The following is a 115,387-nucleotide window of genomic DNA, read 5'->3' as shown; positions in this document are numbered from 1 at the left end:
TTCTGTCAGTGGACATTTAGGTTGCTTCCATGTCTTGGCCATTGTAAATAGTGCTACAGTGAGCATAGGGGTGCATGTCTCTTTTCGAATTATGGTCTTCTCTGGATATATGCCCAGGAGTGGGATTGCTGGATCATATGGTAGTTCTATTTTCACTTTTTTAAGGAACCTCCATACTGTTCTCCATAGTGGCTGTACCAGTTTACATTCCCACCAACAGTGTAGAAGGGTTCCCTTTTCTCCACACACTCTCCAGCGTTTATTGTTTATAGACATTTTTTTCCCCCTTTTTTTTTGCGGTACACGGGTCTCTCACCGCTGCGGCCTCTCCTGTCGCAGAGCACAGGCTCCGGACGTGCAGGCTCAGTGGCCATGGCTCACGGGCCCAGCCGCTCCGCGGCATGTGGGATCCTCCTGGACCAGGGCACAAACCCACGTCCCCTTCATCGGCATCTCAACCACTGTGCCACCAGGGAAGCCCTGTTTATAGACTTTTTGTTGATGGCCATTCTGACCAGTGTGAGGTGATAACTCATTGTAGTTTTTTTTTTTAATAAATATATTTATTTATTTTTGGCTGTGTTGGGTCTTCATTGCTGTGCACAGGCTTTCTCTAGTTGCGGCGAGTGAAGGCTACTCTTCGTTGCAGTGCGAGGGTTTCTCATTGCAGTGGCTTCTCTTGTTGCGGAACACGGGTTCTAGGCATGCGGGCTTCAGTAGTTGTGGCACTTGGGCTCAGTAGTTGTGGCTTGTGGGCTCTAGAGCACAGGCTCAGTAGTTGTGGCACACGGGCTTAGTTGCTCCGCGGCATGTGGGATCTTCTTGGATCAGGGCTCGAACCCGTGTCCCCTGCATTGGCAGGCGGATTCTTAACCACTGCGCCACCAAGGAAGTCCCTCATTGTAGTTTTGATTTGCATTTCTCTAATAATTAGCGATGTTGAGCATCTTTTCATGTGAATATATATTTTTTCAATTTATTTATTTTTGGCTGCATTGGGTCTTCATTGCTGCATGCGGGCTTTCTCTAATTGCGGTGAGCAGGGGCTACTCTTCGTTTTTGTGCGCAGGCTTCTCATTGAGGTGGCTTCTCTTGTTGCAGAGCACGGGCTCTAGGCACGCGGGCTTCAGTAGTTGTGGCTCGCGGGGTCTAGAGCGCAGGCTCAGTAGTTGTGGTGCACAGGTTTAGTTGCTCCGCGGCATGTGGGATCTTCCCGGACCAGGGCTCGAACCCATGTCCCCTGCGTTGGCAGGCAGGTTCTTAACTACTGTGCCACCAGGGAAGCCCTAATGTGAATATTTTTATAAATGAATGCTTCAAGGGTGTTATGGTCTTGGTGGCATGATAAACTAAATAGATAAAAACAAATGGTGCTATAGGAATATATTCATTCAACAAATAATGACTGAGCACCTGCTACATGTAAGGTATTGTGCTGAGTGCTGTGGAAGATCCTAAAGTAAGTGAGCAACAGATACCCTCCCCGAGTACCAAATGTAAAGTACTTTATAAAACAACCCTTGTCTTTATCTCCACTTTCAAGGCACACAGAATGAAGTAGAGACCTGCATCGACCAGCTGGACGAGGCATATAGAAACTGAAGCTCAATACAATTCTAGGTTGTTATTCAGGTAGAAATGCACAGCAGCATGCAAAATGGAGAGTGTTCTGAAACCATGGAGACATTGGGGTGCTTCCTTCTGTCCTATGGAAGAAAGTGGGGAGCTGTGAGAATCAGAGTGGTAGGCTTTGAGGAGAAGCTGGACACATGTTTTTAGGAAAATGACCCAAAAAGGAGCCCCCAAGATTATCCACGTGAGGTTGATGAATGCCTCCACCCCAGGGACACTCACCTTTCCAATCCCTAGTCTCGTCAGGGTGCTCTTACCTGCAGTAGGTAAGAGCAAAGGCAATCAGCGGAGGCTCCATCAGCCCACGATGAAGAGGACCCCCAAAGAAAAATGTTTAGAAAACCATATGGGCCCCCTCTATGTGAACAGTCTGTCAGAAATGTCTGCCTCCTTACAAAGAAACAGACTAGTCCCAACGTATCTTAATAGCTTCATGAGCTTCTGCGCAGTCAGGAAATTGATTTTCTGTTCTCTCCTGACTCCTTCTGGACAGTGGAACTCAGTTATCAAGCTTTACTTCCTGGTCTCCCAGTAACCCTATTTGGTGAAATTAGAGTTAGGAGTTTAATTCAATGTAGTATAAAGCCCATGAGATTGGCTTTATGGTTTCAAGACCTCTGCTAAGAAACAGAATCCTGCGATCTCTATTCCTCTTCCAAAAATTGACGGAAAGGTGGGGCAGGGCGGTGGAGTGGGCTGGGAGTCGGCACAGCTCTCCTGAGTTCTGTGCCCCCTGCACCCTGAACTGCTATGCTTTGAGCCCTTTCAGGGCTAGATTTCTATCAGCCTATTCTGTGAAGCTTGACTGGCACCTATCTTCAAAAAAAAAAAAAGAGGGACTATTAGATTTCTTTTCCACGCTGTATAAAAATAAAGTGACGAACTGAGCCAAAACACAAATAGCTGACATTCTTCAGGCACCTCCCAAGTGGGATGCAGTTTACATGCGGCATTTAATATAATCCTACCCTCGGCCAGCTGCATGGGTACATGACCCATGTAGTTCACAGGGGCCCACTCTTAGGAGGGCCCCTGCACTTGGCTTACTGCTCTGCTGTTGTTGTCATCTTGAGATTGTTAATGTCTTCTGAGCAAGGAATTTTCGTTTTGCACTGTACCCTGCAAATTATATAACCAGTTCTATCCTCACCATAACTCTGTTGTTTGGTAGGTATTGTTGATCCTAGGGAAACCAATGTTGAGAGTGGGTTCAGAACCTCACCCAAGTTCATACAGATGGAAAATGGCAGAGCTGGGATTTGAAGCCAGGTCCCTGCTGCCAACCCCAAATCCATGCTCTGTTGATTCAGTGGTGCTGCCCTCCTGACTTGGTTGTCTAATTCAAGTCAGCCCTTCTCTCTGAATTAGGATATTAATTCTGGACACTACAGGTTAAAGTGCATTAGCAGGTGGGTTTTTCCCCTTAATCATCAAGATAATTACTTTAGAACTCTAAATAGTTCTGAATGTGTAGTATTTATTTTCCGACAAAATGTTTTCCAGCTAAATCTGCCAGATTTTGTTTTTGAAACCTAGGCAATCTTTTTATCCTCATACACTTTGTTGTTTTGTTTTGTTTTGTTTTGTTTTTGTTTTTGCGGTACATGGGCCTCTCACTGTTGTGGCCTCTCCCATTGCGGAGCACAGGCTCCGGACGCGCAGGCTCAGCGGCCATGGCTCACGGGCCCAGCCGCTCCACGGCATGTGGGATCTTCCCAGACCGGGGCACGAACCCATGTCCCCTGCATCGGCAGGCGGACTCTCAACCACTGCGCCACCAGGGAAGCCCTACCCTCATACACTTTTAAAATGGCATTACAGATGTCAACATGAAGAACACTTGCTCTATAACAAAATTACATTTCTTTCCAAGATGTAGTGATTTAATAATTAAAACAATATCCATGAAATATAAATACAAGGTATTCATAAATAAATTAAATTGGATTGTGGTTTCTAAGAGCCAATTATCATGTAAAATATCTCTGTTGGTTGAAATAATATGAGAGCAGAATATCAATTCTGACATTCTCTATAGGCCATTGTTATAAATTGCTAGAATGGTCTAATAGGTTATGGAGTTTTATTGAGGTTTGAGATGGTCCTTAAAATATTCATTATGTGTTAGAAATTAGTTGTCTTGATTGATTTTAGTTATAATTCAATTATATGTTTACAGCATGGGAGAAGGAGGGGTGCTGTAGAACTGAGAAGAAAAGTCTGTTCTACTTATGAAATAATAGGAACTAAGACAGTGGCACCATGATTAAGAAGTTCAGACAAACGTAGATTTGAATCCCAGTTTCACCACTTTCTAACTGTGTGACCTTGAACAATTTACATAAGTTCTCAAATGTCTTCATCTATAGAAAAGGGTTGTAATGAGGAATAAATTAGATAATGCATAAAGCACAGAGCACAAAGCACTCAGCAAGCCCTAAAATAAATGCTAGTTCTTATGATTTCTGCTGCCACAAAGGGGGGATTGAAGGGTTTGGGAATACAGCCCTTTCCTACCTCAGTTATTTTGCATCAACTGAAATCTTAAGGGCCATAACAATTTCTACAGCAATAACTTGAAACATTAGTGGGATAACTCAGTGGTGTGTTGGTAGGTGGCAGGGAGAGTCAGGGAGCCCAGATTTCTAGTGCTTCCTGTTTCCATGGTGTAAATACTCCATCAAGCTACCAAAGCGTTGCTGCTGAACGTGGAGTTGGGAAGGGATGCATGCACTCACTTCTCAAGAACTGCTGTGACCTGGTTCCACGCCCACTGGGAAACCATGGGTTCCAGTTCTGGCTCTGCAGCAATCAAATTGCATGACCCTGGGCAATTCCCACCATCCCTGGGCCTCATCTTCTTCATCTGTAGTAGTACCTATCTGGCATGCCTCATAGGGTGGATGTGACAATGAAATAAATAAAGGACATGAGAAACTATTGAACCTGTGAAACAGTGGAGAGTAAATTGGCAGTAGTGTTGATGCACAGACTCCTGTAATTACAGAGGGAGCTTTGTCTGATTTTAAAGTCCCAAGACCGGCAATTCCTTTGTCTTTTGATCTGCTGCTCAGCTGGGCACTGGAGCTCCTGGTTTATTTACCTTAATCTTTCTTTTTTTCCTTCTTATAATGGTTATCTGCACAATTAACATAATAAAGCAAGTTAGATAGGCTCTTTCAAGCCCTAGGGAACAAAGACTGGCTCCAGTTTCTTGAGGCCTAATGTGATCTGAGAAGGAGATTGAGAAACGGCAAAGCGTGCCCCACCCACCCTTGGAGCTCAGGAACAAGGGTTCCTTGTCCTTCAAGACCAATGGCTGTCCTGGTGACCTGATCACCTTGTTTTCCCCTTAGTTCCCGACTCTAGTCCCCGACAGTCAAGAAACTCTCTCGGACTTTCCTGGTGGTGCAGTGGTTAAGAATCCGCCTGCCAATGCGGGGGACACGGGTTCGAGCCCTGGTCTGCGAAGATCCCACATGACACAGAGCAGCTAAGCCAGTGCACCACAGCTACTGAGCCTGCGCTCTAGAGCCCATGGGCCACAACTACTGAAGCCTGCACGCCTAGAGCCCGTGCTCCACAACAAGAGAAGCCACCACAATGAGAATCCTGTGCACTGCAACGAAGAGTAGCCCCCGCTTGCCCCAAGTAGAGAAAGCCCGTGGGCAGCAACGAAGACCCAATGCAGCCAAAAATAAATAAATAAATTTATAAAATAATATTTTTTTAAAAACCTCTCTCTCTGTTCTATCTACTCTTTATGGCCCCTCACTGTGGCCGCTTCTACTTCAACTACAATGAAAAACAGTGAGTGTCATGGTAGGAGCATGAGTCAGGCTGCGGGGCCCAGATCTCAGTGTCACTGGGGGCTTCCGTTTAGCTGGTTGTGTAACATTTCTGAGCTTCATTCTCTTTGAAACAGGAGGGAAGGGGGCAGGGCACAACCTTTAAAAGAATGACATAGCCTGAGGACATGACATAAGCTGATTAGGCCCAAGATGGCAGACGGTTGACTTCTACTAGACCTTGAGCCTGAGTATACACTCACTGTAACACATCAGCAAGCTAAATGACACACCCACAGGTGCCATGACAGTTCCAAGGCTGACCATAAAGGTCAAAAATTAGGCAATTCCTGGAAGTCCCGTCCCTTCGCAAAATAGCTAGAATACTCCTCCCACTCATTAGCCTATGAAATTACCCACCCCTATAAAAACTGACAACCCCATACCCTGGTGCCGCTCTCACCTTCTGAGATGGCCCACAGTCTGTCTGTGGAGTGTGTTTCTCTCTAAATAAATCCACTTCTTACCTATCACTTTGTCTTTCACTGAATTCTTTCTGTGACAAGCAATCAAGAACCCGAGCTTCATTAAGTCCTGAGACTATGTGTCTGATCTAAATTAAAAGACCATGGGTTCCTGGTGGCACAGTGGTTGGGAGTCCGCCTGCCGATGCAGGGGGCACGGGTTCGTGCCCCGGTCTGGGAAGATCCCACATGCCGCGGAGCAGCTGGGCCCGTGAGCCATGGCCGCTGAGCCTGCGCATCCGGAGCCTGTGCTCCGCAACGGGAGAGGCCACAGCAGTGAGAGGCCCGTGTAAAGACCATGGGTTCAAGTCCCAATCTGGGTTTTGGCTGGGTTCGAGTCCCGGCTCATGGGTTCAATTCCCAATCTGAGTTGCACAGTTTCATCTTCATCTGCAGAATGGCGATCATAGCGCCTACCTCATAGGGCTAGTATGACATTGAAAGAGTCAGAACATGTAAAGCGTTTAGAGGAGTGTCTGGCACATCAGTCCTTGCTGACAGACTTCCTGCTTCTACACCATCTACCTGTGGTCTCCCCATCAAGCCTGGGCTCTGATTAGGTCTCTTTGCCACAGTCCAGTGCAGTGTTTCTCATGGATGGAGAGCTCTCACAGGCCTTCTCTCTTGTCTGCCTAAATGTGGCTGCCATTGGCTACGAAGCACTTTCACAAGACACAAAACAGGGCACATTGCTGGTGAGGAGCCTCCCGTCATCTGAGGGGGGCTGTGGCTGTGCAGACACCCTGAGTCTCTTGGCTTCTCTCCTATACAGCAAGCAGGCCTTTCTGAACATCTAAGAGGAAGAGACATCACCCATAAGCATATTCAAGAAGACATATTCTGTGGCTGGGTAAAAGAAGGTCCTGAGGATTATAATCAGAAGAAAATACATGGAAGTTTGGTTACCTTTTCATCAGTGGATCTTTCAGAGGTTTGTCCTTGATTTGAATATTTAGTCTTCAAAGGCTGTGCTGGTTGTCAACCTTTTCTGGCTCCAACACCCTGAGTGGCCCACTCCTATCGGTAACAACCTCTAAGGCTGCCAGTGAATCTCAGGCTGGGGTATAATAATCTCCAAGGGTTTGGTTAGCTTGATAAGAAACAGTCAGTTTCTTCATTTTCCTCAGAGGGAAAGCATTTAAGAGTGTGTTTCCAAGGTTCAGCTGCTCGTTTAATAACAATAATAATTACCTTAATGTTCTTCAATAGGGGATTAGTTAAACAAATTATGGTACATCCATGGTAAATGATGCAGCCATTAAATTAAATGAAGTAGAACAATACACTGTATTTCATTAATGGTTACACAGCTCTAAAACTGTACCATGTGGGTGGCTTTGTGAGTGTTACAACTTGCGGGTGGAGATTGCTGTTAAGAATTTTGGAATTAAGGAGCAGGCCAGCTGCATCTTAAATTAAAATCAGATCCCTGGATGTGAGCCGAAATTGCATTTGTATCCTGGCCTCCTGAAAGGGGGAGAGAGAGAAGAACCCGGCATGAACAAGTTTCCTGGAACACCACTGGAAAGCAAAAGGGACGTTGTAAAGATGAGGATGAGACTGGAATTACAATTTCTGGGAGACAGCATGGTTCAGAACTGGCTGTTCCAAGTGGAGAACGATTGTGTGAGTCACTAAATGGAGGAAATCTCTGAGACTCCCTTGCGGAATCGGAATTTGCTGGTCAGGCTAGTTCAGAGCCAACAACCTGCTTGCCCACTAGCCACTGCCTTGGGGACCAAATATCTGGGAAGCACAGGGTTGAACTGCTTTCCACTGGGAAGATGCACAGGGAGCCCTATGCTGGGGGGAAGAGGAAATGTTTAAGAAGGGGTTGGAACGTGCTACAGAAAGAGGACGAGGATAAACAGACACCAGAGCAGGGAGATGCCACTACCCACCCAACTGAGCGTTTCCAAGGCCCCACCCAGAGCAGTGTTGGCAAGAGAGCATTTCTGGGTGGACGGGTCACCTTCACTTCTCTGAAATAAGCATATGGCAGGGTAGATAGCAACTGGGATGGGTACATCAAATTCATAACCTTACAGCTGGGACTTGGGGAACATTGACATCTCCCCAAATGATTGCAGTGTGCTTTCTGTCTGGGACCCAAAGAGCAAGGCACAAGGGTTCATGCACGCCCTCCCTGAGTTCCTGGGCCAATGATATGCAGCCAAAAACGAGTAAACCACAGGGTATTGGCCCTCAGTGTTACTCTGAGGTACCACTAAATGTGAGTGCCCGTGAGCTGAGGAAGAAAGAAAAGACACTCCAGCAGCCAGCAAGAAGCAGGACTGAAAAGTGGCGCTCAGGTCTGATGTCCAGGCTGGCGTGGCTCCACCCTTTGAGGACAGATCCCTGATGTTCCAGGTCTCAGCGGGTGTGGATAAGCAGGTTCCCCTGCCCAGGGCTCTCAAGTACTGAGTATAAGTCTCTAATTTGCTTTCCACGTGGCAAGATAAGGAGTGAGAACAATGTACTCCCATCATTCACCTTCAGATATTTCACCATGAGATTGGAAATGGCTTTGCATTAGTTGTCTGTCGCTGTGTAACAATGTGGCCCAATACTTAGTAGCTTAAGACAATAATGATTTATTATCTCTTGTGGGTACCAGGGCTCAGATATTCAGGCCAAGCACTGTGAGGAGGGCTTGTCTCTGCTCCACCAGCTCTGGGGCTTTAGCTGGAAGGAGCGAAGGCTGGGGCTGGAGTGATGGGAAGGCTCATCCACTCACACAGTTGACTGTTGAGGCTGACCACAGGCTGAAGGCCTAGCTGGGCTGTTGGCCAGACAACCAACATGTAGCCTATTCATGTACTTTGGGCTTCCTCAGGATATGGTGTCTGGGTCCAAGAACAAGGGAGCCAGGCAGATGCTGTATCCTCTTTATGCCCTAACCTTGGAAATCACATAGTATCACTTCTGTCACATTTGTTGTTGTTGTTGTTAGATTTTGTTGTTGTTGTTAGAATTGAGTCACTAAGTCTAACCTGTACTTAAGGGGAGGTTTAGATTCCCTCTTTTGGAGAGAGGAGTTTCAAAGAATTTGTGGACCTATTTAAAAACCCACATAGGCCTCGTAGTTACATAGATTATGACAAATAGGGATTGAAAGGCTGCTTGCTCCCCACAGTTCCTTTTCCTTACCATAACTAAGGTGTTGAAGCTTGAGGGGACTAGGAATTGAAAGGTATCATTAAGACTTTTGCTGTCCAATCCCACTACTGGGCATATACCCTGAGAAAACCATAATTCAAAAAGAATCATGTACCACAATATTCACTGTAGCTCTGTTTACAATAGCCAAGACATGGAAGCAACCTAAGCATCCATCGACAGATGAATGGATAAAGAAGATGTGGCACATATATAAAATGGAATATTACTCAGCCATAAAAAGAAATGAAATTGAGTTATTTGCAGTGAGGTAGATGGACCTAGAGTCTGTCATACAGAGTGAAGTAAGTCAGAAAGAGAAAAACAAATACTGTATGCTGACATATATATATGGAATCTAAAAAAAAAAAAAAAAGTTTCTGAAAAACCTAGGGGCGGGACGGGAATAAACGTGCCGATGTATAGAATGGACTTGAGGACACGGGGAGGGGGAAGGGTAAGCTGGGATGAAGTGAGAGAGTAGCATTGACATATACACACTACCAAATGTAAAATAGCTAGTGGGAAGCAGCCACATAGCACAGGGAGATCAGCTCGGTGCTTTGTGACCGCCTAGAGGGATGGGATAGGGAGGGTGGGAGGGAGACACAAGAGGGAGGAGATGTGGGGATATATGTACATGTATAGCTGATTCACTCTGTTATAAAGCAGAAACTAACACACCATTGTAAAGCAATTATACTCCAATAAAGATGTTAAAAAAAAAAAGATTTTTACTGCCATGGTGCCATTCCAACTCCAGCCTAGTATGTGAGAAGGAGGTAAAATGGACTCATTCAGCTCTAGCCAGCAGTGCCCAAAGAATCCCCAGAGAGGAATTCAATATGGTCCTAAGAAGATTATGATGTAAGAAAGGGAGGTTCTAGCCTGTAAACAGGGGGCGTTAATAGGAGGCATTATTAGACATTGGACATCCCCTTGGGAAGGTCCACAAAAGAAATCAGCAGAGGGGAAGGGGAACTGGACAAAACCTATTAGCATGTGAGTAGGAATCTCTCTAATGTCGTGGGTTTGACCCTGGCCTCTGCAACACGCTAGCTATTTAAATTACAACTGCCTTAACCTAGCTACTTAGCTTGTATGAGCTTTGGTTTCCTCAGCTGTAAAATGTGAATGAGAGCAGCACCCATCTCGTAGGGTTTGCGTGAGAATTAAATACAGGCAACCTACAGTGCCTGGCACCTGGCACATCACTGTCATGTTGTTGTTGTCCTGTCTCCAGCCTTTCCCCTCCCACCTCTAAAGAAGACTCAGTTTCTTCCTCTTTCTGAAGCTGAGGGGTCTTGTCTTGCCAGGGAAGTTTCTGTGAGCTTTTCCTATGTGAGAGGAGGGAAGGACCATGAGGAAGGGAAGAGGAACCGGGACTCAACGCTGAGGGACAAGTTTTTCATGGAATTTTGAAGAATGAAATGCAGGATAGTTCAGGGGTGTGAGCCAAGAGAATAGGAGAGAGAAAAGAAAACAGGGTTTTCTAAGACAGATCCTTCATGTGGTTCAAAAAATATGAATATGAACTTGAGTTCGTTTTTAATTATCTTTTGGTTGTCGTGGCTATTTCTTTGATCAGGACATTGCTCAGAATCTAGACCGTGTGGAGACAGTTTTGTAGGTGTTTGTTATACATTTTGAACTAAAACTAAGGCTCAGAACTATAGATATAGCTTGATTCTATTTGTGTATGCTTTTGCATAGAAAACTTCTGGAAGAAATACAAGCCACCATTAACAGTAGTTTTCTTTGGGCTGAGAGAGAGACTATTACTTATTTTGTACTCTTTGGTTCTACTAACTTTTTCTTTAACATGGGCAGATATCACTTTCTGGATCTACTTGACACAAATTAGGTGTTTGTTTTTGTTTTTATAAATAGCCATTTATTAAATACCCATTAAATATCTGTGTTAGAAATTTTATATGTGTTATATCTGATCTTCATAACAACTTTACAAGATTGATTCCATTATTTCCTGTTTTATAGATGAGAAAATTAAAGCTTGAAGGATGAAATGAATGTTTTAGTTAGGAGATACACACACACACACACACACACACACACACACGTATATGCATATATATAGAGAGAGAGAGAGCCAGAGAGAGAGAATTTTTGGCTCACATGATTGTGGGGCTGGCAAGTCCAAAGTCCATAGGGCAGGCCGGCAGGCTGTCAGCGTGGGTAAGAGCTCATGCTGCAATCTTGAGTCTGAATTCAGCAGGGCAGCAGGCTGGAAACTCAGGCAGGGTTTCTATATTGCAGTTTTGGGGATAATTTCTTCTGGAAACCTCAGTCTTTGCACTTGAGGCCTTCAACCAATTGGATGATATGTTTATATTAAGTTGAGTAGTGATAACACACTACAAAATGTCAACCAATTGGATGATATGTTTATATTAAGTTGAGTAGTGATAACACACTACAAAATGTCACTTTTTTTTTTAACAAAAGCAAGGAGGTGATTCTCACGAGAGTTGGGACACTGCTGCCTTTAGGAAGGAGTGAAGAATTGTTACCAGAAAGGACAGGAGGGGGTAATATTCTGAAGTGCAGGTAATATTATTTCTTGACCTGGAGGTGGTCGCACAGATGGTCATTTATTCATGAAAGTCTTCATAACATTTTTGTTTCATATACTCTTATGTACATGGCTATGTTTTACAACTTCAAAAAAGTTTTCAACAATCAACTTAGTTGTTGCTCTCTTTTATTTATTTATTTATTTTTGGCTGCGTTGGGTCTTCGTTGCTGCGCACGGGCTTTCTCTAGTTGCAGCGAGCGGGGGCTGCTCTTCGTTGCATTGCGCGGGCTTCTCATTGCGGTGGCTTCTCTTGTTGCAGAGCATGGGCTCTAGGCACTCAGGCTTCAGTAGTTGTGGCACGTGGGCTCAGTAGTTGTGGCTTGCAGGCTCTAGAGCGCGGCTCAGCAGTTGTGGCGCACGGGCTTAGTTGCTCCGCGGCGTGTGGGATCTTCCCGGACCAGGGCTTGAACCCGTGCCCCCTGCATTGGCAGGCAGATTCTTAAACCAGGGCAGATTCTTAAACCAGGGAAGCCCCAGTTGTTGCTCTCTTGATGCAACTGAAGACTGGAGATGCTGGAAAGGACTCCCCCCGCCCACCAGGCAGAGTGCTTCAGCTTCGAGGGCCAGCTCCCGGGTCAGGCTCTGCTGCCCCTCCCTGCAAGGACCACCTCCTTCACCTGCCTCTCAGCCCATTTAGGGCTCCTGGAAATTGCCCCTCCCGCATTTCAGGGCTCCTTATCAAGAGGAGACACATCTCATTGTGGAAAATTTGTTCTGTTTCACTTAAGAAACAGCATTTTCTTCCCCTGTCTGATGTGTTGATTAGATTTCAGACAGGATTAGCAGGGTTGATGGCATTAGGTGAAAAGTCATCTCCTTTGGAAACAGCCCAGGAAGTCTGGATTCCATTTTTAAAAGCGTTGGATCCCATTAAGATGAAATATTGAGAACCGTGTGGATTCCGATTTGATGGGAGAAGTCAGAACTCCAAGTACTGGCAGGCCCGTGTGGACACCTCTGGGGCAGAGGGAGGAGGGTGGGAAATGAGGATAACATAATTTGTCAGTAAGAGCAGAGAATTCTCAGCAACTCTCTTCCTCAAGAACAAGTGATCAACAAATCAAATATGGCCCATCTGCCATCTGCTGAATGAATTACAGTACACCTGTACCATGAAATAATGTGCATTCACTTAAAATTTCAAATTAGAGTTATACCAATGGACTTGGATAGAGTTCCACCAGGTATTATTATTAAATGAGAAAAGCAAAATATTTTAGCTTTTAAAGCATCTAAAATATGATCCTATCATATAAAACCATGACAAACAACCTCCCCATTTATGACATGAGTACTTATGTACATGAATATGTGCCTCTATATGAGTCTACATATATGGAGAAAAATATGGAAAGAAACATACAAGATTGTTAATATCAGTTACCCCTGGCAGGATTTGGGTTTGTGGTAGGTGCTGAAGAGGGTGGGGGAGAGAGGAAAGTTGGAACCAAACAAAAGGGAACCATAACAAAAAAGAGCCAACGAGTCTGATGTGATCACATTTATGTGTTTATGTAAAAATGAATAAGGGGGAGGGTGTTAAACTGTGTGGTGCATCTCTACTGCCTCTAGCCCTGCCCTGGGCATTGTAAATAACAGAGGAAGGCTCTGTCCACTAGAAGCTTACACTCCCTTTGGGGAAACAAGGCATAAACACTTGCAACACTTGGTGTCAACATAATCTGACACTCTAACCTCTGTCTTCTGTGTTCTTGTTTATTTAACAAGCATTTCCGGAGCCCACACTAGGCGCTAGTCATGGTCACTGCCCTAGGGAACATATCTAGTTGTGGAAAATGCAATATAATTAGAGATGGATACATAGAGGCGCTGAGTAAATATTCATTGCATTGGGTTAAAATAGCTATAATTTGGACACAGGTGCTATATAAGATTTTTGTCATTATAGTCAAATCAAGATCTAAAGGGACCTTACTACCTATCCAGTCTGACTTCCTTATAATTACATATGTGGAAACCGAGGCAAGTAGATGAGAATCGTCACTTGTAATGTACAGCAGAGCTGGGATGCCAACCCACAGCTCAAGGACCACTCTTATTTCTTTCTGTCATAGTGTGAAGTCTTCAAGCAGAACTGAGAACAAATAATGCCTGAATGAAGCATTTGACATTTTAGTCATGTTTCAGATGAGGCAGCTGATATAATGGGGAAAACATTGTGCTATAGGTTGAATTCTGTCCCCCCAAAAGATATGTTCAAGTCTTAACCTCTGAAACCTGCGAACATGACCTTATTTGGAAATAGGGTCTTCAGATGTAATCAAGTTACATCTGATGAGGTCACACAGGATTAGGGTGGTCCCTAAGTCCAAAGTGACTGGTATCCTTATAAGTAGAGGGAAAAGACATAAAGGAAGTTTAAATACCTATTACAGAGTGAAAGAAGTCAATCTGGAAAGCCTACATACTGTATGAGATTCTGGAAAAGGCAAAATGATGAAGACAGTGAAAAGATCAGTGGTTGCCAGGGGTTAGAGGGGAGGGATGAATAGTCAGAGCACAGAGGATTTTAGGGCAGTGAAAATACTCTGTGTGATATCATAATGATGGTTACATGTCTATACAGTTTTTCCAAACCCACAGAGTGTACAACACTGGGACTTCCCTGGTGGTCCAGTGATTAAGACTCTGTGCTTCTACTGCAGGGAGTGCGGGTTCGATCCCTGGTTGGGGAACTAAGATCCTGCATGCTGCATGGTGCAGCCAAAAAGACCCCCCAAAAAACAAACAAACAAAAAAACACAGAGTGTACAACACCAAGAGTGAACCCTAATGTAAACTATGGACTCTGGGTGAACATGAGGTGTCAGTGCAGGTTCGTTGATTGTAACAAATATATCACACTGGTTGGGTGCGTTGATATGGGGGAATTTTGTGTATGTGGGGAGCCATAGGGTATACAGGAACCCACTGTACTTTCCACTCAATTTTGCTAAAACTGCTCTAAAACGTATAGTGAACCTAAAACTGCTCTAAAACGTATTGTGTATTTAAGAAAAAAAAAAAAGAGACACCAGTGCTCATCTCTTGATAGATTGAAAAATGCCTCTCACAGATCTCCTGCCTCTGGTCACCACCGTTTCCTGGTAGCAGTGGCCAGTGGGTGGGATTACAGTGAGGCCAGGTGTAGGAAAAGAAACATGCTGGCTGCCTTCAGCACTTGTTAGCTTGCAAACAAAGAGCTTTCCCTCCTTGTTTGACCAGGGGCCAGGAGGGGGCGGTCCTTAGCAGGCTCATACACCACTGCAATGCTCCCGTTGAAATAGGAGCGTGATCTTATTTTTAGCAGATCTGTGTGTCAATGTCACCCTGAAATGAAAGTGCCTGGATGGTGGCAGGACATCATGCTGGGGGCTAAGGGGTCAGTAATTCCAGGGTTGTGGCTGTGGGACTGGATGACAAAGTATGACCCAGAGTTGAGGGAGGGGAAATGTCACAGTGCCTTCCATCCCCCCACAATAGCCTGTGTCTTGAAGGTGGTGAAACCAGGAGGAGGGAGGCAGCTGTGGCAGAGAGGGGGTTGCCTCCCCCCTCCTTTCCCTCCTCCTTATCATTTTGGAGCTGTGCTAAGCACTTCACATGCATTTCTTTATTTCTTTCTTTTTTTTTTGTCTTGCTATTTTCTTTCTTTAAAATTTATTTTATTGAAGTATAGTTGATTTATAATTCTATGTTAATTTCTACTGTACAGCAAAGTCAGTTACACATATACATTTATGTATTGATATATATATGTATGCATTCTTTTTCATATTCTTTCCCATTATGGTTTATCACAGGATACTGAATATAGTTCCCTGTGCTATACAGTAGGACGTGGTTTTTTAATCCATTCTGTATATAATAGTTTGCATTTGCTAATCCCAAACTCCCAATCCATCCCTCCCCCACCCCCCTCCTCCTTGGCAATCTCCAGTCTGTTCTCTATTTCTGCTTCACATGCATTTCTTTGTCTCTGATTTAGTGTCTAAAGGTGACCCCTCTCCTTTTATGAGCTGTGGGCCCCTGAGCCTATCACTTAACTCTCTGAAGCTCAGTTCCCACGTTTGAAGTGGGGACATTAGCACCTGCGGGGGGTTACTGAGGGTGTGGGGTAGTGGAGACAACCCAGGCTTTGAGTCAGGCGGCCCAGGGGCAGTTCCTGAAGTTCTGCTCACCAGGTCCCTTCTTCTCCTTGCACTAACAAACAGATAATCATACCCCCTGCATAGGATTTAGGGGAGAATTTAAGGGACTTAATGAAAACCTATCACTTGAATGTCTGCCCTATACCAGCCATTACACCAGGGCTCCAACACACACTCATTTAGCATGACACCTGATGATAGCATATGAGAGATTAAGCTGTTCCCATTTCACAGATGAGGACACCGAGGGCAGAGAGGTTAGGTCTCAGAGCTCGGACCTAAAGCCAGGCCTGGGGTCCACTTTCTAAGATAAGTGTCTGTACAGCAGGCACTGACCCTTAGCTCACAGGGCTGACGTAGGAATCAAATAACAAGGCATTTGTAAACAACGCAGTGAAAACAGTGCTTTGTAAATATAGGCAGCTTAAAACAAAAAAGTACTTCTGTTTTTTAACTTGACATTTAAAACTTGGAGAACATCACAAATGTTATATTCTTGTGGATAGTCTTATTTAGACTAAAATTGCAAAAAGTGTTCACCAACTGAAAATATTTTTACAGCTCCCCCAAACTGTTTACTAACAAGCATCCAAAGGTTTGTTTTTATGGTACTGATGTAGTTTTGAATGTCAAATGACAGTCTGCTGGGATGGAAAATCAAAATAGGGCTTTTTGTTTAAAAAAAAAAAATAGGACATCATTTAGCCCAAGTGGAAGATACTCAATAAAAAATCTTAAAATACACTTTTTTTCCCTGGTGGCTGTCACATACAGTCTTTCTCTCTCTCCCTTCCTCTCTCTCTGTCTGTACTGCATTCCCTCAACTTTGCCTCCTCTGAGCTTCTGCGCTGGCTCTTGGTTTCATTTCTTCTGTTCTCTCTTCACTGGGTGTTGACTGCTGTTAGTGACTAGTTGTGCTGCGGACGGAACTCCCTAGGATGGACGCGAGGGCTGCAGGCGAGGTCCCCTGGGCAGGGCCAGCTTTATAGACATGTGGCCAGTGCAGTCACACAAGGCCCCGCACTCCTAAAGGGTCCCTCCACTCTTGGTTTAATGCTCTGCAGTTGCTGTCTTGAAATTCTTAATAATTCTGTCTTTGAATTTGTGTTTTTGAGTGAAGTCTGATGGGACAGTGGAGCCTGGTCTCATTCATGGTCCTTCCCCTTGCCTCCTCCCGGGGACCCTCTTCCCTGCCCCCTGGGGCTCCAGGCCCTGCCTGCCTGCCCCTCCCCACCCCTCTCCTGCAGCCACTGCCATTCTCTGCCCAGGGGGTGACCAGGTCTCACTGGAGGGACAGACCCATGGACCTGATTACAGGTATGGGGAAGGTCATGGTCAGGCACATGCCCTGCTCCCACCCCGCCACATCTCAGGGTGGGGTTGCCAGCAGCCGTCCTCCTTCAGGGCTGGCATAGGTGGCCTGGCTAGAACCTCCTGCCGACCCCTGATGGAGGTACAAGTGCATCTGGGTGTGAGGATTGCAATCCCTTGAGGTCACCTGGCCTCTGTGGCTTGAGGTGGTAGCCCTTCAGCTGTGGGAGGGGAGAATGACTTTCCTAACCCAGCAGGGACCCTGAACTTTTATTTTGCATGGGGTCCCCAAATTATGCAGCTGACCCTTCCTCGGGGGTCTCTCTTCCAGTACTTCAGTGGGCACCAAGGTCCCAGGTCTTGTTTCATTCTTTTCCTGCCTCCTGGATTCCTCCTCCCCACTGTCCTTCACCTGTTTCCTCCCGTTCTTTCAGAACTCAACTTAGATGCCATCTCGGTGGGCGCCCCCGCCCCGCCATTCCCAGCCCTCGTTGGTGTCGCTTTCCTTTCTCTGCTTGTGGCACCCAGTGCAGCCTCTGCCATCAACTCTGGCTCTAGTCCTTGTACCCTTGACCTCTTTGGACCTCAGTTTCCTCTTTATAATGGGGGAGGGAGGGTTGGCGAGCTCTTGGAGGCCCCTTCCAGCTCTGCCTTCCAGTCCGTGATTCCACACGTGTGGGTCTCGACCCCCAGCAGGAGTGTGAGTAACGTGCAGAATGAGACCTACCCTTCCCCTTGTCTGTGCCTCAGTTCCTACCCCTGTGCTCAGCACATCGCAAACACCTGACAAATGTGCATTGCACTGGATTGTGAAAGTCTGTAAAACACTCAGTTCCTTGGAACAAAGGCACAGCAGGCCTTTCGGACTCTCCTGCAAAGGGATCTCTTCAGGCATGTGACCTGGTGTGGCTTCAGGCTTTCAGATCCATCTCATGTCCATCCAGCTGCTCCCAGTGGGCTGAGGCCATCATAGTGCAAAGCCTGGGTCAGCCTAGAGGTGGCCTTTCCTGGCTGTGTGTCCAGCAGAGGCCACTGCTGCCCCAATGTGGGTGCCCTGTGTAATCTTCCCTGATGGGCTGGTAACTGTCTACTCAAGCAGGGTGCACCCTTGACCTTTTGCCCCAGCCTGAGAGTCAGCTGCCCTTTGCCCCTGGCAGCCAACTGGCAGCCACTTGGCCAGAGACCAAGGGGGACGACAGCTTGAAGGCAGGCAGCTGGCCTGGGAGTCCAGCCTTCAGATGTCAGCCCATTCCAGGGGGAGGAGCACAGGTGATGGGAAAAAAGCAAGAGAAAATCACCTCCTCCAAAGGGCATCGATGTCAGAGATATAGTACAGATTTGAACACATAGGGTGGGGAAAGGAAGACCAACTCTACTCCCTCGGACTTCTCAAACTTGAGAGTGCAGAGGAAACACTTGGACAGAGTATTTAAAATTCAGATTCCCAACCTCACACATGAGAGAGTCTGACTCAGTAGGTCTGGGGTGGGCCCTGGAATCTGCATTTGTATACTGTCATGGAAGAAGGTGGGCTTTGGAGAGTCTTGGGATCAAAGCCCAGCTCTGGGGTTTATCTTTGTGTCCCTGCACCCCTCACTTTATCCACTGGAGTTTGATCAGAGAGGCAGAGCCACGATGAGTGATACCAAGTAAAGACATTTGGGGGAGAATTAGGCATCACACAGTTGCGGATCTGGTTAAGCAGTCTACATAAAGTCATCGTTTCTGCATCCAGTGTTGGGCCTGAAGTCCCCTGGGCCAGCAGTTGGGAAGGAAAGATAGATGTGAAGTAGGGGAGAAAAGGACAAACTGGAACCCACAAAAATGAACTGGGCCCCTCAGGGAGAAACTGCAACTTGTATTTGTCTTGCTTCCTTTCAGTGACGCAGGTGACTTGCAGGGTTAGTTGGTGACCCACAGAGCCATACACACAGCTGGCCCAGGATTTGGAGAAGCAGATGGAGAAGACTGGGCTGGAGCAAGAGGGACAGTGGGCTCACAGCTGCCACACACCAACGAGGTGAGCCAGGAGCCCAGCAGCAGCCTGCGTGGCGGGTACTGGTTGGATGGGGTTTAAGGAGTGCCCTTTATACAAACAGATTTCCCTCTCCTAAAATATATTTTTAAAATTTGACAAGAAAACCTGAAAATATAGAACGGATTAAACAAGGAAATAAATAAATAAACCCATAATTAAATAATCCACAGCTACTGTTAACATTTAGGGTTTTGTCTTTTACATATTATTCTATTATATATTATATACACACACACATCTGTATTACATATAGTTTCACAATTATAATTAATTTGTGTATACAGTTCTGAATCCCACTTTTTTCTCTTAACATGATTCTTGTATTTGCCCAGTGATTAAAGTTCTTGGAAAACATCACTTTTATTTTTTTTTTTAAGATTTTTTTTTTTTGATGTGGACCATTTTTAAACTTTTATTGAATTTGTCACAATATTGCTTCTGCTTTATGTTTTGGTTTTTTGGCCACGAGGCATGTGGGATTTTAGCTCCCCGACCAGGGATCGAACCTGCACTCCCTGCATTGGAAGGCAAAGTCTTAACCACTGGACCGCCAGGGAAGTCCCCTGAAAACATCACTTTTAATGGATATCATTGTCCATCATAAAGCTGTAGCATAATTGTTCAACAATTTCCCTATTGTTGAACATTTATGCTATTTTCTGTATCTTTAGTGGCAATGTCATGAACATCTATATACACCTTAGTTCCTATCCCAGAATATGTCCTCAGGAAGATGGAATTACTGGTTAAAGAGCACCAACATTTAATGCTTTACCCCCCAAAGAAACCATAACCCAAACATATAGAAAAAATATACAAAGAAGGTGTTTCTTCCTACTCTCAACCCTCAAGCCAGGAATGCATCCAATTTTGACCGTTTGCCTAGTACTCAGTCAGGAATGAAGAGTGGTTCAGTGATACCCAGCTCTGATTCTTGAGTGATTAAGGCATGAGCCCAGGCAGCAATGAGCACCCTGTTCAGGGTGCCAGGGGACTCTGGCTCGGGGCCCCTCAGCACTGAATCGCTGGACTGACATGTGTTCTCCCCACCGTGGAGAGGAGATGCAGGGTGGAGAGGGGACACAGGGTGGAGAGGGGATGCGGAGCAGAGGAACCATTCTAGCCCTGCCCCCCCCAGCACCCTCCCTCACTGGAGCCCTGCAGGCTGGGAGTGCCGGCAGGAGGCCCAAGAATCGATGGTCCTGAGGCCAGTGTTTCTGAGGTTTGCTCTTGGCCAGAATTCAGAGTAGGGAAAAGAAAACTGCATCTGGGTCAAGGTGAACCTGTCTGGTTGGAGGTCCCAAGGCTACACAGAGGACAAGAGTGATCAGAGCATTGAGCCAGGTGTGGCAATGAAGGAGAGCAAAGATGCTGGTTCACACAGGAACCCCGCCGGAGGAGCCCTTCCATCTGAGATAGTAGCCCTCCCTGCGGGTGGTCAGCCACACAGTCTTAAACCTCCACGACTTACATCTTAGTGCCAAGGCCATCCCTTCATTTTAAAAGGAAGAAGGAAGAAAACTAGTACTCACTGGGGATTTGCTGAGTGCCAGGCACTTTAAAACACAAGGGAGGCCTATTAATCCCCATTGTTACAAATGAGCACACCAAGGCCAAGAGAAACAAAAGGCCTTGCTTAAGGTTATGGGGCCAATTAATTAAGGGCTAGGGCCAGAACTGGGTGCTTCTCAAGCCCTGGGTACAGAGGCAGGTACAGTAGGGAGAAGACCACTGAGCTTGGGTACTCATCCAAGCTCTGCTGTGTATTAATTCTTTGAACATAGGGATGGTACTCATGCCTTCTGAGCGTCAGCTTTCCTCTTCTGTAAAATGGGGGACTGCTTGCTTTGTAGGGTTCCTGTTCAGAGTAACAGGGATGATGCTTGAAAAGGACCTGGTATCATCCTTGGCCCACAGGAGGAGCTCACTAAAGCCAGTTGTAACATTCACTACTTTTGCTTCTGTCCCACCTCTTCTGGGAGCCCTGATGGGGAAGCCCATCCAGGTATGGATGGATCACAGGGATTTCTGGGAGACTTAAGTCTCTGGAACGAATCCCCTCACTCCCTGACCACCCCACCGGCCCCCATCATGTTCGACCCCAGCGCAGAACGCTGGCAGCTTGATTACTTTGCAACACTCTGGCTTTTCTCTCAGAGCAGAAAGAAGGCTCCGGACTCTACATCACTTTCATGCTCCCCAGATAGACCTGGTCCCCAGACAGAGGAAGGACAAGGCTCAGAGCTGGGGGTGGGGGTGGGGAGGAGGTAACTGGAGCATTACCTGTACGAAATGTCCAACGTCCAGGTGATATTTTATCCTGCTCCTTGTGAGGGTCTCCAGTGAGCAGAGGACTGTTAGTGGCCTGCGCTCTTGGTGCCTAGGCCTTTGCAGACCCACCTCAAGTTTTCCTGGGGGTTTGGCTAAGCGCTCCCACCTCAGCCCTTTAAAGGCTCTGGGCTGAACTCAGCCACCTCCGACAGGACCACGAAGGACCAGCCAAGCACTCGATGGCTGCCTCCCAGCCCGCCTGGGAAACATTTCATTTTCTATTTGCAGAATCACAGATGTTGACTTTTGATCTCTTCCTCTCTCCCTCTGGGCCTCAAATCAGTAATGACAACTATTTCATTTCTCTTTAATTTTTTTTCTTTTCCCTATAAAGAGAAAATGTCATGAGGGCTCAGAAAGGCTGTTAAAATATTGTAAGAGTTTATTACACACTGGCTACTGGGGTGAGAAAGAAAAGATCTAGCCCTCTCCACGTAAAGCCAGTGGCAATCATCAGAAGGGGGCTGAGTGGGGCACCTTTAAAGGCAATGTTTTTAACCTTCCGCGTATTTGTACACCATCCAGGGATCTTGTTATGGTGCAGATTCAGATTCAGTAGGTCTAACGAGCTCCTGGATGAGGGAGGTCCACACTGCTGGTTCCGGACCACACTCAGAGAAAGATGTTGAGGTTCTGCCTGTCTCTACCCTGCTCCAGTCCTGAAGTGCTGTGATCTATAAAACCCTCCCTGCCATCTCCATGCAGCTGGGGCTGTGTAGGTAGTGCTGGCCAAGCTTCTCTCAGCAGACACTTTAATATAATTAAAACCCACACTAGATTCTTATCACTTCTGTTCTGTTTAAACAGAGGATATTCAGATATATACACATTTCCAGAGATGTCTTTGTTTTTTGGGTTTTTTTTTTTTTTTTTTGCCACACCGTGAGACATATGGAATCTTAGTTCCCCTACCAGGGATCAAACCTTCGCCCCCTGCAGTGGAAGTGCAGAGTCCTAACCACTGGACCGCCAGGGAAGTCCCCAAAGAAGGTGTCTTTGGACCAGAATCTGTCCCAATAGGTCACACAAAGACTCTTATTGGGGGTGGGGGTCTTCCTTCTCTCACTCCTTTCCATCCTTTGGGTTATTTGTCATTTTTTCAAATGAAATTCAGCTCAACCATTATGATATCATGCTGAACCTTTTGCCACTCCACAAATGGGCAAGTCTCTGAATACCCAGTGAAAATTACCTTTTTCCTTCTATATTTGCTAGTTACTTATTTAAAAATTCATGTTCTATATATTTAGAGCACATAGGCTTAACTTTAAGAAAATGTATTATATGACTGAAACATAATGCAGTGGATAATTAGGGTGCATTAGAAAGTGACCTCAGTTTCATAAAAGGATTCACTGCAGCATGCCTTCAGGTGATGAGCTCTTTTCTGGTCATTTAACTATGAAAATCTTGCTCTCAGAGATTCTGATTTAACTGGTCTACGGAGGGACTAGGGCTCTAATTTTTTTTTTAAAGCTCCCAGGGTGATTCTAATGCACATCCAGGTTTGAGAGCTACTAGACTAAATGATGTCAAGCTTCCAACTTTAAACTGTTCAGATGACTTGCTGTTCATTTAAATTCAACACACATTTTTGTACACCTGTCGTGTGCCAGGCACTATGTGAGGCTTCAGACACATGAAGTCCTGGTTCCTACATTCAAGGCTCCCACAGACTAGCAGGGGAGATAAAGCATTCAGAATTAATTTTTTCTGGAGACCCCACAAATAGTGAGTCAGGGAAACGGTGTCTGTAATGTACAAATAAAGGGCAAGGAAGGAATGGGCAAACCTGCCTGTATCTCCTCCACATCATCACTAGCCCTCTCCCTTCCCTCCAAAGGGAATAGAAGATGGATTAAGTAGGAGAACAATGAGCTGCAGGGCAGACGCTTGGCAATCAGATTTGGGTTCTGGGGAGAATGGGAGGGCTCTGGGAGGCTGAGGTGTGTAGCCATCCAGACTGAGTGATTTCTTTTTTTTTTTTTTTTAAATTTTTTGGCTGCATGGGTGTTCGTTGCTGCGCGTGGGCTTTCTCTAGTTGCGGCGAGCAGGGGCTACTCTTCGTTGTGGTGCGTGGGCTTCTCATTGCGTGGCTTCTCTTGTTGAGGAGCACGGGCTCTAGGCACACTGGCTTCAGTAGTTGTGGCATGCAGCTCAGTAGTTGTGGCTCACGGGCTCTAGAGCGCAGGCTCAGTAGTTGTGGCGCACAGGCTTGGTTGCTCTGAGGCATGTGGGATCTTCCCGGACCAGGGCTCGAACCCATGTCCCCTGCATTGGCAGGTGGATTCTTAACCACTGTGCCACCAGGGAAGTCCCCAGACTGGGTGATTTCTTAATGCAGGAATGCAAAACCTGCCCGCAAGTGGCAAAGAGTATGAGATGATTCTCAGCAGCTCCTCTGCCAAAACTGTCAAGATATTCAAGTTGCCTTCTCCACCTCCTTTTCCGAACATGTCCCCAGCCTCCCGGTTTGGGTGCTCTTCTCCCCAGATGGCCTTCCCTGGTCCCCTCACTGCTCTAGGTCCCTCACCCCATCCAGGCTTACCTGTCCCCAAATAACCTCTCACCAATGGTAGTTCTGACCCCTGTGCTGCAGGCATCAGTGAGTGGGGCTGGCTTCCACATGGAGCTATGAATGGCCAAAAGACCCACTCAAAAACACTTGCATTGTAAGGTAGGGACTCTGTTCTTCCAAATATCACTCCAACGTGGGAGAATTCAAGAATGAGATGTTTTAATAAAGGCAGAACCAGGCAGCCCCCAGCTTACACTAATCCACCGAAGAGCAGAGCAAATGGATTTTGGCAGAAAGTACCATATGCCCCAAGCATTCCCCTTGACCTTACTTCTGGGCCTCACTTCTGGGTCAAGTGGGATGCTCTCCCACAAGGGACAGAGAACTTGCTCCCAGGCCAAGTTGGCCAAAGGGGAAATGGGCTGCTTCTCAAGACGCTCAGCTTCCGCATTTTGTGAGGATATGGGGTGAGGTTTGGGGGCAGGACTATTTGAACAATGAATAGGGTGTTGGCTACTTTTAATTGTGCGTTACAGGGAGCCTCTAAAAACCACTTTGTGACCTGCCTCTAGCTGCCTTCCAGCTCTATGAATCTTTGAGATATTTGAACTGAATTTAGGAGGTCTCCTGCAAGTGGAGGAGTCCTGGAAATCCTGCAAAGCCATGAGTATGAACAAATATTAACTGGGACTCTCCTCAGACCCCACTCTGTGACCCTCAAGTATTTCCTATCACTCAATCCTCACGGTCATTCCAAGGGGTAGATATTATACCCATTTTACAAATAAGGAAACTGAGGCTCAAAGAAGCTGAAAGATTTGCCCAATATCCCACAAAAAACAAGCAGTTTCGAGCCCAGGTTTCCTAACTTTTAGTCTGATGCTCATTGTATGATATTATGATTTGTATTCTGTTCAGACACAGTAAGAGCTGGAAAAATCCCAGAGTATTTATTCAAGAAAGAAAGTGATCTCAAAGAAGAAGAAATGGATTTGGTGGAATTGAATGGATGGGTTAGCTCAGGGCAATCTCGTGAGTTGCCAGCAGAGGGCAGAAGCCTGCCATTCTATATAGGTGCTTACATCCTTTAAAGCCCACGGAGGTCTGGGAGTAAGTGTAGTAAGAATTTTTCACCAAGAGGGAACCCAAAGAAAGAGTAGGAAAGCACCGGTGTGGACCGCTGTGGTTTCAGGTGGCATGCATCTGGGAGCCAGGGGCATGGAAAGAAAAGCATTCTCCTCTTCTGGGTCACCTGCACCCAGAAGGCAAGAGGCCTACAGCAGCACAAGACACTGAAACATGCACGGATTCGAATACAAACAATCCAAGATTTGGGTCCTCAATCCCCCAGTGTCTATCTTCTGTCACTTTCCCTGTTTGTGCCTGCGTCTGCATCCGTGAAAAGAAGGTAATAACAACTACCTCGTAGGATGATCAGCTAAAGTACTTTGCAAATTATAAAATGTGCTGGCAGGTTAGTGGAGCTGGGTTTGAATGAAGGCTGCTCTAGTGTCTCACTAGCACGTGAGCTGTTGACAAGGAGGCCACGTTGACACCTGTGCTGGGAGGCCAGGGGAGGGGGTGTGGAGCTGGGGATGTGGAGGTGGTAGGCAGAGGAGGGGATGCCACTGCCCCCATTCTCTGGTCAGGGTCACTCTGACCTCAGGACACTCCACTCCAGTTGACATGCTTCACATGGGCTGCCTGTCCTCCGGGGTCCTGTGTCCTCAGAGGAGAGCCCCGAACCTCCCCGGCAGCACCTGAGAGGCCTGAGTTTCAGTGATGTGGCCCAGCTCCCTCAGCCCCAGGGATGGTGGGCAGAGTTCCTTCCCAGCCAGACCGCTCAGAACTGAAATGCTGCTGGTGAGGCTAAGTGCAAGAGACCAAGGACCCCGTTGCTGCTCACCCCCAACCCGGCACTCGTCACAGTAACAACACTTTACAGTTCTTCCCAGGAGCACAACTTCCCATCTCATTTGTGATTTTGTTCACCAGGCCAACAGTCCTGAGAGGGAGGTAGGACAGATACAGTTTTAACTCCAATTTTTTAAGAGAAAGAGACTCTCAGCCAGCTTAACAATTTGTCCAAAGTCAAGCAGTAGTTAAAAAACAACAACAAGAACAACAATGACAAAACCCCAACCAATTCAGAACCTGGTCTTATGGCCTTAAAGATACCACCTTGTACTAATGTTTCTATCAAGAGAGATCTTCTATCTCTTTCCATCTGCTTTCTCTCTTTTTAAACTCCTGGTATAGACATATAAGGTCATCATTCTCAACTTATATACATTATCATCGTCAAGCTAAGCAAAGACCTTCTCTTGTTTTGTTTGATTTAATTTTATTTCCTTTTCCTATCATCCCCAATTTGTGTTCCCACTCAACACCTCTTCTTACCCCCTAAATGGGCACCTCCTCTGATTTGGTTGGTTGGTTCTTTCACGGATTGATTGATTGATTCATTTATTCATTTGTAGGCTTGAGCCAGATACATTTCTGACCAATAATGTGTTTATGATGCTATCAACAAGCATTTTTTTGTTATTGTCGTTCACAACTCATGGACCCTAATTTTGATTCCTTTTTTTCTACACTTCTAGTCATTTCCCATTTATATTTATATGCTTTACTCATCCCCTACTCCTGCATCCCTAAGTATATTACCTGCTACTTGTGCCTACTTAATTTGTTTTATTCTTATTGGCTTCTGATTTGTTTTATATTATTCTAGACTTTTTATCATCTTGGAAGTGTTTCCCTCCTCGTTTTGTATTATTTGTTTATTTACTGTACATGCTTCTGAGTCCTTCATCCAGGTTGGTGACAGTGATGTCCACAATCAACACATTAGTCAGTCCTCACCGTCACCTAAAGTCCGAGTAAGCTCCTTGTAAGGCTGACAGTAAATCACTGAACTCTTGCTTTGATCTTTTACAAGTTTTACATACTCTTTAATAGTTGGATGCTGAAGCAGTGGTGTCCAATAGAACTTTCCGCGATAATGGAAATGTTCTATACTTTTGTACTGTCCAGTATGGTAGCCGCTAGCGACGTGTGGCTATTTGAACAGCTGCAATGTGGCTTGTGTGACTGAGGAGCTAAAATTTAATTTTAATTAATTTAAATTAAAATTTAAATAGCTTCATATGGCTACCTATTGGAAAGCACAGATCTATTGCATTACTACTCAAAATGTAGTCCCTAGACCAGCAGCATTGCCATCTGGAAGCTGGGAGCTTGTTAGAGATGCAGAATTTCAGGTACACCAACTTCTACTGAATTAGATCTGCATTTTAACAAGATTCTCCATATGATTTCTATGCACACTGAAGTTTCTGCCCTCCTCCCCAGATTTACTGAGATATAATTGACATATAATCGTGTAAGTTTAAGGTGTACAATGATGTTGATTTGATATACTTGTATATTGTGAAATGATTACCATCATAGTGCTAGCTAACACCTGCATCACATCACATAATTACCATCTCTTTTTCTGTGGTGAGAACATTTAAGTTCTACTCTCGGCAACTTTCAAGTATAAATACAGTATTATTAACTATAATCACCATACTGTATATTAGATTCCCAGAACTATTTCATCTTATAACTGGAATTCTGTACCCTTTGACAAATATTTCCCCATTTCCCCCACCTCCGGCCCCTGGCAATCACCATTATAGTCTATTTCCATGAGTTCAGCTTTTTAGATTTCACGTATAAGTCATATCATACAGTATTTGTCTTTCTCTGTCTGACTTGCTTCACTTAGCATAATGCCCTCAAGGTCCATCCACGTTGTCACAAATGGCAGGATGTCCCTCTTTCTCATGGCTGAATAACATTCATATATATATATAAAACATATGAATGGATAGAGAAGATGTGAGATTATGTCTATATCTATATCTGTATCTCACATCTTCTTTACCCATTCATCCACTGGCAGACACTTAGGTTGTTTTCAATCTTGGCTATCCTGAATAAAATGCTGCAAAGAACATGGGAGTCCAGATTTCTTTTAGAAATCCTGTTTCCATTTCCTTTGGATATATATCTAGAAGTGGGGTTGCTGGACCATATGGTAGTTCTATTTTTAATTTTTTTGAGGAACTTCCATACTGTTTTCCATAGTGGCTGCACCAGTTAACATTCCCACCCACAGTGCAGAAGGGTTCCCTTTTCTTTACATCCTTGCCAGCATTTGTTATCTCTTGCCTTTTGGAGGACAGTCATTCTAACAGGTGTGAGGTAATATATCATTGTGCTTTCGATTTGAATTTCCCTGATGATTAGTGATGCTGAGTGCCTTTTTACCTGTTGGCCATTTGTATGTCTTCTCTAGAAAGATGTCTCTTTAAAAAAAAATCAGAGCATTTGTTTGTTTGCTATTGAGTTATATGAGCTCTTTATATTTTTTGGATTTTAACCCCTTATCAGATATATGATTTGCAAATATTTTCTCCCATTCTGTAGGTTTGATTTTTTTGTTTAATTTTTTTCTCTTTAAAGGTATTATGCGTCTTTTGTAAGAATGATACTCAAATACATCATGGCTTGTTTTGTTTTTGCTATTTTGAAAAAAACTGTATGTTTTTCATATATTTTCTATTTTAATATACTTTCTATAGGTGATATATCAATAGAAGAAAGATATTTGTGACATCTTCATTGAGCAAACGCTGAGCTTTCTTATTAGTGCTAATAATTTTTTTATTATGTTGAGTTGTCACTGTGGTCGGTCAGAGTTCTCTCTCTTTCCTTCCTATAGCTGTTATTTATTTTTCTGATTTTTATTGCTTTAGCTAAGTCTCTAGTACTATGCTGAGCCATAGCAGTGATAACAGGCACCCTTGATTGTGGGGATGAATCTAAACTTTCTCCATGTAATATATATGTTGTAGGCACTTAATATATAGCCTTCATCAAGTTGAGAAAATAAACATTTATTCTAGTTTTTTTGGAGACTTTTTAAAAAAATTCAAAAGTGTTTATTTGATACAAATGGTTTTCACAATAAAAGTTCAAATGTTTTTTAAAACATTTCTTGAGATAATCATGAAATTTTTCTTCTTCTGTTCATTAATGGTAAAAATTACATTAATAGTTTTTTCTCACATTAAACTTTCGTGTATTCTAAAAATAAACCTTACTTGGTCATAACTTTTTAAATACACTCTTGGATACAGTTAGGTAATATTTTATGTAGAATTTCATATCAATATTCAAACATGAAATAGCCTTATAGTTTTTTGTTTCTTTTTTTTTACCATCCTTATCTGACTTTGTAATGAAGGTTAGACCAGTCTTATAACAAAGGCGAAACTGATTTCTATTTTCTGGAACAGTTTGTATATGTCAGGGTATTATCTCATCCTTATGATTAGGTGGAACTTATCTGTAAAACCATCTGAGCCTAGGGCTTTTCAGGAAGAGGGGAGGTCTTTGATTACACTGTAATTCTTTATTGAATACTTGACAATTCAGTTTGCTGTTTATTACTGTTGCAACTTTGGAATTTCATATTTTTCCAGAATTGTATCAATTTTAATGTCTCCAAATTTCAATTTTTCATAATATTGTTAGTCTAAAACTTTTTGTGCTGGTGCTTCTTTCAATATTAATTGCATGTTTACATATCTTTTTTCTTCTTCTAACTTTGTCATATACTATTTGTATATTTTACAACCTTTTCAAGAAACCAGCTTAATGTCTTGTTGTTTCTGCACTCTGTCTCTCTGATTTCTGACATTATGTTATGTTTTCCTTTCCTCCCCTCCTTCTGCTCCTCCTCCTTCTCCTCCTCCTCCTCCCTCATCCTTCTCCTTTTCCTCCTTCTAGGTTTATTCTGGAGCTTTTTTCTAGCTTCCTGCATTGAAAAATTGGCTCTAAGAATGTTTCAAAAGGGGTTTGGAGTAAGCCCTCTGAAGCCTTATATACTTGATACTACTTTTATTTTACTTGCATTTAAATGATGTTTTGGCTGGATATAAAATTCTAGGTTTGAATTCCTTTTCCACCAACACTAAAAATATTACTTCATTGCTTTCTTGTATGCATTTTTGTTATTGAGGTTTCGTATCATTCTGATTCTTTTTCCTTTTTCATTGATCTACTTTTCCTTTGTAAATATTTTGAGAATTTTCCTTGTTGTTAATGTTCTTAACTTTTACTACAATATTTCTAGGTGTGAGTTCCTTTTTTTTAATCTATCTTGTTTAACACTGAATCCTTTCAACAGAAGTTTTATATTTTCTTTATTTCTACAACATTCTCAATTACGATACCTTCAAATATATCCTCCTGCCTTAATTCATTTTCCCATTCTGGCTCCAAAGTCTGTGATACTAACCACTTCACTATCCTCCCGCTCTTGAAAAGAGAGTCAAAATTTTGTTGCCCTCGTCTGCTTAGGCACTGCCTCCTTCCCCCACGCTAAAAGGCCATGATAGGGGCCTATTTTGCCTCTGTATTCTTAGTGTGTCAGTGCTTCCTGTGTGTTGAATGAAAGAATTAAGAGAATGGAGGAGTGGCGGTGACCACAGGGCTAGAGCAGGAGGTGCTGTTGCAGCCGGGGCAGCAACCAAGCCTCATGACAGTACTGTGTGCCCACACCCAGGTGTATGACCTCTACAGGGTGGCAGCTCCTTAGCAGACCCCTCCCTGTGGGAGGAAACACCTAGGGCAGCCAGCCCAGCCCAGTCATGTTCTAAGATAATGACCTGGGGTGAGTGCCTGCCATAGCTTTGACCAGCTCTCCATTTGGCTCAAAGCTCCCTTCTGGCAGCTGTGGGGCTCCCGATGTGAGGCCGGTCTGACTCCTTCCTGTCCAGCTGTGGAACCAATGGCAAGTTGCCCTCCTCTTTGACCCTCAGTGTTTTCTTCCATATCTTGGGGAGAATGTTACTGTCCTTTCCAGCTTCCAGGGGTGTAAGGGGCAGCAAAAAAATATTTAAGTGCTTGTAAACAGGGTGCTGCTCTCATCAGGGACAAACCACAGTGCATGTAAAACTCTCTGATCCTGGAGTCTGCGTTCAGAAGGGAGATCCCACATGGGGACATGTGGGCCTTGATCTAACCCTGCTTCCTTGGAGGGGGTCAAGACTCCCCACAGGTCTGTGGCTCTTCAGATCATTTGAAAGAAACCTCTGGGAGCTAGACCCAACTCCAGTTGGGTGATTCCATCCACCCTTCACCCTCCCCTCCCACACCCTCACTCACAACCCTATACTGTATTACCTCACTCCATCCCCCCACCATTCCCTGCTCTGGTTTCATTGAGGCTCCATTCTGACCTTCCCTGCTTGTAAGAGGGTCCCAACGCCCAGAGCATTTCCCTTCCCCTCTGCCCAGCAGAACTTCTTTTGCTATGTATATAACTTATGTCCTGCTCTTAGCTAGGCCTAAGCTGAGGAATTCAATCTAAGTGTTCCTTGGATGATATGGGCTTACTCCTCATAAATTATATATATATATATATATATATATATATATATATATATATATTCTTTCAGTAGGGCACCCAAAGTCTTAACACAAAAGTAGAAGTACCAGGTCTCTTGGCAGCCTGGTGGCAGGAAGAGGGGAGGGGTTGTTCCAAGACCTTCAAATAACCCATTTAGGCAGTAATGTGGACTCTTGAGAATATGCCCTTGGTGTCCAAGGCACAGACATTTTTCTGAATGAAATTCTCTCTTTTGGACCCAGGCTATCAGCTCTTTAGAACCACCCCCCTTACTTTCAGCTTCTCTTTTTTTTTTTTTTTGCGGTACGCCCGGCCTCTCACTGTTGTGGCCTCTCCCGTTGTGGAGCACAGGCTCCGGACGTGCAGGCTCAGCGGCCGTGGTTCACGGGCCCAGCCGCTCTGCGGCATGTGGGATCTTCCCGGACCAGGGCACGAACCTGTGTCCCCTGCATCGGCAGGCAGACTCTCAACCACTGCGCCACCAAGGAAGCCCTCAGCTTCTCTTAATGGCCACTCCCAGCAACCTTTGAAACTTTATTGATTCATACTATTTTCTACCATCTCCTCAGTTTTATTTTTTAAGTAGATCTGATACCCTTTCAATATTCTTGCTTTTCTGATCTTCTTTCATAAAAGTCTTCCTCTTCTATAGCTTTATTTTAAGAGGTTTCAAGCATGAGGTAAGAAATTAGATTTGATTTTCTTGGGCACCATCCAACCCTGAATTCAAAGATTCTGTGAAATTTGCAACATGGTTAACACTAAACTAGCACCACTGAGGACCACTAATGATTAAACCTGCAATAATGTGGCTGGTGCCCTTCTACCTAATGAGAGGATACAACACTAACCAGTAAGTTCTCTGTCTGGTGTTAAGATTACTGAGTTACTCTGACATTATCTAGTTTGAACATTCAAACTAGCCACATTCCTGGTATGCCATGGTAATCCTATCTTAGTAATGACAATAATAGATAACACACAATATACCAGGCACTTTACATACATTAACTTATTTATTTCTCATACTAATGCTGTGAGATAATTAATATTTTCATCCCTACATTACAGAAGGGAAAACTGAGGCAGAGTAAGGTTAAGTAATTTGCCCAAAATTGGAGTTGGTAAATGATAGAGCTGGGATTCAAACTCAGCAGAATGGCCTCTTTCCCATACTACCTCCTGAAGATCAGAAAAGATTATTGTGCACCCCCCTATATGTAATTATGCTGTCATATCTGCTCATAGGAGACTATTGGAACCCTTTTCTTTACCCTTTGTCGTTATGATATGTGTCTAGGTTTTACCTTTTGCACACTGGGAAAAGTTGGAAGAATTAGGAGATCTTTGAAGCAGATAAGAAATAGAAGTAAAGGGCTTCCGTGGTGGCGCAGTGGTTAAGAATCGCCTGCCAATGCAGGGGACACAGGTTTGAGCCCTGGTCCGGGAATGTCCCACATGCCGCGGAGCAACTAAACCTGTGTGCCACAACTACTGAGCCTGTGCTCTAGAGCCTGAGAGCCACAACTGCTGAGCCTGTGTGCCTAGAGCCCGTGCTCCACAAGAGAAGCCACCGCAATGAGAAGCCCATGCACCGCAACCAAGAGTAGCCCCCACTCACTGCAACTAGAGAAAGCCCGTGTGCAGCAACGAAGACCCAACGCAGCCAAAAATTAAAATAAGTAAATAAATTTTTAAAAAAAGAAATACAAGTAAAAATACTGAAGCTGCAATAAGAAATAGGAAGTAAGCAATGCTTGAGTAAAAGTGAGAAGGGTTGGAGAGGGGAGCAGAGGAGGAAATGAGGAGTCTTATGGAGGGTTTGGAAATCATAATCACATGTCATACAAAATGAAATGAATAAATAGGAACATTCAAAATCATAAAGATGTCAAATTCATCTATGGAATTTTAATCAAAGTCCAACAGGGTGTTTTGTTTTGTTTGGAACTAGACAATCTGATCCCAAAAGTGATTTGGAAGAGGAAAGGGCCAAGAATAACTGAGAAGCAATTTTGAAAAAGTACAAGGTAGAAGAGCTTACCCTACCAGATATCAAGACTTATCATCAAAATATTTAGTAATGAAGACAATATCATTTGGGCAAAAGGATAGACCAATGGAGCAGAATAGAGAGCCCAGCCACTGGCCCACCTGTACTTGGAAAGAATATAAGGCAGAGATGTCACAAATCAGTGTGGATCTATTTAGTAAACGAGTCTAAGGAGCAACTGTTTTCATATGGAAAATACAAAAGTAGATTTCTACCCTAAATCAACCCCAGGTAGATTAAAGAATTCTTCAATAAAAACAAAAAGCAAAAGTTTAAGATACAAGATGAAACTATAGAAAAATTCTTCATGACTTTAAGATAAAGAAGGATTTCTCTAAGAAATGCACACACACAAATAGAAACCAGAAAAAATGGATAATTTTGACTACATTAAAATTAACTTCTACACAACAAAAGGCCACTATAACAAAGTGAAAAACAAGCCATAGCCTGGGAGAAGATATTTTCAGTGACTATAACATGTAAAGAAATCTCTAAAATTAATTAGAAAAAGATAAACAACACATGGGGGGAAATGGGCAAAGAATATAAACTATCGATTTGCAGAAGAGGAACCCCGGGAGGTCAATAAAAATACAGAGAGATGCTTGCTTTCACTATTAATCAAAGAAATACCAATTAAAACAGTAATGTTATACCATACACACCCACCAGCTCAGCAAAAATTTATGTTAGACAATGCCAAGTGCTGGCAAAGATCTGTTATGTCATGGAGCCTCATTCACTGCTGGTGGGATTGTAAATTGATACAAGTACTCTGGAGAGCAATTTGGCTGTTACTAGTAAAGTTGTAGGTGGTCGTGTTCAGAAATCCCACTCCTAGGCGTACAGTCTTGTATATATGCACAAGGAGACATGTATTAAGATGTATGCTGCCACATGGAAACAACCTAAAAGTCCATGAGACTGGATGACTAAATTGTATTATAGTTATACAATGGAATACAGTACAGTGTGTGTCAGCATAGATGAAAATCTCATAATTGTAATGCTAGGGGAGAAATGCACATTGCAGAAGATTATGTATACACACACATATACATATATAGTTTAAAAGCATAATAATACTTTATAATGTTTATGGATACATAAAAATGCAATAAATATAATAAAAAATATAAAAACATGCACGAGGATGTTGAATTCAAAACAGTGCTTCACTCTGGGAAATGAGAGAGGAGAATGGAGTGGGGAAGAGGACAGAGGGAAACTCAGCTGTGTCTCTAATATTTACTTTCTTTGAAGTAAAAAGACCTGAAGCAAATAAGACAATATGCTAATATTTTCTAAAGCTGATGTGGCCATCATTAATGCTGTCCACCAAATATTTCTGGCTCTCTGCTTTCCAGGCCCATGGTAAGATTGCATTTTCCATTCACTTTGAAGTTAGGGGTAGCCTGGAGACTTTGGCCAATGAACTGAAGTGGAAGTGACTTACATTTCTGGTGTCAGTGCACAAAAGTGTTGGCCAACATGGCAGCCCAGAGACAAAGTTTCTCTCCTCCCCAGGCCCTAAGCAGACATGATATTTCCAGATAACCTATGGAGTACAGGTGGATGAGTGAGAGATGAACCTTTATTGCTCTTGGCCACTGAAATTTGGGGATGTTTGTTACCACAGCACAACCAACTCTGTCCTGACTGATATAGCTGTGAAGTGTGTCCATAGGTGTTCACTGTGTTAGTCTCTGATTTTATCTACATGTTGAAATATTACAAATACATTTTTTAAAGTTTTTAAATTGGACTGGATTAATCATATTTCTCAGTTCACGGCACATTGTCTTTATTGGTCTGCATAATGCCCTTCTCTTATTCTATTAATTCTCATTTTCTTAGTAAGTACCTCAGACTTGAGATGGAAGCAATGTTGAATGACAGGACATCTTGATGTATTGACAAAGGGAATGAATGATGGGCTCGCACTCCTAGCACGAGTCCAGATTTCCTCCAGTGCTTTCTGGTCAGATTGTGGGAGCCAGACTTTCCAATCAGAAAGTCTCAGCTCTTCTCCAGAGAAATGTAAACAAGAATTGTGATGAATGCAATGGTCCCAATTGTTGCTGACTCTTTGTATGGTTTTAGAAAAATCATTTCACCCTTTGTTCCTAATTCTCTGATGTGTTGGAAAGTGCTAACCTTGCCCCCAGAGAGTTCCTTCCCTACCCACTTAGAGCCAGCACCTGCCCTCCATCCCCACCAACCAGCAACTGTTTCCCCAGACGCAGGTCACCTGTGAGAGAAATGCTAAGAAAACTTTCCACACCTCGTGGCTCCCAGGTTCCTTTTGCAGGGCTGCCTGCAGAACCCTCAGGGAGTGAAAACCCCAGAAAGAGAAGGAGGAAGGGGGCAGAGAGCTGGGAGAAGGAAGAGAAACTTGTGCTTCTGGCCAGTTCTGTTCTGTACTGTGGAGCGAAACACAAGCAGTGCCTGGAAGTCACCGTGAAATTTGATGCCTTTGAGAAGTTCCGTGGAAAGAATGACATCATGACCAACCACTCCCCCCCACCCCACCTTTTTTCCAGTGGGAGTGAGAAATAAATAGACTGACACATTTTCCAGTCAGGGAGCGATTCTGGAGAGCAAGTTTACCTTGGCTCAGGAGCTCAGGTGGGGCTGTGAGAAACCTTATCTGTGCTTGCCCTGTAAACAAGGGGCCCTCCATCTCCCCGGAGCCTTGGCCACTGAGCAGGTGACCGCGGCAGGCAGGTGAGCAGGGCAAGCCACGGGCTGGCCAGCGGTACCGCAGAGCCAGCCTGGCCCCAAGCAGGCTGTGTTAGGTAAATATTGCCTAGATTTGACTGACAGACTCATTTACTGACTGTGCCTGCCAAGAGAAATGCCATCAAATCCACCAGATTCAAAGGTAAAACAGACGTCCCTTAATTCGATGTTTCTCAAACTGTAATGTGCATATGGTCACCTGGGGATCTCCTTAAAATGCAGCTTCTGATTCAGCAGGTTGGGGCAGGGCTGAGAAATTGCATTTCTAACAAGCTGCTGGGTGATACTGATGGTGCTGGTCTATGGAGCACACTGTGAGCTGGCAAAGCCTCAATGTTGAGATGACCGTGTGCATTTTACACGGTCGAAATAGTTACCATTTAAGGAGCCCCGTCTGACTCTGTGACAGGTGCTGTACCAGGTGTCTTCTGTCACTGAGCTCTTTTACTCTTCATACCAGCTCTGCAAGGTAGGCATTATTATCCCTGCCCCTTCCTTGGCAGACAAGGAACTTGAGGCTAAGAGAGGTTAATTCCTGCTCTGTAAGTGTCATTTCCAAAAGCTTTCATTGCTATCTTCCTTCCCCTTCCCCGCGATCTGAAATAACCCAAAGACAAAGGATAATACACACCCTGTGTAGGGCTGGGCGTTGTCTGCTTGTGGTGATCGGCCCACTTGACATCCGAGAATGAATAATTCCTTTTGTACAGAATCATCAGGGCCAAGCACAGGACTTCAGGAATCCTGGAGTGAATGTTTGGCCCAGTAAGCCCTGGCCACAGTAGAGATAGTCACTCAGAAAGGTGGACACGTCTGGTTTTCAAATCCCTATTGTACTGATGTGTTCACCCCTAGGAAATGCGGTTTAAGATTCTAAATACCAGGAGGAGATGCTTTGATGTGTCAGCTTGGAAAGAATGCCTCTTAAGGGCCATTTAGGACTGCAGGAGGGAAAAAAAATGCCCCAGCTTGTGTAAACACCAGCGTGAAGGCAGTTGTAATTGACTGACCCACCTGGAGATATTTAAATACCTCCAAGAACTGTGATGTGCCCTTGCAAAACCCAGACAACTTCCGGGTATGAACTTGCATCACATCTGCATCTCAACCAGCAAGGCAATCCAGCTAGCTGGTCCTGGCCACACACAGGGCAAAGTGGGAAAAATATGATACTCTCCCCCAGACCCCCAGACCAGGAAGACCTGAATTCTGGTGACCACTTAGGAAGTCGGACTGCTCTAGGACTCCATTAGCATTTGAACCTCATCCATAGTGGTTCCAAGATGCGACCATGATTTGTACTGCAGGGTGGGGAAGGCCAGGTTCAGGTCCTCCTGGAAGCCATTACAACTCCATCCTTGTTACACAGAAGAAAATACTCAGAGCAGCAAGTCCCAAGACAAATTGAAGGCCTCCAAAAAGTCACATTTAATTTTGTTATTTACATATTACATCATCCTACAAAGTATTTGAGGGAGTTTACGGAAACCACATAAAAGAGAGCAAACTTTAAAAAAAAAATAAGGAGAGGGAATATGGGAGGAAGGGAAAATAAAAGAAGAGGATTAAGCCTGGTGTGGTCAATACCTTATCAAATATTTTAAGGTCCCACGCACTTGGACTAAGTTATCTTAAATCGAGCTCTGACTTCCTAACCTACAAAGCAAAAAAGAAAAGCATGGACAGCATTCACTACACCTATGCTATAAAAATGAAGCAGCTGCTTCAGAGAAGCACAGCTATTCCTGGTGCTGAGGTTCCCCATGGGGCTTCATGAGGGAGAACCAGAAGACACAGTGGAATGTCATCAAGAGTGTCCTCAACACCAGCTCTATGGGAAGTCCCACGGGTCGTTTCATGGGGATGTTTCCTCTAATGCGCCCAGTGCAGGCTGACGGCCGTGCCAATGCCTAGTCCATCGAGAGCAATTGTGAAAGATTCCAGAATGACCCCTGCGGAGCTGGCTTCGTCCCAGGATAAAAATCAGAGGCAAGGAACTGCTCTGGTAATCTGACAGTCTGATTTCTAAGCACTCCTCACGCCTGCCTCTCTGCGAATCTGAATTTAGTCTGCTCTCCAGGTCTTGTGCCCACCTCACTTAATTTTGGGGTGTGCGTCCTGAGCACTCCCAGCAAATCTGCAGACAATGAAGGTGAAGACGGGGCACAACCTGTAGCCCATCCCCGAGCTGGGAGCAACGGTCTGCCCGCCATGACTTGCTGGGCACAGAGCAGTCTCTTTTCCTGGGAAAGCACAGGCTGAGGAGCCAGAGGACCAGTGCTGGTCCTGAGTTCACGCTCACTGACTGTCAGAACTGAGGAAAGTCAACTCCTCTCTCTGGGCCTTACTTCTGTTGCCTGCAAAAGGGAGAAGATGGGCTGGCATCTAATCTGTCCGTTCCAGGAGGATTCCCCAAGCTGTGGTCCTCCGTGATGCACGGCAAATGGAAGAGAGGCAAGAAAGCAGAGTTGCAAGCTTTGGGGTCTGTGATAGAAATGGAAATGTGCCACCTGGATCCGCTTCAGGGGAGCACCTGCTGCCCAGGTGCTGGGAGTGGGGTCAGCAGATTGCATCCAGCTCCCAGCTCCTTCAAGGTCAGCCTCGGCTGAAGAGGGCCTCCTCTGCCAAGATCAGGCCTTCCCCAGGACAGCCCACACCGCAGATGCAGGAGAACAAAGGCCCAGGCATTTTGTCCCAATGCAGGACACTCTGACAGGTAATATTTCCCCCACAGCTCCCCATAGGATTGGCTGAGATTTGTTGAGCCTGCATTAGACTTCCTTCTCGGCCCAAGCCTGCTTCTTCCCCTTCCTTTCATCAGTGTTGGCCCCAAACCCTGTCTCCACAGCTGCCCCTGAAGAACCTAGTCTGCAACAGCTTCAAAGCACCCACGGCACAGAGACTTGCCAGACCTGACCTTCAGAACAGAAGCCTTAGCCACCAGGGATCCCAGAGTGAGAGAAACAACTAGTGTGGATGGTGTGACAACACTTATAGCCACAGCCGCAACTCAACAGGCAGTCATCACATGGACGCCCCACCCATCTAAAACTGACATGATCCTCTTCTCCCCAAATCAGTCCCTTCTGGGCTTTGTTTTTCCAGTGTATGGTGGCAGTTTTCCAGTCACCCAAGCTCAAGAACTCCAAGACTTTTCCAATTCCTTCTCCCTTCTGCTCTCACGTCCAAACAATTACCGAGTTCTAAAGCCTCCATCTCTGCATGGCCTCTCACCTTGTCATCTGCACCTCCCATGGACACAACCTCTCTCTTGGGCCATCACAGCAGGTCCCCTTCTGACTTCCCTTGCTCCAGCTCGCCCCTCCTTACTTACCGTCAGATGGTTATACCTGTGCGGGCTCCTGTCACGGTGATGGCCCCCACTGCCCCCGTCATCGCTCTATGGAAGGAAGAGAATGTCAGAGATACTGGAATCACACCAGTCCTTCACACCTGTTTCCCCTGTAGTCACTGGGAGGTATTTGTTGCTGCTTGTGACAAACACTCATACACAAAGTGGTAAAACAACATGAATTGGATAAGTTTCTGTTTCTATTTGGATTGAGGTCAGCGTGATTTCCCTACCTTAGACCCAGAAAACAGAGCTCTTGTTCAACTGCGGAGGTGCCCCTGGCATGTAAGTGTATGTGCCTGTGTGGACATGTGGAGGTCCCAAGAACAAAAAAAGAGCTGGGTGACTTGCTGGCATTCAATTCCAGGGTATTTCTTAATGTTCCTTGTTGAACAAATAGCTTTCATCTGCCCGTGTCCCCATGTTCAGAAGGGCAGGCTGTGAAGGCGGGACGCCGTCTGCCTGCCAATTAAGGCTGGTGGAACCTCCCTGGGCTTTGATGGAAATGCAGCAGTTCACACACCGTGTGCTTCTAGCCAAGGCATTGGCAAGTGCAAGACTAGTGCAAATACTCTGAGAAATGTGCTGGGAAGAGGGAGAGATGGGTTATCAACCATTATGTTTGGCATCATCCTCTTCTAAGAGAACTGGCTTGGCCTCTCTCAGAAAACAAGAAAGGGTTGCTACCTTTGCTATGTTTTCCTGTTAAGCAACAAAATGAAATAATTGATGTGGGTTTCACTATCCCTTCTTTTTACTGTTCATCTTCAAGCAGATCCAGTAGAGAATAATTTAACACTGTACCTTTCTGCCAAGGAAGCCGAGTGTCTGCCGCGACTGCACCCTTATGTGTGACGAGCTGAGGGCAGGGAATATAAGGTCCATTTTACAGAGGAGCAAACTGAGGCCAGACAAGTAAAGAGACCTGTTCATTCTCTTATTAAGAATGTCAGACAACATCATATGTGGTGTGTAATTCATTAGTCTTTATATATTCTTCTTTTTAAATGAGGAAATTAGTAAGAACTGGGGAACATTAGGGTCCTGGAGGTGGAGGCAATAACAGGAGAATAACCCTGGGGAACATGTGTGGAGGAGACCTCCTCCAGTGAGGAACAGGAAGTGAAGTGGGTCAGGGCTTTCAGTTGGGTTCTCCAACTACCCCTAAATAAAAAAAAGCCTGTGGCTAGGGGCGGGAGCCGCCCACCCCCAGCCTCCTGAAAGACTGGAATGCTCTAGCTTTTTTCAATAGTAACATCAGGGCATTAAAGAGTGAAGTTAGAAAACAGCCTCAGGAGGGTCTCCTTCCCTATTTCTGGTTTTCCTTTCTTTTTCTTTTTTTTTAAAATTTATTTATTTAATTTATTTATTTTTGGCTACATTGGGTCCTGGTTGCTGTGTGCAGGCTTTCTCTAGTTGTGGCGAGTAGAGTCTACTCTTTGTTGCGGTGCGCGGGCTTCTCATTGTGGTGGCTTCTTTTGTTATGGAGCACAGAGTCTAGGTGCACGGGCTTCAGTAGCTGTGGCACGCGGGCTCAGTAGTTGTGGCTTGCGGGTCTAGAGCGCAGGCTCAGTAGTTGTGGCGCACGGGCTTAGTTGCTCCGCAGCATGTGGGATGTTCCTGAACCAGGGCTCGAACCCGTGTCTCCTGCATTGGCAGGTGGATTCTTAACCATTGCGCCACCAGGGAAGCCCTGATTTTCCTTTCTTAAGAGGATGCCAGGGCTTCCCTGGTGGCGCAGTGGTTGAGAGTCCGCCTGCTGATGCAGGGGACGCGGGTTCGTGCCCCGGTCCGGGAAGATCCCACATGCCGCGGAGCGGCTGGGCCCGTGAGCCATGGCCGCTGAGTCTGCGCGTCCGGAGCCTGTGCTCTGCAATGGGAGAGGCCACAACAGTGAGAGGCCCGCGTACCGCAAAAAAAAAAAAAAAAAAGAGGATGCCAGGGTGATGAGAAAGGAGACGGCCAGGTGCTCTCTCAGAAGGCAGGTGGGGATGCAAGGCAAGGGTCCTGCAGTTCAGGCTTTGATGTCAGGGTCGGGGGTGGAGGACGTGGGGGACAGCTGCCCCACTGTCCTCAGTAGCTGGTGAGCAGTACTGTCCCTGGCTCTGCCCGAGCCCATGTGCCACGCCGTCCACTCGCAAGGCTTAGAAACCCTTCATGGAAGCCTCTGACGCCCCAGGGCCTCATCAAGCATGTGAAAGGGCATTTGGCCTTCCTCGCCATCACGACCTGTCATCAGCTTTGCTCACACTGGTGCAGGACTTCAGCAGTGATGTCAAGGCCACCTCTCCTGGTGCACACGTGGGCTGCTTGGCCTGGCCTGGGCAGGGGTGCTGGGTGCCTGGGGTCCACTTCGAGAAGTATCCTTTGGTCTAAAACTCCATCCCTTCTTAGTACAAAGGAAGGAAGAAAATGATCTGCCCAGACTTTTTATACCCCTCCCCATTGATCACTGGCGTTAATCTGCTCCAATGCTGTCGTCAGATTCGAGCTGGGGTCAAAGATTCCCGTCAGATCCCTCCAGAAGGGCTGTGACCAACTAGGGAACTCATTTTCTATTGTGCCCATGGTTGCACCCACCCAGCCCTTCTGAGGGGTTCACTTCCTTCTCTATCCTCTCAGGGCATGGTTTCCCCTCAGCCTCCAACCATCAACCATACTCCAGGCTCCGGGACCACAGAGATCTTCCCTCTCACCCACTCATCCTGCCTGAAATGGCACTATGAGATGGAGACCCTGGAGGTATTGTGAGCATGTCATTCTCACAATAGTGTGAATTTGGCAGATCAAGTTCACTTGCTTGGCAGCTGCCTGAGATTAGGGCGTTGAAGAGTGGACTTTTCTTTGGAAAAGAAAAAAGATGGCTTTGGAGTTTGGAAGGCCAATATGTAGGAGGGAGCATGGGTTTCTTGAGATCAGTGGGTGCCTGAGGCGGGTCAGAAAAAAGGTGTGAAACAAGAGGAGATGGAAAGGGGAAGTCTCAGAAGACACGATTCACATAAATTCAATCTGACCTACTTAACACTTCTGCTTAGGCCCCACCCAACTGGAGGAGAAATGCTGATGTTAACTCAAATAATGTAGAGGTGGGGAAAACTGGACTGGTTTGGCTAACAGAAGTTCCAGACATTTTTCCTGCCAGAAATTTGGTGCACAGCCCATGCGGTTGAGCACAAGGCCCTTTCCTAACAAATAAGTATTGCATTTCACATGCAGACTTGGAGTCCTAGGGGCCTCCAGTGTCCCCCCCCAAGATCTAGATTCTTTTGCTCACTCCTGGTTCCCAGCACACCCTGGCACTTTCTCACCCCTGGGTCTTTGCTTATGCTGTTCTTGTTGCTAGCATCGCCTTTCTCTGGCTTTTACCCATCCTTTGAGGCCAGCTCAGTAGCATCCTTTCCCTTTCGCTTCTCCTGATACCATTCATTTATTCAACAACTATTTCTTGAGTGCCTACCATGTGCCAGGCACCCTTCCAGGTGGTAAAGGTACAGCAGTAAACAAAACGGACTCAATCCTTGCCCTTGTAGAATTTATATTCTGGTAGTCAGCACCCTTCTCCCCAGGACAAGAGTAATCACGACACCCCCCATGCTCACATCTCTATCACAACAGCTGTCAGATGGTCCTAGAGGGGCTGGCATCTCCCAATCTCCCCAGTGACGGACACCATGCCAAGCACCAGAGGCAGCCCCTGATTTCTTTATAAAGGGAACTCAGGGATAGAAAATCTGGTAGGAAGGGTAGAGGCTAGGGATTTTCTGTTTTTGTTTTGTTTTGTTTTTTGGAGGAGGACAACACATTTAGTTTTATTTCAATCAAATCACAGAGGCTAGGGTTTTTATATGCAAACGGTACTTACATGGCACACGTGCTGTTTTTATTCGGCTTTATAATTATTTAGGGGATCGCTAAAACAATTTAGTGATTTGTCTTAGAGCTGTGTTGGCCCATCAGACCCCCTATTATCACATAGTGTGTGTGTCTATTTGAGATGGTTTTGGGGGTGATGGAGATGGGAGAGAACTAAAGACCTCCTAAAATAATTCCTTGGAACTCCACCATCTGGCGTGTAGTAGGTGCTTAATACCTCCTTAATTCTACCTGTTGGTAGAATTGTTGTTGAAAGGTCAGGAAGGTGTAATATGGACCCAGCTATCTGATCCCAAGGCTGGGCACCATGTGGGTGTGAAGTACACGGGGGACTCCAGTGAGCTGGTGTTAGCTTGGGTTACAGAGTTGGCAGAGGCCTTCAGAAGGAGCTGCTCAGCGTGCATAATTCACTGCTTGTTCCTCCAAGGAGGAACAGTGGGTGTGAAATCAAGAGGGACACAGCTGGCCCTGGAGGAAGCTAGCTGACATCCTGTATATTTGAAAAGAAAACTGAAAGTGCTTTTCTTCACAAGAAACTATTGTAAGTGTTTTTCTCTTTTTTCCTAACCCCACAGGAGCCATGGAGTTTCTGTGGTCCAGAGGTGTGGGTGAAATGGCGGGGGCGGGGGGGTAGGGTGGTATGAAGGGAATTTGGATTGTTCTGTGGTCTGTGCTCTTTGTCTAATTCGAGGAAGGTATCAGCCTGCTGGAGTCCACCCCGAGGAGCCCTCTGCTATATGATCTGTGTCCTGGTGATAGTAACCTCTTTTCTGGCTGTTAAAGTACATTCCTGTGTAGATGTGGAAAGAGAGAAAGCACGCTAGGGCCAGAGCCAGGACAGGAATGTGAGTATTTCCTTAATTGGACACGAGAGCCTTGAACTGGTTCCAGTTTTAGTGTTTTCTTTTAAGAGCCTGGACCCTAAAGATTCCATAGAGTTTTCTTTCTCTGAAAAAATCCCTTTGGTTCAAAGCCCCCTTGATAGAAATAAAGAATAAGCCAGGGCTGAAATCTCTTTGATATTTGGGAAGGCAAGAGTTCATGGGCTGCCAGATCCCAGGCTTCTTTTGGGGGTGAGAACATTCTGGGCAGAACGGTGGAGGCTCCTCGTGAGATGCACAGGGCAAGAGCATCCACGGGCTTCATACTGGGCTGCAGGGCTCTGATGATAGGATGCAGAGCACTTCGCCCTTGAGCATTTATTAAAGCAACTTCTCTCAGCCTTATTAGTGCCCTGAGAGCTAAAAAGAGACGCTATTGCCTGCCTTATTGCTTTAGGAGTCTGAGACAGAGAGTTTACACAACTTGCTGAGGACTTAGAGCAAAGTCAGTGGAAGGCTAGAGGATTCTGTCTGGTGGGTTTGGGTTGCTCTGTGTCATGGACTGCTAATTCCTTAACGGCCGAGGTGGGAGAGCGTGCCCACACTCTCAGGCCCGCTCATTCATCGTGTGCCCAGAACCCAGCTGAACGCTTGCTGGGAGGCACTGAAAACTCCATGGGGTGTGAGGGGAGCTGCTAGGACTCTGGCACCACAGCAGTGCCCACCAGGCAGAGCTTCACTGCTTGCCTCTGATGGCTGCCCCACAAAAGCTGGAAACTTCAGTCAAGGGGCTCCAGGGGAAAATGGGGCAGTCTGTGGTTGAAATAAGTGAAAAAGTGAAGCAGATGCAATCATGTCTGCCGAACCCCTTCTTTCCTCCCCCTCCACATCTTAAAAACAAGCCGTGCATCTGCTCAGTGCTTTCCAACTTACCAAGTGTTTTCATAACATTATCTCATTTCATCCTCACATCAACCCACACACATTCTTGCCTTTCAGATTTCTTATATACTCAAATGAATTTCACTGAAAAATTGGCTAGAAACTCCCTTTCTCCCACTCACTTTTTTTTTTTTAACCCCAAGCCTTTGACTGATAGTTTGAGAAATTCCTAGATTCCCAGGGTGGGAAATTTTATTCTGCCAGCCCTACTACCCCACTGGATGGTCACAAAGTAGTCCTGATCTTTGCTATTGGAATCAACACCTGTGTATTCAGTTTATAGATTAGCTGTTAAAACAAACAAAGCCACAGAGGGGAGGATAAATGTCGCATTGTGGGGAAAATATAGGCTTTAGAACCAACAAGCCCCAGAGTCAAATTTTAGTTGAGCCATTTGAGAGTCACGTTACTTAACCTCTCAGAACCTCTTTTTTCAGCTCTCAAATGGGGCAACAGTGCCTCTGTCTTAAAGTTGTTTGTGAGGCATAAGTGTTCTAACAGATGTGAATGTATCTCAACAAACTTACTTTGTGAAGTCCCTTCTAGCTAACCCAAGAACCAGCTTCACCACTACTAGGCAAATTGCGAGCAATACTGCCTTTTTGCAAAGGCAGAAGGGACATAAAGTGTGGGAATATGTTGCTAAATGAATGTGGATGGAGACTTTTTTACTCAATGAGTAATTAGAGACGTGTCCTGCATACATGGCATAGTGGTGTCTGAGATATAAAGCTCAGTACCTTTATTCTTTTTTTTAACTCTTATTTTAGGTGAGAGTGAGAAGGAGCTGGGAAACTGGATTTATGTAATGTTGGAAAGCATTACAACTTGGATTTTTCAAGTTGTAAAGTTCTCATTACACTTGGATTTTTATCGAAGCAGAATTGCAATTCAACTTTCTAGTTCCTGGGGACAAAGGTAGGAGAAGGGACTACGGAAACGTATTTAGTTCCCTGGTCTGCACATAGTAAATGCTCAATAAATGGTGGTGGTGGACTCAGGGGGTTTCAAGAGACCGGGTCGTGTGTTTGACTTCTGTTGCTGACTTCCTGGCAAGTGCAGTGCAAGGCGTGGGGTTGTCGTGGAAAGAACATTTGACCAGCAGTTTGAAGGCCTGCGTTCAGGTTCCATCAATACCACTTAATAGCCTGGCGACCTTGGACATGCCACTTAATCTTCGATGTCTTCTCACCTGTAAAATGAGGAGACTGGACTCGGTGATTTGGAAAGTCTCTTTCAGCTCTAAGTTTCTGCAGCTCAATGCAACTTCATTCGTTTGTGTTTCTGTTTCTTCATTTATTCAAAGAAAGCAGAGATAGAAACCTATCTCATGGGGTATTGGGAAGAAATGGTCAGTCTGCAGGTTAAAATAACCTGTGTCTTTAGAGAGATGAAGGAAACACAGTGCCCCACAGCAGTGTAGTAGAGTGGCTGTATGATCCTTGGAAACCCCCTTCATTTATTTCAGCTTCTGTTGGCATATCTGTAAAGTTGTGCTATGGTAATCTTTCTACATTCTTTTGAAAGTTGAGATCATGGAAATGCTTTGAAAACCTGCCAGGTGCTATAGAGAGTATTCGGATTGAGAAATGTTATATTTATTATAGTTGTATAAAAGTTTAGCCCTATGCTTCCCATGTTTTCAAATGAATGAATGTGTCATGGGGACCCAGAGGGGAAACAGAAACTATAGATTTGGGGTCCCAACTCAAGGCTTACTTTCAACTGCATCCTACTGACGGAGGTGAAATTTAGCTAAAATTGGCATTAATACAAATTTTCCCCAAGAGGAGCATAAGATAATTACCTCAATGTTCTCCAATGTAGGAAATTTTTCCAGAGGCCCGATAGGCCAGATATCTGCTGATGGAGGCCTTACTTCCCATCCTCTTCTCAAAAATGAGGCCATTTTGACACTAAGGGGTGTGTGTGTGTGGGTAGCTTTCTGAGTTTTGAAAGTTTCACAAAGCAGTAATCACAAAGATATAATGCACGGCTGTTGGTGTAAAAGTGGTGAGACAGTCTTTCATGCCAGGCCTTGCCACGGGTTGCTACTGGGGAGAGATGGCAGAAGGCATCAGTTCTGCTCACCCAGGCTCTAGCTCAGGCACTCTCCTCTAAGTGCCCCAGAAAGTCCAGCCTGGAAACCAGTTCTCTAAGCACTGGCTTCTCCTTTGGTGGAGTAGATGACATGTCACACCGACCCTTTGAGAAGCTTCCCCACCCTACACCCAAGGCACAAACAGAGTCCCCTGGCAGCAGTAACCTCACACCTGGAATCCCCATCCCACCATGGCACCTGTCCACAGAAGCATCATCGCCCTCCCATCAGGACAGTACCTCCAGAGGAGCAGAATGGAGGTGGTACTTAGAAGCACAAATCAATTTCTGATTTATCTTGTGGGGAGGGAGTGGAGATGGGGGTGACGAGAAGCTCCTGAATTTCTCTGGTTGGAGGGAGCAACTAGGGGGCTGATCTTTTTTATTTTATTTTTTGGCTGCGTTGGGTCTTTGTTGCTGCACTCAGGCTTTTTCTAGCTGTGGTGAGTGGGGGCTACTCTTCGTTGCGGTGCGCGGGCTTCTCATTGCGGTAGCTTCTCTTGTTGCGGAGCACGGGCTCTAGAACTCAGGCTCAGCAGTTGTGGCACACAGGCTTAGCTGCTCTGCGGCATGTGGGATCTTCCCGGATCAGGGCTCGAACCAGTGTCCCCTGCATTGGCAGGTGGATTCTTAACCACTGTGCCACCGGGGAAGTCCCTAGGGGGCTGATCTTGAAGCTGCATTTTCATTGGAAGTTCACTGTTTTTATTCAGGTTGTATATATGAATGACTAAAAATAGCAAAGTTAGTTTTAATTTAATTATTCTTGTCAATTCTTATCGATTATTTTTATTTGGGTTGGCTTGAGAGGGCTGATCAAATTATGAGTGCCTCCTCATGGCCCTGCCACTGTTAAACCCTCACCATTAATCCTATCCTCCTTTACCTGAGATAAACCTGATGTTTCTACTTTTAAGCGCATATATATGGATTCAATACATTCACTATCTTTCAAAGAGCTGACTTCAGTGCACACTTCATTTTGCCTAGTTTTGGATACCGTCCTCCCCCTGTCACCCCTCCTCCCCCCTCCACACACACATAGACTTCCTCTGTCCCCAGTACACACTTAAGTCAGGGTTATAAAGCCATTTTACAGGAGTCTCTGAGGCAGAGGTGTGAAGCAACGCACTCCAGCCACAGAGGGGCAGACTCCCATCCCTGCTCTGGGGGCTGCGCAGCCTGACCGCACGGAGGGACTCCCGGCGTTGCAATTCCCGGGCAGTGTGGGAGGGGTTCGGCTGAAGCTCTTTGTTTCTTCTTCTTGGAGGAGATCTGGGAGCCAAGGCTGGTGGGATGTGCTTGTGCGGCGTCCTCCAGCACCCCCGTTCCCCCGCCACGGCTCGGGTGTGTATGTGTCCAATGGAAAAACCCTAGGACGACACCACATCCTTTCGCGCACCCTCCACGGCTCTCAGGGCTGCAGACCAGTCCCTTGCAAGCTAACGTGACCCCCGCGGGCACTCGGTCCCGCAGCTCCGCGTCCCCTCCCACCTTCCCACTGCCTCTTTTTTAGCTGTGCTCTCATTTGCACGTATCTTCCCAGGGATAGAAGAGACGCGTCTCGGGCGCAGCAATCCAGGTGCCACGGGCGAGGATGCCAGGGAAAGGCCTAGTTTGGGGGATGTACGCTGAAGAGGGGTCCCGAGGTGTGGGCCGAGGACGGCGAGTGGGTACAAAAGAGGTCACTGGTTGAGGGATGGCGCCCGCCCCCGCGCCGAGCGGTCACGTCCGGAGCGGGCCCCGGCGCCCTCCTCACACCACGGTCCTCTGCCCCCAAGTACCCCCCCACCCGGCCCCAGAGGTGTGTGCAGGGAGAGGGGCGCGGGGCGCCAACGCCCGCGGGATTGTAGGTCTGAAGTAGCGTTGACATTGAACTCCGGTCCCCTTGCGTGCGTGCGTGTGTGTGCGCGCGCGCGTGGCCACGCGCGTGTTTGAGTGTGTGAGTCGTGGGGTGGGGGCCGGGCTAGAAGCTGCAGCAAACCACTGCCCTCGGGGAGCAGAGCCGAGCGCGCCCCCGAGCCGTCGCCAGCGGGAGCTGCGAGCGCCGAAGCCATTCATGATTTTGGTGACGTTATTCCAGGAGTGGGCGAGGGGGGGCGGGGCCTCCCGGAGCCGAGCCCCGCCCCCGCCCCTATAAATACGGCTTCCTGGGCTCTTTGTGGGGCTGCGAGCTCGGTGGAGAGCCGAGAGCTCCGTCTGCTTTGCCGACGCTGCTGGCAGTGGGGCTGTCTCCGGGAGGCGGACCGGCGAACGCCCAGTGCCCACACTCGGCAGCCTGCCGCGCCTGTCTGCGCCCGTGACATCCTTACCCGAGACGCAGTGACCGTGTTTAAATCACAAGGGCGTGGGTCAGGCTCCCCTAGGACTTCATGTCTGTATATTTCCCCATTCACTGGTGAGTATCCTGCGCCCTCGGCGGGCATCCGTCTCGCGGCCGTGGCTGCGGGGCCCGGGCGCCTGCTCGTGCCTGCTCTGTGCGAGGGCAGCGGGTGGCGCGGGCGCCGGGCACTAACCCGCCGCCCAAGCCGGAGCAGGAGTCAACGTCAAGGTTGCAAAGGTGGGGGTGGGGAGGTGGCGCTGAGAGCATCCAGACAAAGGAAGTGAACTCGAAGCTCTCACTTAAGTGACGGCTGGGAGGGTGTGCGTACGGCCGTAGTGGGGTCGGGGGAGAACCAGGGGTCACGGCTGAACCCGGCTAATAAAAGCCCCGTCGCGGAGGGCTGCGGGAGGCGCGCGCCCTGCCTGGCGTAGGGGGCTCCTGCTCTCCCCGGGCCCCTCCCCTTTTCCTTTTTGTTTGCATGCAAGTCTTGGCGTCGAGGCCGGCGGCAGCGGGGCTGAGCTGGTGCAGCGGCGGCTTTTGCAGAGCTCCGAGGGGTGATGGAAAACGCTCTCCCCACACGTAACTCGACTGAAGCCACAGGCAGCAGCACAGTTCCTCGCTGCACCCTCTCGATCCCTTTTCTCTCCATAGACCCTAAACCCGACGCGCCTTGATGGGGCCCCGGGTTGGGGAGGAGCCGCCCTCACCGGGCCCGCCGGGAAGGAGCCCGGGCCGGGTGGGGGGAGGCGGAGGTTGCACCCGACCGGGTATCGGGGCTGGGAGGGATGCGCCCCGGGCGCCCGCCTCGTTGAAGAGCGAGGCCCACGGCCGCTGGGACTTGCGCACCGGCTGCTGCTTCCTTCCTGCTCTGGGGAAGAGGAAGAGCTGTCGGGGGGCGAGCACTGGCGGCCTGGAGCTCGCTCCCAGGTGCGGGCGTGGAGAGCCCGGCCCCGCAGGCTCCATGTCCGCGCAGTCCTGCTCAGCTCAGATACCGGAAAGTTCATGCTTCTTGCTTCAACTTTTCGGCCCCGCGCCACAGCCGGGAGCGAGGAGCGAACGCCCGGACACCAGGCTAAGAGCCTGGCGAGAGCCCGGTGGGCGCTCTTCTGGCCCATTACGTTGGGGGTGGGCAGTAGCCTCTCCATAACCCAGGGGGAAACCGACTTTGGAGTCCTAGCTCCTGACCCTAAACTTGCCCGGAAGCCTAGCATCTTCTTTTAGTCTCCCCTCCCCCAATCCAGCCCGTCTCTGTTTAGAAAGGAGACTGAACTCTCAAAGTAAAAACTTCCTCACCCCGGAGGCTTGCGTACCTCTCTCCTCTGAGCTCTCCTTCCCTCCCACCTCCAGGTACCATATGGGTGAGACTTGGAAGGCAGTGGAGGCTGTGTGCCCCTGGCCACTCAAAACTTGCCAAAATGGTGTTCAGACTCATCAGGGTTATTGTCCCCTGAGAGATTAAGGTTTGGTATTATTTTACAGTTGATTGGCATTTCATGGTTTGCAATGCTTTCCCCCCCAGAGATTAGTCCTTTACCATAACTGTGAGATATGCATTATTAGCATCGTGGTAACAGACTAACAGCGCATCTGCAGCTCAGAGAGGTTATATGACCTGTTCAAGATCACACAGCACTTGAGTGGCATAGCTTGGACCAGAACCTATTGCTTCTGTTTCCAACTCCTGTGCCATTTCTACTCTATGTAGTAGCTGTAAAATGAAGAAGAGTTTGGTACCCCTGTTTCCTTAGATACAGTCTTTCTAAGGCCTACCCTACATTTTTTTTTTTTAACCATGTGTAAAGGCATGATGGTGAAAATATTGCCTGTTGTGTAGGGAGTACACTGACTTTGGTATGTGCTATTTGGCATTACACATTCGGGACCCTGTACGTGCCCATGGCTTGTGTGAGGATAATGGAACATTTGTATCCTGCTTACAGAGTACAAAGCACTTTCACATGTCAGCCATTGGTGGGCCAGCTTGGCCCCTCTGGAAATTTCCTTTGCAGTCAGAGTCCGGGCATCCTTAAGGCTTTTAATCCAGGGGATGTTTTTCAAGCTGTGAGCTTGCAGCTGCTGTGGCTGGGGCTAGAGAAGGAGGTTGGATGGCAGATGTGAAGCTTTCAGAAAGCTGACCCTTTGGGGCTTTAAGTGGGACATTTTGCAAAAAGGAACACCAGAGACACAGAGAGAAATTTAGGAAGGCAGCATTATCGAACTTGGTTTCTCTGAGGTTGACCTGTTATCATTATGTAATAATAATATTCAGTTCCCCTAGAGACGGGTTGAATTGGTTTTAATATAGATAGATGGCCTCAGCTACTTACTGTTTTTTTTTTTTTTTTCTAGTTCTGTCACTTAAAAGAAAATCCAGAGTCGCTCCCTGCCAGTAGGGACTAGTACAGGAGAGGAGGGAAGAGGAGGTTTGCCAGAGCGGTTTTCAGACAATGGGCTTTGTTGGTGGAGGTTGAGAGCCCTGATGCTCTAGGCTTGTAAGGTGCTTCCTTGGGGCATGAGCTCGTTTTTCAGCGAGTTCTGTTTTGAACACCTCTCATCCTGCTTCCAGGCAGTCCTCTAATTTAACAGCAGAAGGCACTGAGAGTAGGCATGTGAAAGTGCGTGTGTTTGTTGACTTTTGCTCTGGGTTTCTTGGCAGCCCTGACTATCTGAGATCAGCCGAGATGACTGAGGTGATGATGAACACCCCATCCATGGAGGAAATAGGCCTCAGCCCCCGAAAGGATGGCCTTTCCTATCAGGTAAGTTCAGTACTGGCTTCCTTCTGGTTCCTTAGAGCCTAGTGTCTTTTGCTGGGGCTGGAGGCAGACTTGGTTCTATATCCCAGTGCTGTTTGTAAGAGCTATGCGCCCTTGAGAAAGTCCCCTAATGCCAGTAAGCCTCGGTTTCTTAATCTGTAAAATGGGGCAACAAGAGTCCTTACTTCACAGAATTGTGGTGAAGATTCAACATGATGAGATGACATGGATAAGGCATTCACAGTACCTGGGAGGCAGTAAGCGTTCAGGAAGCATGAGCTGATGTTATTAATTAGTCATCCTGGCTGCCGTGGACTCTCCCCTTCGTGGTGGCAAAGGGGGAAGTGATAATGTGCAGTCAGTTCAGATCAGAACTTCCCTCCCCACCCAAGCCTTGGGCAGTAGCAACATTGCTGTGAGGGGCAGCTTATGGGGAAGGTAGTCTGGTGGAGGCATTGCTGTGTCAAATGCTGCTTTCTTCCTCTGGTTGATGGTTGACCAACTGATTCCAACAGGGTTAATGTTCAAACTACTTAGAGTTGAAGAGACCTTTCCCAGAAGGGTAGCTCTCTCAGGGATGTTATTGCCAGGAGCCAGCGTAGAGATTATGCTGTGTGGTGGATCCAGAGTATATAAGGACCAAAAAAGTGGTCTAAGTAACACCTTCAGATTCTCAGCCCATTCGGATTCTGGCCTGCCGTTCACTTTCCACTGCCCACAGCCCGCTGCAGAGACCTCCAGATAGCGCCGAAGCAGTGAACTGTTTTCAGATTTCCAAGAAGAGTGCCTACGTTATTACCTTCAGGGGAGGAAAGAGTCTGTTCTTAAGGGAAGATCTCGGAGCTAGGGAAATTGTGTAGGATGGCTGGCTGGGGAAGATGAATGAAGTGTGATGGGCTCATTCAGCAGATATTAACTGAATGTGGCTATGGGCCATGCACTTTACAAATGTTACTCATTCACTCTTGACCGTGGGCACTGAGATGGGAATTTTTGTTCTGTTTCACAGATGAGGAAACGGGCTCAGACTGAGTGGATGACTTGAGTCTCGAACTCCAAAACCTTGCTCTTCTGATGTATCATGTGTCTGTGCCTTGAGGTTGGCTCTTGGCTAGAATCTAGACTTGTTCTGCCTTAGAACCATTCCAGGGGCATTTGTTTTGTGAAGGAAGAGAAAATAGAAAGCTGGGTGGGTGTGATGGAGGGAGGGTGATCAAAGAGAGCTGAGATGAAAGCTAAGGTTGGGTAAGGTAATTTGGCAGGTGACAGCAAGAGTCACCTCAGACACACTTGGGAGGTTAGAGAAGGCCCCTTTGTTGTGTGTCAAAATGGCCAAGCCCCTTTTGCTGGCTGGAAATAAGTATTCAGGTAGGCTGAGGGGATTCAGAGGGAGGGGGAAAATACCCTTTCCTGGTTGGTTTTGTACCTTCCACCCTCAGAGTGGGTCTGAGAGAGACAATTGAAAGCCCCACAGCCTGTGGGAGGGTAGAAGTTTCCTGACCTACCAGCTGGGGTGTTTTTGGATACCAGTTTCCAAGCCACTGAATCAGACCGAATCTCTTTGTGGTTACAGGTGAGGTGTTTTTTGTTTTTTTTGTTTTTTCAGTTCTGGGTTTTAGATTTCCATCACAAAACCTTTCCAAACACAGTCATCAGTATGTCTGTGTGTGCTTTTTGATATTCTCCTTTTGAACGTGTTCCAGGATAAAGGACCAGGTCCTACAGGGCAGTTTTCTTGACCTTCAGCCCATTCCGCTGGATCTGAGGGTAAGAACAGGTCATGACCCAAGAAGGGGCTGCAGTGCCGGGTGAGGACAGCTGAATTGGGGCTGCCACGGCAGGAGGAAAATAAAATCGCCTCTGGGTTCCTAAGTTAACTCGATTCTGCCTAAGAAAAGGGCCCTCAAATTTTCCTTTGTGGTGCTAGACTTAGGGCCCAGTTTTCACAGCCTCTCAGGAAATCTGCCCTGCTACCTGAATGGGGACTACTGCACAGTTCCAAAATATCTTACCTAGAACTTCAAAGCACTCTGTCACAAGATTTCAGAAAGGTCTTCTGGTTGCCTCGTGAAGAGAAAGGGGAGAGAGGTGGTTATCGTCAAGCAAGCGGTATTTATTGGACACTTGCTGTACGTAACATGCTATGCTGGGCATTGTAGGAAGGGTCCAGGGCTCACGTGGGAAACTAGCATGTACATAACTGGAACACAGGCCATCTGGTGGAGCAATATGAAAGCTACGGTCAGTCCAGGGATGTGTGGCAATCTAAAGGCTTGGGAGAAGGAGGTCAGACTGGGGCTGGGCCTTGAAAGAGACTTTGAGAGGACACTTCCACCTCTAATTTTGTTGCACCTTCAGATACCCCTTGGCTTGCCCCTGTTTCAGCCAGGCGCAGGGCTGTGCAGCGAACTGGTCTGCCAATTGTCATGAGACCGGTATTTTCTGGGCCCACTCAAAGCCAGTGCCATCCAATTAAACACATTCCCACCAGAGCTCTGGGGATTGGCTGGGGCTGCACTTGGCTGGAGCCTGTCCATTGTACATGCTCAGGCTAGGCTTGGCTCTGGGGGCAGGAGATCTTTGAACTCTGTTCTTGGCATTCCTCCTGAGGGTAATAATAGTACATGGCTTTTACTGCGACCTGCTTTTCCAAGGAACTAAAAGTGGGAAGGAGACATCAATCCCAACTTGGCAGTTGAAATAGAATCTCAGACTTGTGGTTTGACCTTGAAACAAGGTCATAAAATAAATAGGCACACTGGAATTTGTCAGTTGTTCCCCCACCTTCCAGACCTACCCAGAAGGAAGCTTTCCTGATTTCTCTGCCCCAGATGTGATCTCCTTCTTCTCCAGCACCTGTGGCATTTGTGCTTAAATGATGCTGCCGTGGTCCTGCCTGACCTTCTCCCTGCCCATGTGTCCGAGGGCAGGGGATGACTTATTCCCTCTTTGTGCCCATCAGCCATCAATCACCCCTCCTGCAGCCCTCCCCAACCCAAGGTGCCTGCTGGCCCTGGGCTTTCACAGAGCAGGTGCTAAATGGATGGTGGTGCTTTCAGTTAAATTGAGTCTCTTGGTTCTGAAGCTGCCCACCTTCACTTCTGCCTTAGAATTTTTAAAGGGCCTCCTCAGGGTCAGATAGATGTCTTTTTACCCCCTGAAAGATTTCGGGTAAGCCCGTCTCTTGTGCTTAGGGAGTTAGCATGTATAAAAATCCACAGAGCCGGTGCCTTGTTTTGTCTTTAACATTTATTTGGAGAGTCAATTCAGTATGTGCAATGCACGTCAGCTCTCTCACTTGGCATGAATTATGACACCCCGTGGGGTGGGTGAGTGAATGGTTACTAGAAAGTAGAGGACATGTTGGGCGGGATGGGAGTGGCGGCCAGCTCACAGGGCTGAGTGGGAGGGTCTCCATGTGGACATTTCTGCCCCTGCTGGCTGCAGCTCGCTTCCCACACTGCATCTGTCAGCCTCCTGTTCTCTGGCCCCTGGGATGGGAACGTCTGCGCCTAATGCCTTCTTCCTTTCCCTAATTCAGGGGAGCAGGTCAGTAGCTGCCTTGCAGGCTCCCCCATCCCAGCTCTAGGGACTCTAAGAATGTGGCAATTCAGAATGCCTCTCTGACTGCGTCTCCTTCCGTGCTGGGCCTGAGTTGGCCTGGAGAAGGGACCTGGGCATTTGCCTGTGGACACTGATGCTGCCACCACCAAGGGCTGTGCTGCCTAGCTTCCCCCAGCACAGTTTGCTGAGGCTTTTGCAGTTCTATCCCCCTTGCTAAGTTCTAGACAGAGATATGGCTCCCCAGTTTTCACTTAAGACTGTCCCATCTAAAGCAACTGGACCAAGATCTGATAACTTTTATCCATCCCAAGGCCCTTTAAATTCCTCTCTGATCAGCATACACGTCCCTCCCTGGTCACCTTTTGTATTCCTCTTGCTGTTCTTGGTCTCATACTCCTACCATTTAACGGCCACCCACCAGTCAGATGAGGGGAGCCAGGGAGGATGCACTGTAAGCCAGAGGCGCTAATTCTACATGTACCACAGTGCCCCGTGTTCTGGGCCTTCCTTAAGAGCTTCCCCTGCATTTCCCGACAGGAGGGAGGGATATCCTGGCGTTTTATAGGATAGGGAGAAGGGACAGTGGTGGGTGACCTTCTCCTGCCACAGCCCTGCCGTTAGCTTCTTGCAGTCTGAGCCTCGCTTTTAGCTCTGCATTAGGACGGGTCTAATGCACTGTGTTGGCTGAGAATAGCTCCTCCCCAGATAGAAGCTCTCTGCTTCTTCCATCTCCAAGGCCCAACAATAGACGACTCCTTTATCTCTCCCTCCTCGCTTTTTATCAGAAGCAGCAACTCCTCTCTCAAAGAATAGTCTCAGTTGAACCTCTAAAGTCAGGTAGCACTTCGGAAACACTTTCTCTTCACTCACCTCTCTGCTGAGCCTTTCTTTATGAGACCCCCCAAGGCTGGCTCTCCTTGCTCCCACCCATGTAAATGCAGGTGTTGAAATCAATGATGGGCTGGGGTTCCTGCGCCTGTCTCTGTTCGCCTCCCTCAAGCCCCCGCTCACAAGGCCACTCCAGGCATAAGTCATCACCTCCCTTTGTCTCCTCCTCCTGGTGCCCTTGTCTCGTTGGATACTCCCAGCTGTGGTACCCCACATGTTCTCAAGAGTTTTGGAGGCCCAGCTGGGCAGGCGCACAGAAGTCCCATGGTCACTAGGAAAACATCTTTCACATCAGACTTAAAAAAGCCTCAGTTGTCCCTGAAGAAACATAAAGCTAAAATTCCAAAGCACTTGGCAGGAGATGTCCCCCCATAGACACGACATGCTCCTGGAATCCCAGTGAGTTTTCTTTTTCCTCTCCCTACCCCGTCCACCCTGCTCCCTGCTTGGTACAATTCATAAGAACATGAGGCAAACAGGCAGTTAGGGCCACAAGGTTCAGAGGCACAAGGAGTTCATGTCTTTGGGTGGCGTTGGGCCTGTGTCTGAACGTGCTGCCTCTTTTTTTTTTTTTTTTTTGCGGTACTTGGGCCTCTCCCTGTTGTGGCCTCTCCCGTTGCGGAGCACAGGCTCCGGACGCGCAGGCTCAGCGGCCATGGCTCACGGGCCCAGCCGCTCCGTGGCATGTGGGATCTTCCCGGACTGGGGCACGAACCCGTGTCCCCTGCATCGGCAGGCGGATTCTCAACGACTGCGCCACCAGGGAAGCCCCGTGTGGCCTCTTTTTGAGTCAGTGCCCAGGTCACGTCAGTTTCAGGTCACGTCTCCTTTGTATGAGGGATCCAGCACCTTCCTTCAGTGCCCAAGGCCTTGACACAAACATGGTGTTCAGTGTTTTGCAATGCCCCTGGGTGAGGGCCTGCAGAGGGCTGGAATTATTCCCATGGGGTTCCTCCCCAACACACACACTGTGGCCAGCAGTGAGTCTGTAGCACTGCCAGGGAGAGAACAAGCTTTCTTCGCTTCCCTAGCCAACGTGACACACACTGGAGCCATACAACCTGGCCGTCTCTCAAAGGGCCTGTGTTAGGCCTGAGGCCTCTCAGGCGGTGGTGTGTTCATCCCTCTCCAGGCCCAGGGTCTGTGTCTTAGACGGCTTTGTTCCCACAATGCCGGGCACAGTGTCCTGTGAGTAGTTGCTTAATGGATGCTGTATGATTGATTGGACACTTCCTCTCTCCCTTTCCTGAACTGAGAATTATGCCTCCACCTTGGCTATCCCACGGCGTGGGTTTTTATAGAATCAGCATTTTCTCTATGGTGACCCAGTCTCCTGGGTCGGATAGAGAGGAGGATTTTACCATTAGGGAAATGGATGAGTTTGGGTGGCGCATCTTGTGACTGGAGCCAAGAGCTATTCCTGGGTGTCTAGTGAATGTCCTGAAATGATCTGTCAGGCCCGAGTCCTGAAATACTCCTCGGAGGATGAAGACAGGCCCTCATTCACACGGGGCCCAGAGTTGCCGGGGCTTCGTTCCTTTTCAGTCTCATAGACCCTGCGCCCCCCTCGGCTGTCTCTCGCCTCGCCACCTGCCCTTCCCTTGTCCCGGAGCCCAGCTCAGGAGGATTCTTGATCAGTCAATCGGCTCCTGTGTCTGCTCCCCATTCCTTGACTGGGGGAGGGCCCCTCATTGCTCAGACCTATCTTAGAAAAAAATTAATATTTTCCAAAAGTTTCTCCAGCCTGTTTTGACCTCAAGGGAAGTTTGGGAGCTCCCTCAGTCCCCTCACTGCTAGAATTAATTGCCTTACACTGTCAGAAGCCCCTTTTAGGTAAACTGTATAGAAGAGGCACCCAAGCATTTAGCTGAAGCGACATCGACTACTTGCAACTCAGCCAGTAATTATACTGGAGCCAATGGGAAGGAAGGTTCCAGATCTCTCATCCAAAGGAGAACTGCCCTGAGCAAAGAGGGAAGTCACAAACCTCAGTCCGGGGGGCGTTGGTCTCTAGGTCTGACTTTCTCCTAACTTGAACCTGAAGGTGGTTGCCAGGCAGAATTAATTAGTATACCTTGAATTCATCTCCTGTCTCTACTTTGTAGAGCTTGAAACATATGTCCACCCTGGATTTGAGAGCATCCTTGGTTTTCCCAAATTCCTAACCATTTTCTCCAGACACAGCCCTATGTGTCAGTTCTAATTTATCTGCAGGTGAGCATTAGCCCAAGGTGTGTGGGCAGCCCCAGGCTCAGCCGCTGATCCCCATGGGACAGAGCCTGAGATGCCTACAGAGGCTCACACACACACACACACACACACACACACACACACACACTCGCATGCACTTACATGAACTCACACACACATGCGCACACACACACACGACCAAAAGGGCAGACAGCAGAATGTTAATAGCAGTTGTTTTAGATCAGAGTGCTGTAATTACAGGAAAATTTTCTTTTCCTTCCCCTTTTTTGAGTAATTTCATATTTTCACTGGCAAACTATGTATTTTATTATTCTTATGCTTACTTTTCAAATTTTTAAAGTAGCATAGGCCCGTTATGGAATTTTTATTTTCTTCTTTAAACTTTTTTTTCCAGTCACCATAATCTCACCATGCATAAATCGCAGCTGTTAACATTTTAGCATCTTTTCCACAGAAGTTGTTTTTATATGGCCAAGATCACACAGGGTTGCGTTCTGCTTTTTTACTTAATGGTATGTAAGTCATCAGCATCACATCATCACAACTTATCTTTTTTTTAATAAATTAATTTATTCTATTTATTTTTATTTTTGGCTGAGTTGGGTCTTTGTTGCTGTGCACGGGCTTTTCTCTAGGTGCGGCGAGCGGGGGCTACTCTTCATTGTGGTGTGCAGGCTTCTCATTGCGGTGGCTTCTCTTGTTGCGGAGCACGGGCTCTAGGCACGCGGGCTTCCGTAGTTGTGGCTCACGGGCTCAGTAGTTGTGGCTCATGAGCTGTAGAGCGCAGTCTCAGTAGTTGTGGCGCACAGGCTTAGTTGCTCCACGGCATGTGGGATCTTCCCGGACCAGGGCTCGAACCCGTGTCCCTTGCATCGGCAGGCGGATTCTTAACCACTGCTCCACCAGGGAAGCCCAAAATTTATCTTAAAAATGCTTCAAAGCCAGCATTTTAATAACTGCACAAAGTTATAAAGTTACAACATGATTTTTTCACCGTTCTCCAATTGTTGAATTATTTTTAAATTGTATATATTTTTCTCTTATAAATAATGTGATAATTTATATATAATTTTATATATAAATCTTTGTCCATAGTTTATACTATTTCCTTAGAGTCTTAGGAATAGAATTTCTGAGTCAAAAGGTGTAAGAGAGTGTGTGTGTGCGTGCGCGCGTGTGTGTGTTATAATTATAAAGGTGATATTAATTCCTTTTAGAAATTTAGGAAAACATAGAGAAGTACAAACGAAATTTTAAATGCCCATATTCCTATCCCTGAAATATTTTGGTATGTTTACTTCCAGGATTTTATATGCATTTTTATTAAAAAAATAAAATTGAGGTAAAACTGTGTGTGCCAGAGTGAATCTTTTCTCACTTCGTATAATATTGTGACTGTGTTCCTGTCACTTGGTTTTCTCTGTAAAATGGCATTTCATTTTGTTATGTACCACTTATTGCTGAATATTTCGGCCGTGGCATATTTTGTTCTTACAGAGAACACTGCTTTGAATATCATTTTACACAAATCTCTGCGCAGGTCTGATTTGCTTCCTCAGAATAAATTCCTGGAAGTAGAATTGCTGAATCAGAGAGATTAAACATCATTCAGCCTCTTGATTATATATTACCTTAATAACAGAAGACAAATAAAAGCGTTTATCATAGTATAAGCTCCCGGCATTGAAAGCTCTACAAATAGAATCTCAGGGTTGTAAAATCTATACCAATGGGATGATGGAGGAGCTTTGTGGAGAGAGTCAGAAAGGTGTTTGGTTACTTTAAAGTGTTTGGGAGATGTTGTACATCTTCCCCTAGTTTGTTAACTGCTTATTTTGAGCAGAGATGGTAACAGTTAATGATGTTTAGGCACCATTTAGCCAGCATTGCAAATTAGCCAGGGACATTCTTGTCCCATAGTGGGTATGTTGACATGCTCTGTGAATCACAAATGTATATGAGTTGGCCATTCCCCTACTTATCTCCTTTATTCTTTTAATGACATTGGAGCACCGTGTGACCTTGAGGAAGACCAGGGTAGTTGCCTTGGCTTGGATACCCACGAAGGTTGAACAGACGCACGTTTAGTCCCCTGAACCATCTTGGTTTTCCTGGGGTTCCAGGTCTGGCTTATGGAATGGTCATGGTTTAGAAATATTGCTTCCCTGGAATCAAGGATGAACTGGGCTCTTAGAAGTAGATCTGAACATAATGGAAGTCTTGGGCCAGTGTTCAAGGGCCTTCCACCCAATAGCACTGCAAGGTTCCAGGTTCTTTGCGACAGGTAAACAGCCTAGGCCAATGTTCCGGTAGAGTCCAATATGCCTGGCGGTTTACAAAGTTAATTTAGGTGTTACACAGACAAACTTTGAAAATGTTAGTGTATTTTATGGTTATTACCTATGACAAGTAATACTACTTTTCCATTTATGTAGTGATAGAATTTTATTTTATTTTTTAAATGTTTTAAACAAGTGAGGAAAGAAAAAATATAATTGAGCCATAGTGTGTATGTGGACGGGAAAGCATAACCATGGTGGTGCCTGACTTCCTGGGACTGGCGTCACCGTTGTTACCATGAAGGGATTTTTTTTCTTCAAGAGTTGAATCTGTCCTCTTGGACGGAAGCATTCTTAAAGATAAGCTAATACTAAATTATGATTTCTGTATTTCTTTGGTCATTTGCCCCCTTGGATATAGCAGTTAAAGCCATATCAGAAACGTTCTTGGCTGTTTTCCTTGGCACCCTAATATTGGAGGTTTTAATGCCAGATTACTTCTTAATCAGGTTCTATGTACACCTTAATCAGGTTCTATGTATAAAGTGTTTAACACTTTAACGAAGTGTTAAAACCAAAGTGTTAAAACCTCAGCTGCCCCTGAGGTTCACAGAAACTTTCAAGGGATACGACAGCAGAGAGCATTTTGGAGAAATCAATTTCCACATCTTTAGCTTCCTTCTGTTCCTTTTCTAAAATTGCGTTTCCTGAAGACAGGCTTCACCAGTTTTCTTTTCCTACCTTTCCTATCAAGATTGCCCTCCACCCCCTTTGTAAGAGGACCTGCTTCTCACCTACGTGAATCTTTTAAGGTGCCTTCCCAGCGTATAGAAACCTTAGGGGAATCGAACAAATGGACCATATAAAAATGTTACTGTCTAAGAAGCTTCATAAATCCCACCTATCTATAAAAAAACCAGTGAAAAATTACCTTTGCGTTTAATAATTATTTGTGGTATGTTTATTGATTACTTATATACTAATAGCTGCAATAAGCCAATCCAGAATTTTATTTTTTTAACTAACAAGGCTTAGGGTCATGGGACATAAAAACATTAAAAGCCAATTTACAAATACATCTTTTTATTGCAGAGAAGTATGAAAAAAGCTAATGACTAAAAACTTTCAAACATGAAAATACATTAATATAAAATTCTATGGAGCAGTAGAATGGAAATACATTTCAAGTAGAGAAAGGAATAAGATTTGACTTACGAGCTTGTTTATGAGTTTTTAAAATAGGTGATGGTAGATATCAAATTGCTATGGTGTTTATAAGCCATTGAGTACTTATTTAAAAGAGTGGCATAAAAGTTTATTTTAAAATGGTAATATTTATAATATAGCAGAAGTTTTAGGTGTCGGTTTTAAAAGGTGTGAAAGGAGACAGTTTTTCAAAATTCTTTCAATTCTTTCAAAATTCTTTCAAGATTCTTTCAATCTCCAAGTTTGGAGATCGTGGATATAGATATTTTCCTTGGGATCAAAACTGAGATACCGTAGCATCTCAGAGTGGTAGGGTACCTTAGAGACTGGGCCAGTCTCTATCAGATGTGAGAATGCACTCTACAGTAGCGTGGCACTGGGTCACTTACGTGTTCTTTGGACATTGCCAGTGATACGGAGCTCAGAACCTTTCAGCGCAGCGGGATTATGAAGTATGAATCTGGATAACTGGTTTCTAATCTTGGCTTTGCTACTGTCTATGTCATTTCAGGCCACTCCCAGCATCTCTTTGGACCTTGCCTTCCCCATCTGTAATGGAGAGAGTTGATTCTATCATTTTTGTTAGAAGTTGTATAATGCGGTGAAATCCTCCATTCTGATCTTAGATAGGCCCCCTGGAGTTAAAAAAAATCTGCTCTCTCTTAGACTTCATGTCAGCCTTTTAAGTATTTGAAGGCACCTCTTATGTTCCCCTCAAATCTTTTCCAGTTTTAAAACATATTATCCTTCAACCTTGACTTATGGAGTCATCTTTGTGAAGGTATTTTTTTCTCCAGGCCATTGGCTCTCAAATTTTTAAATCTCAGTCCCTTTTACTTTTGAAAAAATTATTTAGGACCCCCAGAGATATTTGTTTATGTGGGTTATATCTTTTGATATTAAAACAGTTTTAAAATTTTATTATTTATTAATTCCTTTAAAATGACAATAAAACCATTACATGTTAATATAAGTAATGATTTTTAATAAAAATAAATATATTTTCCAAAACAAAAAAAAAGTTCAGCACAAAGAAAGGTTTCACATTTTTGCAAATCTGTTTGATATCTGGCTTAATAGAAGACAGCTAGAGTCTCACATCTGCTTCTGCTTCTAATCTGTTGTGATCGGTGTTGGTTGAAGTACATGAAGAAAATCTGGCCTATGCAGATATGTACTTAGAAAAGGGAGAAATATTTTAGTAGCCTTTTCATATATTTTTCTTTGATATTTTGGCAAAACTCAGTAAGTGGTAGTTTCTTAAAGGTTAGTGGTAATGTGGAATCTGAAACCTTATCAATGAACTTTCTGTACTCTTACATTAAAATTCATTAGCCTATCTTGCACTTTGAACGAATCTTTTATGCATGCTTGTTTTCATAACGTGCTGTACTGATCATTTGGAAAATATAGGTTTGCTGAGTTATGCAGATCTTCCAAAGTTAACACATTTTGTTACATAATATAAAAAAAATCACATTAGTTAATGTGTGGTCTCCAGAAATTCTTCAAGTGATAGGAAACTGTCAAGATTATGGTGGCTGATACAAGTTTTACAAAATTCTAATTTTTGCTTGAGACCTCAGTTTTTATCATTGGTAACAAATACCATCAGTCATTTTTTTGAAATATCAGGCTCATTTTCTTTGAAATATTAGGCTCAGGTCTGCCAAATACCCAAGTCTGAATAACCATGGCTGTTGGTCAATCATTCTTTCAACTAAAAATGGCGTCCCATGGAAAAAGCGGCTCACCACTCAATCCCATAAATGCTTTTCTGCGAGACAACCATTGTGCCCTGATGTGCACCAGAAGTGCTGTATGCCGAATTTGCATTTCATCACAGAGTATATTAAACAACATGTACTTAACAGTCAATATTTAATAAAAGTTAATCTTTACTGCTTCATCAAGGACATGAAGTTTTTTTGTTTTTTTGTTTTGCTGTACACGGGCCTCTCACTGTTGTGGCCTCTCCCATTGCGGAGCACAGGCTCCAGACGCGCAGGCTCAGCAGCCATGGCTCACGGGCCCAGCCGCTCCGCTCCGCGGCATGTGGGATCCTCCCGGACCGGGGCACGAACCCATGTCCCCTGTATCGGTAGGCAGACTCCCAACCACTGCGCCACCAGCGAAGCCCGAAGTTGTTTTTTGTTTTTTTTTAATTGCAATTGGGAGGTGGTGACGAATACAATGACCACCAGCACAGTTTGCAGCTGCCGCCAGCATTAATTCTTGCTCAGGTGCCAGCAATTTCACCCACCGTTGCTTTTTATACCATTAGCGCAAGTATCAGCACAGGAAAAACGGCAAATAACATCTTAGTATTACTAAGAAAATATTTTAACTCCATGGACACTCTGTCCCTGAAAGGAGCTCAGGAATTAAGCTTTGAGAACCACTGCTCTAGACTGAACAGAATGTGTCTGATCAGACGCCAGCTGGGCATCACCTCCCTGTTAGTGCAGGTGGTGTAGATGGTCTCCATGAGATTAGCGGACCTCTAGGAACATAGCCCTGTTTACTTCAATGGTTTCACATCAATACTGCAGTTGCGATCAACTATAATCTCCAGGCCTCTTTTACTGGACCTACTATCAAGCAAGGCTTCCTGTTGGAGAGGGGAAGAAAAGTTTTTAACTTAAAGAAAGATATAAACTAGCTGATGACCTCACTTTGGGAAAAGGTGAGTTGGGGGTGATGGATGTCATCCAAGTGGAGACTTTCACAGATGGTGGAAAGGGCAGTGAAGCTGTGGATTGGGGAATCCGCAGCCTAAGATGGACAGTGGAAGCCAGGAAGCTGCCTGAGTCCAGAGAAAAGCCTAGGCTGACACCAAGTCCAGGGAGGGCACAGGGAAGGTGAGGTTAGACAGGTCAGGTGAACCTGAGCAGGGTCATGAGAATCAGGAGAGAAGCAGCCTTGAAGCAAGCTGGCCGGGTAGTGTGCTGCAGAGGTCGTGGTGACTGAAGGCCAAGCAGGGCCCTGGGCCTGGGCTGTAAGCAAGTCCTCAGAGACTTGAGAGTGGTTTCCATCCAGCGATGGTTTTGGAAGCCGTGTAATAGGGGAACCCCAGACAAGAAGAGAATGGGAGGCTATGGGACCAGGCTAAATATTCAAGATTTTTGTCTCCAAAACAAAGAATGAGGGAATGGTTGGAAATGGCAGCCCTGTCAGTCTGGGCTTTCTGAGAGAGGGTGTGTGGCTGTGGGACACCTGGGTGGCACCAGCAGGAGAGAGAGAGAGAGAGAGAGAGAGAGAGAGAGAGAGAGAGAGAGGCCATCCCCCAAGGCCCAGAGATGACTGGGAAGCATGTCTTCTTTTTAAAGGGCAATAATGAGATAGTCAGGGGGGATATTTGGATGGGGGTATTTGAAATCATCCTATGCCAGAAAGCTGCAGTGTTTTCTTACCACCCTGGAGAACTTTGAGAGATGTTCTGTAACATTACAAAAGCCCCATCAGCTCGCTGGGCCCGAATTATCTGCAGCAATTCGTGCTAATTAATTGGAATTTGGAACTCCTGACTTGCAGGATGGGTGTGTGTTGGAGAGATGTTTATGAAAGATGGTGTTTATCCAGAGGATTTCCTTTTCTTTTAAGTTTCAAGGCTGGAGGCTTAAGCATCTTTAATCCAAAGGAAGGAGATCCAACAGTTGTTAATAAAGCCCCAAATCTCTGCTCAAGTCTCCTGTAGGATTAGAGACACCAGAGAAGTGTAGGAGAGGGTGAGGTGGATAGTCTATAACCCCAGTCCAGGGGAGATTTGTGTGACGTGAGTCTCAAGGATGGAGAATGAGGTCATTAGCATCTGAGTGGAGGTGTTAGAATGTTCTTCCCCATCCTCTGAATCCAGGCAGTAGCCACTGTGCCCCTTTGCTATAATTCTTTCTGTTCTTGCCAGCCACGTTTCACTCTGAAAAGTCAATAAAATGCAAATAATGATGATGATGATAAAATAGCAGGAGGCGAGGATTTCAAAGAACATATTTCTTGCCTTCACGTATTGTTAGGGGACAAAAAGCAGGGTGTACTTTTCTTTTGAATTAGCTGCCCCTCATTCACTCAGCCTTTGTCAGAGCAGGATGCTGGTAGAGATCTGCCCATTGTTAGAAACCAGCCCTTCCTAGGAATAAATAAACACACAAGGCCAATCCATTGTTATTCTCCAGGAAAAATAAGAAACCCAGGCGGCAGGCCCCTAGAGTAGGCTGGGGGAAGGAGGGGAGCGTGCGTAATGGGGAGACTTACGCTGCAGGGGCTTCCACTGAAAGGCCAGGATCTGGACAAGGCAGTGGCTTCCATTCCAGTTGGCCTAACCAATGCCCTGGGAAAAGAGAGGTACTGTAGGAGAAGTCCAGAGAACCTGGCCTAGACTCTGTGAGCACAAGCCCAGGAGTGCTGCTAATTTCCTCCTGTCGCAAGCCACAGCTACAGACGTTCCAGTGCCTTACTGTAAATGCTCCCTGGGGACCCCAGCTTTACCTAATAAGAACCATCATTAGGAATTTAAAGTTTATAGAACATACAGACATACCTGTATTTAATTCTCTCCAAAGCCTATAAGATGGGAATTAGTAGTAATCCCAATTTATAAATGAGGAAAGGGGGGCGATGGGCCTCCACATCTTTGAGCCTGTTGGCTTCCGTGATGGCACTCAAGTTGAAGCATTGTGTAATCCTTTCAACAATACTGTAGAGTGGAAATTCCTTCCTCATCTTACTCACGAGGCAGCTGAGGCTCAGAGAAATTAAAACGACTTGACCCCAGTCATAGAGATAATAAAGCACGGGGACAAGGGAAAAGCCAGATCTTTCAGACTCCTGGTCTACCTGTGGGAGTGGAGATTTTCCATCACAGGTTTGAGGTTCATTTCTACCCCCTCCTCTGGAACCAGAGAGGGGAGAGACACACTGTGTGGTTTTGGATGCCGAGGCAGATCCCTCTTGGGGCCTTGGAGAGCCACCTGGTTATTCATCGCAGGCCCTCTGTCCCACCTGCCCTCTCCCCCCCACCCCAGCACGCCTCCTTCCTCTGTTCCACCCCAGCAAAGAGGAGCAGGATGGCCGAGCTCCCTGGGTCTCAGCTTGCAGAGCTGGTAATTAGCCCTTTGTATCTAGTTAACCACCTTTCATCTCCTCTACCTGCTGGTGTCCGCTTTCCCTATTAGCATCTCTCAGCTCTTTGCCGAGAGCCCTCCACCTTCTTTGTGGCCAGCTCGGGTTGTTTGTCAGGGGTGACGGCTGAGGGATGCACGCACACAGGGGAGGGCTGCTCCAACCAGAGTCGCTCATTTTCCATCCTAGGTGCCAGGCATCTCTCTCCTCTCCCACCCCAGAGGCAGCCAGGTTTAGGTCACCTGGCTTAGAGGCAGACAGTCGATAGCTAGGCCCCCAAATTTCGGGCCTTTGGAGCCCTGGTATTACCTTTCAGTTCCCCTCCGTAGGTGAAATGGGAGCCGACTGACCGGTGACTTTTATACTTTCAACAAAAGCCTGCTGACTAATTCCGCATCTCCAGGGGCTCACCTTCAACCCCAGACTTCTCTGCTCTCAGGCCTCCCGTGTCGGTCTATTAGCCAAGCATCCTGAGCTTTCCTGGACGGTCCTGCTTTCACTGTCCTCATATTTATCTATTTATTTGTGTAGCTATTTCAATTTATATTAACTTTACATATTTCATATAAATTTATATTAATAAAAATGAAAGGGAATTAAAAATTTTAGCCTCAAGTGCTTAAGAGACACATGTGGCTGGTGTTTGCCATTGGACAGCGCAGGTAGAAAATATTTCCATTATTGCGGAAAGTTCTGTTGGACAGCTCTGATCTACAGGCAGAAATTCCAGTATATTGGCATCCAAACTACATCTCACAGACCATTTCTTCCTAGAAGGTCCTAAAGCTCCTTTGACCTTTTTTTTAAATTTATTTTATTTATTTAGTTTTGGCTGCGTTGGGTCTTCCTTGCTGCGTGTGGCCTTTCTTTAGTTGCGGCGAGCAGGGGCTACTCTTTGTTGCAGTACGTGGGCTTCTCATTGCGGTGGCTTCTCTTGTTGCGGAACACAGGCTCTAGGCACGCGGACTTCAGTAGTTGTGGCACATGGGCTCAGTACTTGTGGCTCGTGAGCTCTAGAGCACAGGCTCAGTAGTTGTGGCACACGGGCTTAGTTGCTCCACAGCTTGTGAGATATTACCGGACCAGGGCTCGAACGCGTGTCCCCTGCATTGACAGGCTGATTCTTAAAACCACTGTGCCACCAGGGAAGCCCCTCCTTTGACCTTTTGAGTGAACTCATTTGAGTTCCCAAAATGTCAGATCCTGTTGGGATTGGAGGCCACCTGGCAAAGGATGCCTTTGAAGAAGTGTCCGCTATAAAATTGACCATTACCAAGTTTTTTGTTTGTTTATTTGTTTGTTGTTGTTTTTGTGGTACGCGGGCCTCTCACTGTTGTGGCCTCTCCCGTTGCGGAGCACAGGCTCCGGACGCACAGGCTCAGCGGCCGTGGCTTACGGGCCTAGCCGCTCCGCCGCATGTGGGATCTTCCCGGACCGGGGCACAAACCCGTGTCCCCTGCATCAGCAGGCAGACTCTCAACCACTGCGCCACCAGGGAAGCCCGACCATTACCAAGTTTGTTTGTTTGTTTTTGGGTTTTTTTTGCGGTATGCGGGCCTCTCACAGCTGTGGCCTCTCCCGTTGCGGAGCACAGGCTCCGGACGCACAGGCTCAGCGGCCATGGCTCATGGGCCTAGCCGCTCTGCGGCATGTGGGATCTTCCCGGACCGGGGCACGAACCTGTGTCCCCTGCATCGGCAGGCAGACTCTCAACCACTGCGCCACCAGAGAAGCCCGACCATTACCAAGTTTGAATGCCTGCTGTTCCCCACAGTGGGACATGCAGGGGCCGGGATGTTCTTGGTGCATGTGATCTCCAAGATGTCATTTGCAAAGGAGGGAACTTGGTGTCTATTAGTTTCATCCAGCCATCAGCCCTGGCAGCCGAGTGTAACAGCTGGATGTGGAGTCCGGTGTTGGTGGACAGAGGAAGGGGCAAGGCTGAGAGAATCACAGCTGGGATGGATGCTTTGTGATCTGTTCTGCCCTGGAGGGTGAGGGTGGGAAATGCTTCTCAGAGCCTCCCCATCTTCCTTTCTGGACACCTTAGAGAGGAGCCTTTTGCTTCAGAGAGAAACGAAAAGGATTTTTTTCTCCTTCTCCAGTCCAAGGAGAAGGGACGCTTTGGGGTAAGAGGTTTAACCAGAAGCAGTTTCTTTTTGGAACAGGGGCAGTGCTTTATTCCTGGCCAGTTCCTGCAGATAAACAGCATGCTGGGCTGGCCTGCTGCCCCAACTCTACCTGTCATGTGCTTGGCAAGTCTGACTTGAGTCCTTTTTTCCACTGCCTTCCCCACCCCGTCAAACTGCCGTTGCAACCTCTCATTTTTCTGCTGCCTAGATGATTAAAAAGCATGACTTAGTGGAAAAATCTTGACCTCCTTGGGGTCAGCCTCTTAGGCAGCTGTCAGAGATAAGATTGTACTGGCAAAATACTCAGCTTTGCTCTGCAAGGCTTTCTGTCTGGATGTGAGGAAATGAGAAGCTGGTTGGTTCTGGGTGCGTTTTGTTTGTCTTTGGAGAGAGCTACAATTTTCAGAGGCATAAATTGGTATTATCGGATAATACAATATAATCTCTGATGGGAGGGTTAGATTATTATAGTGATTTTTAAAAATGTAATTAACAGGCTTTGTAAAAGAAAAAAAGTTTTTTTTCCATGGCGCCTGCTTTGAGCAATTCAGGGAGCAAAGTTCTCTGGCAAGTAAGCAGTATCAGAAGTTCAATGCTCAGACTTCCCCCAAGGACTTAAAAGACTTAATTGTGTGGCTCCTGGTATGAAAGGCATTGTTTAGAGTTATTTTAATTACTGTGTTAGTATTTCTGCCTCTTGCTTGGAGTTTGAAACTGCTGTTGGAGACTGCTCTCGCAGTCCTGTTGAAACTGCTCCAAAGAGGACATTCCGATTTGAGTTTAGCATATGTCTTCAAAGCATTTTATCATCTCTGTATTTGCCCAGGCTTTGCACCCACCTAGTGAGACCAGAAGGCCACTTCACTTCTTAAAAAGAGAAACTGAGGCCCGGGCGTTTGAGAGGTCTTGGTTAGGGTTGTACAAGTGATGTCAAGGTTGATGTGGCTTGACCCAAGTGTTGTCAAATGAGCGCCTCATTCGAAGTCCTGTGGGTCTGAGTTTGGGTCCCCGTTCAGCCGCTTCCTAGCTCTGTGGCCTGGAGTAAGTCACTTGCCCTCTCTGTGCTTCAGTTTCCTCATCTATAAAAAGTGATCACACCACTGCATACTTCAGAGGATTATTGTGAAGATTGAGATTCTGCTCAGCAAACGTGCCTGGCATATCTTCCATCATCAGCAGCCTCCTTATTTTAACACTTTCCCCCCTACTTTTAGTTAAAGACGCATTCCCGGCTTAGAACAAAATCATATGCTCTCCGCCCTTGTCGTTGTCCTCCTGCTTCTGCTGGCCTTGCCGCTGCCTGTCTCTCTGGCTCTTCCTCAGCGGGTGCGATCCTAGCTAGGAGCCGGGTGCCACCTCTCTCAGCCAGGGGGTCACAGCGCAGGCCCAGCCCTGGGCTTTAGGTCAGAGGGTAGAGGCAGGGGCCCAGGGCTGTCTTGGGCCAGGTGTCCATCCCCTCTTGATATTTCGCAGCTCTGTCCTTGAAGATTTAGAACAACCGTTTGGACGGGGCAGCTCATCTTCTGGACCTAGCTGCCCAGATGGTCATCCTGGGGCCTGAACTGCCAAATGGGCCATTAAAGCCTAGGGTCGTGGGCTTCCCTGGTGGCGCAGTGGTTGAGAATCCGCCTGCCAATGCAGGGGACACAGGTTCGAGCCCTGGTCTGGGAGGATCCCACATGCCACGGAGCAACTGGGCCCATGAGCCACAAGTACTGAGCCTGCGCGTCTGGAACCTGTGCTTCACAACAAGAGAGGCCGCGACAGTGAGAGGCCCGCGCACCGCAATGAAGAGTGGCCCCCGCTTGCCACAACTAGAGAAAGCCCTCGCACAGAAATGAAGACACAACACAGGCAAAAATAAATTAATTAATTAATAAACTCCTACCCCCAACTTAATCAATCTTAATCAATCCTAAATTAATTAATAAACTCCTACCCCCAACTTAATCTTAATCAATCTTAATCAATCTTAAAAAAAAAAAAAAAAGCCTAGCGTCTTGCCCACCCTCCCTGGTCAGTTTTCTGTGAAGTGGGCATGTTGACCCAGTGGCATCCATTCATTGTTCAAGAGGCACAGGTGTTGAAGACAGGAGATCTAGGTTTGAATCCTGGCTCTTCCTTGTGACCCTCAGAGCCCCAGGTCTCTCTGCTCCTGGGCAGCGGGGGAGGGGGGGAGGGGAGGCCTACCGGAGGTATCTGAAAAAGCTTTGTAAACTGTAGCATACTTTCCACTCGTGGGGGTTCCCCTCACTCATGCCCAAGGCTTGTGCTCGGAAGGGCACCTGTGTCCTCACCCACAGCAGGAGGCTCCGGCTCCCCAGAGGAGAAGTGAGGAGGGGCCCAAGTAAGCCACTTGACCTTCTCCCTGCTCGGCATGTGGGTCTGTGCGCAGAGCCCAGTCCAGGGGCAGACCTGCAGGGCTGGCTGCATCAGGAAGAGAAAGCCCGCAGGGGGGCGTCATCTTTCCCGCCCTCCCTTCACCCCACTAGCCGAGCCCCTCCCTGCCTTGTTTTCCTCCTGGCCGCCATTACCATCCTGTTTATAAGCCCCGTTAAGTCTTTAATGATGCCTGGTTGTGCAGCTGGCTTAAGACTTAATCCCCCAGCAATAGGACTTTATTGGATAAATGGTTAATAATCACTCGTCTGCAGGGATTGGGGAGGTTGTGTTGAGGCCCCTGATTCCCGGAAGCCCCACGTGGCCCCTGACATGGTCAGGGACTTGATGGGGACAGCACTGCGTGGGGCTAGGTGCAATAAGATTGGGTACCCTCATAACACCCCAGAAGTTGGGAAGGCCTGAGTTTCTAGGAGAGCACTTCTGCTACCTCCAAGGAACAGAGCCAGGCACAGGGAACCCCCGGGATCTCTTCAAATGTGTGTCTCCACTCCCTCCAGGGTCTGCTTTCCTTTCTTTTGCCATTAACAAGCTGTGTGACCCTGAGCAAGTCTCCTGACCCCTCTGGGCCTCAGTTTCCTTATCTATCAAATGGAGAGGTTGGAAGAGATGGCCTTGCAGGTGCCGTGTGATTCTGTGAGCCCAAGCGTCCCAGACAGTCTCCTCTCTCCGGCTCTCTGGCGTGTCCCCGAGAGCTGTGTGTGGCAGGAGACCAGCAGCCCATTGGATTAAGTACTTAAGCTGCTGGGCAAAGAATTGGGTCAGCTGTAGTCACAGGGCAGTGTGCGCAAAGGGAATCCGCAGAGCCTGGATTTTATAGCCTGGTTTGGGGTTTCTCCCAGCTCTGGTCAGGACACACAGTAGGCATCAGAAAAAGGAACCTCGTTGACAGGACTGTGGAAAGAGAAGTAGAAGTAGAGAAGTAGAAGTACATCTCTCTCTTTCAGGTGTAGAGCCGTCAAGGAGCCAGGTGTTGTTTACAGGTGAAAAAAGAGCCTGGGATTATGTTCCCATGTGCCTGTGTCTGGGGCCATGCCTTCAACCCTGATTTGACTTTGACTTTACAGCTACAGCGAGATCAGAACCCGTCTCCTTGAGAGGCACGTGATATTGGCCACGGACTTGGGAGTCAGGCAGACCTGGGTTTGATCCCATTCTACCACTGCTCGTTTCCAGGCTGAATGGTTTGGGCAACCTCCTTCTCCAGGAATCTCCTGGGATTCTTTCAGGTGGCGTGAGCAGCACCTATGTTTCTGCCTGACCGTGTTGGGTCCAAATTATATATGTAAAGTACCTGGTAGGTGCCAATAATTATCCTGGGAGGAATTTAATGTTATAGCACCTGTTGTATGCATTGTACTTCTAGAGTAAAATGCTTGCTGCAAATGGAGATGTGACTCACTGTGGACATGATTTTGAGTTCTTTTATCTGAAAACAAGACCAAAAAGTACAAACGCAAATTTGGTGGCACTGCCATGAAAACTTTCAGCTTCAGGATTAGTCTGGGTTTCCCTTGTTGCCCCAGAGTTTGTTCCCTGGCTCCTGCCTGATGCTCTGCAGTATCCCACCTGCTGCTCCCCAGTATCCCAAGGGCGTAGCACGGTCTCTGGTGTATAGCGGGGGCTCGGTCCTGCACGTGTACCTGATGGGGTTCTCCGCTTTTATTTCAGATCTTCCCTGACCCGTCAGACTTCGACCGCTGCTGCAAACTGAAGGACCGTCTGCCCTCCATCGTGGTGGAGCCCACAGAGGGGGAGGTAGAGAGCGGGGAGCTCCGGTGGCCCCCCGAGGAGTTCTTGGTCCAGGAGGATGAACAGGACAACTGTGAAGAGACACCGAACGAAGACAAGGAGCAGTAGGGTCCACGCCGGCTCCCACAGGGTCACACCAGACAGCATCTGTACCTGAACTGTGTTCTTTCCCGCTACCATGGAAGGAGAGCATGAGCCACAATAGTTCTGAAAAAGTCAGACGATGGCTTCCGTTTTGCACCTGCAAATCACTGAGTTGGTTTTCTTTTCTTTTCTTTTCCTTTTTTGAGATGTCGGGCAGTGGAGCCCTCTGCGACAACACGCCGGACCTTTGAGAAAGGAAGCTGCTTAGAGCAGGGGTTGGGGGGTGCGGGGAGGCGGGCGTCTTGGAGATCTTTATCTGAACTCAAGCAGGCTGGGGGCAGCCGTGGGATTCCAGTGGGCTCTGGGGGTGGGCTGGGATGGGGGGATGTGCAAAGCTAGCAAGGAACGTCTGGGGCAAGAAAACAAACAGGAGATGAAAGAGAAAATACACATTTTAAAGAAAACATTGAGCAGAGAAGTGCAGCCAGGAAGTACCTACCCAGCAAGCATCCGCTCTGGCTGCTGGGACATCAGACAACAAAGTCTTCATCTCTCTCTAGTTTTGCCCACTGCCAGCCTTTGTTTTTGTTTCAGGTGTGTTGGTCTGTAATGGGGAGGCAGGCAGAGGAGAGCAGTGGAGGCTGGCTACCTGCAAAGCCAGCTGGAGGTGATGCCGATGCCAGGAACGCCTCCCGTTTCCTTCTCCAGACCCTCCCCTCAGGCCCTAGCAGGTGCGTGTGCCCCCGTAATCTGGAGGTTTTTAAAGAGGCTGCAATGTTGAGCGCTCCCCTGATTTATCCTTTTTGCCTCCCAGCCCCTCTGGAAGTAGCGAGAGCCCTTCCCACCCTTGTTGGAGGGCCGATGTAGATGCTTGGACACCAAGGTCCATCCCCACCTGCCCCCCCACACACTTGCTCTCCCTTTGGGCAGAGGCACAGAGTGGTGGGCTCCCCCAGGCTGGCCCTTCCTTCTCCTCATCTCCACCTTCCCAGCCCTGGCACAGCGGTCAGGCCGGGTGGCTGCCAGCCCTGCCGCAGATTCCAGCCAGCCTGGCCAGCCACAGCACCCATTCCCACGTGGGATCTTGGCCTCTTTTTCCGGTGGGAGCTGAATGGCGAATGGAGGATGCTTTTTCTGTTTCTTGTGGGGGAAGTGAGCTTTAACGCAGGTCCTGAGAGCTGGCAGAGCCTGGGAGTTATTGGATGGCAGTGACAGGCTCTCACGCAGCAGCCTGGGGATTGAATTTGCAACTAAAGGGTGTCATGAGGTCTTGGGCTTCTTCCGCAGTGTGTCTGGATGCAGGGGGCAGGACGAGGGAGCATCATCCCTCCTCACCTCCCACCTGACCCCTGCAAGGGCAAGTTGCAAGAGAAGGCTAGCTTGGACTTAGAGCTTCTCGTCATAGTTAAGAACCATCTGGAGCTGCAGAGATTGCAGGACAAGCCCTCCAGACCGTCTCTATCTCAGAGCAGGACGGTGCAGCCAAGAGGTGTGCTCAAGACCCTCCCTGGGGCTGTACTCGGCCAACGGAGGCACCCACCGTGTCCCCTCGGGGCTCCAGTCAGTCCAGCTTGATCCCAGCTGGGACATGCGTGTAGAGTTGTACTTAATACCTCAAGGTCAGTGTGGCTCTGGAGAACGCTGGTGCAGGAGGACCAGCGTGTGCTGTTGTCACATCAGCAGGACTTGGTCCTGGGAAGCCAACGCTCACCCCCTCACCCCTCTGCCCCCAACCTCTGCGTTGTCTGCTTGTGTTGCACACACTGATGGCAATAACTTCCTCCAGCTCCTCGAGCAAGTGGGAGAGGCCTGCAGCCTGCCCTGCGAGGGGGCTTCTCACTCTCGCTCTCCCTCTCCTTCTGGCTGCAGGGAGCCTTTCCAGTTACCCTCACACCCCCGCAGCTGCAGTTCTCATCCCGTGCCTCCCTGTGTGGATGGGGTCTTGCCTTGGAAAATCCCATGTTTCTGTGTCCCCCTCTCATCTGCTCCCCTGTATCATCTGTCCTGGTCTTGCCGTCTGATGGGAACGTGCTTGTAAACTGCATAACAAATCTACTTTGTGTATATGTGTGTTTATGGGGGTGGTTTATTATTTTTGCCAGTCACTAGACCCCTTTGTACGGTCACGTGCAGTCTGAGCAGGCCAGGGGCTGACAGCTTAAGTCAGGACCCTCAGCGGCGAGCCTCTTGGGGCGACCCAGCTGCTCTTGGACAAGTGGCTGAGCTCCTGTCTGGCCTCCTCTTTTTTTTTTTTAAGTAACTTGTGTGTATTTCTAACTGATGCTATTGAAACAAAACAAAGCAAAACAAAAAACCCCCTAGTATTTCAGTAAAAATGCCTGTTGTAAGATGAACCTCCTATAACTTCTATCTGTTCTTTTTTGAGGCTCAGGGAGAAACTAGCATTTTTTTTTCCAAACTACTTTTTGTCACTGTGACAGTTGTAAATAAAGTTTGAAAATGCTTTCCACTCTTGTCTGGTTTCTTTCTTTCTTGCTGCTCCATTGGAACAGACAAAGCACAGGAGATACTCTTGCAGGAGGCTGAGTTCAGTGGAGCCCCATGTGAGGGTCCTTACATATCTCACCTTCTGGCCCTTCTGGGGTGAGCCCATCCATGGTTTTTATCAGCTGGTTGAATGAAAGCAGCTTTTTTCTTCTATGCTAGAGGTTCTAACTCTGGATGTGCATCAGAGTCACCAAGAGAGCTTTAAAAAAATACAAATAACCTGGATCCTACCCCCACAGACTTGCATTTCAGTTGGTCTGGGGTGAGGTCCAGGCATTAGCATTTTTAAGAATCACCTAGATTTTAACACACAACCATGGTGGTGGTTGGTTTTTTTTTTAATTTTTTTAATTTATTTTTAGCTGCATTGGGTCTTCATTGCTGCACGTGGGCTTTCTCGAGTTGTGGTGAGCGGGGACTACTCTTCGTTGCAGCGCACAGGCTTCCCATTGCGGTCGTTTCTCTTGTTGCAGAGCATGGGCTCTAGGCACGCGGGCTTCGGTAGTTGTGGCATGTGGGCTCAGTAGTTGTGGCTTGTGGGCTCTAGAGCGCAGGCTCAGTAGTTTGTGGCACACGGACTTAGTTGCTCCACGGCATGTGGAATCTTCCTGGACCAGGGCTCGAACCCGTGTCCCCTGCATTGGCAGGTGGATTTTTAACCACTGTGCCACTAGGGAATTCTCACAGCCATGGTTTTAAACCGCCCTTCTAAGGGAAGAGAAACATCCAAAATATATTGTAAAGTTGTTCACAAAGACTGGGAGTGAATGAATGGGTGTGTATATAGCTCGAGAGAAATCCAGGAATCATTCAAACCGTTGACTGAGTGCCTAGGACTTATCAGGCATTGTTAAAGAGTTTGGGTGAACAAAATAGCAGCGGTCGCAGCTCTTACTGCACTGCTTTAGTGTAAAATTAAAGGAAAAACAGGTGCTCTAAGAGTAAGTGTCTGTTGGAAGGGTCAGGAGAGGCATCTGAAGAAGTGACAAGGGGTAGGAGAGGAAGCGGATGAGGTGCATGGAGAGAGTACTTCCGGCAGAAAAGGCTTGGGATGAGCTTGACTGGAGGGAATGGGGAGGAGGAAACAGTGCAAGGAGGGATGCTTAGGCCTGGGTGAGGAGTTTGGGTTTTATTCTAAGTGCAGGGCCTAGGACAGTATCATTTACATTTTTACACAATCTGGCTTTATGGAGATGGGATTGGAGCGGGCAAGATGGAAGGCTAAGAGACCAGGAAGGGGGCTTCATGGAGGTCAGAGTGAGAGAAGGTGGGGCTTTGTGGAAAGGGTTTTTGGACATTTGTTGAACCTGAGGCTGGCTATTTTTGCCTTCACTCAGCCCACATCTGGGCTCTTAACCATGGGCAGTATAAGTAATCAAGTGATCTGTGCTGAGCTCAATTGATATTAGTGGAAGATCAATCCATTTTAACATTAGCCTGTCAGACCATTAGATCTATGGATCTGCTGCCCTGAAGATAATGTTCAAGCCTTGATCATCCTCATCTTGGATTGCCCTCTGTGTCCCCCAGACAGCCTGAGGATAGAGTTTATTACAACACAGCCTCCTTGAACATAGCCCCACAGAAAACTGTCTTTATTCACAGATGATATCATTTATGTAGAAAAATCCTATGGAACCTACCCCAAAAATCTACTAGAGCTGACATGTGAATTCAGCATGGTTGCAGGATCTAAGATCAATATACAAAAACCGACTATATTTCTGTATACTAGCAATGAATAATTGGAAATTGAAATTGAAAATTCCACTTATATTAGCATCAAAACATAAACTATTTAGGGATAAATCTGACAAAAGATGTACAAAACCTATTCAATAAAAACTACAAAACACTACTGAGAGATATGAAATAAGACCTACGTAATCAGAGGGGTATACCTTTTTCATGGTTCTGAAGACACCATGTTGTTAAGATGTCAGTTCTCTCCAAATTGAGCTATAGATTCAACACAATCAAAATCCCAGCAAGTTTTTTTTTTCAGAAATTGGCAATCTGATTCTAAAATTCCTGTGAAAATGCAAAGGACCTAGAATAGCCAAAACAACTTTAACAAAGAACAAAGTTAGAGAACCCAAATCTCAATTTCAAACTTTCTTACAAAGTTACAGTAATCAAAACATTTAGCATTGGCATCAAATAGACAAAGAGATCCACGGAACAGAGTCCAGAAATGGCCCCAAACGTAAATGGATGATTGATTTTTGACAAAGGTGCCAAGGCAACTCAGTGGAGAAGGGACAGTATTTTCAACAATTGGTGTTAGAACAATTGTACATCCACATGCAAATATCCCCTGGGGATGGAAACATGAGTCTTTACTTCTGTCTCCCATTGTCTCCATGTGACTTTCTAAATAGAATATTTATTCATTTAGGAAAAAATTCATCTTCATGGTTGGTCAATCGCTTCAATGCTGTCCCCACTCCACCCCAGGTCACCTCCTCTGTCCCTAAAGGAGGAACATTGGTGGCAACTGGTGACCTTTGCTGTGTTATTCAGGACGACTTGTATTCAAGTCCTGCTCAGCGCCTCCATATGTTATCTGGGGCCAGTTTCTTAATGTCCAGGATCTTCAGGTTTCTTTTCTAGTACCTCTTGCACAGGGATGTGAGGATTGAACACTCAGTAGGCACTCCACAAGTCAGGGTTTTACCTCTCTTCCCCTTAAACATCTAAGGAACCGGCCCCTTCCTTCTCTCCCCTGTTTTTTGCTCTGAGTCCTGTGTGCACACCAGAGTCAAGGAGAGCTTCAAGGTGAAGACAGCTCCCTACTCACAAATGCACCTCCCTTAGTCTGCCCCTTTTATTTCTCACCATGAAGGAGGGGAAAACAGGGAGAAGAAGGGAACTCTAATGCCTTCTGTCCACCGAAATATTGGAGAGGGAAGGGGGAGACATCTCCCATCAAGCTAGGCCTGATGTCTGGCTCCTTTTTAAAGAGGAGATCCTTGGGCAGAAACCTGTTTGAAATGATGCTTGAGTTTTGTGTAGAGGTGTGGGTGACCGCAAATGCAAAGGCCCTGTGGTAGACATTGACTTGACTTTTTTGAGGAATGTCTGCGAAGCCAGCAGGGCTAGAGTAGAGGAAAAGAGAAGTAGCTGAGGCCAGATATCACAGAGCGGAGTTTAGAATCACTATTGCCCACTCTGAGAAGCCCACTGGGGAAGGAAGCAGGCTCGTCAGGCATCCCAGCCCCCGGAAATCCACTGGTCAGCCCACCCAAAGTTGTCTGACCGGGTGGCAAATGGCAGTCAGTATTGATGGACCTGAGGCAATGTCACTGCCTGAAGGGGCTTCTGGATCATCAAAGGAGAATTAAATTAGGTAGAATTCAGTTTGTACATCTGTCTTCCAATTACTGAAGTGTGGTTATGGCTAAGAGAATGGGCTCTGAGCTCAGGGCCCTGGACCTGTAGCTCAGGCCTGCCTCTTACTAGCTGTGTGACCTTAGGTGAGTTACTTTTCTTCTCTGGGCCTCACTTTCCTCCTCTGTAAAACGGGTACCTACCTCACAGAGTTGTGGTGAGGTTTAAATGCACTATTACAAGTAACATGCTTAGAACTGTAGCAGGCACACAGTGAGTGCTCAAAATGTTAATCATTGCGGTAGGCAGAATAATACCCCCAACTCCCGAAGTTGTCCACCGGCTAACCTCCGGAGCCTATTACTCTGTTATGTTACATGGCAAGTGGGAGTTAAAGTTGCAGGTGGAGTTAAGGTTGCTAATCAGCTGCCCTTGTCTTGGGAGAGCCTGGATTATCCAGGTGAGCCCAATCTAATCACAAGCGTCTTTACAAGGGGGAGGCAGAAGAGTGAGTGCCAGGGTCAGAGATTTGAAGATGGCGGAAGGGGCCACCAGCCAAGGGATGCAGGTACCTCTAGAAGTTGGAAAAGGCCAGGGAACAGTTCTCCCCGAAGCCTCCAGAAGGGACACAGCCCTGCCGACACATTGACTGTAGCCCAGTGACACCCATTTCGCACTTCTGACTTCTAGAACGGTAAGATAATAAATTTCTGTTGTTTTAAGTCACTACCTTTGTGGTAATTTGTTAGAGCCACAATAGGAAACTAATACAGCCGCTGTTACCGTATGATGATGGTGATGATGGTATAGACTTTTCCTGTGTGGCCTCAGAGAGCAGGGTGGCAATGGACAGGAGGGGGTTTCAAGCAGGCCGAGGCCACTGTCCAGAATTAGAGCCCATGCTGTCCTAAGGCTGAGTCTTCTCTGGGTGTCACCAGGCAGAGGTATCTGTCAGATGGAGGGGGCACCGCTGCACTGGGACTGGGTAAGTTTGAGGCTGTAAAGAGCTTATTCTAGAATTTTGAAAATTAGTGATTGATGTGTGATATGTTTGTCATTATAGCCTCTGTATCAGAACATTCACTAGAACACTCCCTTCTCCCCATTTACCTGCATAGAAGGTCCTGCTTTGAAATGTAATTCAATTTGCACTACTTCTGTTGCCATTTCCAATCAGAAAAGTCTGAATTCACCCTTTTCTAATATTGGCTACTATTTATAGAGCACTGGGCTATAGGTTTACCGTAATTTCTTCTAACTCTCACAACAGTTTTACAAAGTGTGGGTTTTTATAGAGAGAGGTTTTTTTTCTGTACAAACTACAAGTAGCAATGATGGAAATTATACAAGATGGTAGAGTTTGGGGACCTCATCTTTCAAATCCCATTACGGTGGCAAGTGATGGGATTATTTGCATTTTTGTTTCCTTCCATTGTCCCTCATACTTACCAGAATGTACTCAATATATTTTTTTCCCATGAAGTCGGCATTTTTAATGTTATTTTACAGATGAGGAAGCTGAGGTCAGAGGGCTTTAAAATATACCGAAAGCAGGGTTAGAATCAATGATGTGCTGGTAAATGTGTAAAAGCTGGTGCTCAAGGGAAAAAAGCCCAAAAAACCTGATTTAAAACTTTTGTCGATTTCCATGGCATAAATGCTCCCACTCTGGCTGATTTCGTGGACAAGCTACTCAGCCTGAGTCTCAGCTTCCTTTTCTGTAAAATGGATATAACTCCAAAACCAGGACCGTGCCTAGTTCAGAGGCCCTCTATAAACTCAAGTGCCCTTCGTTCAGAAAAGAGAAATAGCTCCAAAAGATGTACCTGGCACAGTAGTTTTCCAACTGAATCATGAATCATTATTGGGTTGTGAAATCGATGTATTTGTGGTTTGCAACCAGAATGTTTAAAAAGAAAGATGACAGAAAAGACTAGAATAGAACAGGAAAAACATATCAGAGTGCAGCAGACATGGGAAGATTGTTATTCCCTGAAAACTTGGTTTCATGCCTACCTATGTATGGATGTGTGTACTGGGTCATGAGAAATTGTGCCGCTGTCAAAACAGTTTGAGAGTCACCGAGTGAACCTGGCTTTCTAGAAAGCAGTGAGTGCTTGTACCTTATAGAGTTGTAGGGTGGGAGAGAGGCAACTAGAAAAAGTACCTTTATACCCTTCTCTGCAGAGGAAGTGGGGCTGAGGCACCCAAGGGTGGGGTCGGCGTGGCCTGTGTTGAGGGGACCAGCCAGAGAAGAAGGCCGCGATGCCCTTGGCCTCCTCCTCCAAGGCCAGGGGTAAGCTCCAGGCAGCCCTCAGATTGCCTCCTGAGCGCTAGAGGGAGGGACCCTTGCATGAGGGAGGAGGAGGAAGCTGCACAGGAAACCCTGGCTGTGAGTTCAGTGCTGCTAGGCCCGCCACAGCAGCTCCCAGGCAACCAACAATAGCGCCCTTAGATAAAAATAACCCATGTGCTCTGCGGCTCTGCCGTGCGGGGCAGGGGCGCGCGGTCTAGAGGGCTGGATTCTCACCACTCTACGGCTGGGGTCGTGCTACTTGGCGCCGTGCTAGGCCTTGATTTCCTGATTGCTAATTAGAGGGCAGTTTTTCAGCTGGAGGTCATTTGGGCTGGTGCCAGGAATGGGGCCCCTTGCCCCCAGGGTCTCTGCTCCCCTGCACTCTTAACACAGGGTGATATACAAAATCGTTCATGCTGAGATCTTGAGGTCTGAATGCACCACCTCTCCCAGGTGGACTTTCTTCTTAAAAGAGGGCCCCAGCCCAGGAGGGCTTACCTGAAACCCGTCTCGATGGGGGTTGGGGGGATACGCGTGGAGTGAGGACAGAGGCCTTCCCTGCAGCTCTCTCCCTTGGCTATGGGCATGGCCTGACCCCGAAGCACCTCCCACTGTGCCCCCAAAGTCCTCTCTCCAGGCTGAAGAGAGAGGTTCCCTGTTCCCCTCAGTGCTTGAGCTCTGCAAGCAGTCAGTCTCCCTACACGCTGGGGAATGGAGGGAGGGGGTGAGGTCTGGCCCAGTGTTACTTTACTGGAGCAAAGCCTGCTGAGGGTCAGCCGCCAGCTCTGAAACACACAGACTAGGCGGCCCTGTTTGCTTCTGGCCTCGCAGTTTGCTGGCTAATAATCTGGTTTTAGCCTGCTTCTCATCCTCCCCTGCCCATCCCAGAAGCACCCGCGTCCCCCAAGGACAACAATATTACACGGCACTGCACTCTACAGTTTACAATACACACTTCTGATCTTTCATTCACTTATGCAGCACTTTTTTATCCTGGGCACATGGGTAGAATTCAGGGGTTCATGTGAATTTGGATTGGGACAGAAAGTACATCTATATTTTCCTTAACTACTAAGTGAAATTTAGCATGTCCTGCTGTTAGGGATGTAGGCAACAAAGCACTGTAGTGTCAGCAGCACCTGTGATTGTCACCCATAGCTATCACAGGTATTTTCATTTTCACGGCACACTTGTTGCAGGTATGAATTACCATCTGTAGTCATGGCTACCTCAGAATATCACACCTGCTGCTTCACTTTGTTAAAGCATTAATAAAGGACACTTATGACTTTGTCACAAAGGCTTAGCTGTATCTCAGCATAGTTGATTTTCTTTGCAACACTTTGCATTTTATTTTATGCATTGAAAGCATTACTCTGAGAAGAGGATTAAAACTTTTTCCAAAAGGATCTATGGCCCCAGGAGACGAGGAAGGCCCTGAGGGCCTGGTGCTGGGGCCCTGAGCAGAGCTAGAGTACAGCATGCAAGGGCAAGGAAGCCTCACCCATAACCCCCAGGGGCACAAAGCCAAGAGAAATACCCATAAGCAAATAAGCAATTGCAAACTAGCCTGATGGGTGCCATGAAGGCAGAGACTGGACAGAAGCCACCTCTAGGACGGCCACGAAGTAGGTGGCCGCTGCCGCATTTCAGACTCTGCGGAGTCCCAGCCACCGCGGGCTGAAGGGGAGAGAGCCCATCTACCTAACCGTCCTGGGGGCCCTGGGTGGGGCAGCTTCTCCCTGGACCCGCTCCATTTCCCTGCCAGCCTCAGCCCAAGGCCTGGGAACAGCGTGATGAACTGTCCCCGCTGCGTTGGCCTGAGATGTTTCCCAGAATGCAGGACTCTCAGGGCTAAAACCAGGAGTCCTGGGCAAACCAGTATGGTTGGTGACCCTACTTGGAAGCCAAACCCCACCCTTTTTACCTAGGACTAATTCAGCCACCTGGAATTCGGGTCGGCTTATTCCCTTAAGCACCTTTTCTGTCCATCTCTGTCTGTACCTGTCTCTCTGGGTCTGTCTCCGACTCTCATTCTCTCCCCACCTACCCAGTTTCTGCTTTAGCTCCCAAACCAGCCAAAGTCTCCCAGCTCCTGGCTATAAGGTGATTTGAACGTTTTATTCCCCTGGGGGCCTGCCGAGCACTACTTGCTCTTTGTTTTTAATTGAGGTATAATTTACATAGTCTTCAGTTCCCAGGTGAATGGCTCAGTGAAGGTTTATACACCCATAAAACCACCACCCAGGTCTAGATATAGAATACCATCACTCCCCAGAAGGCTTCCGAGTGCCGATTTGTTGTCAATTACTCCTCCAAAGGGTAACCACTACTCTGACCCCCGCCACCTTCCTGTAAATGAAATCATGCGCTCTACCCGTCAGGAGCACACCTGCTCCACATGAAGCTGCTTCAAGCCCCAGTGTTGCCAGCCCAGCTGGGAGAAGCCCTCTTCAGCAGGACCGTAAAGCAGGAGGGACAGAAAATGTAGGGGAAACTTTACACCTTATGGCTGGAGGGAATAAATAGCCTCATTTTCAAGTGACGACACCAGGACTCAGAGAGACGAGTCACTTACTTGGTCCTTCTTTTGGCTAGCAGTGACTGGGCTCAGGGACACAGCCTACTGGGGAGGCAGAGTTGGGATTAGAACACAGAATCTCCTTCCTTTAAGCCCTGCAGCCTCCTTTAGGCAAAAGCCAGGGCCGACTCCTGCTGTGGCGAGGAGGTTTTGCCTGGGAAAGCTGAGCGGGCAACCTGTTCTCTCGGCTTCACCCCCTGCCCAGATCCCCCAAATACCTGAAAGCCCAGGGATGCAGAGTGGTGGTTCTCAATGCTTACTGCACATTAAAATTACAGAGGAGCTTTCAAAAGACTCAATGCCCAGACCAATGAAATCAGTGTCTCTGGAGGTGAGACCCAGGAGCCCGTAGTTTTTAAAATACCTCAGGTGATTCCAATATTCTCAGGCAAGTTTGTAAAGCAACAGCACTTCTCAAAATTTACAGTGCATGTGAATCTTCTGGGGCTTTTGTTAAAATACGGATTCTGATTCAGCAGGTCTGGGGTAAGGCCTGAGATTCTGCACGTGAGGCTGATGCTATAGTCCAGGAACCATGCCTGAGTAGCAAAGATTTAGAGGACCATTCTGTATCCCAATTCTTCTTCATACAAATATATTTTGCAGTGATGCATTTTTCGGTTTGTCTTTTAAATATAAGGCTCACCTAACCACACACCCCCCCCAGTAATTATATATTTACCCACCTTTACCAGGAAAGAGTACAATGATTTATCATGTGCTTTCTATGTGCCAAACATTGTCCCTCAACAACTTTGAGGATAGAGAAATAAAGAGCTTAATAACATGAAAACATGGAGTAGAAACAGAGAACAGAGATAAAATATCTAATATACATCCAATTGGGGCTTATGAAGGTGGTAAGAAGGAAAATAAAAGGGATACAATATTCAACAAGAAAATGGATAAGGAGGGAGTGGCCAAGATGGTAGAGTAGGAAGACCCTGAACTCACCTCCTTCCATGAACACACCAAAATTACAACTGCTTACAGAGCAACTATTGATGAGAATGACCTGAACGCTAGCAGAAAAGATCTTCTAAAATTAAAGATATAAAGAGGGAACCACAACGAGATGGGTAGGAGGGTGGAGATGTGGTATAGTCAAGACCCACACCCCTGGATAGGTGATCCACGAATGGGAGGATAAGTACAATTGCAGAGGTTCTCCCCAAGGAACAAGGGGTCCAAGCCCCACATTGGGCTCTCCAGCCCAGGGCTCCTGAACAAGGAAGACTAGCCCTCAGAATATTTGGCTTTGAAAGCCAGTGGAGCTTACTTTCAAAAGACCCAGAGGACTGTGGGAAATAGAGACTCTACTCCTCAAGGGCACACACACAATCTCACATGCTCTGGGACCCAGGGCAGAAGCAGTAATTTGAAAGGAGCCTTGGTCAGACCCACTTCCTGATCTTGGAGAGCCTCCTAGAGAGGCAGGAGGCAACTGGGACTCACCCTGGGGACATAGATGCTGGCAGCAGCCATCTGGGGGAGTTCATTCTACCATGAGGCACCACTGTGCAATACTACCTATAGCTTATTAGCACTGGGACATGGTCCTGCCCACCAGCTGGTCAGCACCAGTCCTGGGAAGCTCATGGCCAAGCAGCTACATGGACAGAAACATAGCCCTGCCCACCAGCAGACCTGCTGTCATAGGACCACCAGAAACATAGCCCCACCCACTAGCAGATCAGCTGTCATAGGACCACCAGAGGCCCCAGCTACCCTGGGGTCTGGCCCCACCCACCAGAGGGCTAAGGACCCAGCCCCACCTACCAGTGGGCTGGCACTAGCCCTAGGACTGCCAGGGCCCTGCAGCCAGTTAACCCAGGACCTGGATTCACCCACCAGTGGGATGGCACCAGGACTGAAACTCCACAGGCTATACAGCCAGCTGTGCCAGGACCTGGCCCCATCCATCATTGGCTGGCAACTTCCACACCAGGCAGGGCCTGTCAACCAACCAGACCAGAGGTCAGTCACACCTAATAGCACGTCCACGGTAGTCAGCCCACCACAACAGAAGGGCCCATGCAGCCCACACAGAGGGCATTGCTAGACCGTATGGGTCTGGTGACCAGAGGAGGGTGTGTTGCTGGGCCCCAGAGGATGTCTCCTTCATAAGATCACTTCTCCAAGATTGGGGAACATGTCTGACCTACCTAATACATAGAAATAAAAGCCGCAAATTAGGCAAAATGAGGTGACAGAGGAATATATTCCAACATATTCAAGAAACAAGATAAAACCCCAGAAGAAGGACTAAGCAAAGTGGAGATAAGCAATCTACCCAATAAAGAGTTCAAGCTAGTGATCATAAAGATGCTCGAGAAGCTCAGCAGAAGAATGGATGAACACAGTGAGAAGTTTAACAAAGAGTTAGAAAACATAAAGAAACAAAGGTAGAGAATACAATAACTGAAATAAATACACTAGAAGGAATCAGCAGTAAATTAGATGATACAGAGGAATGAATCAGCAAACTGGATGACAGAGCAGTGAAAATTACCCAAGCTGAACAGAAAAAAGAATTTAAAAATGAGGAGTTTAAGAGACCTCTGGGACAACATTAAGCATACTAACATTCACATTGTAGGTGTTTCAGAAAGAGAAGAGTGAGAAAAGGAGACAGAGAACTTATTTGAAGAAAAAATAGCTGAAAACTTCCCTAACCTGGGAAAGGAAACAGACATCCAGGTCCAGGAAGCACAGCGTCCCAAACAAGAACGACCCAAACAGGACCACACCAAAACACTCTGTAACTAAAATGGCAAAAATTAAAGAGAAAGAGAGAATATTAAAAGCAGCAAGGGAAAAGCAACACTTTATGTACAAAGGAACTTCCATAATGCTGTCAGCTGACTTTTCAGCAGAAACTCTGCAGGCCAGAAGAGGGTGGCACAATATATTTAAAGTGATAGGGACTTCCCTGGTGGTCCAGTGGTTAAGACTCTGTGCTCCCAGTGCAGGGGTCCAAGGTTCGATCCCTGGTCAGGGAACTAGATCCTGCATGCCACAACTAAGACCCAGTGCAGCCAAATTAATTAATTAATTTTTAAAACCTATAAAAAAATAAAGCCATAAAAGAAAAAAAAACCCTATAGCCAAGAATACTCTGCACAACAAGACTATTATTCAGATTAGAAAGAGAGACCAAGAGTTTTATAGACAAGTAAAGCTAAAAGAGTTCAGCACCACAAAACTGGTTTTACAAGAAATGTTAAAGGGACTTCTCTGAGCAGAAAAGAAAAGGCCACAACTACCTATATGAAAATTATGAAAGGAAATAAATCTCACTGGTAAAAGCAAATATATAAAAAAGATAGTAGATCAACCACCTATAAAGCTAATAGAAAGGCTAAAAGACAAAAGTAGTAAAATCATCTATATCCACAATAAGTAGTTAAGGGATTCATATTAAACATGGGCAGTGGGGGTAGGATTTAGTGAAAAAGCAGGATTGTTAAAATGCATTTGAACTTAAGAGATCAGCAATTTAAAATAATCATATACATATATATATATATATATGGTTATATATAAACCTTGTGGCAACCACAAACCAAATATTTGTAATAGATACACACAAAAAAGAGAAAGGAACCCGAACATAATACTAAACGTAGTCATTAAATCACAAGAGAAGAGAGCAAGAGAAGAAAGGAATGAAAAAGAACTACAAATACAACACCAAAACAATGAACAAAATGGCAATAAGTACATACCTATGAATAATTAATTTAGATGTAAATAGACTAAATGCTCCAATCAAAAGACATAGAATGGCTGAATGGATACAAAAACAAGACCCATATATATGCTGCCTATAAGAAACTCACTTCAAGTCTAAAGACTGAAAGTGAGGGGATGAAAAAAGGTATTCCATGCAAATGCAAATGAAAAGAAAACTGGGATAGCAATACTTATATCAGAAAAAAATAGATTTTAAAACAAAGACTGGAACAAGAGACAAAGAAGGACATTACATAACAATCAAGACATCAATCCAAGAAGATATAACTATTGTTAATATATATGCATTCAACATAGAAGTACTTAAATAAAGCAAATAATAACAGACATAAAAGAAAAATTGACAGTAACATAACAAAAGTAGGGGACTTCAACACCTACTTACATCAATGGACAGATCATCCAGACAGAAAATCAATAAGGAACCACTGGCCTTAAATCAGCAGCCCTGAACCTTTTTGGCCACAGGGACCGGTTTTGTGGAAGACAATTTTTCCATGGACTGGAGTGTGGGGGGGATGGTTCAGGCGGTAATGCAAGCCATGGGGAGTGATGGGGAGTGGTAGATGAAGCTTCACTTGCTTGCCTGCCGCTCACCTCATGCTGTGCAGCCTGGTTCCTAACAGGCCTGGGGGTTGGGGACCCCTGCCTTAAATGACACATTAGATCAGGTGGATTTAATTTATGTATATAGAACATTCCATCCAAAAGCAACAGAATACCATTCCTTTCAAGTGCACATGGAACATTCTCTAGGATAGATCACATTCTAGGCCACGAAACAAGTCTTAATAAATTTAAGAAGATTGAAATCATATCAAGTGTCTTTTCTGACCACAATGCTATGATACTAGAAATCAACTACAAGAAAAATACTGCAAAAAACATGAACACATGGAGGATAAACAATATGCTACTAAAAACCAATGGGTCAGTGAAAAAAGTCAAAGAGGAAATCAAAAAATACCTAGAGATAAATGAAAATGAAAGCACAACTATCCAAAATCTATGAGACACAGCAAAAGCAGTTCTAAGAGAGGAGGTTATAGTGATACAAGTCTCAGGAAACAAGAAAAATCTCAAACAACCTAGCCTTACACTTAAAGGAACTAGAAAAAGAACGAACAAAGCCCAAAGTTGATAGAAGGAAAGAAATAATAAAGATAAAAGAAGAAATAATTGAAATAGAGACTAAAAAAAAATAGAAAAGATCAATGAAACAGAGATATGGTTCTTTGAGAAGATAAATTGATAAACTTTTATCCAGACTCACCAAGAAAAAAAGAAAGGGGCCCAAATAAATAAAATCAGAAATGAGAAAGAAGTTACACAGAGGATCACAAGAGATTACTACAAACAATTACATGCCAACTTAGAAGAAATGGACAACCTAGAAGAAATGGACAAATCCCTAGAAATGTACAATTTCCTAAGACCGAATCAGGAAGAAAAAGCAAATGTGAACAGATCAATTACAGTAATGAAATTGAACCAGTAATTTAAAAATTTCCCAACAAACAAAAGTCTAAGACCAGATGGCTTCACAGGTGAATTCTACCAAACATTTAAATATTTACCACCTATCCTTCTCAAACTATTCCAAAAAATTGCAGAGGAAGGTACATTTCTGAACCCATTCTATGAGGCCAACATCACCCTGATACCAAAAACCAGACAAAGATATTGCAAAAAAAGAAAATTACAGACCAGTGTCACTGATGAATATAGATACAAAAATCCTAATGAAATGATTCTAAAATTTGTATGGAAACACAAAAGACCCTGAATAGCTGAAACAACCTTGAGAAAGAAGAACAAATTTGGAGGTATGATGCACCCTGATTTCAAACTATAATACAAAGCTACCATTATGAAAACATTATGGTACTGGCACAAAAAGAGACACATAGATCAATGGAGCATAATAGAAAGCCCAGAAATAAACCCACACTTATATGAGCAATTAATTTATGACAAAGGAGGCAAGAATATACAGTGGGGAAAAGATAGCCTCTTTAATAAATAGTGTTGGGAAAACTGAACGGCTACATGCAAAAGGATCATACTGGACTACTTTCTCACATCATAAACAAAAATAAACTCAAGATGGATTAAATATTTAAATGTAAGACCTGAAACCATAGAACTCCTAGAACAAAACATAGGCAGTATGCTCTTTGACATTGGTCTTAGCAATTTTTTTTGCATCTGTCTCTTCAGGGAACAGAAACAAAAACAAAAATAAACTAATGGGACCACATCAAACTAAAAAGCTTTTGCACAGTGAAGGAAAGTATCAACAAAACAAAAAAGGCAGCCTACTGAATGGGAGAAGATATTTGCAAATGATATGTCTGATAACGGATTGATATCCAAAGTACACAAATGACTTATACAAATCAACATCAGAAAAAGAAAAGCCCGATTAAAAAATAAGCAGAGGACCTGAATAGACATTTCTCCAAAGAAGACATGCAGATGGCCAACAGGCACATGAAAAGATGCTCACCATCACTAATCATCAGGGAAATGCAAATCAAAACCACAATGAGATATCGCCTCACATCTGTCAGAATGGCTATTATCCAAAAGACAACAAAGGACAAGTGTTGGCGAGGGTGTGGAGAAAAGGGAACCCTCATGCGTTGTTGTTGGGATTGTAAATTGGTGCATCCACTACGGAAAACACTACGGAGATTCCTCAAAAAAATTAAAAATAGACCACATCTGAGTATTGAGCTGAAGAAAACAAAAACACTAATTTGAAAAAATATATGCACCCCTATGTTCATTGCAGCATTATTTACAATTGCCATGATATGTAAGCAACCTAAGTGTCCATCAATAGATGAGTGGATAAAGAAGATGTGCTGTATATATACAATGGAATATTACTCAGCCATAAAAAAAGAATGAAATCTTGCCATTTGCAACAACATGAATAGACCTAGAAGGTATTATGCCAAGTGAAATTTGTCAAACAGAAAAAGACAAATACTATGAGTTCACTTATGTGTGCAATCTAAAAGGCAAGCATAAAAAAACAAAAACGGAGTCGTAGATATGGAGGACAAGCAGGTGATTACCTGGGGGAGGAGAGAAATAGGCGAGGGAGATTAAGAGGTACAAACATCCAGTTACAAAATAAGTGAGTTGTGGGTGTGAAATATTGTATATAGTGTGGGAAATATGGTCAATAATAATGTAATATCTTTGTGTGGTGACAGATGGTAACTAGAGTTATTGTAGTGATCATTTTGAAGTGTATGGAAATATCAAATTACTGTTGTGCACCAGGAATTCACACAGTGTTGTAGGTCAGTTATACTTCAAAAACAAACTCAGAATAAAAGAGATCAGATTTGTGGTTACCAGCAGCAGAGGGTGAGAGGAGGGGGAACTGGACGAAGATAGTCAAAATGTATAAACTTCTAGTTATAAATGCTAATGATGTAATGCACAACATGATAAATATAACTACCACCGCTGTAGGTTACATGGGACAGTTAAGAGAGTAAATCCTAAGGGTTCTCATCACAGGAAAAAAATTGTTTTCTATTTCTAATTTTGTATTTATATGAGATGATGGTAATCATTGTGGTAATCATTTCTAAACTTATTGTGGTAATCATTTCATGAGTATATAAGTCAAATCATTATGCTTCTCACACCTAAAACTTATACAGGGCTGTATGTCAATTATATCTCAGTAAAACTGGAAGAAAAAGATAAATTTTAAAGAAACAAAAAGGAGAATGGATGAGAACTCGTCATAAATCATTAAATAGAATAATCCATAAATTTGAGAAGGCTGCTGAATCCCCCTAAAAAAGATGAAGAGAAATACACACCTAGACAAAACAAATTAAAATTTAGAGCACCTAATATGAAAAGGAAATCTTAAGAGCAGCCGGAAGTAAAAAGATGATTAACTTCAGTGGAATTAATAGTAAAGTGACTCCTGAACTCTCCCCCGCTTCCTTAATGCCCCCGACAAACTAACTTTGAGGAACGCCAGCCCCCATTTTAATCATGAGTAACTCAGAAGCCCATAGTATTAAAGGCAGTTTTAACTCTAAGTCGCCAAGGCTCTTTTGAATAAATAACCTGCTCCTTCCTACCCACCCCTTTTTAAAGTTGTGAGTATTAAACTTTCCTATATAAATAAAAATTTACCTTGGGATCCAAACCTCACCCAGTCTTTAGTGCAAACAATTAGAAAAAGGTCCTGCCATTTTTCTAATCTCTGCCTCAGATCTGTTGTTCACTTTCAGTTCCCTGATTCCTTGCCCTGCCAGCCAAGCCTTCACGGAAACTTCCTTCCCAAACACCCCTTCCATCTCTCACCAGTGTTTCTGCCCCACCCCAGCCTGGCCCCATTGCTACACCCCAGGACTTCTCACCAAGAAGGGTAGCTAGAGCAGCCCAGCTAGAACGACCTGAAGCAGCTGCTGAAAGTACCACCCCAGTCCCAGCTTGCTTTTCTGTCCTTTACCCAACATTGCCAGCTAGGGTTGGGTTATGGGATCCCGGCCTGGGGGGGTCCCTGCAACAGTCCTGTCGCCAAAGAGAATTTCCCCACAGAAATGAGGGCTGTGCCCCTGGCAGTGTGATGCCAGTCTAAGGGGCTGTCCTCCTGTCCCCTTGCCTGTGGGAGGATGGATGACAGCACACATCAGTGATACCCAGCAGACCTCCCCAGCTGGTTGTGTCCATGGTCACTCCCTAGCAGGCCGTGAACCAGCAACCAGTTAATGAATAAAGCAGGTTCTCCTTGAAAGCCTGTGTCTCTGTGGTTGGTGAGGAGAAAACCATGAACCGCTACATTTTGTGGAATACCTGGGAGGTTCTATTACATTGTCACAGCTGGGCATTGTCATAGGGGCCATCGCGGGCCAGCAAGGCCAGCTCTCTGATGGGAGGCAGCCTTGTGCGGTGGTGAGAGAATGGATTTTAGAGTTAGACAGACCTGGGTTCAAACCCCAATTCCCCCACTGCTCCCTAACTGGCCACGTGACTTCATCCTCTGTGTGTGTGTATAGTGTCCTCATCTATAAATTGAAGGGAGATAATAATAATTAATTGGAGTAATGATTGTAAAGATCAGGTATGTATAACATCTGGCGTTTAGTATGCATTAGGTTTAAGCAATTCTCTACTGTTGTGAGGATTACGTGAAGTGATCCACGTGGAAGGGGCTAGTTAGCTTAGCTCCTGCCCCACAGATGGGGCTCACCAAATGTTATAGGTCTTCTGCCCCTTTTTTTTTTGCGTTACGCGGGCCTCTCACTGCTGCGGCGCCTCCCGCTGCGGAGCACAGGCTCCGGACGCACAGGCTCAGCGGCCATGGCTCACGGGCCTAGCCGCTCTGCGGCATGTGGGATCCTCCCGGACCGGGGCACGAACCCGTGTCCCCTGCATCGGCAGGCGGACTCCCAACCACTGCACCACCAGGGAAGTCCCTGCCCCTTTCTTGATGACCATCTTTCTGATGCTGAGGAGCCATTTCTCTGTTCTGCCTTCATCCCAGGTACAAAGGAGGGGTGGGTGGGGCTGAGGGTCTGGCCTGAGCTCACAAGCTTCCAACCCCCTACTATGGCCACCCTTCCCAGACAGCCTCTGACCATTGACAGCCTGCAGCTTTGCTAAAGTTCCTGAGACCAAAGAACCTCTGACCTTAGGCTTGGGAGTGGTTATCTTAGGTGTTGGGGGTGGGAGAGAGAAAAATTTTGGCATGTGGACTGGTTCACAATGGCCCCAGCTCAAAAGCTGCCGTGGATAATCACTGTTTATCAACTCATTGGAAAAAATGACTACAATTACATTGCACACATCAACAAAAAGGAAACATAAAAGCCCCATTGGAATGTCTGAGTCACTCTTCAGAGCCTTTAAATTACCCATTCGTTATGACCCTTCTCCTCGCCGCTCCCCCCCCCCGCCCCCCGCCGCCTTGCAGGGATGTGCAGTGCCCAGCGGGCTGGCATTTACCTGACACACCAGCCTGGCCAAAAGTCCTCATGGAGCACCTAAGACTCTGTTTGGGGGCTTAATATAGACCTCAAAGAGTTATTAAAGAGACCAGTGGGGCTCAGGCTCTGGGCTGACTGGCAACACGGGTGTGTCATTTACCCATGTGTACAAAAGCCGGGAGGAATGAGGAGGAATCATGGTCCACAGGAGCCATGGTGTCACTTGGTGCCAGCGTTTGTGCACAGATGTAAAGCTTGTTTAAAAACGAATGGCTTGGGGCTTCCCTGGTGGCGCAGTGGTTGAGAGTCCGCCTGCTGATGCAGGGGACGCGGGTTCGTGCCCTGGTCCGGGAAGATCCCACATGCCGCGGAGCGGCTGGGCCCGTGAGCCATGGCCACTGAGCCTGTGTGTCCGGAGCCTGTGCTCCACAACGGGAGAGGCCGCAACAGTGAGAGGCCCGCGTACAGCAAAAAAAATAAAACAAACAAAAAAAAACGAATGGCTTCACTTAGGAGAAGAGGGTGGGAGGACTGAGCAGTGACCCCCACTGAGGCGTTGCCTTCCTCTGCTGCCAGGTGTGTGCAGTCCCACACATCATTTGAAGTAATCCAGACGTCCCCTTCTGAAAACTGGGTATAAGTTAAATACTGATCTTTAAGATCACATTTTAAATTCACAGGAACAGTGGTTTTAAAAGCATTTTGTAGGGGTCATGCACTCCTTTAAGAATCTGATAGAAGCTACAGACTTTCTCTCCACAAATACCAACAAATTCCAGGTAGTTCACGGGCTCCCCTGAGAGGAGGGGTGTCTCTGGAACTGAAATGGCTCTGGACAGACTTCTCTGTGGGGAATTCGTTTGTGAAGTGTCCTCTGTCCTGGGAATCCCACAACCCACCTCACTTCTTGTGTGTGTTTTATAAGACTTCATCTTGGCAAGTAGTGTCCGTTCATGGAAAGAGAAGTAGCTCTGCCGCTGAGGCCTGTGGGTCCCTATCCCAGAGCTCCCTTTCAGCTCATGCAGATACCAGGACATTCCTTCCAAACCAGGATATCAATCAGGCTGACCTCAGCACAAAGTACCCATTGTCGGGGCCTGATGGGTGACCTGGCCCCTCATGGGTCTCTCCTCGAGCCACCAACACCAGGACTGTCTTAGCTCTCTTGGCCAAGCCCATGTCCCTCGTCCCCAGTAGGGAATACTGTTGGAGGGCACAGAATGACAGGTCTCCAGGATGAAAGTGTATGCTTGATCATACCCAGTGCTTCAAGAATCTTGGCCATTAGCCATTCATTCTTCCACTTGGTCGTTAAATCTGCTGGCTGCATGGGCGGGGAGCTACAGGTCCAGGCTGGAGAAAGGCTGTGTTTACAAAGTAGTTTTATGCCCACCTATCTGTCTGAGAACTTTGGAACGCTCCTCCACCACAGCAATACAATAACGATCGATAATGATAATAATGATTTCTTACAGTTGTATGACATTTTACCCTGTGCAGAGTGCTTATGTATAGATTCTTTTTTTTTTTTAAATTGTGGTAAAATGTACCATTTAAACCATTTTAAGTGTCCAATTCAGTGGCACTAAGTACATTCACTATACTGTGCAACCATCACCACCATCTATTTCCAGAAGGTTCTCATCATCCCTAACCGAATCTCTGAACTTCTGTCGCTATTGAATTTGCCTATTCTAGGTACTTCATATAAACTGAATCATACAGTATTTGTCCTTTTGCATACAGTTTAGGTCGCTGAGCATAATGTTTTCAGATTCATCCATATTGTAACCTGTATCAGAATTTCATTCCTTTTTATGGCTGAATAATATCCCATTGTATGTGTACACTGTGTTTTGTCTGTTCATCTGTCAGTGGACATTTGGGTTGTTTCTACCTTTTGGCTAGTGTGAATAATGATGCTGTGAACATGGGTGTAGAGGCATCTGTTTGAGCTCTGCTTTCAATTCTTTGGGATATATACCTAGGAGTGGAACTGCTGGATCATATAGTGACTTTATTATATTCTCCTGTTGAGACTGGATATACAATTCTTGATTATAACCATTTTAAACATGAGGATACTGAAGCTCAGAGAAGTGAAATCACTCAATGGAGGTTGCTAACTTAGGGACTGTAAATATTCCTGCACCCAGAAGTGGGACTAGGGTGAGACAAGTGAGGCATCTAGGGTACAGAATTTAGGAGGACTCTCAGGTTTGTGTGTCCCCCCCTTGCCAGGGCCATCTTAAACATGAGACGTGGTAGGAACACTGCCTAGGACCCTTTTAGAGGCCATGAAAATGTTTTAATTTATTTTAAAGTCAGAAGAAAAAAATATAATCCAGCTTGGATTAAATTTGTCTTTATACCAAGTTGAAATATAATTTTTCCTATATATTTCTTAGTGGAGGGAAAGGATGACAAAGGTGCAAGTGCCCAGGACCCCGGAAGTCGTGGTTCCTGTCCCGAGAGTAAGCATCCTGTTAAGGATTTAAGGAGCCTCTCATTTTCAGGTTCCTGTGAGGAAGAACCCTGCTCTGTCATGAGCCCCAGAGTGGGTGCCTCCTTGAATTTTGTGCCCTAAGCCCCTGGTTTGCCTCACCTGGGCCTGGGCCTGCCTGGGTCTTGACCAGGCTGGATGGTTCCTCCTGGTTTGCTGGGCAACGACATCTCAGGCCAAGATTATGTTCCCAAAGTAAGGAGTCAGGCCAAGGAAGCCAACTTTAGTCATAAAAAGCTATGTGTTTGCCCATGGGGGGTCGCTGGGGGACCACAATGAACCCCACTGCATGGCAGCCCTCACTAATGATAGTAAGCCCTCACCTCTTATTCCATTTCAGAGAGCTTGTCACATCTGTAATTATTCTTACTTTACCTAGAGAGCCTCTCTTTGTCTTCATTCCCAAATGATTAGCTAACTCTGCCAACCCACAAGGGCCAGAGAAGGAAAAATTGCCTTTCTAAAGGACTGTGTTCTGGGTTCATAATCTTATTTTTTTCCTCCATTCAGGGACCCCATTGGCCCCCACTTCATAAGACACAGTCATTTCACATTCACTTCTGCAGGGAGAAAGCATCTGGGAAGACAAGATATATTTTACTTATGAATTAGTTCATTCAGCAAATCTTCATTGAGCACCTACTGTATGCTTAAGCAATGGGGATACAAAAGTGAACAAAACAGTCAAAAATCCCTGCCTTCCTGGAACTTACATTCTAGGAGAGGAGATAGACAGTAAAAAAATAAGTAACTAACAAAATGTATGGTGGGCCTGACAGTGAAAGGTAATGGGGAAATTGAAGCAAGTGATAAGGAACGCGAATGGGGCTGGGAGTGCAGTTTTAGGCTTTAGACTGGGTGGTTGGGAAAGGTCTCACAGAGAAGGTTACATTTTAGCAAAGACCTGAAGAGCAGGAGGGAAAAAGCCACATGGATATCTGGGAAGTGCATTCCGGGAAAGAGCAACAGGCAGGTGCAAAGGCCCTGAGGCTGGAGCGTGCCTGGCAGAAGGGAGTCACTGCTGTGTGCCTGCGGGTGGACGCCTCTGTTCAGCACCAGACAGTCTGTAATACCCCTGCTGAGGACTCCAGTTCTCAGGTGCCAACCCACAGGGTCCCCATTGTCTAAGCATCAAGGGTGCAGTTATGTTTGCTGTCCCTCGGCCTATAGGATCCTGTCTTCCAGGAGATTCTGTTCGCGGTCTGGTCTGTTCTGAGGTATGGCTGTGACGGGGCTCTAGAGCCACATGGTGGGCCCATTTGCACCCCTCCCCCCACCACCGGCCACACAAACACCTACAGAAGCAGAGAAAACAGTTGGCGAAGCGAAGGCGAAGCAGATGTGCAGACAGAAGAGGGGCAAGACCTGAGGCAGAGAGACTGACACAGAGAGACTGGGGGGCGGGTGCTGGGAGAGAGGCCGCCTTCATGATTCCTAACAGCTTCAGTGTCCTGATTCCCGTCCCTCCCTAGAGGGGCCCCACTGGCTCCCACCCTTGGATTATCTGCTCCCACCCAGCAGATATCCCTGTATCTTCATAATGACTCCCCCCCGCCCCACTTCGTTTCTCCTAAGTGAGCTCCAGAGCCTACCTTCTGGGATTCTTCTCCTTCTAGCTGCTCCTTTTTCACACCTAGAAGTCTTTCTGCCTTTGGCCCTCTGTGTCCCTGGAGGAGTGGGACCTACCGTACGGTCTGCCGGCTCGCTTTAGGCGGCTGTGAAGCGGGGAGCATGGCCTGGACTCAGTTGCCCTGGGTTCACCCTTCGGCTGGGCCTCAGACGAGCTCTGTAAACTTGGACGAGTCAGCTGAATTCCTTGAGTGTCTTTCTTCACCTCTACCGTGGAGGCTGTAATCCCTGCCCTGCCTGCCTCTCCTCACTGCTGTGAAATTACAATGGGACCTGTGTGGAAGGGTTCTGCCACTTGTCCAGTGTGAGTGGTGGTGGCCCTGCCCCCCAGCCATGGCCATGACTTAGCCGGCTTCCCTGGCCCAGTGCCCTGTCGCTCAGCTGTGCGGCTGAGGCTCCACCTCAGCCTGGGTTCCACCCAGCCGCTCTCTCCTTCCTGTTTCCTCCCTCTCTAACCCTTGAAGTTTTCCTCCTGACTTGGTTACTCTGAATCAGGCCACCCTCCGTTGGCTTCTCAGCAATCTGCATTTTTTCCTAAAGCTCCTTTTGCTCTGTGAAAGTCCCCACCCTCCCTGAATGACTGGGCCCGTCTACTACCCTACCCACCCCCTCGGAGGCTCATCCCCCCCAGGCACGCTCGTGTCACAAAGAGAAAACACCTTTTCCCGGCATTTCAGACCAAAACCCCCAGCTCAACTCATTGTCAGGAACAGCCCCTTGGGCCACCAGCAGGAGGGAGGGCTGCGAACTCTGTGAAATTGCTCAGCTATCTCTTGAACCCATGTTTTTCTCCCCATAACCATTCTCATTCTTCAATTTAAGTCACCGTCCCCTCTCAAGACTATTGCCATAATTTCCTGGCTCTTCTACCCAAATCTATTCTCTCTCCCCAGCCGAGCCATCATCCACCCTGTCCCCAGAATAAGCCTTTGAAAAACTGATCTACCCAGCCTCCTCCTGCCTCAAAATCACCCACGACTCCAAATAGTCCACAGGATGAAACTCCAACCCCTTAGTTTGGCATCCATAGCCCTGGCAAAAGCCCTTCCCTAGCCTTCTCTCCTATACTGCACGCTCCAAGCAATAGGGCAGGCAGCCTCTGAGATGGCCCCAATCATCCCTGCCTCCAGGTACTCCCAACCTTGTATCATCCCCTCCTCTTGAGAGTTGCTAGACCTGGTGATTTGCTTCTATCCTATGAGTAAGGCAAAAACAATGGGGTACGAGTTCTGAGACTAGGTCACAAAAGGACTGTGGCTTCCATCTTGCACACCCTCCCTCACTCTCACTTGGTTTGAGGGAGGCCAGCTGCCAGGCTTTGAGCTGGTCTGTGGAGAAGCCCTCATGGCAAGGAACTGAAGGAGGCCACAGGCTAAAAACCCGTGAGGAGCTGGGGCCCTCAGCCCAATAGCCTGTGAGAATCCGCATCCTGCCAATAGCCACACGGGTGAGCTTAGAAGCAAGTCTTCTCCCGTTTGAGCCCTCAGATGAGACCCCAGCCCCGGCCATCATGTCGACTGCAGTCTGGTAAGAGATTTTGAAGTAGAAGCACTCAGCTAAGCTCTGTTCGAATTCCTGACCCCAAACTGAGATAATAAATATTTGTTGTGTCAACAAGTTTGGGAATAACTTGTTAAACAGCAATAAATAATTAATGTAGTACAGCCTCACTAAGTCTCACTACATCTCAGAAAGTCACTCTAGAATTTAACACTTTTGTTTTTATTTATTTATTTATTTTTGGCTGCGTTGGGTCTTCGTTGCTGCGCGTGAGCTTTTCTCTAGTTGCAGTGAGCTGGGGCTACTCTTCGTTGCAGTGCGTGGGCTTCTCATTGCGGTGGCTTCTCTTCTTGTGGAGCACGGTCTCTAGGTGCCTGGGCTTCAGTAGTTGTGGCTCACGGGCTCTAGAGCGCAGGCTCAGTAGTTGTGGCACACAGGCTTATTTGCTCTGCGGCATGTGGGATCTTCCCAGACCAGGGCTCGAACCCGTGTCTCCTGCATTGGCAGGTGGATTCTTAACCACTGCGCCACCAGGGAAGCCCTACTGTGAACTGTTGATCAGCATTTTCTACAGGCTTGTCATACAGCCTCACATTTTCCTGTTTCTCTGCCCACCTCAGTCTTCATCTTTCCACAACAGATACTGCTGATCATCCCAACTCTTCAAATTTCCAACACTCTCACCCACCCTCAAAGGCTCCTTCCCAATAGGCACCTGCCCCTTACTCCCAGTAAATGACTTCATCAAGAATATGAAAGCTATCAGAGGAGAAGTCTCTTACCTTCCACTCTAAAGAGATAGATTTATCCACTTCAGCACCCAACCACTCATCCTTCTCTCCTGTGACTCCTTAAAACAGATCCCAGTCCCTCTTCCAGGGCTCTGGGTCCCACCTTTCTACTGTATTTGCAACCCCTCCCTCTCCTTTCCAGCATTTCAAGTCACTCAGTTCTCTCCCATCCTAGCAAACATTTCCTTGATCCCACAACCCCCTCCAGCAACCACCACCCTCTCTGTCTTCTTTCTACAACCAAACTCTTGGTGTGTCCCCTATCTTTCCTTCCCTCCCATTCACTCCAGTCTGGCCTTTGCCCTAACCACCGCACCAAAACACCTCTCTCTAAAGTCATCAAGGAACTAGAGGTTGCTAAATCCAATAAACATTTTTTAGGACCCTGTCCTTTTGACCTTCAGGAACATTGAAATATTGATTCCTTTAGGCTTCAAGGCTCCCCCAGCCTCTCATTTATAGGTGCTGTTGCTAACTTCTCTCCTCTCCTCATCCTCCAGGGCTGGAGGACCACAAGGTCAGTCCTGGGCCCTCTTCTTTCCTCCCATCCCACACACTTTCCTTTTGCTAGGAAATCCCAGACGCATCTCATTTACTATCTCTACATCCATGACTCAGATTCATACTCCTAACCCAGACTTCTCTGAGCTCCAGATCTATGTATTCAACTGCTTGCCATCCACGTAGATGGCTCATAGGTACCTTACACTCAACATGTCCAAACTTGAATTCATGTCATGAACCTCGCAATTGGTACTCCCCAGTGTTCTATTTCTCAGTGAATTGCCCAAGCCCAAAATCTGGCAGTCCTTCTTGGTTACTACTATCTATTCTGCCTCCTAAAAGTACCCATTGTTTGCTCTGCATCTCCATCACCATTAGGCCAACCACCATCTTCTATCACCTAGAGTAAAGCAATGTCCTTTTCTTTTCCTTTTTCTCTTTTAAAAGCAATATCCTTAGAGCTCAAGTATTCTCAACCCTAAACATACATTAAAGTAACCTGCAGAACTTAAAAAAAAAAAATCACTATTGCCCAAGCCTCATCCCAGAAGTAAAAAAATCTGGGAGTGGGCTCTAATCATCCTTATTGAAAACTCCCCAGTTAAATCTAACAGCTATAGGATTGAGATCATTGATCTGACTGGTCCCCACGCATCCATTACGGCTCCACTTCATTTTCCACACAGCAGCCAGGGAGGGGTCTTTTCCATAATGCCAATCTTAACACGTCCCTCCCCTTGCTCTTAGGATAATGATCAAAGCCTTCTGGTCCTGCACCATCTCATTCGGCCTGCCTCCGATAGCCTGGGTGCCCTATCCATTCTGAATACTTTCAGATACTCTGGACCCCATGCTCTTTCTACTTCAGAACTGTCACCCAGGCTGTTTCATCCTCCTCGAATGCCTTGCCTGACTAATCCCCACTCATCCTTCAGGAATCAGCTTAACTGTCTCTTTCCCAGAAAGACCTTTCTTGATTCCCAGATCACATGGGACCCCACTCTCTTTTACCCCATTCATGCTCCCATAGCTCCTTTCCCTTCCCCTTCACAGACTTGGCACAATTGTAAATATAGTTATTTGTGTGATTTTCATTTGTTTAATTTCTGTTTTTCCACTAGAAAGAGAAAAAGATCTTGGCTGCCTTGTTATTTTCTGCACTCCTGGCACCTAACCCAATTACCTGGAACCGAGTAGGTTTTTAATAAAATTTTACAAAATGATAATAAAGAAACACATGTTCCTTCATGCCCCCTAGTCTGGTATATTTTTCCATCTGCATAGTATGCACCAATCCTGTCCGCAGCCTTCTCAGTTTTTTCCCTGGAAAACTCCTACTTATTCTTCATGACCCAGTGAAAAAAGTCCTTCTCCACAGTTTCCTTCTTCTCTTTAAGCCGACAGTCTTTTCTCTCTTGTGGTATTTTTGCTGATGGACTTTCGTCCTGCTGTAGCTGGACTTCATGATTATGTCTCTTTCTTCTGGTGTTGATAATTCATTTGCTGGATGAATGAACAAACCAATGATATAATGGGATCACATTACTTAATCGTAACTTTAATAAACACACATATGAATTGCAGCACAACATTGGTGCTGGTCAGACTTAAAGTTCTCGTGCGCAGTTCTTGTGCCGCGCTCCCCTGGCCAGAGCTTGTGGGATTTTCTTTTGGGGCCTCTCCAGACAGATCTGGAGCAGTTCTTTGATGCAGGCTACCGGGTGGGCTTTTAGAGTGGGGAAGGCCATAGGACTCTCTGCCCCTGGGGCGTAGGAAGAGGAGATGCAGCCTCAGCCCCGTCCCCCTTCTCCCATTACTGGTGAGCTGTTTTCCTGGGGGAGCATGACTCTCTCTGCTTTAGGCCCTGACTTGGAACACTGAATTGTTCAAAGCCAGCAGAGTGATTAAGGCTGTAGGTAGAGACCAAGTCCAGGATGGAGTGAGGAGATGGTCTGCCTCAAGGATGAGGAAATGAGGAAGAGATGCTTCATGGCCAGGCTCCAGTTGCCCTAGAATGGAAGTTTCTAGTATTTTCCAGCAGCTGCTCCCTCCTTTCCAAGGCACTCAGCCTGAGGAAGTGCCTCTGCACCCTCAGAACTCCTGCTGTACTGTATGTGAGTCCCGGCCCCGGGCAGCTGGGTGAGAGGCCCGCTGTGTTGGTTCACGTCTGCTGACCAAGTAGAGAGAAGCAGAAGCAGGGCCGGGCAGGGCTGGGGCAGCCATCTGAGGAAAGGCAGCTGAGGGCCCCTTCCAGCATGGCCCCACCCTGCCTGTCCTCAGGCCCTCTTTCTCTTCCCTTGACCAGCTCCACTGCTTGAATTACAGGGGTGATGTGCAGGCAGGCAATGCCTTTGGAAAAGGACCACCTGTAAGGTGTTAAAAACAGTGCTGGGGGTGGTCAAGAAATGCCTTTGGAGCAAGGTTGACATTGGGAGTGACATTAGTAATAATAGGAGCTAATGTTTATAGAGCATTTCCTAAGTACTTGACACAACTGTCCTATCTGAGAACCTACACCTCCTCACATGCCTTCTGAGAACACTCTGCCTGTGGTGGATGCAGGGCTAAAGTGTACGTGAGGCGCCTCTTTGGACCACCTTGACCCTCTGAGCCTCACCATTTCTGGGTCCTTTGGCCATCGATTGTGTTCCAGCTGCTTCTGAGGTGACCAACCCAGCAGCAGCTCGTCCAGTTTGCAGTGGGCACAATCTTGCAAGGCCCTCTCCTCATACACCTCTTTCCTATCATGGGGCTTCCGTGTTGCCTCTGAGGTGTGAGGTGCCACTAATGGGCCTCAAACACACAACCCCAAAGAGTAAGACCTTAGATCAGTGGATGCAGGAGACAGTGGACACATTTCCCCCCTTCCTTCCCCGGAATGGGTTGTACTGAGACCCAGAGGTTCATACAGACTCTTGGAAGATGGTCCCACAATATCGAGCAATTGGTCTATTCAGTCTAAGTGAGGCCAGCTCAGAAGCAAGCACATGTTAGCAGTCCTGGCTTCCTTCCTCACCCCAGTTTTCATTTGCTCTTCCTCCACAAGAACTGCAATCCCTAATAGAGCAGTAGCATGTCAGCGTGTGCCTTGAGCTCCGCTTTCTGAGGTACCCAGGCTCAGGCAGGCTAGTGGGGAAGCGAAAGGAAAAAATAAAGATTGGTGGAGAATTCCAGGCCGAAGAACATGGGTTTTGTTCTGTGATAAGATGGAGCTGAGAGGTGCAGGAAAATAACTCTCTTAGGTGGGTGGAGGGTAGAAGTGAGAAAGCAGCAGCTCAGACAGAAAGTCTGGTTGGTGGCCATGGCACTAGTCTGGGAGGAGCTGGGCTGCTCAGGCAACTTAGGGGTACTTACTCATCTGGTGACCTGTGGGTGACTGTTCATTTCTGGAAGAAACAGTGGGAGAGGGAAAGAAATGAGGCCCTAGCTGTGGAGCCTCAGGTAGCCTTGACCTATATCCTGGCATCTGGTTACATCTGAGAGTGTGTCCCCTTCTCTCTTGGGCCCCACTACCATTCACCTACGTGGAGATTGCCATGCCTTGTCAAGTGTAGAGGGTTATAGGTGAGCATCTGTGGTATGAGACCTTGAAATCCAGTTCTGGTAAAACATTGCCTAAAATGACTAAACATTTCAGAAGTGCTGCTCTGGGTCCAAAGCTCTTTGCCCCCCAGAACAGGATAATCTTAGCCCTTGTGTTCCCCCTCTCCCCCGGCAAAAAGAAGGATTTTCTGATAGGACGGCCAGTTAGCCTGGGCCTGATAGAGCTTCCTTGGTCCAATCCTGCCCCATTGGCCTTGACTTCATCCCTCAGGGGTTTGGCTGTCCTGCTTCCCCATCTGTCTGACTCTACTCAGTGCTCACCAACAGGCATCGTGGAAGCTCCCCTCACAATCGCAGTGCTTCCTGTTGAGACAAAGGTAGTCACCCATAGCCATGGCAGGAAGTGCCAGAATCATAGATTCCGGCTCTGCCTGTGTGGCCCAGCTGTGGTGGAGGAAGGACTAATTCAGCTTGAACAAAGTAGGCAGAATTGCTCTCTACCAGGCCTGAGCTCACACTCAGGACCTGGGAAAATCTCTACCCTCCGGATGGCCCAGAACTCTCAGCTTGCTAACATTCTTCACCCAATGGTATAAAAAATGGTTTGATTAATAGGAAATAATACCAACACCATAGTCCCTCAAGGGGGCCTTGAGCTATACTAAGCTCTCAGGTCTCCCTGGCTTGGGAGCGTTCCTGACCTGGCATCTCTTCCAGTCACTCCCCGTGGGCACTTTTCTAGAAGCCAGTCCTGCCCTGACATGAAGACAAAACCAGTCTTTCACCCAGATGCCTTCTCTTCTCCACTTTCCCCATTGGCTGCCCTTACCAGGCTGGGTCACAGTGAGTGTTGGGGACTGCAGATGCCTCACTACAGCAGTTCATGGAGGGAGGAGATTCTAGCTTCCCAACAAGGCAAAGTGTGGGAGGAACACTGCTGACGTCTTTCTTTGTTCATCCCTTCCCAACCCCCTGCTTTCTTACTACTCCCATGGTCAGAGAAGAGGCTTCTCACAGTAGTGTGACTATGACATATTTTTTTCCCATCCTTTTTCTTTTAAGCCATGTGTGTCTTCATATTTCAATTTGGTTTCCAATAGACAGAATATAATTAGAGCTTGCCTTTTCAAAATCCAGTCTGACAATCTCTGCTTTCAAAATGGGACTGTATATACAATGTATATGTAATGTTATTATTGCTATGGTTAGTTTTAAATTACGATCTTTCCCTTTGTTTGCCAATTATCCCCTGTTTATCCTATTTTCATCTTCTTTTAGGTTAGACTGTTTTCTATACTTCTGTTTTATTTCTTACACTGGCTTATGACTGATATCTTTTCATTTTGTTTTTGATGGCTTCTTCAGGGTTTATAATACATATCTTTAATTTATCACAGTCTACCTTCAAATAATATTATGCCAATTTGCATAAAACACAAGAACATTATAGTATACTTTCATTTACATTAGCTCCACCCCCAGCCTTTTGTGCTACTCTTGTCAAACATTTTACTTGTACATATAATATAAACCCCATAATACATTATTATTTTTACTTTAAACAATCAAGTGTCTTTTAAAGATATTTAGAGTTTAAAGTGTTTATTTTTTAAAGTATTTCTTCATGTATTTCACCCTTACCATCTCTTCATTCCTTTGTGTGGAACCAGATTTCTATTTGATTATTTTCCTTCGGCACAAAGGGCCTTCTTTAACGTTCTTGGGAGGATTGGTGATCAATTCTTTCCACTCTTGTATGTCTTTAAAAAATCTTTACTTCATTTTTGCAAGATATTTTTACTACGTAAAGAATTCTAGGTTCACAGTGCTTCTGGTTCTTTAAAGAAGTTGTTCAACTGTCCTCTGGATTGCATTATCTCCAACAATAAGTCTGCTGTCTTTCTTCCCTTTGTTCTTCATGGCTGTTCTCTGGTTCTTTTAAGATTTTCCTCTTTATCACTATTTTTAAGCAATTTGATTACATAATTACATACATTGGTGTCTTTTTTGTTTTTTTCATGCTTCTTGTGCTTGGTGTCCATTGAGCTTCCTGGATCTTTTTATCAAACTAGGAAAAGTTTTTAAGCTGTTTCTGCCCTCTAACTCTCTACTTTCCTTTTGGGGCTACAATTATTCCTATATTAGGCTGCTTGAAGTTTTACTTCAGCTCACTGATACTGTATTTTTTTCTTTAGCCACAGTGTCTAATCTATTGTTATTCCTATTCAGTATGTCTTTTGTCTTAGACATTGTAATTTTGTCTTGTTTTGTCTCTAGAAGTTTGACTTGGGTCTTAAAAAGAATCCTTCATGTTTCTCCTTAACATGCTTATGCTTTCCTCTATCTTCTTGAACATATGGAGGATACTTACAATAACCTTAAAAATGTTCCTATTATTTCTACCATTTGTGTCATTTCTTTTTTTTCTTTCAGTTTTATTGAGCTATAATTGGCATAGAGCACTGTATAAGTTTAAGGTGTACAACATAGTGATTTGACTTTCTTACATCATGAAGTGGTTATCACTATAAGTTTAGTGAACATCCATCATCTTATACAGATACAAAATGAAAGAAAAAGAAAAATTTTTTTCCTTGCGATGAGAAGTCTTAGGATTTACTCTCCTATCAACTTTCATATATAACCTACAGCAGTGTTCATTACATTTATCATGTCGTACATTATATCCCTAGCACTTGTTTATCTTATAACTGGAAGTTTGTACCTTTTGACTACCTTCATCCAATTCCTCCCTCCCCTGACTCTTGGACTCTGGTAACCGAAAATCTGGTCTCTTTTTCTCTGAGTCTGTTTGTTTTGCTTTTGGAAGTATAATTGACCTACAACACTGTGTTAGTTCCAGGTGCACAACACATAATTTGATATTTATATACATTAGAAAATGCTCACCATGGTAAGTCTAGTTACCATCTGTCACTATACAAAGATATTACATTATTATTGACTATATTCCCCATGCTGTACATTTCATCCCTGTGACTTATTTATTTAGTACCTGGAAGTCTGTACCTCTTAATCTCCCTCACCTATTCCTTTCCTTCCCCGATCCATCTCCCCTCTTGCAACCACCTGTTTGTTCTCTGTGTCTATGACTCTTTCTGTTTTGTTATGTTTGTTCATTTGCTTTGGATTTTTAGATTCCATATATAAGTGAAATCATACAGTATTTGTCTTTCTCCATCTGACTTAATTCACTTAGCATAATACCCTTTAGGTCCATCAATGTTGTCACAAATGGCAAGATTTCATTCCTTTTTATGGCTCAGTAATATTCCAGTGTGTATGTGGTATTTATGTGTGCTCACACGTGTGTGCGTGTGTATGTGTATCTGACATCTTCTTTATCCATTTATCTGTTGATAGACACTTAGGTTGTTTCTGTATCTTGGCTATTGTAAATAGAGCTGAAATGAACTTAGGGGTGCATATATCTTTTCAAATTAGTGTTTTTGTTTTCTTTGGATAAATACCCAGAAGTGGAGTTGTTGCAATCTGTGGTAGTTCTATTTTTAATTTTTTGAGGAATCTCCATACTGTTTTCCATAGTGGCTATGCCAATCTACAATCTCAATGACAGTGCACGAGGGTTCCCTTTTCTCCACATTCTCACCAACATTTATTTGTTGTCATTTTGATAATCGCCATTCTGACAGGTGTACAGTGATATCTCATTGTGGTTTTGATTTGCATTTCCCTGATGATTAGTGATGTTGAGCATCTTTTGATGTGTCTGTTGGCCATCTGTATGTCTTTTTTGGAAAAATATCTATTCAGGCCCTCTGCCCATTTTTAAAATTGGGTTGTTTGTTTTTATGATATTGAGTTGTAGGTGTCCTTTGTATATTTTGAATATTAACCCCTTATGGATAGATTGTTTGCAAGTATCTTCTCCCATTCAGTAGGCGGCCTTTTTTGTTGCTGTTGTTGTTGATAGTTTCCTTTGCTATGCACAAGCTTTTTAGTTCAATGTAGTTCCGTTTGTTTATTTTTGCTTTTGTTCCCCTTGCCTGAGGAGACAGAGCCAAAAAAATATTGCCAAGACCGATGTCAAAGAGCATACTGCCTATGTTTTCTTCTAAGAGTTTTATGGTTTCTTTCAGGTCTTACATTTAAGTCTTTAATCCATTTTGAGTTTATTTTTGTATATGGTGTGATAAGGTGCTCCGGTTTGTATCTTTTGCATGTAGCTGTCCAGTTTTCCCAACATCATTTATTAAAGAGACTGTCTTTTCCCCGTTGTATATTCTTGCCACCTTTGTTGTAGATTAATAGACCATAAAAGTGTGGGTTCATCTGCGTCATTTCTGTATCTGTTTCTATTGATTGGTTTTTCTCCTATGGATTTTATTGTCCTGGTTCTTGGAAGCCTGATAGTTTTTTATTGGATGACAGATAATGTGAATTTTACATTGTTGAATCCTGGATTTGTTTTTTCTTTAAATATTTTTGAGCTATATTCTGGGACTCAGTTAAGTTACTTGGAAGGAGTTTGATCTTTTGAGACTTGCTTTCAAGTTTTTTAAGTGGGACCAAAACAACCTTTAGGGCCAATTTTTCCAATTACTGGGGCAGGCAGTGAGGTGCCACCAGTGATTTTTAAGCCAGAGAGGGACATGATCGGATTTGCATTTACGAAAACCTCTCTAACAGCATGTAGGAAGTAGAAGGGAAAGGATGGGGAGGGCAGGGAGCCACCCAAGGCAGAGCCCACTGCTTATCCAGACGAGGGAATAAAGAAGATGGAGCTCAGGCAGCAGCCAACACAGGGATCAGAAAAGTCAGGGTTGGGACTGATGGTGCTTCATGTGAGCACAGTAAGAGGGAGAAGGACGAGTTTGAAATGATGGAAGGTTTCCTATTTGGGCTTCTGGTGGGGTCAGAGGAAATAAGACCCATGTGAAGCCATCAGAGGGGTTGTCAGAGGCTGGGAGTTTCCAATCACCCCCTCTGAGTCTCTCCGTCAGGACCAGAGGGCTAATTCCAGGACACGCACAACTTGATGCTTCCCCTCTGGGTATCTGTCTGCTGGGCTGTTTTCTCTGCTGGCTCAAAAGAGCATCAATGTCACATCAACATGCTGAACATCCACGATTTCTCCTATGACGTCACAGCCTTTCTCCTGTTCAAGGGGAAGATTTCTCTGTGGAAGTGTACCATCTTGTGCCCAGTAGAGCTTAGCAAATTAGAGTCTTTTATAGCACAGCATTTTTATAATATGATACAATGCCTCAAATTACATTAATATCCCTGGTGATGCAACTATGTGAGTCTAGGATCAAGTCTGTCTCTCTCTAATGAGAAAAATGTTAATGAAGAATTCATAAAATGTTGAAATGGCCTCCCCAGTTCTCACTGGGCTCTCCAGAGAAATGTTCTCAAGGCCCACAGAATCTATGTTTAGTCCCAATCTGTGATTCATCCTCTATCCCAATTTTCAGAAGAAAACACTCTGTCCTAAGCTACCTACCACACATTTAATTTTCCCCTTTCTTTGATTCAGCAACATGTTTTCTGGCAGGAGATCTGAGAACATTAAACAAGTGAACTGTTGGAACCGTGACTTTTGAGATTATAATGTACTTTGTCCATACCAGGGTAAAGAAAGAGTTAAAGTTTTTTAAAAAGTTCAGCAAGTGAGACTCCTTCACTTCCTTTCTATCCTACCTTCCCTGGCTGTGAATTTCACCAAGAGTGAACAAAGTGTCTTTAATTAGCTTGTCCAAGTAACCAAATTTTTCCCACCCTGCCAGGGGCCCAGGAAAGCCATGAACTTGGGCTGCTTGCAAAGGGCTCTTGTTTTCTCCCAGGATAAGAAAGTTTGGGGCTCAAACCTGACAGCTGAAGAAAACGGAAATTATAAATGTAGGCATCACAGTTCATACACTTTGCAAATTGTTGGAGCATTCTCTCATTTCCTCTATCTTCTGTGTGTGTTTCACATATATGTGCATGCCCAAATAAGCCAGCTAAACATATTAGGAAAATCACATTCAGGGTTTGTTGCCGTTTTTAATAGAATTTACTAGTAAACAAAAACAAAAACAAAAACATTAACTGAGGGTAACAGAGATCCACCTCAATACTAAACCCCCTCTACCATAAAGTGAAAAATTCTAAAACAAAGGGTTAAATTATTTTTGTGCACAATTGATGTCATACAAATTATCTGAAAAGATGCAGACCCTACCTCTGCCTTCCAAGGCTAGGAAAATGCGAACTATGGTCTTTGTCTCCAAGAACCAAATAGGCAGCTCTTAAATGATCCCAAATACCAAAACATGCCCAGGCTGTATTTCTTCAGCACTGAAGCTGAAATTTCCAAAATAACAAACCCCAAAACATTTGGTTCCCAGCAGTGCCTGGATACGTTCAAGCCTGATTCTTTACAAGTCTAGGGTAAAAGAACAGAAGAATCTAGAAGGAGCATTAAATGGGGTGGGCTAGGGAGGTGATGAGAAGGGCAATTAGTGAGGATAGGAGAGCACTGAACTAGAACAAAATTCAAATGATGAGGTAAAAGCAGAAACTGTCTCCTAAAAGGTTAGCAAGAGACAATGTCTTATTAAAAGATAATTTTTTCAGAGAAAGGTAAAATCATGACTCGTATACAGATATAAAAATGTACATGTTCAGGAATTTATTTTCCTCACGATGTGAGAAAACCAGGCAGATGTTCAAAGGAAAAGTCAAAAGCACACAAATTTATATTGAGTAAAGGAATGTTGAGATGAATTGAAGATAAATGGAGATAAAACTGGTTTTAGGAAAATTAAGTCTCTAGCAAGACAGGATTTACATACAGTTGGCTCTCTTACCCATGGGGTCCACTTCCATGAGTTCAACTGACTGCAGATTGAAAATTTTTTTTTAATTCCAGAAAGTTCCAAAAAGCAAAACTTGAATTTGCTTCACACCAGCAAATATTTACATAGCATTTACATTGTATTTACAATGAATTACACAACATCTACATTGTATTAGGTATTATAAGTAATCTAGAGATGATTTAAAGTATACGGATGTGTGTAGTTTATATGCTTTTCCATTTTATATAAGGGACTTGAGCATCCATGGATTTTGGTATCTGCTGGGGTCCTGGAATCAGTCCCCTGTGAATACCTATTGACAGGGACAACCATTATCTATCAGTTGCTTAGAATTCACAGCCTTACACGATAGCTTGGAGACAATGTGCAGTAGAATATGATAACGTAATAGGGAGTGCTCTAGTTTTCCACTGAAACAAACAAACAAAAAATGTTTCTACAATATTCATAAAAGTTTGTTAAGGGGAAGTTGGGTTCTTTGAAGGGAACGCCCCTTCCCAGAGGGGATGATGCCAAGGAGTGCTTAAGCCCATAAAGAAGGAGGGTAGGGGGCTTCCCTGGTGGCGCAGTGGTTGAGAGTCTGCCTGTCGATGCAGAGGACACGGGTTCGTGCCCCGGTCCGGGAAGATCCCACATGCCGCGGAGCGGCTGGGCCCGTGAGCCATGGCCACTGAGCCTGCGTGTCCGGAACATGTGCTCCGCAATGGGAGAGGCTACAACAGTGAGAGGCCGGCATACCGCAAAAAAAAAAAAAAAAAAAAAGGAGGGTAGGGGTATTGGTGGGGACTTCTAAGGCCAGGGTTGAGTCAGAAAACAATAGACACAGTCTAGTAATTTTATTATTTATCAAATTTGGTCACTTCGCACACGCACACGCGCACACACACGTGCGGAGTCAGAATATGAAAACTAGGACAGCCCTTCTTGATCCACCAGTCCGGGCTCCACACTTCAGATGAAAAACCTGAGACCACAGGCTGGGATTTGCTCAAGGTCACTCAGCTTCTTAGTGGCTATGAGCTTGGTTCTTAAAGTTTGTGAGCCTAGTGGCCATGACTGCGTGACTGCAGAGGATCTAAGACCACCCCCCACCCCTGTATGCAAAGTGGACATAATCAAAGTGCATTGTTCTGGGCATGAGTATAGAATGTTCATCACACAGGTGATTCTGGCTTTACAGTATATCCAGCAGTACACAAAATACACACCTAAATCTAGTTACAATAAACATAAATCAAGTGTGGCTACCTTCATAGAATTTTCAAAAGGCTTTTTTTGGAGGAAACATTTTAATAGCCCACATCTCTTAAATTAAAAAAAAAAAGAGGTTAAGAAATTTGAACAATGCATTCCTTTTCCCTGTAACCAGTGGAGGCATTCCAAATCATTCCATTGTCCTTCTGATGTTAACTGTTTCTGCATCTAAGCGTTGAAAGGCTGACAGAAGTCTTCAGTTGTGAGAATGTGAAGATCGAGTGGGAATATGGTTTAAATCCTCAGTTTCTTGTGCATTTTCTCTCTCATACCCTCCCCATCTCTCACCCTGTCCCTTCATACAGCAGAAACAGCCTTGGGGGGCTTCATGGGAGGAGGAGGGAGTGGAAGAGGGGAGCGAGGAGAGACACTCCTTCCCCTTAGCACACCAGCAAGGGAGGCCAACAGGATCCAGTGGACATCAGGCTGAGAGCTTTTTTTTTAGGATTCTAGTTGTCACCAGTCCCCTCTGCCTCCCCACTTTTTGTTCCCTCCCTGAATCCAGGGCTGGGGATGGAGACCCTACTGTAGAAATTAAGTCATTGAGTAGAAGAAATTGACAGGGAATAAAAGAAGAATGAATTGCAAGCATTGTGGTCAAGAAGAAGGACTTGTAATAAGTCTAATGTATCTTATTCTGCATCAGAGATAATCAGTCATTCCAAAGCTCCTGTGAGCTGATTCTTCCGGCTTGGTATTTAAGATAAGGGTTAATCTACAAACCACAGGCAGCTCCCCTCAGAAAAAGGCAGGTCAGGGCCAGGGCAACTGGGAACCACCCAGAGGTGAGTGAACGTTTCTGGGGCAAGGGGGAAAGGATGGCAGGGAGGCTGCCAAGGATGTCCAAGGGCTCTTTGTCTGGGGGACACCCTGTGTAACCCACCTCATGGCTATTATCTGCTGTAGGTGAACTTTGCTTTAGAATGTGCAACCCTGGCTGCTCTCTGAGCCTCTCTGGCTTGGGTGCTTCGTGGATGCTGTCATCCACTGAGATAGCGAAGCAGGAGGAAGAGCAAACTTTGAGGGAAGAAGATACTGAGAGGAAGTTTGGATACAGTGAATCCAGGGAGTGCAGGAGACTCCCAAGGAGATATAGCTTCTAGACCAGAGGACAGAAAAGTCTGGAATTCAGAAGTCATCCATTTAAAAACCCATCGAGTGCCAGGCCTGGGTAGAGTTTCCTCTCTGGCAAATGAGCAGTCAGGCTGACACTATACCCTCCTCCAGTGCAGTTCATGAGCGTTTAGTACAAGGCAACTGACTGCAGTTGGGACTGTGGGATACAGAGACCCCCACGCGCACCACAGAAGAACTTGCTGTTGTTGATCCTTACTTCTGACGACATTGTGTTCCATGTGGGTGAATGGGATGCTCTGATTCATCCCACGAAGGCTTGCTGGGTTTGCTGATGTTATAGTCCAGTAGCTGGATCTTCTGTCCATATTAGGCTGGGAGTAGGGGTGTCCTCCAGGGCTATGTAAACCATCAGTGGGTAATCCGTTTGCACCTGCCACATCATTCACTGATGACTTCAATCAGTTACACAGCCAAGAGAAAAGAGGGAATGTGTGGGCAGGACATTGAGTCACTCCATGTATCTGCCCTCTGAAGACACAAAAATGCCCACTCGGTGCATCCTGAGTCGTTCTGTGCCAGTTCCCCAGACAAACATCCTCCCGCGGCCTCCTCCTTCCCATTTCCTTTCTCCCACATAGCCTTAAGGGCCCAATCATCCACTCCCGGGACTTGGTGTTTAAAGAAAGAGAACCAGGCCACAGCAAGCAGTGAGATCTGTGTAACATGGATTCAGGTCCTCACTCTGGTTCTGGTGAGTTACATGCCGTCCCTTGTCTTTCTGACCCTGTGTTTCCCCATCTGAAAATGGAAATGACGCTCTTAACCTCTAACGGTCTTTTGATAACTAAACGAGATGATGTATTTTAAGAGCCTAGCACGTACTGAGAGCTGACCTTTTTGGGTGCGCACATTTTATCAGGTTCTCTTCTAAGCACTTTACCCATTTACTAGCTCATTTAATCTTTACAACATCCACAACCCTCCTAAGGCACAGCTATCTTTATCTTATAGGTGAAGAAACTGAGATAAAATGAAGTTAAGTAAGTTGTTCAAGGTCCCAGAGGTACGAAGTGGTGGAACCAGAATTTTCCATCACTCAAAAGTATGTGGCTCCGAAGTCCACGCTCCTGATTATATCAATGGTTCGCAAAGCGTGATCCCCAGGCAGCAGGGGCAGCAACAT

At 46.0% G+C, this 115,387-nt stretch overlaps 1 protein-coding gene across 2 annotated transcripts; it reads left to right on the top strand.

Annotated features, from left to right (window-relative positions):
* The first annotated feature begins 6,740 nt into the window (after positions 1-6,740).
* On the top strand, positions 6,741-75,704 carry LBH (LBH regulator of WNT signaling pathway). Of its 2 annotated transcripts, XM_060169921.1 has the most exons (4): positions 6,741-6,875; positions 19,040-19,178; positions 52,379-52,481; positions 73,948-75,704. In XM_060169921.1, exons 2-4 carry the CDS (start codon positions 19,117-19,119, stop codon positions 74,134-74,136), a joined length of 354 nt encoding a protein of 117 aa, XP_060025904.1. In that variant the 5' UTR covers positions 6,741-6,875; positions 19,040-19,116; the 3' UTR covers positions 74,137-75,704. The 2 variants fall into 2 exon arrangements, with proteins under 2 accessions (XP_060025904.1, XP_060025905.1); XM_060169922.1 differs by lacking the exons at positions 6,741-6,875; positions 19,040-19,178 and adding an exon at positions 49,563-49,797.
* Positions 75,705-115,387: the final 39,683 nt, after the last annotated feature.

Source organism: Lagenorhynchus albirostris, chromosome 13 (genome assembly GCF_949774975.1).
Source record: "Lagenorhynchus albirostris chromosome 13, mLagAlb1.1, whole genome shotgun sequence".
Taxonomy (NCBI): Eukaryota; Metazoa; Chordata; class Mammalia; order Artiodactyla; family Delphinidae; genus Lagenorhynchus; species Lagenorhynchus albirostris.
Note: the sequence above shows the minus strand (reverse complement) of the source record. Positions and strands in the feature narration are given on the sequence as shown.

Excerpts from the sequence above, each read along its gene's own strand:
- LBH (XM_060169921.1), top strand. The coding sequence starts at position 19,117 with ATGGAGAAGACTGGGCTGGAGCAAGAGGGACAGTGGGCTCACAGCTGC. Across the intron at positions 19,179-52,378 it reads AGCTGCCACACACCAACGAG|CCCTGACTATCTGAGATCAG; the intron begins GTGAGCCAGGAG and ends GTTTCTTGGCAG. Across the intron at positions 52,482-73,947 it reads AGGATGGCCTTTCCTATCAG|ATCTTCCCTGACCCGTCAGA; the intron begins GTAAGTTCAGTA and ends CTTTTATTTCAG.